The following is a 144,179-nucleotide window of genomic DNA, read 5'->3' as shown; positions in this document are numbered from 1 at the left end:
TCGAACATGATCAACAAACTTGTGTTCCTTGGAAAAATCATTAATCCAGAGGAACAAGTTTGAAAAATTCTAAGGAGTCTTCCCCATGTTGAGAAATGGATGACTAAAGTTACAGCTTTATTAGAGACTAAATACTTCACCACATTTAATGTAGAGCAATTGGTTGGTTCATTGATGACCCATGAATTACATTTAGGGACTCACGAGTCAAACTCTGTGAGACATAAGGCTCTTGCTCTCAAGATAGTTGATCAAGAAGAGTCGGAGACAGACGATGAAGGAGTCGCGATGATCGTGTGAAGATCCAAGAAGTTCTTCAACAAGAACTATAAAAGGAAGGTCACAAGGAAGCCTACTAAATTAAATTGTCATAAGTGTGGAAGTCCCGATCACTTTATCAAAGAGTGTCCTTAATGGGATTATGAGAAGAGGAAAGAAAAATTCAAGGAAAGGAACAAGGATCAGCCAAAATCTTTTTTCAAAAACAGAAATAAAGCGAGTCATGGTTGCTTCATGGGAAGAATTTGATTCTGATAAGGGGCAGGAACATACAGAAGAAGAAACAGCTCACTTATGCCTCATAGCCAAACCTGAAGATGAAGGAGAATCATCAAACACTAAGGTATGTTCTAACACTATAGAAGAATAGCTTATAAAAGATTTAACAAAAGCCAACTTGTGAAATTACTTCTTGAAAGCTTAGATGACTATAAGGCTATTTGTGTAAAAAGAAAAAAAGGATAAACTAGAGAATGCCTTAAAAATTACCAAGAAACATTCTAACTGACTTTATTCTTTAAAAACCGATACTGAAAACGGTTATTTGACCTTTTTTTATAAAAATCAAAGCATTCAAGAAGCTTTTGAAAAGGTTAAAAATGAGAACTATTTTTTAAGTATGGAATTGGCAGAGTTGAAACTTTTTTTTCCTGAAGGAACAAATCCTTCTACTAGTATCAGAACAAATTTTGAAAAACTGCAAACTGATTATGAAAATGTTTTAAGTGAAAATCTGGTACTTAAGAAGGCATTGGGTTCTTCAAGGAACAAACTTCCTGATCCAGTAAGTTGGATACAAAAGTATCAAAACAAAGGAAGAACCAGACTATGTTTCAACCACAAGAAGAAAATAAAAAAGAAAAAAAATATGTTGATCTGCCAAGCAGTAAAATATGTTCTTACTGTGGGAACAGCGGACACATAGTGTCTTATTGTTCAACCAGGGAAGAACGTATAGAGAGAAATACCTACCTAGTGAAGCAGGTTTGGAAAGCTAAGAATGACTTATGTCCAACAAAGGAACCCAAGTACCCAAGTAGGATTGGGTTCCTACCAATGACTAGTTTCTTTGGATACAGGCTGAAGTGAGGGGGAACAACCTGTGGTTCTTAGATAGCGGCTGTTCTAAGCATATAACCAGCGATAAATCAAAGTTTCTCTCACTTTCAGCTTAACATGGAGGAATGGTGACCTTCAGAGACAACCTAACAGGTAATATAGTAGTTGTAGAAAAAATTGGTAAGTCTCCGTCACACTCCATAGATAATTATTTTTGGTCGAGGGCTTAAAGCATAGTTTACTTAGAATTTCTCAGTTTTGTGATAAGGGCAAAATAGTGAAGTTTACTAACGAGTCATGTGTTGTCAGCAATGAGAGTACAAGAACCAAGATACTTGAAGGGACAAGGAAAGGAAACACCTATATGGTTGATCTTAACCTTGTTCATAGGAACAATCTCACATGCTTAAGCGTGATCAAAGAAGATCCTCTACTATGGCACAAACGTTGCCGTCATGCCAGCTTGTCCCTACCAAGTATATTTAAATGGGAAAGGCTTGGTAGTTGGTTTACCAACAATCAAGTTCTTGAACCATGGTGTTTGTGATCCATGTATAAAAGGGAAGCAAGTGAGATCCTCCTTCAAATCTAAGAAAATGGTAAGCACACAAAGTCCATTGGAACTCATTCATATGGACTTATGTCACCTTGTATGCATCCAAAGTCGATCAAGTAAGAGATATGTGTTAGTTATTGTGGGTGATTTTTCAAGATACACATGGATTATCTATCTTCATAGCAAGGATGAGACTTTTTAATGAATTTCTAACATTCGCTAAAAATATTCAACGAACTAGTGGTTTTAAATTAAAACACCTAAGATCTGACCATGGTAAGGAATTTGAGAACTCCAGATTTGATGAATTTTACAGCAACGAAGGGTTAGACCATAATTTCTCAACTCCAAGGACACCACAATAGGATGGTGTGGTAGAAAGGAAGAACTGGACCTTGGAGGATATGGCAAGAACGATGATAAATCACTACTACAAAAATGGGCAAAGATAACTGTTAAATAAGGCTTTACATAACAGTTTTGAGGCGTTATACAAGTCAGTGTAATGTAAAGTAAAGATAACAGTTGTTGATGGTGTTATCTTTAACATAGCAAAGATAACACTTATTTGTCATAATTGATAACTATAGGTTATCGCTTTGGAATAGGTGTTATGTATGTGGAGGTAAAGATAACATCTTTTTGAAATAGGTGTTATGTTTGATTTAGAAAAAGTTAACACCTACACCTGACAACTATTATCTTTTGGCCTTTTTTTGCAAAAAGAATAAATAAATTACATTTCAGAAAACAAACTTTAATGTTACAGTATCTTGACATACAGTTTTTTTTAAGAAGAAATGAAAATCTTATAATACATCACAAATACAAAATACTTTGTTATAAGAATATCAACGAACACAAAAAGCACATCCTTGTAAATACAAATACATCAATACAGAGAGAAAATAACCCTTTATCAAGTTTACAAACCTTCATCAAATACATAGAGCAAATACAAAAACAAATACACCTTCAATCAATTGTTCGTCCCACCTCTGTAAGTACTGTAACTCAAGATCTTAGTATATAAGCATAACCTCCCCAACCAAGAAATTTGTGCACAACTACCCCCAGCCACATCTCTCTCTCTTCGGCTCGATTGTGCATCCTCCATTACCATTCCCACCTCCGATCCACAACCACCCCACCTCCACATGTAGAAGTTGACAATTCTGGATCAATGTAATAGCCAAAAAAATCAAATCCATAAAAAATAGAGGAAATATTTAAATAAGTATAACAAATTAAAAATAAAAAAATATTACTTATGTTTAGTGAATATATGAGCTTTAAGGAATGATTTTGAAGGAGAAGATATCAACAACTTCTGGCACAATCTAATACCATCAATATTATCGCAGAAACTTCGCGCATTCCAGGTTCAAAATCTACATAATTTTTCTCCAGAATTGCTAGTATCACTTTCTCAGCAAAGAATTCGGCATGAAATCTACGAAATTTAGGTGAGAGAAACTGAAAATTAAGCAAAAACACATACCAAACCAAAACCGAAGAAATTCACCGCATAAGCACAGTCGATGAAAATTGTTCACCAAATTTGAGCGAAAATAAAAAAATAGGTCAAAAGGTTTTGATTAAAGACTGACAAATACAATCACAAATTCAATAGTTCAAGAACATATAACCAGGCTTCGTTGATTGCAAACAAAACAAGAAGAACAATCCACTAAAAATATAAGAGAATTATTTTGAAAAATGAAGAACTATTAGCGGAATTTTCGACTTAGGGAAGAAGATTGATTGCGAAAAAAACTTATCTATTTTGGCCTTTTATTGTTGGTGTTCTTGTTGTGCAGAACGTGGAATGGTTAGTATAAGAACATTTTACACTCTAGAGAGAAGAAAGAAGAGAACGTGTGGTTGTATAAGAGGCCAAGAAATAGGAAAGGTTTGCAAAGAAGAACGTAGGACAAATTAGTTATGGTAATTAAAGGATAGCATATTATAATTGAATTTTTGTTAAAATAGAAAAGATAACAGTGAAGTGATACAAGTGTTAAAGTGACAGATAGTGAAGGTATATATGTATGCTAAGAGAAAAGATAACGTCTAACTTGTAAAGTGTTAAGTCTAATTTTTTTTTTTAGACCATTTGGGCATTTGGGCAACTTAAGATAACACATTTCTTCATAAAATGTTAATTTAGATAAAAGATAAGAGTTGTGAAATTAACTGTTAAGATAGATATGTTATCTTTGGCCAAAATTGTAGTAGTGATTGCAAGTGGTCTCCCGAAGAATTTTTGGGCTGAAGCAGTAAATACAGCATGCTGCATCATCAATAGAGTCATGCCGAGGCCAATTACATTGAAGACACCATATGAGCTCCTTAGAGGAAGAAAACTCAATATTTCTTACTTTCGTGTGTTTAGATGTAAATGATATGTACATAATAATGGAAAAGACAACTTAAGAAAGTTTGATGCTAGAACTGATGAGAATATATTTCAAGGATATGCAGCAAGTAGCAAAGCTTATTATGTTTACAATAAACAAACAATGTGTGTGGAGGAAAATGTCCATATTATATTTGATGAGACTAACTCCTTCCAGGAACAGAGTTATGATGATAACTTTAAAATTGGTTTGACTCAACCTGAAGAGTCTAATCATTATGATGAGGAGCTAACCCTTACAAGAAAAGAGAAGAAGCAAGTTCCTTATCTAGAAAACCCTGAGCCTGATCCTCACGAGGAACGACAAGCAACTGAAGGCACTCAGGAAGATGAAGGAACTCCTGAACCCGAGGAAGATCAAACGAATCAACCACCGCAAGAAACTCGAGAAGCAACCAGAAGATTTGATCCAATGCCTCGGAAACACCAAAATTCTCATCCCTTAAAATTAATCATAAGTGATATTAAAAAAGCACTCAAATGAGATCCCAAATAATGAATTTTTGTGCTTTTCATGCTTTCTTATCTATGACAGAACCTAAGGATCATATATAAGCACTCAAAGAGATTGATTGGATAAATGTTATGCAAGAGGAACTAAATGAGTTCCAGAGGAACAAGGTCTAGCACCTGGAAACCAAGCCAAAGAACCAAAAAGTTATCGAACTTAAATGGGTCTTCAGGAACAAGCTTGATGAGTAAGGTACAATGGTAAGGAACAAGGCCAGACTTGTAGAAAAATATAGTTGCTTTGTCCACTGTAGAGGCAGAGTATGTGGCTGCCGTTGCATGCTGTTCCTAGGTCCTCTAGACCAAGCAATAGGTAAGAGACTTTGGTATTAAGTTTAAGTGTGTTCCTACCTATTGTGATAATACTAGTGCAATCTGCATCTCCAAAGGACCCAATTCATCATTCAAGGGTCAAGCATATACACATTAGGCATCATTTCCTTAAGGACAATGTAGAAAAAGGTCTTGTAAAAGTTGAATTTTGTCCTATAGAAAATCAAATAGCTGACATATTGACTAAACTTCTGCCTAGAGAAAGTTTGAGAAATTTTGCTTAGAGCTAGGAATGATTAGAATTCATTAAGTGTGCTACTTCAAATTAAACCCTTAGTTACAAGATTACACTAAGTGGTCAGCAACATTTTGTGAATTTATTCATCCATTACACAGTTATTGTAAAGGACTCACATTAGTCTTCATAATGCTCCGCTTATTGTCCATGCATATACTTGAGCAAAAAATAGTAATGTATATGTACATATAGCTTGAACATGTAACATGCATGAGTTCACACTTTCTACATTTTTATTTTTCCATGTAAATATTCTCTCCATTAATTTTATTTTATTCTATTTTATATTCTTTTCCATAAATATTATCTTTCTTCATTCATCCCACACCAAATAATTTTTTTTTGGCAACCTTCACCAGAACTCGTGTACAAATCTGAAAATAAAACAATTCAATGGATTTAAAGAAGGAAGGGAAAAGCCGCATTTATTTTTTTTCACCATCCCTCATAAATCTACACCAAATAACACCCCGTTGCATCAAATCAAATTTACACGACAAATTCACCTCTTTTAGCACAAAACCATTTACTTTGCAAAACCGCTTTCTCTCTCTCTCTCCAAAACCTCTCAACTTCATCTTCTTCACCAAAGATCTTCATGGCTTCCCAGCGAAAAAACTCCTATGAGATAAAGAATTTTCCGGCAGAAAAATCTTCACTTCTGGTAGATTACAACGACAGTGAGAATGAATCTTCAAATTCTAATGAAGATTCCCTGGGTTCTCAAGATATTTCGATAGCAAATGAAGTTATTTCTCCAAAGAAGGAGGACAAATTGGATGATGTAGGAACATAGCAAGAAAAAGAAATTTTGGTTCCAACTAAGCATGGTAAGAAATCCAAGTCTTCTAAATACATCATAGGATTTTGCGTAGATTTTTCTTTATGCAAGAAAATTAAGTGGGGTCAGTTTCTGGTTATTATCAACTTTCAAAAATGGGCTGAGGTGTTGAGTTTTGACGAGGGTCTCTATGAAAGTGAGATGAACGAGTTTATTGCTAGTTTTGAAAACAACGAGGGTTTATGCATTAGTGTCGTGAATGGCAAGTTGGTAAACCTTACTGAAAAGAATTTGGGTGAGTGGTTTTAGGTACCAACTGAAGGGTATAAGGACTATGTTAAGGGTAGGGAAAAGATGAATGTGAAAGGTGCTTCTAACTCTACTATTCTGGGTTACTTTGGGGTAAGGATTCTGACCTGTCCCTAGATAAAAAAAGATCTCCCTCCTTTCCACAAATTTCTATTTCATTTAGTTTGGCGTTTTATTCTGCCAAGAACCTCTAAGAGGACTCAAGCAAGCCTCATGGATCTTTCTTTGATGTTCTCCCTTGCTAAGAATATAAAAATAAACTTCCTTGCTTTAATGATCTCTCATCTTTCCTACTGTACTTCCCACAATACCAAGGTTGGGTATGCTAACCTTATTTATGTTATTCTAAAAAAGAACAAAATCAAACCCCCTTCTAGTACCTCCTTTGATCTAGAGCCTGACAACTATTTGACCAAGGAGACATTATTTAGGCTGTCTTTGAGGGTATAAGGTGGGAAGTTGGAGTTTGAGGTTGCAGAACCTAAGGAAAAGGTAGAGACTAGGATCAAGAGGAAGTTTGAGGAGTAGGTTAGTACTGAAGTACCTAGGTCAGTAAAGAAAAGCCAAAGGATTGATGTGACCAAGGCTTCCAAGGAATAAGGTCATGGTGTTGTTCATATTGATCTAGATGAGGATTAGGTCACTTCAGAATCACAAGCTGCTAATCTTCCCCTTCTTTCCACTACCGGTCTCCATGGAATGCTGCATTCAATTCAGAAGTCTCTATCTCTCCCGCACACAAGGGTCCAGGGTGTTGAAGTTAGGGTTGTCAGGGTTGATCTTTAGCAGGAGCAGTTCATAACAGCTGTGAAGATAGGAGAAGTTGTTGCAAGGGAGAAGATTGACGTTGTTATCTCTTCTCTCTATGTTCGCCTCAAGACCCTAATTCCCTTTCCTTCCCTATAATATGGTGAAACAACGATAAATTTTTTTTTTGTTTGTATTAAAAAATGGTGGTTTGTTGTTAGTTTCTTTTTATCATCTTTTGGATGTGAATCACACATCAGTTTCTGATGATAAGTTTTATTTCTTTTCTGTTTATATCTTTGATCTCTTTTATCTCTTTTCATCTTCTATCATCTTGATTATCTTCTTGTCCTCTTTGCTCCTTTCTTTTTTTTCATGAACTCAGCTTGTGTATTTTTCATGTCTAACTCAGCCTGTGAATCACAAATCAGTTTCTCATGCCCATTAAAATGTTTTATTGGCTAGTTTTATTAGATGAATGTTTGAGCTACCCAGCCTTGACATTGTTGTATATGATGCACTAGTTGGGTACTTAGTTGTTTTTGATGATGACAAAAAGGGAAAGTAGAGTGGCTCATAAAATAAAATTCTAGTCTTCTAGTCTTCTGAGATCCTAAGTGATGCTTTTCAATTTTTCGTTTCCTTGTCTTCAAAACTGCTTACTGTTAGATTAGTGTTATTGCTTTTTAATCTTTTGGTAGTTTTGTTTCTTTATTTTTAAATTCATTAGCTTTTGATTCTTTTGCTATGGTTTATTTTTTTCTTTTATTAGTTTTTGTTAATTTTATATTTTTATATGCCTTATATTTGTAATCACCAAAAGGGGGAATATTGTTGTATTCCATGTTTTGATGATGCCAAATACTTAGGTAGTAATATAGTTTTATATTAAAAAAAATATATAATCCAAAAATTATGTAATGTTTATTTTTATACATATATCTTGTGGAGAAAGATCATTTATTTTATCTAAGTCAAGATATTATTTTTATGCACTTTGAATTTTTATTATAAGGTATGTTTAACATTCTAGTAACTTAGAGTCTCTGAATAAAAGATTCTTCAATTTATTAGATATGTGTGTTGCTGTAATTGTGTAAATTTCAGTTGGAATAAGTGTGGCATAAAAGGTGGAAAATAGATTGAAGTGTGTGGCTGAATTTGTGGAACAGCCTGTCTGAAGTTAGCTAATTGTTTTAACCCACGACTTACATGAAGATAGCTAATTGCTTGAAGCTCTCAAACCTCCTTAACCACTTGTTGAATGTAAGCAACTAACTGCTGGAAATCCTCCTACTAATGGATAATGGAGGTTGTTAGTTACTGTCGCAATGTTCGTGGAGAATGTGCAGCGAAATCAGGCCATGATCTCCACAATGTTACAAGCATGCTAATAGAAGAACATGGAGCATTATATTTCCAGAAGAAGAATATTAATTGCAGCAGCTATATAAGAGGTCGATTATTAGAAGAAAAAAAAACTTTCAAGCATTAAAAAATCAATCATTACTTAGAAATTTTTTTTTGTATTTTTTTCTTCTTCTACATATCATTGTAATATTCTTAATGTTTAGGTCAGAGAAAATTCTGAGAATATCCTTGTAATCAAGAGAGAAAAAAGAGAAGACTTCGAGTGAAGTCAAGTGAGTGTCATTAGTTTACGAGGAACTGAGTGACTAGGAACAAGTTCCTAGAGAAACAGAGGAGGATCCATTAATAGGTTGTAAAAGAATCTTTTGGCCTATTATAGTAAAGAGAATATTGAGTCAAAATCTCTCATGGTCAAGGGTTTTCTTCCTATTGGACCTATGAAGTTTTCCTTGTAAAAATCTCGTGTGCTTTTTTCTCTTTTGTTTTTAAGTTACTTTAGTTCCGCAACTTAAATTCGAAAATTTCCTCTCAACTACAATTCACCCCCTCTTGTAGTTGTTTTAGTATTCATAATAGAATAACAATGAGTAAAATTGAGATTATGTATTTCAAATCTACCTAGAATAAAAGCTTTTATAATTTGGCGTTGTCCATACAATCTCCTTAATTCTATGGAGGCCCTCATAATTATCGACCATGAGTAATTATATACAAGGTCAACCGTACATATCTCACTCTTAAATTTGTTGTTGGTACGTCATGGGTGTATCAATTAGGCCTAACTAAAAGAATTATCATATGTGAGTACCTGGCCAACATGCCAAAGTTGAACTTTGTCTCCTCATAAAGATTCAATGTTTCAGACCCAGTAGTAATGCAATCACTTCACATTAAATAGAATAATTCCATGTCATGGAGATGAGGAACCTAAATAACTGCCAAAATCAGATCAAGAGATAACCATATTTATATTCCAAATCAACTGCCAATCATCACTTTGTAATTCATTAGATAGTAAGCACATGCAAATATTCTAATTACGCACTTGGTTAACGTATGCATTGCATGATAGCTGCTACTTGCTGTCCTTTACTTTCAATGAGCCTATATTGTTTCCCTTTTTTTTTTTTTTTTTTTTTGATCTTATGCTGTTATGTATATAAGTATTATTTGCCTACATCAATGCTGCATATTCTTCTAAAATCAAGTATAAGTGATCAAAAAGTAATAATACAGGAAACAAAATGGCAAATTTGAATAAATATTCTGAGAAAACAAAGTTGCTAAGTGGATTACTTGCTCTTCAATTATGCTTTGCTGGGTATCATATAGTCTCCAGAGTTGCTCTGAATATCGGAGTCAGTAAAGTTGTATACCCAGTTTATAGGAATGTCATTGCTTTGTTCTTATTAGGTCCCATTGCATATTTTCTAGAGAGGTAAATGTCATTGCTATATTTTCTTCTTGTGGTCCTTTAATTTTCTTGTTTTACCTCTCAAGGACAGTTTCTTATAATAGTTCATGTTAGTCGATCTCAAATCATTTTTGGAACTATGGCATTGTTATTTTATTTTATTTTTTTTGTGCTGATTTTTGGGTTTTACAATTTACAGGAAAGAGAGACCGCCTCTTACTTTCTCCTTGTTGGTTAAATTTTTCTTTCTAGCACTTCTTGGGTATGTCTTCTAAACCTTTCGCCATGTTTATTTGAACCAAGTGTAAAGAAAATTTGGTTAAGATGTTATTGAATGTTTATGTTACTATGTTTGTTTCACAGGGTCACTGCAAATCAAGGATTCTACATTTTGGGTTTGTATTATGCATCTCCCACTTTTGCATCCGCGATGCAAAATTCTGTTCCTGGTATTACGTTTGTCTTGGCCACTATCTTAAGGTAATTAGTTACTCCCTCCCCTATATATTTTCTTACTATTTAATGAACTTTTCGTATATAATACTCCCCCTCCGTCCCATAATATAAGTCCCCTTTTCTTTTAAAGTGTCCCAAAATATAAGTCTTGTTTCTATTTTCAATCAATAATTATACCCAAAATTCCCTCATGAAAATAATTTAACTCCCAAAAAGTCCTCATAATTTCAGCTTCCAATGCACCATTATTAATGATAAAATAGAATCTCATAACCCATTAAACTCCTCTACACATTAAACTATGCAATATTAATGTTAAGTTTTTATTTTTTGTTAAAAAGAAAAAAACAATGTAAGTGTTTCCAAATAAAAATGAATCTTTTTATCTAAATAAAACAAGATTCTAGTTTACCTTAATTCCCGTGTAAAAACAGAATCAGGACTTATATTATGGGACGGAGGGAGTAGTATATACTTTGTTTCTTAATAGATGCATCACATTGACTGGACACACTTGTCTATACACAAATTTGACCATCAATATTTTCAATTATATACTAGTAAAAATAAAGAAAAAATAATATTTTGAAAAAATACATTGTGATAAACCAACAGCAATCAAGATAATGACATTCCCGTCAAAAAAAAAAGATAATGACATGTATTTTTACACAATAGTAACTAAATATTGTCAAGATTACATTCAAAATAATATTAAAATCAATATAATGCATCTATTAAGAAAGGAGAAAGTATATTGAAGTTGTTCGGCAGATTGGCTTTTATAGGTTGCTTTTTCATTCGCTTTTAGCCTTGGCAAGTAAAAAAAGCATATGGCCATTGGAAAATAACTTTTTATGGAGCAAAGAAGTTAACTTTTAGCCAAAAGTAAAAGACCGATTTTAGTAGTTTTTGTATTGACTTTTGGTTTTAGCTTCTAAATCCCATTAAGCAGCCAACAGTACTAACAATTGATTTTATTTATAAAATACTTCTTTGGTTTTTTATTAGTTTACCCACTTTTTTGAGTACAATTGATATTATTATATAATATTAATTTATTGTAGGCTAACGGAGACAAGGATAGTGAGAATAGAAAAATAATATTTTATGCAAAAGATAATAATATAAAAATAGTGGGTCCATACCAAAAACAGGATAAAAAGAAGTCGCGAACTAATACTGGTTCCTAGATATCCTCCCTCTTTGACGTTGTTCATTATTCACAATTATCACTTTGGCGATTATTTATGATTCATACATACATAAGAAAAAAAATATAGTCATGTGTAATCTTGTTAGGTCCGTCTCTATTTTATAAACATCTACTTTTATACTTTTTTACAAATACATAATTAAAGATATTAGTGTTTAAAGTTTTGTATTGACATGCATGAAAAGTCAAAATGGAAGGATCTTTAGGAAACGAAGGGAGTAAGAGATAACCCAAAACAAAAGTATGTAAACTAATAAGAGGTGGAGGTGATAATCAAACCACCAATACAAACCATTGTTCAAACCAATGAAAAACAAACAACCAACAACCAATTACCAAACCCGAATTATATTCATATTTTTTTTAAGTTAAAAAAATTAGTACATTATTAAAATTTAGTATCAGATAACATTTCTAAAAATTTGTGCATGAAATTAAGACAGTTATTAAAGATTCTCAACTTGTATAGCTTCCTCTTTTCTACAATTATATTGTTTTTTCAAAAGAAAAACCAAAAATCCTACAGCCACCTCAATTTGGATGAACATTGATAAGATCTAGTTTTAGAATGCATAAATTTCAAAGTTTGAACACATTGAGTAAAGTTCACTAGCTGATTCTATCATTTTCGTATATTATGCTAATATTTGTAGACTAGAACAAGTGAACATATTTAGTAGACATGGGCTAGCAAAAGTTTTGGGAACCATTGCGAGCGTTGGAGGGGCAACCATTATAACATTGTACAAAGGCTTTCCATTACTACAACTTAAAGAGCAGCCTCAACAAGTTAATTTGATGGCGGAAAATGAAGAAATAAAGTTTGGTATATCTGCAAATACAACCGAGAACTTCACTTGGGGCTGCATTTTCCTACTCGGTCATTGCTGCTCCTGGGCTGGTTGGATGGTCTATCAGGTCAGTATCTTCAATTAACATTTTGTCCTTTAAGAGAAAAATTAATTGTTATTAGCACAAAATAATATCTTACTTTTTATAATTACTATAATTTTTAGGCATCAGTGCTGAAGAAGTACCCAGCAAAACTATCCCTTACTTCTTACACATGCTTCTTCGGATTAGTTCAATTTCTAGCTATTGCAGCTTTCACAGAGACAGATTATGAGCACTGGAAAATCGCTTCATTAGAGGAAGTTTACACCATTTTGTATGCGGTAAATTAATTCGTGCCTCCATTTTGACCTTTATAAATAAAAAATCATGCGCCTAACTATAATATATGTTCAGGGAATCGTAGCATCTGGATTAGTGATTTCCCTTCAAACATGGTGCATTGCTAAAGGAGGTCCAGTATGTGTCGCAGTATTTCAACCTGTGCAAACTATCTTAGTTGCTATAATGGCAGCTATGTTTCTTGGTGATCAGCTCTACTCTGGAGGGTAAGTCGTTCTAATTTTAAAAGAATACAATACCAATTACCATGATTCTGTATGCTGAATATACCATCAAAATTTATGTGAACAAAAATTGTTACATGCATCTCTTGTAAACCTGGCATTTCTCAATTCATTGTATGATGATCAACATAACTTATAATGATATTTTTTGGCCGCAGGATTCTAGGATCAATAATAATAACACTAGGCCTTTACTTGGTACTATGGGGTAAATCAAAGGAGTACATAATGGTAAACCAAGATTCAGAAGACCAATTGACTAAGCATCTTATAGAGAATGGAGATGAAGCACAAGAAGATTTTATTACGTCTGACATCCCTTGAAATCAACGACTAGTTATTTGAGTTATTTATAGAGAAAAGGAGAGAGAAATTCAGCATCACATCAAATGCGAAATGTAAATCATGTTTAGTTGTCTATATGTTGTGCTGGTGGCCTCTGAGCCTCCAAATTTGAGTTTATTTAGGGAGCTCAACCCTTTGTATATTCTTGTATTATTAGTATATTAGAAATATGATAGTGTTGATCAGTTTTAAAAAGTATTTTCGACGTTAATCATCGAAATCAACCAAAAAGAACAACGATTTCAATTAATTATTGATGTTTTTCCTACCCATATAAAATGAATGAAGCAAAGAGGTCCTAGATGAAAGGATTTAACTTCAACATTATATAATAACTTTGAAGTACACTTCATGTTAAGTTTATGCGAGAAAGAAACTAATAAGAGTTCATATAATATTGATGTTTGTTCAATAATAAAATATGAATATAATATATAGGAGTACAATAAAAACACTCCTTTTTTTTCGAGAATATCTTTCATAAGAAAAAAAAAAATTATTAGCTAGATTAGTTGGTGTCCAAAAGTCCCTGAAATCGGACCCTTGCAATTCTTACCTTTGGGACCTTGAATAATCATCCCTATCTACTGACTTGAATGAGACCCTTCACCAAGAGGACATGTATTGGATTGTGAGATCCAGAGAAGGGTGGCTGAGTGGGGGCAATAATAACTCAAAATTTTCCACCAATCTGTGATCCTGAAATAGAAACAAAATTAGGTTCCTAAACTCGAAAATGGGTGAAGAAATAACTGACCTAGTGAATCTCATGAACTATATTATGTATCACTTCCACACCCAATTCACTATTGAGAAAATCCTATCTTAGGGAATCTAAAGGGAGTATGGGCACATAAACATGGTTAAAATGGCCACTAAATGGGTAACAGAGGAGGTTGTCTTCAGCATGGGGGCCCTTAAAGCCCCTAGAATGGATTGTTTCCACCCTCTTTTCTATCAAAAACACTAGGAGCGAGGAAGTGCGTTATGATGTAGTGGGGTTTGTGAATAATATACTTGAGTCTTGTGTCATCCCTAAGAACCTGAATAGAACCCTAATAAGCCTAATCCATAAGATTGAGGACCCTAAATCCATCAAACAATTTAGGCCCATCAACCTCTATAACACCACATATAAAATTGTCACCAAAGTCCTAGTTCAAAAATTTAGGACCCTCTTGAATGATATTATCTCTCCAAACCAGAGTAGCTTTCTCCCTGGGGGAGGGATTGAAAATAATTATATTGTTGCTTCAGAGATTCTGTACTATATGAAGGGTAGAAAGGGAAATAAAGGTTGTATGGCCATTAAAATTGACTTAGAAAAGGCTTATGATAGATTAGAGTGAGACTTTATCCACAATACTCTAGTTAGGCATAACCTTGACAAAGCACTTGCAAGTTAATCATGAGTTGTGTCACCACTATGCTTTGTTGTGTTAGTCAATGGAAAACCCACCGACCCATTTCCCTTATCTAGAGGAATCAGACAGGGTGAAAACCCCCCCCCCCCTCTCTCCATACATTTTCATCCTCTTCATGGAGCACCTCGCATCCATTATCAATGAGCACTAGTAGAAAAAGGTCAATTTGCGTCGCCCCATTTGCGTCGCACAAACACGGAAACGACGCAAAAATACTATTTGCGTCGCATGTAACAATGAATCGACGCACAAGACGAACGATGTGCGTCGTATGTAACTAACGTGCGATGCAAATCATCTATGTGCGTCGCACTATGGGCTTCATGCGACGCACATAACAAAGTCATCTGCGTCGGAGCCCTTGGCCCATCCGACGCAGATCAGCCCAAAAGCCCCAACGTAACCCCTTGCGCGACTCTTAAACTTCTCTCACCAGTTTTAAGAAGTTTGTCCTACATTCTCTCAAACCCTAAATTTCTATCAATGCGGCGTCTCTCTCCTCACACTAGAAAGACGCCCTTATTCTCTCAAACCCTAACTTCCCTCTCATCTACCTTCATCTCTCTCTCTCTCTCTCACCCACCTTACCTTCATCGATCTCTCTCACCTTACCTTCACCGTATTTTCGTGTTTTCGGATCTCCGGCAAGTCGACGAGTTCTTCAAACGACGAGCAAGAACTTAAACGACGGTCTTCTTGTTCCTCAAAACTCAATCAACTTAAATATATGGCGACGAAATTCTCTGAAGATGAACTAAGCACAAAATTACAACAACTTCTTCCTCCTCGAAATCGGCCGTTTCATCGATCAAATCCCTCGAAACCTACACTTCTTCGTCTCCTGAAATCCGCAAACGTTTCATTCGTTTACATCTTCTTCATTGTTTCATTCGTTTACAGATCTGCCAAATGCAATCGAACTCAAACGCAATCGAAGGTAAGAGGATGGTATCTGATTTTTTGTTTATTTTTATGGCATTCCCCTCAATTCGTTTCATTCGTTTCATTTGTTTACATCTTTTTCTTTATTTTTTTATATCTGATTTTTTTTTTTTATGGCATTTACCTTCTCTCGTTTTCAGATCTGAAATTTTCAGTAAGAGGATGGTATCTTCTCGAAATCTTGTTGTTGCGTTTGTGGTGAAGATCTTGATTGTTATGAAATTACAAGAAATTCTCGAAGATCTGGATTGTGTTTGAGTATTTTTATTTTTATTTTTAATTTTATCTCTTGTTATATAAAAAGGCGGTTGTAGATAAATTTTTAGTTTGTAATTTTATCTTTTGGTTAGGGTTAGAATTTCTTATTTTTTTGTATGTTTTAGTTATAGATTTGATGTTAGTGATAATGGTGATATTTTTTTCTTCTTGAAATTATGTAAAACTGCGCACTGTTGATGTTAGTCCATTGCCTTTGTAGTTTGTAATTTTATCTTCTCCATTTTTGTATGTTCTTCATTTCCTTTTTTTTTTACTGATTCGTTATTGCTGATTCGTTATTGCTGATTCATGATAGAATTTGTGTAGAATTTCCTGCATTCGATAGTTTTTTTAATAAAAAAAAAAATTTTTTTTTTAAAAAAAATGCAATTTGCGTCGCACGTAGCCCAAGGTGCGACGCAAATCATTCATCTGCGTCGCACCCTAGGCGATGTGCGACGCAGATTACCCTTTGAAGTGGGTTCGGGAGATCCATCTGCGTCGCACCGTATAAATGTGCGACGCAAATAGCTTAACCATTTGCGTCGTTTCCACATACGACGCAGATCAATTCTGGGTCATTTGCGTCGAGGCCTTTGGCGTCGTACCGGAGTCCGACGCAAATAGGCGCCTCACATGCGACGCAAATTGCCTTTTCTGTACTAGTGGAGGCTTGTAATGAGTCTTCGTGCACCCCCCTTTTCCTTTGGGAAGAGTAAACGCTATGTGTCCCACTTACTATTTGCTGATGACATACTTTTGTTTGGGGAGTCAAATAGTAGAACACCATATGATATGCTTTAGTCCTTAGAGTTGTTCCATAGTCAATCTGGGCTCAAAATGAATCCCCAAAAAAGCTTTGTGTATTACTCCAAAAACACTAACCATAAAAAAGGGACCTCGTATCTAGCAGACTTCATATACACCCCAGTCTGGACCTAGGACTATACTTAGGGTCTCCTCTCACAGATTAAAGACCTTCCAAACACCAGCTTGGCCACACTTTGAAAAAGATCCATTTTGAGTTAGCCTACTGGAAAACAAAATACTAGTCTAAGGCTGGCAGAGCAACTCTAATAACTGCTACCCTCACAACCATCCCTGCCTATGCTATAAGCTGGATTAGTCTCCCTATCTCTATTTCTAAAGCCATTGACTCTGCTTGCTGGAAGCTCTTTTGGGGTGGAAAGGAATGTGAGACTAAGATGGCTTCTATATCTTAGGACAAGATTAGTGGGCCTAGGGAGCTAGGAGGGTTGGGGTTAGGGGAAAACACCATTACAAATAAGATCTCCCTAGCAAAATTATGTTGAAAAATAAACTCCTCTGAAAACCTAGTTGAAGAGGTGATTTATATCAGAAATACTGTGCAGGGAGATATCATCCTAAGGCTTTCAATAGTGGATCCCACCTATGGCAAGACATGGGGAAATGGCGGAAAGTTTTCTCTAAATACTCTAGGTGGAGATAGGAAATGGGGATCATGTGTTCCTTTTGGCATGACATCTAGACTCCATTTGGCCCTCTTAGAAAGCTTGTCCAAGGGCCCATAACCAACCAGAATGATTGTACGAAAGTGGCACTACAAGAAAACACGGTTTGGGCGACGAGGCTTCCTAGAGTTGGTTTAAAATAATGTATTCGACCCCCGAGATTTCTTATATAGGCTACTAACATCATTTCCTTGCCCAAAACTTCCCGTTTAGGCGACAAACAGAATGTTGGTAGCCTAAAGTCTTACTTAGACAACAAAACTTTATATCTGGGCTACATGCTTGATGGTAGTAGCTCAAAGTGGGACTAGCGCAACGAACTTGTTAACTATTTAGTTGCCCAAAAATTTAAAAAAGGTGGAATTTTTTCCTCAATTACAAAATTCCCACGCATAATTATTTCGTCCTCAAAACACACTGATCAGTTATGCCCTTAGTTTTTTTTTTCCCAAAAAGAAATTTATTTTTTCTTAGCTTCGATTATTCTCTCGGCGGCCATTACTGTTGCAGTTCCAATTAAAAGACTCAAGTAGAAAATTCAGAGACTCATTTTCGGTTCGACTTGGTTGAAGAGTCAAGTACAAAACTCAGCCACAAGTTCTTTTTTGCCCCTTTTGCTCTTTCTTTGCAACTTATTTTGTATATGTTTGGAATTTTGGGAACTGATTGTTTGTTTGTAATTTGAGTATTTAACATGATTTGGGCTTTATTGGATGAACTTATTTAGGTTGTTTATGATATGCTCAGATTTTTCATATGCGTTATTGGGGTTTTGTTAGTGGTAATTTTCATGTGCGTTATTGGAATTTTTCATAAGATTGCATTAAATTTTGAATTCTGATTTTTTTGTTTAATGGATTTGGAGTTGTTGTGAATGACGCACTGGTGAGCGCCAATTTAGAGTTTTGTTGGGAAAGAGAACTTATATTATAGAAGATATAGCTTTATTGGGAATTAAAAAAAATTGATTAACTTGCAACAACAATTGTTCCTGCATGATGTTGGGACAAGGTTTTGGAGTTTTGGCAGCAGTGTGGGCTCTATTTAAATTTGAAGAGTATAGCAGTTGGGCCACTGAGAAGCGTGACTAAGTCAAGAAGAAATCCATATCTTTGGTTTGGCGGTTGAGGAAGAAGGGGGATCATGCTACAAATAGGCTGACGTGGCCCGTTAAAGAAGAACAAATAAGGTTGTTGCATGGAATATTCTATCAAGTATAAATATTAGTCTGATGTAAACCTAGTTTTCTCTCTTTTTTTAGCTCACATTGACTCTCTCGCTCTCTAAGCCATCACTAGTAGAAAAAGGACGATTTGCGTCGCCCCATTTGAGTCACACAGACACGGAAACGACGCACAGTTCGGATTTGCGTCGAATTTGGGAAGCTGTGCGATGCAAATCACAACAATATCTCCAGCAGGTGCGCGTTATGTGCGTCGCACCCTCCTCTCATGCGACGCACATTGCTAATTTGCGTCGCATGAGAGGAGGGTGCGACACACAACATGTGTACAATGTGCATCGGATTATCGTGTGTGTGCGACGCATATTGGAATTTAATAAATTTGGGCTATGATTTGCGTCGTATGGGCCATATCACATGACGCAGATCATGGGTTACCCATATTTAAAAGAGGCGCATTTTAGGGTTTAGGTTACAACCCATTTCAGCCGTTTTCCAAACCCTCTCTCCTTCATCTCTCTCACTCTCATTCAAACCTCCTTCGCATCTCTCCTTCTGCTATCTCTCATTTTCTCACCTTCATCTGTCATCTCTCTTTCGCATCTCTCTCGTTGGCGAATTCAGCGGCTTCGCATCTCTCTCGTTGGCGAATTCGGCGGCTTCGCATCTCTCTCATTGACGAATTCGGCGGCTCTGGGATCTCTTTCGCTTCTCTCATTGGCGAATTCGGCTGTTTTGCGGCGAACCTCCGTCGAGTGCGACGATCGATACTCGGCCTCCGGCGAGTGCAACGAAATCTGATGTTTGCGGTTTACAAATCTCCGGTGGTAAGTTACCATTGGTTACTAATTTTGAATTTTTGATTCAATTTCTATCAATTTTAGAGTTTAATTCATTTGACTCGAACTTTCAGTTGATTCTCAGGTTATCAAAAGGATTGAAGATGAAGATCTGAACTTTATTTTGTTTTTTTTTTTTCAATTCTGTAATTTTATTTTTTGAATTTCTGTAATTTCTGTAATCGTTCATTCTTTATTTTTTTTGAAGATCTTGATTTCTTGTACTCATAATGAGAAATGTATTATAAAAAGATCTGAATTTTCTTGTACTCATAATGAGAAATGTATCTCTTTGGATATGGTAATAAGAATTTGTCTTGTTCTCTTTTGTTCGTCACTCATTTCAGTTTTTTTTAATTGTTGACCTGCCTTTAGTGTGCGTCGTACTTTGTGTCTTTGCACTTTCTGTTCTTGCCTGATTTGCGTCACACATGGCTGACGGTGCGACGCAGATGCCTGATTTGCGTCGCACCCTGTGCTATGTGCGACGCAAATTCCCCTTCTAATTAGGTCTGGGAAAGCCATTTGCGTCGCACCGTATATAACGTGCGACGCAAAATAGTTAAAGATCTGCGTCGTTTCTGTATACGACGCAGATCAGTGATAGGTCATTTGCGTCGAGACCTGTGCCGTCGGACCCAAGTCCGACGCAAATAGGGGTCTCAGGTCCGACGCAAATCGACATTTCTCTACTAGTGCATTTTTCTTTCATTATTATTCATTATTACAAAGAGAAGAGAACACTGTCATTCTAATTCCTCATTGTATTGACGGCGTTAGCCTACTAGTGGATTAGTGATCAAGAGTGTCACCCGCGGTTTTTCCCGTCATTCGGGTTTTCCGCGTCAACAATTCGTTTGTCTTTTTATTGCTTTATTTCCTTCACGTATTTCATTTATTCGTTGATATTGCCATAGTATATAGATCTCAATGTTGGCTCCCATTTCCTTTTGTGTACTTGGTACAAAATCGACATAAACAATTTGGCGCCCACCGTGGGGCCACAACAAGATCTCTATACATCTTTTTGTAATCTTTGTTTTCGTTATTTTATATACACTAATTTTCCGTATTCTCCCCTCCTTTTGTCTTTTCAATGGCAGGACAATGGGTCTGTAATAGCCTATATTTTAACCAGGTTCAATAACGACTTTATAAATGAGATTTGATAAGTATAATAGCTGATATTTTCAGACACGTTTTGGTCAAAGTTAGCTATGTTCATATTAGTAAAGAAATTACTATGAGAATTATTATTTATCGTCTAAAGTAAGTTCCAAGCACAAATAAGTTAGTATGGATTTTATATAATAGAGATATTGAGTTAAGGATTTTAAGCTTTGAAATTGTATCTCTTTCTAGAAAATACTTTTATAATAAACCTTAGAGAATTACCCTGGCATTATCGCCCGTGTGATAACGTTTCGGCTTACTCAGAATTTTGCAGCGGAAAACAATTTACTAAAAACAACTTTATTAAAACTTATGAAACCAATAACAATGTCTGAAACTAAAACACACCAACTTAAAACTAATGTCTGAAAACGCAAGTTCCTACGAAAGCAACTTAAATAATACTAGTAATACAATGAGTCTCCCCATTCCAGATTCACAATGAGATGCATCTGCGAACCTGTAATGTCAATGCTTTCTCGACTCTGCTCACCCGAAGGATCACCATAGGATCAATAGGCAAAGCTATGATCACACACACAACAAGCACGTAATCAGCAAAGCTGAGTAATACATATCAGACATAAATAATCCAAAACATGATACTACAAAAATAACATGCATGGATAAATAATAATATAAGCATATAATAATCTGCAGACAACTATTACTGAACTAGACTCTAAACATTATTTCTTTCTTTAAATGGAATAGTTATTGGACGAGTTAACTTATCTAAAAATATGAAATACGGGAGCTACCACATATTCTAAAAATGACCTGCGATATCGAGGAACCTTTGAACTGAAAGAGGGATGGTGATCAATCCATTCCTAGAAAAGCCATGGGCTACCACCAGGTACTCCAACCCTTAGTGTCCAACTCTAGACGTGCACCAGTCTAAAGTCTATAACTTATTCTCGTTTCACTTTATGTTAAATATGTTTTATTACTTGTGTTGACACAACAAACAAGCAACACATAACTAATACTCAAACAGTCATAACAGAATCTCTTTTTATCTTTGGATTAACAAGTGATCACAACTCATCAATCAAGACTCCTTTAACTCCTTTTATACTTTACTAACTTACTTGTTGAACCTAGCCAACAATAAACTTTACCTTTATATAGGTAGAACTTGTAACTTACCAAATAAGGTCCACGGTCCTTATAAAATAATAAATAATACTCAAAGAATACAAACTTGATTTATCCTGCTTGCATCAATCTTCCATACAAACATTTATAATCATAAACACTTCTAGATCACATGTAGCACACAGGCATATAACATGTAAAAATAATTCCAGTAATCATATATATGAACAAATAGAGTCCTATACATGATACTAATAAATAAAATACTCTTAGAGCATGCTTCTAAATCACATAGCACGTAGACGATGTACGTACCTTGTATAAACCAATCGGTAGGCCACTTTTACTCGCTAAAAGTCTCCTACAACGAAATCTCCACCTAGAAAATAAAGTAACGAAAATAAATATCTCGAACTAAAATTTACAGCAACTTTAAACGATCAAAACCCCTTAAGAGTGTTTTAAAATCGTTTTTACGTACCAAACTTTCGTTATTTTTAATCCCTAGTATAGTACAACTATTCTAGTGATTAAAAATCCTTTAAAACTCTCTAAATACTTATTTTTCTGAAATTACATCACTTATAAAATTTAATAAATCTTCTGAAAATATATTCAATATATATAAAATTATGTACTAAGTAAATCTCATGATTTATAATTTATATATATAGTTTCTAGTAATTAAAAACCCTAAAAACTATAAATTTCATGATAAAAACTAAAATAAACTTAACGTAATAAATCTGAAATTTATTATAATAATATTCATGATATTCGAAAATATGTACATAAATAAAACAGTATTTTAATTCACAAACATAATAAATAACAATATAATAACATAAAAACTAGTATTTTAATGGAATCTTAGAGATGAAGAAAGAAAACAACCAACAACAATGAGGAAAGGAAGGCGCCGGACAGCACAGCAGCCACGGCAGGGACAGGCGGCAGCAGATTCGGTTTTTGAGAAGTATTCGTGACGTTTCTTGTTGAACAAGAAACGTTACTTGAAGAAGAAGAAACGAATTTTTGAGAGAGAAAGATGAAGAAAACGACGCACAAGGAGGAGAGAGAGAATGCCGAGTGAGAGAGAGAGAAATCACGTGAGTCTTGGAGAAAATAAGTGTGTAGGGTAAAATAATTGGGTTTTTAGGATATTTATATAAAGGCTTTTACTTGTGGGCTTAGGAAAAGAGATTTAATTAATGAAACTTGATGACTAATAAGATGGGCAGTTTAAACTTTAGTCATCAAATGACTCTTTCCCTTTTTATCACTTTTTGGGCTTTCGATTCCATTAACTACCTGTTCAATATACTTTTAATATTTAAAACTCTTATTAAAAGATGCTTAATTAAAATATTTCAAATTTTATTAAGCTATGAAAAATAATTTCTGTTGACTTTTAAAATAGTCAACCCTTTTTAAAAGTCAAATCATTTTTCAAACTCATTTGGATTTAAATATAACTACATAAATACTTTAATATATTACAGAAATAAAGAGAAGCCCATTTTAAATTACAATTTATTTCTCCTCACTCATGTCATCTACCTTAGATGCTAGAGCATCACTCTCTCTTCTTCATAACTTCTTAATCAAGTGCCAAAGTATAATTTTCCCATAGATCAATTATTCTCTTCAAGATTTCACTTTAATTACCCAAGTGGTTGAGAATTGGGAAAAACCCCAAAACCAAAATAAAACCCCAAACAATAATTTCCTCTCTCCTCTGTTTTTATTCCGACAATCTGTTGCCTCAATTATCTACAACATGTAATCCAATTTTTCTCTTTGTTGCTGAATCAAAGTTGTAGATCACTTCGAGCTAATGAATTTGGGCACAAAAATCACTTGATTTGGAGTTCAGAGTTATGAGTTATGGTCTTTGTAAGTTTGGTGTTGCTACCTTCATTCCTCTCTCCTCTGTTTTTATTCCGAAATGTTGCCCCAATTATCTACAACATGCAATCCAATTTTGCTCTTTGTTGCCAAATCAAAGTTTTAGATCATTTCGAGCTAATGAATTTGGGCACAAAAATCGCTTAATTCGGAGTTCGGAGTTATGAGTTACGCCTTACACAAGTTCAGCACTGCTGCTGTACTTTGTGTTGCGCTGCTGCCGTGGCTGGCTTGTTTGCCCATGTTGTCATTGCTACGTTGTTTGCCTTAGCTTGTTTTTGCCATTGTTTTGGTATTCCTTTCCATATGAAGGTATAAGCTAATTTTTCTTAATTCCTCATCTCCTTTGATTCCAATTCAAGTGTGGTGCAATTAGATTTTATATTCTGATTTTAGAAATAAACTTGGTTCTCAATTCTGTTATTGATTAGCAAATATAGTTATGATAAGAGTTATTAAACTAAAAGATTGAATATTTTATCTTTCTTATTGGATTGAAGCTTCTAATATGAAGTTAGCCTCTTAAGTAAGTTTATAAAAACTGATTTTTATAAATTATGTCGTTTGATAATACTCTCTTAAATCAGAATAATGTTAATTAGAGATAGAATTGATGTTGTGAGTTGGATTAGTAGAATGGGTTGTACTAAGGGTTGTGGTGGTTAGTTCATGGAAGAGCTTAGAAAGTATGAGTAATACAATTTGTTTATCGAAATTGTTGTGAGGATGGTTAATGATTGTTGTTATTGTTTTGAGGTCATTGTTGGAGTATGTATATGGAGATAAATTATGAAGCTCGAGCTATAGTTGGTTATCAGAATGTCGAATTATTGGAAATTATTTCAAGGTACACACATGTCCTTCCACCTTTGAATCTATATTCGTGTTTTATGTGATTTCATGTGCTGAGTTTAATAAGCCTTTTATATAAATACAAAATTATTCAAAGTGTTATTCGTGTGTTTACAAGAGTTGTTAACTACATATTTGGTTTTAAGCTTTGAGTGAAAGCTATATATGTGATGAGTTTTACTGAGTGATATTTTTATGAAGAACTAATTGGAGGTAGTTGAATCCTTCAATAATATAGATGTGTGATATCATTAAACTTACTTGTTTCCACATCGAATTTATAATAAGTTTCTTATGCTTAGTAAGTTGATCTTTTATATGAAAGTGTAGCTATGAGAATTAAAGCAACGATTTTTAGTATATCTAACTATATAAGTGGTTTTACAACAAGTACTTCAATTTACGAACTAAGCCGGGACGTCGACTCGATATCTTTATGAACTCGCTTTCGATTTAAACTATATTTATATTTGAAAGTTTCAGAGAAAAAGAAAGGAATTTTGATCAAGGATGTTGAGTTAAAATTTCAGGTTTAAGGCAATTGTCAAAATATTTATGATATAAGTTTTATATGGAACTCTGAAAGTATGAAAACTCTTTATTATGATTTGAGATTTTGATTATATATGATCATGAACTTTGGAAATTATGACTTGCAGTTATGAACAAATATGAACTCGTGAAATTATAAATCATAATTTTCTAGTTCTATTAATGACGGGGAGGATCTTTACTCCTACTTAAATTTTTATGAAGAAGTTCTCATAGGAAAAGTCTCTTAAATTTGGGCCCATTAATGAATATTATTTTCGGATTTAAATTTGGAAACACATAAGTCAAGTGAAACAAGTTATATCTTTACAGAATATAATATCATGGATGAATTATACTATATATGGACTTTGGACTCTAAGTTAGAATGAGTTTGCTATGAGATGGGTACTTGTGAAGTTCTGTTTAAGAAATACAATTGTCACTTTGAGGATATTATTAGAAGTAGTCAAATATCCCAAGATTTACTTATGCCGTATAAATAAGGCTGAATGGTATCACCCGAAGATGTCTCCGAAAATAATATGGAGCTTGGTTATATAAGAATGAAGATTTGTGATGTCATAATTGAAGGATGAAGTAATTCTTGGGAGGTTCTAACTAAGAATGAAGATGTTATGTGGTGGACGTAGATTAAATAGTTAGGGAATAGTAAATTTGATTGTGAATTTCAAAGGTCAAATATTAGTTTATGAGTTAATGGAGTTGTCACGAGAGGTTTGTGAGTTCAGAGGATGTGTAGGATTCGAGATATGAATGTCGTATCAGTGAAATAAAGGATTCAATCTTGGTGGTGGTTTAGAGGAGTATCGATTAGAGAGATATAATTTACAATACTTATGTAATAAAAGATCATATCTGCAAAGGGGTCAAGTAAAAGAGTTTGGAACATAATTTCTTCTATTGGATGAGTAAGATTATATAAATTGATGTTGGAAAAGAAAAATATAAGTCTAGCTATTAGAGAGCATGGTAATTAAAGTTATATAATGACAATACTAAGTGTATGGTGTTAAGACTAATATGAGCTTTCAGTACAAATACATGAAATACATGGGGCGTATGGTTGTGAAATATAAATTTAAGAAGGATGAGGACAACGAGTTGAGTATTGGAAAATATGGAGTGAGATATTTAAAGTTGCCATAGTAATTGTAGGTGATTTATGATAATGTAATAAGGTTATATTTTGGCAATGAAAGTTCATGTATTGGGAATAAGAAAACCTTTAAGGGAAAAATTCATATCATGAGAATTTTGGAATGCTATAGTTTAGATGCTATAAGTTAAAGAAGGAAATCCAAGTACAAAGAGAAACTATTATGATGAAGGGAATTGCCAAAACATGTTAGAGGATACCTTATAGTCTACAAGTAAAATATTACAGGTTAATCGCACAAACTTAGAATTGGGTCTCGATAATAGTTAATTATCTTATAAGTCTTTGAGAAACATATTTTACATTTTGATTATGTTATGGGTTCAACAGCAGAGAGACATTTGATTTCAAATACGTTTTATGTATATTCCTTCCTTTAAAAGAATATTTGAGGTAAGTGAGATTATTTGAGATTCGAGTTTGTGTTATAATAAGATTATTGAGGTTCAGGTGTTTTGGATATGTTAATTACATTTCAACTTTGTTTTATTTTATATTAATTTACGGACGGAAGTTTAAGTCGTTGATACACTTTGAAATTGAGTATGCGATACAAATTAAGAACAAGAGTATAAGTTTTGAAAGATATAAGTTTGTATTATTGAGAAAATAAGCATTATGATTTAGTTATTATTTTATGGAAAAGTAAACAACATTTATGGAGCGAGATGCTCAATATGTGTTATGGAGCGGGTATTGTTCCTTTGAGTAGTCATGATCCAAAAGTTATTGGGGTTAAGTTTTGGAAATTCCTAATTCGAAGTACGGAGCAGGAAGTTATGTTCATTTTAAGTTCAGTGTTTTTGCTGCAATTATTTTGACAAAAGTTCCAAACGTTCAAGTTAACTCAACCCTTTTGGTAAAGTTTAAATGAGCACACTAAGTGTCTATACGACTTTTACAAGCAGTAAAGAATTGATTATTTCCTTATACCTTTACACGTAACTAATATGTGAAATTGTTGACGTAAAACAAAAGATTTCAAAAGAAGATTCAAGTCTTTCAATGATTAGCAACACAATAGTAGTTGTGATTCTTTTTCCTCCCCATGGATGAATATGTGTTTTTTGAAACACGTGTGGTATTGATAAACTGTGCATTTAAACTATTTATGTAAATAAACTATAGATACAAGTGGGTAAAGGCTGATACCAAATAAGGTACGGTATGAACAACAACCCTTGGAGGATGGGTGATCTCGATCTCCTTCCGAACCCTCGCTGGGTGGGTGAAGTCCAACAAATAATAAAATGGGACATGTCCTGGTTAAGGCTTGCAAGCATAAATATTTAAACAATGGGGTGACGACCTCCATTAGCTTAGAGACAGTCGGCTCCTTGTGTAAGTAGCCCCTCTCTTGTTATTTCCCTAGGAACACTACAAGAGGGAGGGTGAATTGTAGGTGTAGAAATAAACGTAACTTTTTGCGGAAATTAAAACTTAAACGAATAAACAAGCTAAAGGAACACAAGGGATTTTTACGAGGAAAAACTTCTTGGGCCCAACAAGAAGAAACAACCTCGACCACTAGGGATTTTAAACTCAACTCTTCACTAATTAGGCCAAACAACTTTGTTACAACCTAATTCTAACTCGAGCCACACCTTGAGTTCCTAAACTCAAGTTCCTGAGCCACTGTTCCCTTAACAGTAGTTCCTCTCAACTTCACTCGAAGTTTTCTCACTCATACAAGCTTCACTCAAAGCCTTCTCTCTTACAGAACTTCACTCAAAGTTCCCTTACCCCAAAAACCAAAATACAATTGATCGAAATAAGCTTAGTGGAATTAGAGTAAAAGCAAAGAACAAATGGCTATTATGAGAGAATGAAGGCACTGACACTTAATTAGTTAAACTCACTTAATTACTTAGTCAGACACATTTGGAACTTATTAGACTTCATATTTATAGTGTAATCACAAAGAACGTGGGAGTAAAACTGATTACATGTTAAGTCCATTAACCCATGATGTTCCTTCCCCTAAGGAACACGTTTCTCATCATGTCCCATGATCCCATGAATCTATATGAACGTGGATATATTTAGCCACATACTCCTAAGTAATAGGAGTTCCTTGAGCTTTATCCGAAAATCAGTTTTTATAAAAACACTTTTATCTTTAAAACTGAATTTTTAATCTTTAAGAAAATAATATCTTTTAAACAAATCTTTATAAAACCGGATAATTTATTTTCTTATATTTTCCGAAAAAAAAATCTTTTCCTTAAACAGATTTTCTTTTCAAACTGATTTTATCTTTTTGAAATTAGATAAAACTAATTTCCTATAATTTATGCATGACTTACTCAATTGCTTTTTTAACCGTTATACTTTTGCACGCCTAAGTCTAGTTCCTTTTATAACAAGTTCCTTTAACAATTTGTTTAGTGCCACTTAGTTTGTTCCTTAAAAGGAACAAACTCTCATTCTCAAATAAACTGCCACTGTTCCTTACCATTCTTTCTTTGTTCCTTTACATTGGAACTAGAAAATAAAACGCCTAGCTTTTATTCTTCTTGATCCAATGCTTGCTCCAGTATCAACTATAGAAACTTCTTTATTTAGCCTTTGAAATCCTCTCTTGACTTCTTCCTTGACTTCGTATTCTCCTAGTTCCTTTCATTGATACCTTAAACACATACACTTAAATAACTCATTAGTTCACTACTTAGTTTGCTTCTTTGTTTCTTTGTCATATCAAAACTAGGGTTCAACAATTTCCCCCTTTTTGATGATGACAACAAAGGTACAAACTAAGGAAATAACAAATAATATAAGTGAATGAAATGATAAAAAATAAAGAAGAAAATGAAAAATAAAACACAATTAGTAAGTAACTGATTTTTGATTTTTCATTTACCTTAACCTTTTTTGATTTTTCATTTACCTTATCCTAATTTTTTAATTTTTAATTTTTCAGATTTTCAGTTTATGTACAGTTTGTTCCTTAAATCCTTTCCCCCTTTGTCATCCTCAAAAAGAATAGACTCTGCATGTATTGATGAATTGAGTTAACACTGTAAGACCATATACAAGCACCATTGTGGTTAAGTTAGAAATCAAAGAGTAAACTTGCTCAAACATCAATCACATAATACTAGCCATTCCAAGGAAGAAATTATGCAAACATTTGAAAACAGACATAATAGCAAAAGTCATTGATTATATAGCACTTGTTCCATAACAAAAACAAAGAAAGAAAGAAAAAAGGATAAACAAAAGTGTGTTCCTTGAAAAGAAACAGGACAACAACAACAACAACAAAAAAAACTAAGAAAGGGAAGGGGAATGGTGTTCCTCTACAACTTCTTCTTCAACCACATCCTCTAACTTTCTTCATCACCACCCCATGATTTGTCCAACTGTTCCTTCAACTCCTCCAAGCTGGGCCATAGAGTCCATCTTCTTTTGTTGCGAACCAGTATCACTAGATCTTCATAAGACTATCATTTGTCAGTTTTAGCATCCAAAGTCCAATGAAGATGATTATAAAATTTTATCATGTTGTTGAGCAGGAAGACAAACATTCATTAACCCAGTACAGTCATCGGAGATTCCTGTTCCTTACCCTTGGAACTGAGGCAGAGGTGATTTTGTGAAGGAACTGGAGGGTTGAATGGAAGGCTCATCTGTTCCGGAATGGAAACAGAAGAAGAAGGTGTAAATGGGAGGAAGAAATGGTGGTGTGGTGGAAGAGTTGTGGAGGTGGAAGCAAAAGGTTGGTCCTTTTATTTCATCCTTCAACTGCTCAAACTGGAAGGAACAGAGAAGGATGAGGGAGAAATGGAGGTCATTTTGTGAAAGGAACAGAGAGTTTGGGATGTGGTGGAGTGGTTCCTTGAGAGTGGAGGGTTCCTGTTCCTCAATCCGAAAGGACTAAAGGAGAGTCCTGTTGGAAGGAACAGAAACATAGGAGCAATTTTAACGATTGCTCTTCCTCACTCTCTGAGGAACAGGAATTAGGCTTGTGGCAATGTGTTTGCGCCTCTTGGTTTTGGTTCCTCCGGCTTAGGAACAGGTCTCCAAGATAACATCATTATCTTCTCTCTAAGTCACCTTAGGCATTTCTTTTTCTTGAGGAACTTGGAGCATTCTCCTTGAATGAGACCTTCTTGGACAGAAAGACCAAGTCCATTTAGAGGTCTTCTCATTCAAGATGTTCCCTTGTTTGACTCCTATGTGGTCCAACCAGTAAGTCTTACTTCAAAGTGATGAAGTAGAGAAGTTATCAAGCACCTACCCAATAACACAATTATTTTCAATACAGTGGTTAAGATGTTGATAAAAGAGGAAGGGAAGTTGATTTGATGTGGTGGTCAAGCAAAACATATAACACATATCAAGAGACCCACTTCATTCCTCTTTTCAGTTCGAGGAATGAGTGCTCTCCATACCAAGTTAATAAGACTTTGTGAAGGGGAGAGAGTAGGTTATGGTTTAAGTTTGTTTGGCCAGCGTTCCTCCAAAATATTCAAATTTTGTCTTGAGGAAAATTCGGAAAGAAACAGTTCCTTTCCGTTTAAAATACAAATCAGTTCCTTTGCAAGGAACTTCCCAACTTTGCCAAGTGGCTTGATTAAACCTTATTTTCTTTCCTCTAACCTCAGTTGTGCAATATCCATAATTAAAAATTTGCACAAATTCTCCATAGCTAAAGGAACAAGGCATTTTAAAGGCGAATTCAAACAAGAATTCCATGCCTTGTTCCTTTAGAATGGAGTTAATTCTGAAAATTCAACTTTATTATGCCCATTCTAAATCACACAAAAACCCAAGACATACCTAGATTCACTTCGTTCACCCGTTTCTTGGAAGATGAAGAAACAGTTCCTTTGGAAGGAACAGGCGTATTCTTCTTCTTCCCCCTGAGTTGTTCCGGGGTTTCTTCTTCATCATCTTCCCCAATTAATTTTCTTTTACGCATGCTCCTTCTGGAGATTCTAATGTTGTCTTTCTATGGGGTTTCTTGAATTTGGTCGTTTCAAGGGTTTTGGTAGTGAGGAAGAATTTTCCATTTTTAGGTGTTGGTTTTTGATGTTGGAAAAGGAGAGTTTCTTGAAGTTTTTGCCATGATTTGAGAAGGTTTGAGGTTTTTATGGATGTAAGAGGTGTGATGATTTTCGGCTATGGTGAAGATGAAGGTTGAAGGAACACGGTTTCTAATAATGTGAATTGAAGGAGGAGTTTTGCATGTAATAGTGTTATGACACGCGGGAAAAAATAAAGCAAATAAAAATAAAAAGAAAAAAGAAAACGAAAAGATGATAAATAAGAACAAGATTTAATTAAATCTGATTCCCATTATTTTTGGGATTTTTCGGATTTTTTGGATTTTTATGAGTTTTAATTTTTGAAAGAAAATAAATGTTAAGGAACTTGTGCTATAGGAACAACTAATGCTACATATCAATGTCCTTCATACATGCATGTTTCTTACCTTAGGAACAGTAAGGGGAGTATTATGTGACATTTGTGAGTTGTTTAATTTCTTTGAATTCATGTTTATGTTTTGTAACATTCCAATTTGCAATGGTCTTAGGCAATTAAACACAATTATTTTTAGCACACAAAGTCACTCAAATTGATTCAAACATGGGGGAATGACATAGGAACAATCACTTAATTTTTATTAACCCTAACTCAAGCCTTAATTTTTCATATCTATCCTTTGCAAAGGCTTAGTTAGAATATCAGCAATCTGATTCTCAGTTTGACAAAACTCAAGTTTAATCAAACCTTTTTCAACATTTTCTCTTAAAAAGTGATGTCTGATATGTATATGCTTTACTCTAGAATGATGCACTGGATCTTTAGAATACTATAGCACTTGTATTTCACAATAAATAGGAACAATTCAAAGTTTATTCCATAGTCACTAAGTTGTTGTTTTATCCAAAGCATTTGAGAGCAACATGCAGCAGCTGCTACATATTCTGCTTCAGCAGTGGATAAAGCAACTGTGTTTTGTTTCTTGGTACTCCAAGAAACTAAACTATGACAAAGGAATTGTGCCATACCTGAGGTGCTTTTCCTATTTACAAGATCTCCAGCATAATCTGCATCTGCATATCCTTTTAGTTCGAATGTATCACTTCTTGGATAGTAGAGTCCAAGATCATCTGTTCCTTTAAGATATCTAAGAATTCTCTTCACAACTAGGTGAGACTCCTTTGGATTTGCTTGAAATCTAGCACACAAACCAACACTGAAAGCTATGTCTGGACGACTAGCAGTTAGATACAAAAGTGAACCAATCATTCCTCTATATTTTGTTTGATCAACACTTGTTCCTATGGAGTCTTCATCTAATCTAGTTGAAGTTCCCATAGGAGTGTGATTTATCTTTGAATTTTCGAGGCCATATTTCTTTAATAGTTCCTTTATGTATTTTTGTTGGTGAACAATTATTTCCTTTTCAGTTTATTTGATTTGTAATCCAAGAAAGAAATTTAACTCACCCATCATACTCATTTCAAATTCATTACTCATGAGACTTTTTTTTTTTTTTTGGCAGCAATATAAATATAAAGCACACATTACATCCTATTGCCCTCCTTTCTTAATTTAATAGCTATGTTGTGGGCTTTCACTATTTTACCTCTATCTACATTGCACACTTTTATAAAACTAAATTTTTTTGCTAAACATTTAATATCCAGCAAGATGTTTTTTGTAGCACACAACATCTTGCTTTCTTCCCTAAGCCCTTCCACAAGTACTTTAGAATCCGTCCAAACTTCGAGGCTTTGGATATTCTTGGCAATCATTTCTCTTAGGCTATAAAGCACTGCCATAGCCTCTGCTTGCTCCGCTGATATGGCATTGATTTTATGCCCTCCCTTGTGAACTTCCTCATTCTGCTCGAGAAGGACCCATCCAAAGGCTGTTGAGTAATGATCCTCGTGGTTTAAATTATTCATCTTCCAAGCCCCGTCCACTAAAAGCTTATGTCCTATGTCTTGATTATTCCAGTTATAGCTCCAGACAATTGAAGCTTGAGGCCTACGCAGATTTATGGACAAATTTAGGCAATCTTCCCTCTTATCCTTGTCCTGGCTCATTTTTTTCCTTCTCTTCCAGGCATTAAGGATATCAAAAATTTCCTTTGGCTCAGCTTGTTTTCTAGGGCTGAAAACTAAGTTATTTCTAAAAAGCCATATACTCCAAAGAACCCCTATAAACTCATGGCACCCTTCTTCTCCTGTGGTATCATTCTTCATGAAGTACCATATCCAATTCCTAGACCACTCAGCTATCGGAACATTGCATCTCTCCAAGTTTATGAGTCCGAGACTCGATGAAGCCCACACTCTCTTCGTAATTTCACATTCTTTAAATAGGTGAGTATCCGACTCTTCTTCCTGTCCACACAATACACAGGGAGCCTCGCTTAGGATTTTCTTTTTCCTAAGGTTTACTCTGGTGGCTAAAGCACCATTAGCTAGCTTCCAATAGAAAATTTTCCATTTTGGCCAGAGCTTTTGATTCCAGAATTTCTTCCATAAAGAAGATGAAATATGGTTGTTATCCGTCTCCCGCATTGCGAACCAGTACCCTGCTCTTTGTGAGTAATGTCCGAACTTCGAGCCCAGCCAGATATACTCATCTTCGCATACAAAGGATGGGATATGGATAGCTCTTATACTCTGGACGTCCTCATGCTTGAACCATCTATTCAGCTCTGCTACATTCCAAGCATTATCTCTTATTAACTCACTAATCCATTCTGGTTTATGCGCTTGAGCCCCATTTATTTGTTCATCAAACTCTACCCTTTTTCCTCCTACCCACTTGTCTTCTAGGATTTTTGTACTCTTCCCATTGCCAATTAGTGAACCAACTCCCGTCCCCAGGCTAAACACACTTTTCATGATACTTCTTCCTCCCCAAGAGCAGATAGCCGGGATCTTTCCTCTCAAACTCTTCCTAAACCAATCCTTTGAGTATTTTGCACTCACAATTTGGCTTGCCAGCAGATGAGGGTTATGGTGCATGCGCCACGCTTGCCTAAACAGCGTAGCTTTGTTTATTGCTAGCAGGTTACGCATCCCTAAACCTCCCTCAGCCTTATGTTTCTCCAGAAGACTGCGCTTCCTCCAGTAAATTGGTTTCTTTTCATTACTTGATTTCCACCAGAATTTGAGGAGAATCGAAGTAGCACGAGCTAGCACTTTTTTTGGAAATAAGAAAATAGCCATGATATGAGACGCAAAAGCCATGAGGATACTATTAATTAGAATGAGCTTACCTGCTTGGTTTAAGGAAGAGAAATTCCATGACGTGATGGTTTCTGAAATTTTTTGCGGAAGTTCCTGAAAGGTCTAAAGAGAGTGCCCTGTCACATCCATCGGACACCCAAGATATTTCCCTAATTTCTCTATACTACCCACCTTCAAACCTTTGCTTAGTAGTCGCATGAATTTTTTCGGGGTATTTCTGCTGAAAACAATGTATGATTTTTGGCTATTAATCATTTCCCCCGACAATGCGCAGAAGGTTGCCAGTTCCCTTTGTAAATTCCACGCATTTCCTAGTGTGCCTTTGAGAAAAAAAAGAGCATCGTCTGCGAAAAGCAGGTGGGAGACCTCCGGAGCGCGCTTATGCACCTTAAGCCCCTTAATTAGGCCCAGATTTTGTTGCTGTGTGATCCTCCTTGACAACACTTCCATGCATAAGATAAAAAGATACGGGGATAGGGGGTCTCCTTGTCTTAATCCCGCCTTTGGAGTGAAGCTTTTTGTAGGCTCCCCGTTCACAAGCACTGAGTAAGTAACGGAAGTGATGCATTCCATCACTATATGAATCCATTTCCCAGGGAAGCCAATGGCTGTAAGCACTTCTTTTATAAAGTCCCACCTGACTCTATCATATGCCTTGTTTAGATCTAGGTTAAGAATCATGCTGTACTTTTCATTTTTCTTTGTCCTCTTAACCTTGTGAAGCATCTCATGGGCTATAATGCAGTTATCATTAATCGATCTCCCGGGGACAAAGGCATTCTGAAATTTACCTATTAAGGAGGACATTAGGGGCTGAAGTCTTCTTACGAGGCATTTGGCTATCACTTTATAGGAAGTATTGCAAAGGCTTATTGGCGGAAACTGCCCCACATTTTCAGGTCTACTCACTTTAGGGATTAGAGCTATAAAGGTCTTATTTGTCTCCTTCAGCATGTGTCCTCCCTCAAGGAAGTTTTTTGTTGCTTGGCACACATCTTCCCCTATTCTTCCCCATTTTTTTTGGTAAAATACTGGTGGGAACCCATCCGGCCCAGGCGATTTTAGGGGCTTCATACTGAATAGTGCAGCTCTAACTTCCTCAGACGAGAAAGGTTCTTCAAGATGGGCAACTTGCTCATTTGACAATCTTGGCATATCCCCTAGCCATTCACTAATGGTTGCATTATCTATCAAGCTTTCTTCCGGGTTAAACAGTTTCTCAAAGAAATTAGAGAACTCTTCCTTAATCTTGGTCCCATCTGCAGTCCAATTACCCATCGAATCCTTAATTGCTCTAATTTCATTTCGCCCCTTCATTGTTTTCGAACTCTTAAAGAAAAAACTAGTTGGTTGGTCTCCTAATTGGTCCCACTTGATCCTCGCCCTTTGCTTCCAATATTCCAATTTCACATCAGTCGAGACTCGGAGCTCCTTCCTCAATTTATTTTCATGCACTTGATTGACTGGGTTTTGGATTTCGAGCTGCTCCTTCAAGAGATCCTGGTTGAATACATCCCACCGAATACCCTGATCCTCCTTAAAATTCAAACACCATTGTCTACAAGCCTTCGAAACTAATTGTAGTTTCCTTTGAATTCTAAAGAGGGCTGAGCCTAAGTTTGCGGTTTTCCATGCAGAATCTACTATTTTATCGATTGGATCGTATTCAAGACACCAGGCTTCTATTTTATACGGTCTCTGTTTCTTTGAGGAAACTGGATGGCAATTCACAACTATTGGTCCATGGTCCGACACAAAAATAGGGAAGTTAATGATTACAGCTTCCGGGAATGAACATCTCCAACTGTCATTACAATAGGCTCTGTCCAATCGTTCAAATATCACTTTATCCTCTTGACGATTGTTTGTCCAAGTGAACTGTACCCCGTGATATGGGATGTCTATGAGATTACAGTCTTCCTTCCACTCTAGGAATGTGCTCGCACCTTTGATGACCATCCTACCTCCTATTTTTTGTTCACTTGATTCGATTTGATTAAAATCTCCTAGTAGGAGATGTTTCCCTGGATGGGACCAGAGAAACGCTCGGATTGTACTCCAAACAGCCGCCCGTTTCTCAAGGACAGGCTCACCATAAACACACACAACATAAAAAGACACATTACATTCATCTTTCACTTCACAGCATACATAGTTACCAGATACAAACATAACAGAAACTTCTAAGGAACAATCCCAGCACAAAATTAGACCCCCAGAGAGGTCAATAGCATCATGTCCCACCCAACTACTAAAACCTAACCTCCCTAATACACTATCTAATTCTCCAACCTTACTCTTGGTCTCAGAAAGAAACAGAAAGTTCAAAGCTTGACTACTGACTAGCCAGTTAATGAAAGGAATTGTCGGGGAGTCAGCAGATTTAAGGCCCCGGCAATTCCAAGCTCCAGCTCTCATATCACCGTTGGGGGCTGCTTTGGGCCAGCCACCTCACCCTTACCAGCACTCGCATCCTCGGAGCTCGTGGAGACATCATCACTTCCACTTAGACCATACTTGAGCTTGTTTTTTCCTTTGAAGCACTTCTGAAATTTGCACCGCTTTTTGAGAGGAACCCAGTCCTCTGAGTCCTCCTCAATTGTGACCAGCTTATCTCCTACCTGTGGAATCAGGTTGACTTTCTTCTTCTCATCAGAAATCTTGAGCTTTTCCCATAAACATCCTACCCAGCCTATTTTCTTCCTTGTTAGCAGTTTTGTTCTTCTTGCTCTCTCTTTTGCTATTTTTTCCACAGATTTGACTTTCTTTGTAGCCTTTGCCTTCAGCATACTAGGCCCACTTAAGTTTCCTTCTGCTACCACAACACCTTCGTTAACATCCAAATCCATGAGATCCTCCTCATTCGGACTTAAGTCCGAGTCAGCTGAATAAGACGGGTCCTCTGCTCCCATGACTGCTTTCCCTTTCCCTTTGTCCTGGATCACACTGATTTTCCCCGAGTCCAGCACATTCCCTAAAGTGCTCACTTTTGGTTTTTGGATTGGTTGGTCCCTTATTACTAGGGGGTGGGCCATATTGTTCTTGGGCAGGAAGCAAGGTGGTTCAGCAGCCAACTTTGAGTGCTTCGAGGAGGAGGCTTTACTCTTAAGACTTAATCCAAGATATGGTGAGGGGAAACACAAGTGAGAAGTCTCAGATTTTGGAGAGTCCTTTAGTGCTGGGCCTTCCTTCCTTTCAATGTGGTCTTCCGGAGTTAATGGGCTTATAGGCCTTTTCAAAGATTCATCATGGTCCTTCAATGAGAGCACAAATTCTTTTGAGAGAAAAGAAGGCATGATAGGTGTGGTCAAAGGTGTTGAGAAAGAAAATGACTGAGATGAGTCACTTGACTCATCCAGTGGGTCAGTTTCAGAGGTTTGAGGACTAGGGAACTGAGGGCTTTGGATGAGGTCTCGAAGAGAAACAAGGGCCATGTTAACTGGAAAGACTTCTCCCATAGGGACAAAAGGATCATTTAAAGGGTTTGAGGGGCGATAAAGTCTTCACGAATCTACTAAGCCCAATCCAATATCTTCTAACACCTGGTCATCCAGCTCATCCCAGGAGTTTACCATTTTTGATAAAACACAATATTTCTTTGGAAAGAGACAAAGGGGGATTTTTAAAGAAAGAAAGGGATGGGTCATAGTTGGGAAATGTGGGTGAGTATAAATAGAGTCTGAATGAGGGTAGTCTTTCCTAGCTCTATCTGTGATGAAGGAGAGAATAAAGGGAATTTGCAGGGCTTCAAGAGAATAAATGACACTGGGTTTGGGGTCAAGAGCCGCCATTTGCTGCGAGTTAAATAACTCTAAGCCCCAAAATGGCAGAGTACTACTAGGGAACTGAGACTTTACTCTAAGATATTCATTACATAACGCAGAGCTCTCTACTAAGATATGGTTGGGGGTTTCAGCATTAATAACGTTTGTCCTAAGAAAGGTTTTTACACTTTGCCTCATAGGGAACTCCCTCCCTACTACAACATTAACACCCGGCTTTTCCCCTACCATCATATTAACGCTAGGTTTGAAAATCTTATCCCTATTCTCAGTACTTATTTCCTGCAGACCCTGGCTGAACTCTACAGGGAGTAAATACTTACCTCTGGGTATTTCTTCTTCTTTGACTATTGGGTCTTGCCTGAAATGTTGACGCTTAGCTCTCTTAGCCTCTGAAACATTGACCACGCTACAGTAAGGCTTCCTCTTTCTTGAATACCCCTTTCCTACTTGCTTCTGATGGTGGTGCTTTGATTGTTTGCTTCCCCTATCCTTTTTCCGATTATCATTATTTTCCTTCTGGTTGAGCTTGACTAGAATGGGAGCAATAGGGGCTGAGTTCCTCCTTTCCCATAGCATGCGTTTTTTCCGTGGATTTTCATCTTCACTGGATGACTTCGGCCTTGGCCTTTTACCCACAGCAGAGCAATTTCCTTGGCTATTGCCTTGGCTAGGATTATCCGAGGAAGACGATGACGAGGATTTTGAAGGAGAACTTTGAAAATTTGCGTCAAAAGGAATTTCATCAGAGGGGTGGATAGTAAGATCAATACGGGAGGTTCTTAGCACTTCAATCCTTCTTAGCCCGATTAACTTATTAGTAAAGCATTGAGAGGGAGGATGCCCTACCAACAAATTCTGCATATCAATACACACTTCAGCCATTCTTGTCCCAAATCTTCTTTGTGCTTCCTCCATGGAGTATAGGCAGGAGGAAGCCTTGTGACCTGCCATGCCACATTTCTTACAGAAAACAAAGATACCTTCATATCTGAAATCAATCCATTTAAAATGATCTGGGGAGTACTCGTAAAAATATCCCGGAATCAGAGGTTTGCTGAGCTCAACGTAAACTCTAGCGCGAACAAATTTCTTTGGCCCTTCCCTGAGAGAGCCTTCGTCAAATCCTATTACTCTTCCTATTTTCCTCAGCGCTCGCTCAGCAACATGGGGCTTATTGGATGTTAGTGGTAATCCTTCCACTCTCACCCAGAGGCAGCTCAGCGAGAAGTCAAAACTTCTTAGGGCAGCACTCGGGAACCAGCATTTTAGGATTAAGAGAGCACCTTTGTAATTTGCGCATTTCCTCGATAGGAGGTTGTCTCTATCATCTATATCAGTGCAGTAAAAGAAGAAGATCTTGCCAACTCTTTCCACTTTTATTTCACCATTAGTCACCCATAAGGTATTAACCCAATTTTGGATTTGACTGGCCGAGAAAATTCTATAGTCTATAAAATGGCCTACTACAGCCATTGGAAAAATAGCATCTTCTGGGTTCATATCCCCCACTTGAGAAGGTATAATTGGACCCATCTTCTTGATGCCGTAAGGAGGGCATCGGGAGTAATCAATGAACTGGGATTCCATGCAGGATTGAACCACAATTAGTAGTAGAAACAAACGCAAATGGCTTTCCTATTTGTATTTTTACTTGGAGACAGGTGAGAGGCTGAAGTTTGTGGTGGGGAATAAATGAGGGCTTTTCTCAAAATAAAGGCTCTAGAATCCTAGAGAGGGAGGCTCTCAACTTAGAGAGAGAATTTTTCTTACAATTTGTTAGGACAAAGGGAATAAACTCATGAGACTTGAGAATTCTTTGCACAATGTTTCATTAGTAGCTCCGAATATGATGTCATCAACATATATTTGAACAAGCAAAATGTCAGTTCCTTTAGATTTTCGGAACAAGGTTTTATTAACCTTTCCTCTTTTAAAATTGTTTTCTAAAAGGAACTTTGATAATCTCTCATACCATGATCTAGGTGCTTGTTTTAACCCATAAAGAGCTTTATCAAGCTTGTAGACATGATTTGGGAGATTATTATTTTCAAAGCCTAGGGGTTGTTCAACATATACATCTTCGTTTAGATAGCCATTTAGAAATGCACACTTAACATCCATTTGATATAATTTAAATCTCATATAAGCAGCAAATGCAATTAAAATTCTAATGGCTTCTAATCTAGCTATAGGAGCAAAGGTTTCTTCATAATCTATTCCTTCTTGTTGATTATAACCTTTTACTACAAGTCTAACTTTGTTCCTGACAATGGTTCCATATTCATCTAGTTTGTTTCTAAACACCCACTTTAAGCCAATTACTTTTTGTTGTTTAGATGATGGAACTAGATGTCATACCTTGTTTCTTTCAAACTCATTTAATTCAGCTTGCATTGCATTAATCTAATCAGAGTCAGTTAAGGCTTCTTCATGATTTCTTGGTTCCATCATTGATAGGAACGCATGAAATGCACAAAAGTTCCTTAACTGAGATCTAGTTTGCGTACCTTTGGATATGTCGCTGATTATGAGTTCCATTGGATGTGACTTTTGTTGTCTCCAAGGTTTTGGTTGAAACTCTCTTATAGGAACATGTTGTTCCTCATGAGTTCCTTGAGTAGATGAGGAACTCTGATCAATTGTTCCTCTATTAGCCTCGGTGGACTCAGTTCCTTCATTTTGAGGAACAGGAACATCTTCTCCTCCTTGAGGAACAGGAACATCATTGATGTTATTATTTTCTAATTCCTCGTTCCTTTCCTCTTTCACTTCTTCTTCTTCTTGTGAATCTGCATTCTTTTCACTTGGTTGTACCAACCCAATTTAATAGTCATCAACCTGTATGCTTGGATTATATTTGTCAGATTCATCAAAGATTACATGAATGCTTTCTTCAACACACATATTTCTTTTGTTATATACTCTATAAGCTTTACTATGTGTAGAGTATCCTAAAAATATTGCTTCATCACTCCTTGCATCAAATTTTCCAAGATTATCTTTTCCATTATTATGCACATAACATTTGCAGCCAAATGTTCTAAAATAGGTTATATTTGGTTTCTTTCCTTAATAAAGTTCATAAGGAGTTTTATTAATGATAGGTCTCATCATGGCACGATTAATTATGTGACAAGCAGTATTAACAGCTTCAGCCCAAAAGTTCCTTGGAAGTTCACTAGCAATTAACATGGTTCTAGACATTTCCTCCAAAGTTCTATTTTTCCTTTCTACAACACCGTTTTGTTGTGGTGTTCTAAGAGCTAGAAAAATTATGATCTAGGCCATTATCTCTGCTTAAGTCATCAAATTTATAATTCTCGAATTCTTTGCCATGATCTGATCTAATATGCATTATTTTATGACCACTTAAGTTTTGAACTCTTTTAGCAAAGACAAGGAACTCATCATAAGTTTCATCTTTACTAGTGAGAAAAATAACCCAAGTATACCTAGAGTAGTCATCTACAATCACAAGCACATACCTCTTTCCACTTCTGCTTTGAATTCTCATGGGTCCACATAAGTCCTTATGAATTAATTCTAATGGTTTAGTGGTACTTACAATCGTTTTAGATTTGAAAGAGGATCTTACTTGCTTACCTCGTGCACATGCATCACAAACTTGATCAATATGAAATTTTATGGATGGTAATCCTAAAACAAGATCTTTTGATCTAAGTTTCTCAAGTAATGAAAAACTAGCATGTCCTAGACGCTTGTGCCAAAGAAGTGAATTATCTTCAATAACACTAAGACAAGTTAAATTGATTTGAGGAACAAGGTCTAGATCCACAATGTATGTGTTCCCTTCCAAGATAACCTTCTTAGTTTTAATGTTGATGATCAAGCATTTTTCTTTATCAAATTTTATAGTATTTCCCTTGTCACGGAATTGAGAAATGCTTAATAAGTTATGTTTTAGACCTTCAACTAAAAATACATTTTCAATGGAGTGTAGTGGTGACTTACCAACCTTACCCATGGCAACTATGTTACCTTTCTTATTATCACCAAATGTTACACTTCCACCTTCATAGGTTGTGAGTGAGAGAAACTTAGTTTTGTCTCCTGTCATGTGCTTGGAACAATCACTATCGAGATACCATGTGTTGTTCCCCCTCACTCCAACCTCAACTTTTTCTTCATCTTCTTTTTCGTCAGTATTTGCCATGAGGCAAAGGTTTGCTGTTTCTTCAGTTGATTTTTCCTCTTCTTCTTCCGTCTCTGAATCTCCCCAAGCAGCTATCATAGCTTTGCGCACATTTGCCTTAGAGAAAGGTGTCTTTGACTCTTTGTTCCTTTCAGTAAAGCGTTCCTTGTTCCTTTCTTTGGTTTTGTCATTTTCCCAAAGAGGACATTCCTTGATGAAGTGATCTGTACTACCACATTATGACAAGCAGCTTTGTTAGAAAATTTCTTAGTTTTACCTTTGAAGTTTCCATTCTTCATGTTCCTATACATCTTTCAAAATTTTCGAACCATGAGGGTTGCTTCTTCTTCTTCTGAATCTGAATCATCTTCATCATCTGCTTTGAGAGAAATTGATTTTTATTTGGAGCTTTCACCATACTCAGTGTCAAGGTGAAGCTCATGAGTCATAAGTGACCCTGCCAGCTGTTCTAAGTTGAACTTGGTGAAGTCTTTTGTTTCTTGAAGAGCAGTGACTTTAGCCATCCATCTGTCCTTAGGAAGACTCCTAAGAACCTTTCGAACCTGTTCCTCAGATGAAATAAACTTTCCAAGAGAAGCCAACTCATTAATAATGTTAGTAAAACGAGTAAACATGTCTCGGATGCTTTCTTTAGATTTCATGCAGAACAGTTCATATTGATTCATAAGTAAATCAATTTTCGATCTTTTAACTTCATTAGTTCCTTCATGGTTTACTTCTAGGAAATCCCATATTTGCTCTGCGGATTTGCATCCCATGATCCTATTATGTTCATGGGGTCCAAGTCCACAATACAACAGTTTAATAGCCATGGCATTTACTTCCATTTTTTCAAAATCAGATTTGTCATAATCAGAGAGGGGTTTTAGAGTTACCTCATTTTTGTCATTTGTAGTTGTGACTTCGAAATCACCAACTTCAATAACTCTCCATACCTGATAGTTTTCAGCTTTGATGAATATCTCCATGCGGTTCTTCCAGTAGTTGTAGTACTTCCCATTGAACATAGGAGGCCTTTGAGTGGAATAACCTTCTTCAAGTTTCTCGGTGGTATTCATTGTTCCTTGGATCTTTTTCTCAATAGGGTTTCCTATCTTACGTGAGTTCTGGCTCTGATACCAATTGTTATTTCCCTAGTAACACTACAAGCGGGGGGGTGAATTGTAGGTGTAGAAATAAACGTAACTTTTTGCGGAAATTAAAACTTAAACAAATAAACAAGCTAAAGGAACACAAGGGATTTTTACGAGGAAAAACTTCTTGGGTCCAACAAGGAGAAACAACCTCGACCACTAGGGATTTTAAACTCAACTCTTTCACTAATTAGGCCAAACAACTTTTTTACAACCTAATTCTAACTCGAGCCACACCTTGAGTTCCTAAACTCAAGTTCCTGAGCCACTGTTCCCTTAACAGTAGTTCCTCTCAACTTCACTCGAAATTATCTCACTCATACAAGCTTCACTCAAAGCTTCTCTCTTACATAACTTCACTCAAAGTTCCCTTACCCCAAAAACCAAAATACAATTGATCGAAATAAGGTTAGTGGAATTAGAGTAAGAAAGCAAAGAACAAATGGCTATTATGAGAGAATGAAGGCACTAACACTTAATTAGTTAAACTCACTTAATTACTTAGTCAGACACATTTTGGAACTCATTTAGACTTCAATATTTATAGTGATAATCACAAAGAACATGGGAGTAAAACTCGATTACATGTTAAGTCCATTAACCCATGATGTTCCTTCCCCTAAGGAACACGTTTCTCATCATGTCACATGATCCCATGATCCCATGATCTCAATATGAACGTGGATATATTTTAGCCACAACTCCTAAGTAATAGGAGTTCCTTGAGCTTTATCCGAAAATCAGTTAGTTATAAAAACAGCTTTATCATTAAAACTGAATTTTTAATCTTTAAGAAAATAATATCTTTTAAACAAATTCTTTATAAAACCGGATAATTATTTTCTTATATTTTCCGAAAAACAAAATCTTTTCCTTAAACAGATTTTCTATTTAAAACTGATTTTATCATTAAAACTGGTTTTAAATTAGATAAAACTAATATCCTATAATTTAGGCATGACTTACTCAATTGCATAATTGTACCGTTATACTTTTGCACGCCTAAGTCTAGTTCCTTTTATAAACCAAGTTCTTTTAACAGATTCTTTTAGTGCCACTTAGTTTGTTCCTTAGAAAGGAACAAACTCTCATTCTCAAATAAAACTGTCATTGTTCCTTACCATCCTTACTTTGTTCCTTTACAATGGAACTAGAAAATAAAACGCCTAGCTTTTATTCTTCTTGATCCAATGCTTGCTCCAGTATCAACTTATATAAACTTCTTTACTTAGCCTTTGAAATCCTCTCTTGACTTCTTCCTTGACTTCGTATTCTCCCAGTTCCTTTCATTGATACCTTAAACATCATACACTTAAATAACTCATTAGTTCACTACTTAGTTTGCATCTTTGTTTCTTTGTCATCATCAAAACTAGGGTTCAACATCTCTATTCGTGTTCGCTTTACCCAAAGAAATTAAATGTTATAGACCCAAAGGGTTTTGAATGATATAAGTGGTGATCTTCATGATAAAAATTCTTACTTTAATGCGATTGTTCAAGGATAGTAATCCTGAAATTTTTAAGCAAGCACCTTACTTGTGAAGCATGCCGAATTCTAGCACGAATTGTATATGAATGGTCATAAGCCACCAAAAATGAGCACTGGGATGAGCTTATGTATTCAACTATTGTTGAAATTTGTCCTTATGGCAAGGAACTTATTATCTGTAGTATATGTATGAGTACTCTTTATCGGACTTTCTAGTTAAGGATTGCTGGCGTCGTAATAAAAACATTTCTAACTATTTGATTTTTAGTCTTTTTTGAAGTTTGGGATTGTTCCACTTGATGAGTAATAAACCGCACAACTATATTTTAAGCCACTAAAATGAATTTCTGGTTGGACAGTGTGTGTACTCAGTTTTTCTGATTTTGTTCTTGGAACCTGACCTGGTGGGGGCAGGGTTCATTATTAGTGATTTTGCAGGGTTGATGTCGAAGACTTGGAATATGATTATTGATCAAGTAGAAGATTTTTATGTTATGAAATGGTGGGTTGAGGTTAAAGTTAGATGCTTTGTTTGGAAGTATTCGTAATCTGTTATTTGATTTTCAAGTTGTTATGTTTTGGTCCCCTGACCCACAGATGCGGGATCGTTTTTTATAGGTATTGTTTCCGCTGCGAATAAATGTAATTCGAGGTTTGTTAAGTATTGATTGTGTTTTGTGTATCTTAAGTGTGATTAGTTAGTAGCTCGGAAGTACAGGCGGTCACAGGGTCACTACTCAAGAGGTCATCGATGAGCTCAATTGCGTCAAAGCGGAAATGGCAATGCTGAAAGAAAGCTACGTCGCATCCGGCATGGAGAATCAAAGTCTGAAATTCGCCCGACAGCCTTCAAAAGGGCCAAAGCTCCGCAACACCAATGGCGTCCCCAAAATGCCCAATCTGGACGTTTAAGGGTTGGAGACTCCTCTAAACCATGTTGTCAATGAAGACGGTGACGAATCAGAAAAAGAAGATGGCGATGATGATGATGGTGGTGGCGTCAATCCCCTGAAGAAACCGTCTCAGGCTCAACCCTGTTGTCGCCTTGATGATCTCGTCCAGCAGCGTCTCAACCAATTGGAAGACATGATAACTCGTATCCCAAGCGTCCCTCAACCGATGGAGAAGGCGACGCCAAATAGCTACGCAGATTCACCCTTTGTTGATCCCATTGCATTGATCAAGGTGCCCAAGCGATTCTCTGTCCCGTCCATGAAGCTCTACGACGGCACCACCGACCCCAATGACCATGTCGCTCAAGATAAGCAAAGGATGATCACTATTTCCATCCTGAAAAACATGCGAGAGGCATGTAGGTGCAAAGGCTTCGGCTCAACGTTAACCGGACCAGCATTGCAGTGGTTTATTAATCTCTATGATGGGATTATCTCTTGTTTTACTAAATTAGTTAACACCTTTAATATGCAGTTTGATAGTATTCGCAAAATGGACAAACAAGCTAGTGACTTGCATAGAATTGTGCAGGAATCTGATGAATCCCTTAAGGAATTTGTGAACATGTTTAATAGGGAAAAGGTGTCCATTCCAAACTGTGACGCCAGGATAGCTATTGAAGCCTTCAGACGGGGGTTAGATGAAGAATCCGATCTCTACAAGGAGTTGACCAAATATCCCTGTCCGACGTTCGAAGACGCTCAAGCCAAAGCTCTGGCCCAAATCTGGTTGGAAGAAGACATGCAGTCCAGGAAAGCCTACGCGGGCGTCGACAGCAGGAAGTCTGCGACCAGCAAACAAGCTTCGTGGCTTAAAAAACCATATGAGCGGCCACGGCAAGTTCATAGCGTTCGTCAGGTCGGATCCACTAATGACTGGAAGAGTGATCATGGCTTGCCTCCTAAGCTCGCTGAATACGGCTTCAACGTCACCACTGGAGGTATCATAAATACATTACACTCTTTAGGTAACGTTGTTAAGTCGCCTTACAGGAATAATAAGTCGACGTCCCGTCGCGACAAATCCAAATGGTGCGAATTTCATGGAGAACATGGGAGACCGACGAATAAGTCGCCTTGAGGCGGGAAGTAGCCCACCTTCTGAAGCAAGGTCACCTGAAAGACCTCATGACGGAGAGAGGAAAAGAGACGGCGTCGAAAGGCGAGGATCGACGACAACCACCTTCATCACCAGCACATGTAAACGTAATCAATGATATTAGTGGTGGATCAGATATCTGTGAACTAACCTATTCAGCAGCTAAACGACATGCTAGGGATGGCCCAAATCAAGACTTCATCCCAAAACAGCTCTGTCATCCACGTGACACCGAACTAGAAGATATGCCCATCACTTTCGATGACGCCGACCTCGGCGACGACAGAGACATACATCACGACGGACTGGTAATATCATTAACTATTAGTAACTGTTTACTTAAACGTGTGTTAGTTGATAATGGTAGTTCAGCCAACATCCTCATGAGAGACGTAACTTTTTCAAGAGGTAGGTGAGTACGGGAACGTAACCTTTCTTTTAAGGGGGGAAAGAATGCGATAGAATTTCGCAATTCCACCCTAAAGTATCTTAATTATGTTAGTTATGTGTATTTATTGCTTATCTGACGTGCGAAAGTTAGAAAACGCTTGTGAAATATTGGGACTTAGAAGTGCAAAAGATCGTCGTTAATACTGGCTACCTCAAAGTTTAATAGCTCTTATTTAGATTAAAGCTCTATTATATTATTATTAATTGTTTGGGTTTAAAGAAGGAGAATTCATCCGATTAAAGTTTGAAAGTTTGTTATATCTTTGAAATGATTAAATAGTAGTTTTATATGATGAGAAAGTGGAGTTATTTGTTTCGAAGTTGTGTAGTAAAGAGTTTGATTTGGTTTAGAAATGAATTGATGTGTTTTGAAACGAGATCTCTCGAAATGGAATGATTAGAGTTCAATGCCAACTAGTTTGCCCCTTTGTAGTTTTTGCTCCTCGATGAACCTAGGCATTGAGTTGAAGCGAGACACAAAAATGATGGCAGAATGTAGGCTTGACTCTTAATTCCGAAGTTTAGAGCTCTTGGTTTTAAATGTTTGGATTTTTATCTTTGTTTATTTTTAAGTTTCGAGGACGAAACTTTTTGCGAGGGTGGTATATTGTAATAACCCTATTTTAAAGTGTATTTTATTAAGTGCTAAGTATGATTATTAGCCTTATTATATAATAATATTTCTCGAATTTATTTAAAAGAAATTGAGTTTGACTATGCAATTAGTGAATAGCTAATATTCTTTATTTAGTTAATCGTATGGTAATATTTTAGTGGAATTACTTTTAATGTAAACTCTTAAAAGTAGTATACAACTTATATTTTGAAAAGGAAAATATATGTTTTCTTTTAGATATATATATATGTATAAGGAGAGAAGTTTAAGATAATTTGGCCCAATTAGGAAGCAAAAGTCGGGTTTCCATCCTTTAATATTGTCGGTTTGTTTTTGGAAGAGAACCAACAGATTTCCCCTTCATTGTCGGTCAAATAAGTAACCAAATACCCCCCTTGTTATTTTGGCGGTTTAATGAAACTTAAACTAATTCCTCATAGATTTCTCTCTCTTCCATGTCTTCTGTTCTTTCTAAACCCCCAAAACTGAAAAACCCCAAAACTCCGTGAAACCCCGGCGAACCGCACCGCCGTCTGCCGTTTTTAGCTCGCTGGAGACTAGCGCTGCACCTCGCAGCCCTGTTCATCTCTCTCTCGTGTGTGGTGTTGTTGTTCATATTCATTGTTGCCTTATTTCTCTCTCCTCTATGTCCTGCGACCACCGCGGCTGGTGTCGCTGCTGTGGTTGTTTTGCTGCCGCTGTTTTGTGCGTGGAGTTCGTCGGTGCTCCACCGTACCCAAAGCTTCGAGACCCCTCTCTCCCTCTATTCAATTGTTCTTCGCTGCTCACAAGAGCACAGGTATAATATCCTTTATCCTTAATCTTCCTTGTTTGTGGGTAAGTTGAATTCATGGTTTAATTTCAGTTTTTCACAAGTTTATAAAGTTAGGGTTTTTAGTTTGAAATTGAATTGGGGTTTCTGACTTTCAGAGTTTGGGTGTGGAATTTATTGAGTTGAATGTTCATTCATGAGTTTAATAGTTAGTTTAGAATAGTAGGAAGCTTGTTAATGTTCAAGTGAAGTGAATATAGTGTGCTAAGTGAATATAGTGTGCTGTAATTCGTAGAAATCAGAGGTCAGTTTCGTAATTCATGTTTTTCAACAGTTTTCGGGCGTTTTTCGCAAAAATACTATTTCACAAAAGTTGTTCATATCGGAATTCTACTCAAGTTAGGCTCAAGAAACGCTTGATTCGGAGTTCGAAGGAGGAAGTTATGCTCATATTAAGTTTCTGCTCAAATTTCATATTTTTTTATAGTTGATTTAAAAACTCTACTTTTCATATAATTGCTTCATAATGAACTTTTGAGTTACCATATGAACATATGATTCTTTAATGTTGATTTTATATAAAGTAAGATGATTTTGATTAATTTGGTAAGGGTTTTAGTTAGACGGTTTGAGTTAGACGTTAGAACATGAAAGTCATTTATATGATAAAAGAACATGATATGTTTGTTTGATGTTTTATGTGAATTTAGGAAAGGTTGATTGCTTTGTGAACTAAAGTTAGTTGTATCCAAGTCTTTTATTACTTACGAAGTACACATATTTATATTGTAGCTTTCGGTTTCACTGAAGAGTCGTTTAGACCGAGATATTTGTTTAACTGTGATTCGAAAAGGTAAGGTTTCATATTCAGAACTTTTATAGTTTACATTATAAGTCCAAAGAGGTACGATTTCTTACCTAAACGTTTGGTAAGGTTAAAAGGTAATATTTCTTATTAAGATGTTTATAGTTACGAAAAGAGTTTTATAAAAGTTTTAAACTCATTTTGATTGAGTTTCTTTTAAAAGATGGGAGTTTAGTTTTAAAAGTATCTTTTATAGTTTGCAAAATGAGTTTTAAAAGGGTTTTTATCTAATCTTTGTTGGGATTGGTTTGAATGGGAGGATGCTCCTCCAAAGATAGAAAGTTTGGTTTCCGAACCGCAAATGAAAGAAAGATTATAGAAAGATATTTCGAATAGTTTTTATGTTTGCAAAGTTATTGGATTGCCTATGTGGTATTTCTAAGAATAGTTTTGTGTTTTCAAAGTTGTGGGGATTACCTTAAGTGGTATCTCAAGGAATTGGAACTTCGTTGGGTTCGTCTCAACTTTACAGATACAGAATAGTTGGGGGGTACGTTGATCAGTACCTCGGACTTAGATCTTTTGCTGCGGTTTGGCCGTATGTAGGGTGTGCACACTAGGGGTCTTTGTCTATAGTTATCCGGAGGGCCTAGCTAGCCCAAAGGCAAGGAAAGTTCGTTCCATTCCCTAGGTTTATGATTCTTTCTTCGTGAAAGAAAAAGGAAAGCAAGGATTTGTTTGGAAAAAGAAAAAGAAAAGATTTGATTTAAAGAAGGAAATAGAAAGGATTTGATTTAGAAATAGAAAAGAAAGGATTTGTTTTGGAAAAGAAAGAAAAAAATAATTTATAAAGTTTGTTATTTTATTTATATGTTTTGAAAGAAAAATGATTTGTAGGATATGATTAATGTTATCCTACCTGCATATATGTTTGGCTTCTTAGTATGAAATCTTGCTCAGCCAGTTTGGCTGATACTACATGCCTGATATATGCAGGTACATGAAGGTAATGTATAATGAAGAAGGTTCGATGTTGGAAGTTTGTTGTATGCTTTATACTATTTGTATCGCGGCGAGGACGATCAACTTTGTAATATTATAGTTAATAGTTAATTTGTAATTGAATTAAAAAGGTTCGAGTTTGTAAAGTCTAGACTTGTTTGGGTTGCTGGATTTTGAGGATACAGGATTACGAATCGGACGCGAGTCCTAAATTAAGTTTTAGGCGGTCCGTATTACAAAGGGAACTCTGCCGAATTTTCTGTAGAATTTTAATAACATATCTAGTTGTTTTAAATATTTGAGGATCACTTAATATAGTTTACTAGAGGTTAGAGGTTTCAATATAGTGATTACCGTTTGAAAGTTTTAATAAATCAAGGTTTTTGAGGTCCACACTCGTGGTGAGTGTGATGGTAATGACCCGGATTAGGATTTCCGCTGTGTTTAGTTCCTAATTAGGTTCGTTGTAGATTCGGGTTGTTACACAAAGTTTCGGGACGGAACTTCCTTTAAGGGGGGGAAGCCAGTAATACTCCGTATTTTCGGAGTTATATTTTAGTATTATTTACAAAAAGAATTAATAATAATACAGTCTGAGTACACTTACAACTTTAATGTAATTTTATTATTGTTCGATTTATTTTAATTTCGGAATAAATGAAATAAATCGAGTCCTACTAGACTTAGGATTACCACACTATAAATAGGAGAGAATAAAAAAATCAGAAAAAAAAGAAACCCTAATTCTCTCTATTCTCCTCCCTAAGTCGTTCTGTGATACTAACTTTTTGTTTGCATATTAGTAGCGAACGATAACATTAAAGTTCGAGGACGAACTTTCTTTTAAGGGGGAGTAGATGTAATATCCCAAATTTTTGTAACTATTTTATAAAATGTATTTTGTTATAATAAGATTTTATAAATATAAAATTCTGGAAAAAATAAAGTAAAATCATAATAAATCAGATTTTTTTTATGAAACTGTTTTTATTTATTAAATCAGATTTTTATCTTTTAAAAAAAAAAAAATTCGAAATCAGATTTTTTTTTTTCGTTCAAAAAAGAAAGATGGAGAGAAAAGAAAATTCTGAAATTTTTTAAATACTTATCTTTTAGTGAAACCCTAGATTTACATACATATATATATCCCCATACACCCAAAAAAATTCTCACGTAATTCACCTTCTTCATCTCTTTGGTAAGTTCTAAATTTGAGATCTAGAATCACCATTGTTGTGTTTCGAAGGTTTCAACCAGAAAAAATATGTATATATATATTTTTAAAACCCGACACCGAGACTCCGACGACTTGACCGAAATCCGGCACGGGTCTTCTTCTTTTTCTTCTTCTTCTTTCTTCTTTCCTTTCTTCCTCCTGCTTCTCGCTGCTGCGTGCACCAGTTCTAAAAAAAAAATTGTTTGTCAAGCTTTAGAAGTCTTGATACAAAAAAAAAAAAAAAGAGAAAGAGGAAAAGATTACCTGTGCAGCAAATTCCACGAGAGATCCGTAACTTGCTGTCACGTTGAAACAACTTTCAAGAAAAAAATTTCTCCTTATGTCACGTTTTTGTTTTCAAAGCTTTTAAATTTGTTCTTTGCAACCTTGGTTATTTGACTTTGTCATTTACTATTAATTTTGTAATTTTGAATAATTATTTTTCGGGATATTATATTAAGTGACTAACTTTAGGTAATATTATTTGTTGTAGACGGAAACTTCGTAGAAGGCGACTTTTAGTTGATATTGCTATACTTGGGACGCGTGCGAGGTAATTCACAATGTCCATCAACAACTAGAATCCCGTTAGGAATTGTATGTGCTATGTGTAATACATGTGGTTGTGTGATTCTACGTTTATGTTAGATGTATATTATGTGACAGGAATAGTATAGTACTTTCTATGACTAAAATTATTATTATTATTACTACTATAGTACTATTATCCCTGCGTATAATATATATGTATCTACTGGTATTGTTGTTATGAAATTGGATTTTTTTAATGTACCTAATTATACCATCGTATTAAAATTATACTAATATTGATAATGTACTTAATGGGTATAACTAGTGTGTGAATGATGTAATGAACGGTATTATAAGTTGATATATATTGTGACTATATGAGGCTCTAATGATGGATATATATATTGGTTACTATGAATTATGGACGTTGATTATTATAATTTTATTAAGTGGCTAAGTTGTGAAAAATATTATTTGAACTAAATACATTCATGTTAATGTTAATGGGATTTTTGATGTGCCATAACTATTAAAATCTATTAATCACGTAAAGTGGAAACATTATTGAGGGAATTATCCTGTAGATTTGGATCCTCCATAGGTGATGAACAGTACTTGATTTAATTATGTTACAACTCTTTATTGTCTTCCTCCTAATACTATTGCTGCGCATTGCGGATACCCATTAGATTAGTGAGGGGTGTGCACACTAGGGACGCTCTGCAAAACGATATTGGCCATTGCTCTTAATTTATTGGGTGATGACCCATGTTGAAGTAGGTGGTTACTGGGATTAGTCCCGGCCTACTGACGTTCAATTCCCCTCTAATAATTAAATTTGATGTTGTGTGAATCATATAAACTTGGAGTATTCAAATTGATTAAGTGTGTTATATACTTGTTTGTATTACGTTATACATGTCTGTTTTATGTTATACTTGTCTACATTTTATTATATTTGTAAGTATGGTATAAAAACTATTTTTTAAAATATAACTATTATTATTTTACGGGATGGAGTTGTAATTACTTAGCTTTCGCTAATTTTTGTGTTGTTGTTTTCCTTTGTTCTTTCCTATTTATATTGTGCAGGTTGGTGAAAGGGACTACGTTGCAGGAATGAGTGAATTTATAGTTTTTAAGTTCACCTAGTTTAATAAATGTTATAGTACTGTTATTTGGGATTGTAGTTTTGGGTTGGTTTAAATTAGACAACTTAGCTGGTTTATTTTGATACTTTGGTTTTTGAGAAATTTTTATTTCTAATAATTAGCCTTGCATCTATTTTGAACAATAGATGCGGCGGTAACACCCTAAAGGTTTGGTCAGATATTTTAATGAAAAGATGATGTTTTTATAAAATTTGAAACCAAAGTTTTGGGGTGTTACAAATTGGTATCAGAGCTTAGGTTATAATAAATATAAATTAGGAGTTAATAAAATTTGTTAAATAATTAAGAGTCTAAGGTTAAATAATATAGGTATTAATAAATTAAGTAATAAACATTAAAATAAATTATGACAATGGGATCGAAAAGGGTTTATGTGCCTTAATGTGAAAGCACTTATTTCTGGTGCTTATTATTTGTTTCTTTTCGTTCTTGTATGTTTAGATGTTGTAACTACAAGAAAATGTTATGCTCGGATGACCGACCATAGGATTAGAAAATTAATATTTATAATAAGGTCTATAGATTAAGTTCTTTAGTAGTATTGGAAATTCTTTAAGTTCCTATTTATGTGTTTTTATTAGGAATCTTATTACTTGACTATTTGAGTTGAATAGAGTTTAAGTTCTTGTTATAATTGTTGTTTACTTGTCAAAATTGATGGAAGCATGCAAAGTTTGTCTTGAAATGTTATGATATGAAATATATTTTGTTGAGGCATGTAATTTTCTTATGATGAAAGTTAGTATTGAGTAAATAAAACGATGTGCAAGATCATCTATAGGTGAATAGGTGTAGTAATACCAATGCTAATGTGCAGGAATTGTATGCAAAACTATCAAGTATACACTAGATCTCGTAGGAGGACTTTTGAACAAATGGCTGAAACCCCTGAACAACAGCTTGAGAGACTGAGATCTCTTGAACAACTTTCGCAACGTATGGGTTTAGTGTTACAAAACCAAATAGGGAATAATGGTGGAGAGGACTCACAAGCTGCTATGGCAAAGAAGTTAGCAACCCTCAAACCTCCAATCTTTGTAGGAAAGGAAGATCCCTTACTTTTAGAGAACTGGCTAAGAGACTTTGATAAGTTATTCACTGCTACTGGGACACCTGAAGCTCAAAAAGTAGACCAAGCTACCTTTTATTTGAGGGAGGATGCAGACACTTGGTGGGAGAGTCAAGGACCTATTGTTAGAGCTCAAGAAAACTTTAATTGGAATGCTTTTAAGGTTGCTATTAAGGATAGGTTTTTCCCTGAACATATTAGGAGGCAGAAATACAATGAGTTCACTAGATTTAACCAGGGAGGTACTATGTCTGTGCAAGCGTATGCCCAAAAGTTCAATGAGTTAGCTAGATTTTGCCCTAATGTTGTGCCAGATGAGAGAGCCAAGGCTCAGAAGTTTGAGGATGGGTTAGCATTTAGAATTCAGACCAGGCTTGGGGGAGCAACTTCTGCAACTTTTCAGGAGTCTTATGCTAGGGCTTCTAATATTGAGAGGATTTTGAGGCGTGAAGAGGAAGTTATGGGGAGGAATAAGAGAAAAGACGACCCACCTAACAACCAAAATGACCATAGAAATGACAAGAAACCTAGATATGGGGGTAACGATAGTAATGGGGGCAATGATCATAATAATGGTGGTGGTAATTATCTAGGGAACCGTAGCAATTACCAAAGTCATGAGAGATCAGACCAGCAAGAATCCCGTACCCAAAATCCTACTTGTAGGAAGTGTAACAAAAGCCACCCAGGATTTACTTGTCAAGGAGACTCAATAACTTGGTATGCTTGTGGAGAGAAAGGACATAAGGCTAATCAGTGTCCCAAGCATCATAATAATAGACAAAATGGGAACAATGGGGGGAATAAGAATGGTCATGGACCTAATCAGAACCAGAATAACAACAACCGCCCCTATAACAATAACAACTCCCAAGGTCAGGCTTCGAATGCTCAAGGAGGGAATAATACTCAACATAATGGTCAGAATAACAATCGAGCAAATGGAGGAAACAACAATCAGAACAGCAATGGAAATGGTGCTCAAGGCAACAATGGAAGAATCTATGTTATGAACCGGAATGAAGCAGACACCAACGCCACTGTTGTGATGGGTACTTTCCTCGTAAACTCTAACCCTGCTTACATGCTTTTTGATTCTAGGGCGTCTCGTTCTTTCATAGCTAGTTTATCCGTTGAAAAGTTAGGAAAAGGAAGTTAGTCTGCGTTACATTAGACCATATGAGATCTTGGAGCGAATTGGGGAAGTAGCTTATAAATTAGCCTTACCAATGGAGTTAGCTCATGTTCATAATGTCTTTCATGTGTCTCAATTTCGAAAATATGTCCATGATCCTATCCATATCATTCAACCTAAAACCATTGAACTAGATGAGACCTTATCTTTTGAACAACGCCCAGTTAGGATCTTTGACACCAAAAAGAGAAGTACCAGAACAAGGCGGTAAATCTAGTCAAGGTATTATGGTCAAGTCAAACTTCTGAAGAGGCTACTTGGGAAGCCGAAGATGATATGAAAAACCGATATCCCGAACTTTTTCAGCAGGTACGCTTGAGTTTCGGGGACGAAACTCTTTAAGGGGGGTAGAATGTGATACTAACTTTTTGTTTGCATATTAGTAGCGAACGATAACATTAAAGGTCGAGGACGAACTTTCTTTTAAGGGGGAGTAGATGTAATATCCCAAATTTTTGTAACTATTTTATAAAATGTATTTCGTTATAATAAGATTTTATAAATATAAAATTCTGGAAAAAATAAAGTAAAATCATAATAAATCAGATTTTTTTTATGAAACTGTTTTTATTTATTAAATCAGATTTTTATCTTTTAAAAAAAAAAAAATTTCGAAATCAGATTTTTTTTTTTTCGTTCAAAAAAGAAAGATGGAGAGAAAAGAAAATTCTGAAATTTTTTAAATACTTATCTTTTAGTGAAACCCTAGATTTACATACATATATATATCCCCATACACCCACAAAAATTCTCACGTAATTCACCTTCTTCATCTCTTTGGTATGTTCTAAATTTGAGATCTAGAATCACCATTGTTGTGTTTCGAAGGGAAAAGTGAGGAGAAGAAAGGAAGAAAAGGAGGAAAAGGGAGCTAAAACAAGCCAAAAGAAGGTCATAAAGTGCGTTGGAAACGCACTTATCAAACTCCCCAAGCTTAGCGTTTTGCTTGTCCTCAAGTAAACCAAGAATGAGAGTGAAGAGGAAAAAGAAAAAGGAGAATAAAAAGAAAAAGGGAAACATGCAACAAACTAACCTATATGCTCTAAATGCAAGGTTACAAACATGACATGCAAGCTAAATGAGTTCATATCAAGATTTAGGAGACCAACCAAACAAAGAGGGAAGATGATTAGGAAGCACAAGAGTGACTCTAAGGTCTCAATCCACCGATCAACCGAGTCTTTTTGAAAGAAAGCTTTCCAAGAATGATTTCTCACTCTTCTCCACTTCCAAGACCCAAGTTTGACTCCTCCCTAGGGATGCTCAACCATAATTGCTCGCCTCTACCATGTTTTGATGACCCTCATCATGACTTGCACAAAATCTCACCCGCCACTACTAAATAGATCAAGTCCAATCTAGAAGTCAAAAGGGACTTTGTTAAGGTTGTAACGGGGTAGGTTAGGGGTGTGGATCATATTCTAGGAATGTGGTGCAAAAAGGGTAAGTGGAGTACAAACTAGGGGTAAATACCCCCAAGCTAGTCCTAACACTATTCTCAATTAAAGAACTCTCACACATATCCTTGAATTTCACTTGTTTCTTTTTCACTTTGTGAACTTTTTCCTTTTTCTCATCAATTTGATCTTTCTTTCTTTTCATTTTCAATAATAAACCAAATCAAACAATAAGAACTTTCTTTCTTTTATTTCTTTTGTCTTTCTTTTTCACAAAATTTTTCAACTTTTGCTATCATACAAGCACATTAACTCTCTTTCAACCAAGACTTAATATCAAAACCACTTAACTCAACAAAAACTACACATGTACTCCACTTTGGGGAAAGTTTGGCCATGACTCATTATGGGTTAAGCAAAAATAGGATAGAAAGGCTCAGATGGGTTGAGAAGCGAATATTATGCAGGTATTCAAGCTTTTGGCTTTGTAGCTCCTATTACTAGCAAAAGAAACGCCCTAAATCATTCTCCTAGAGGCTCGTCTTATGTAATCTTGGGGAGCTAAAATGCAAGTCACAAGTTAGGCGATCAATGGTGAGGGTTGTGAGTGAGTCTTACGAGGTTCTTGGCCCTCCTTCGGGATTCATCGCACAAGGGGCAAGGCAATCCATTCATCCAACTCGCCTAATTTCAAAGAGACTCTACCAAAAGTTATCGGTTTCAAGAAACGCCTAAAGTCACAACAGGGTGTTCCAAAATCATCAAGTCTAATATAAGGAAGGTCTTCCAATCAAGTCATGAACTCTTTAGCCACAAATCATGCATGCAACCAAGCTATCCTAAATGCAGAAAAAAAACAAAAAAAAGGAAGAAAAAGAATAAAAGAGGAAAATGTTTTTGTTTTTTATTTTTTTTTTATTTTTTTTATTTTTTTATTTTTTTTTTTATAAAAATATGCAAAGCAAAAGAAAATGACCAAAAGAAACTACCAAAGCACAGCTGTACAGGTGAAGAGAAGTCAGCAGGGGTGGAGGATGTCAATACCACAACAGAAACAATCACCAGTAACAACCGAAAACCAATGAGACCCCTAACTTCTAACCATCTATGACCCCGAAACTCCCTAAGATATAGACATACAAGCAAGTCCCCCAAGCTTAAGCAAAACTCCGCACTCGGAGTTGCAAAAGGAGGGAGTGGGAGGGGGTTAGGAAAAGCTCCTAATAGTTCCCACCATCCCCCCATCGGGAGGGGGGTAAGGGGGAAATACCCACCAGGACCCATCATAGTAGGATGGGTAGTGGGGGTAAGGACGGAATGAAGGCTCCTCAAACGCCCTTCTCGAGGGTCGAAAGAAGGAGGATAGTGGGGATGGTTAGGGAAGGGAGGCTCATGTCCGGAGTGGACATTGGCGAGGTGAGTGCGCCAAGCCACCCTAGACACATGGTCCAGGTCGGTGCGGATACCGCAAGAGTAGCCGTAACCGCACGGTGATTGGCCTCCTGAGAGGCCTGCATCTGCGCTATGGCTGCCATGACAGAGCCCATGTCGAAGGATTGAGAGGAGGAAGCTTCGGCCACCTCACTCTCAGGAATGCGGTGGTCGGGCCTGGATCCTCTCGGAACGCGGACGATCTCCATAGGCATGGGCTCAGGGATAGCCCGTGGGATGTCATGGGCAGGGGGAACCGCCAAGGTTTTCAACGTTAGCTGGGAGGTCCCAAACGAAGTCGGGCCCTATATAACAGTAAGGTTGCCCCCCCACAAGCCAGATGCAGTTTTCCTTTTTATAATTGCGCAGAAATTTCATCTGCTGCAAGCTGGCACCATCCAATCTGTTGGACTGCCAACAGTAGGCATGCTGGCTTCCAAGCGAGCCAGTCATCGTCAAGTCAAGGTAGGAGCTAGCGGGTGACCATGCCACCACAAAGAATCTCCCCAGTCACCGTTGTGCCCCCCCGAATTTCCTGCAGTCGGTTGAGGAGGAGAGCAGCAAAGTTAATGCGGGCTCTATGGTGGGCCCCGTCAGTGGCCAACCAGAGAACCAGCAGCTCGTCCTTCCGCAACTGCCCGACTTCCTGTTTAGGAAAGATGGTGTAAACCAACATCCTAGGAAGTATCGGAGAGCAAGGTGGATGATCTCCGACGCTTTGGACGAGTTCGTTCGAAACGAAGTCGTACCGTTGGTGATCTTTGCCCACCACTCTTGCTCATTGTATCCCTGCCAGATGATGCCCAAAGGGGCATCGCAGGGGGCTCGGGTCCATCCCAAACGCCTCACAGAATTCGTCAAAAGACAGTGCTCTAGCTTGATTAAACATGCGAAATTGAATAGTTAGAGCACCTGTCACATTACTTACGTTCAACGTACTCAAGAACTCGAGAGTGAGTTGATCGTAAGTAGGTTCATGAATATCAAGGAAGTCCGATAACCCGACATTATCTGCCATCTCCCTTATCATCGACTCGATGTTAAGGTAGTTGCAGGTAGTGTGGTCATAGAACTTTGTGGGACGAAACGTGCGCTCAGAAAGTTGTTGGAAAATTTGTTTATGAGCGGCGTTGGGAAACTTTAGAGCATAAAGGGGAGGGGGATGCGAGCTAGACGAAGGTCCTTGTGAAGAAGACCCCGTCTTTGCTCGCTTAGACCTGGATGAGCCTTCACCACCACTTCTTCCCATGGTGAAAAATAATTTTTGTTTGGAAAAAGGGAAGGAGAAGTGATGATCTGCTGCAAAAACACAACCACAAAGCGGACTCTCTACACAAAGAAACACGCAAAAGAAAAAACAAAAACACACAAAAAGAAAAATCAAACCACACAAAAGGGAAAACACACAAAAAAAGAAAAAACAAAAACTAAGCCTAAGATCTACCAGCTAGCCATCCACAAGTAGTAGCAACAAAGTTGCTAGCAATCAAGAGTTTCACCACGCAAAGAGATTTTCAAGCCAATTTCGCCAAACCAACCACAATTATGCACAAAAAGCAACAACACCTCACAAAATTTTTTTGCAATGTAGTTCTCAAAAAGTAAGAATAGTATGAATTTATCACAAACCACAAAAATTGCATATGTTCACCACATCACCAAACACAAAGATGACCAAAGTTCATGAACAATCAAAAGAAATTAAGGAAAACAAGCATGCAATCTAAAAGAAAACACACTAGAAGTCCAATTTAGTAGATTATTGATGAAAAAGCAAAGATTAGAAGGGAGTTACCAACATGGAGATGAAAATCCCCAATTTTGAAACCCTAGAAATCAATCCTTGCAAAACCCCCAATTTTGTGCTTTGAATGTTGTAGAGAAGATGGTGATGAAGATTTGGTGAGATTGCCCTTGAAAGTCGCCGGAAAAGGGTGTAAAGTCGCCGGATCTAGAGAGGAGGAAGAGAGAGAAAGTGAGTGAGTGTGAGAGAGAGGTTCGAAATAATGAAGAATAGGGGGAAGGGGGCCGAAAAAAAAAAGTGGCGTTCTGTTTTTTTTTTTTGCCCAGCCGGTTTGGTGCGGGCACACTTCTCCCTGGTGCGGGCGCACCAACCGAAATTTTTTTCAAAACATACGTTTGGTGCGGGCGCACCTCTCCCTTCTGTTTTTTTCCCAAAAAAAAAATTCGTAGGCTTTGGTGCGGGCGCACCTGCCTTTTTTTTCGAAAAAAAAATTTTACAAGGTGCGGGCGCACATGGACTAGGTGTGGGCGCACCAAAGTCTTCTGTTTTTCGAAAATCGTGTGCAAAATTTGGTGCGGGCGCACCAAAGTTTTTTTCCGAAAATTTTTTCTCATGTGCGGGCGCACATTGAACAGGTGCGGGAGCACCTAACCCGTCTGATTTGTACATATTTCTTATCTAAAACACTCAATTCACTCAACTTCTCATAAAAATTTAGATGTTCCAATGTACCTCTCATGGCTGACTGATAAATCAAAAGCTTAACTAACAAACAAAGGAAAAATAAAAGAAAGGAAAGAAGAAAAACGGGTTGCCTCCCGTGTAGCGCTTGTTTTAAGTCATTAGCTTGACTAAAAAGGATACATCCATCATGAGAGTCGCTCAGGTGAGCGGAGAATCAAGCAACCAATGGAGCCAACAGCATGCGAATCATGGTAGAGCTTTAATCTTTGACCGTTCACCCAGAATGGACCGTTCTCACCCATAACCTCATAAGCCCCATAAGGAGTAGTCTTCAACACAGAGAAGGGACCCGACCACTTGGACTTTAACTTTCCGGGGAAAAGCTTTAGTCTTGAGTTGAACAACAAGACTTTGTCCCCAACCCGGAAATCTCGTTGTTGAATCCGGTTGTCGTGCCATTTCTTCGTTTGCTCTTTGTACAGTCTAGAACTCTCATAAGCGTCAAAAGAAATTCCTCCAGTTCCACTAGCCTTTCTTTTCGAGCTTCTCCCGCCAAGTGTAGATCCATGTTGAGCTCCTTAACTGCCCCAAGCCTTATGCTCAAGCTCAACCGGCAAATGACATGCCTTGCCATACACAAGGCGATAGGGAGTGGTGCCTATGGGCGTCTTGAAAGCCGTGCGAAGAGCCCAAAGAGCGTCATCAAACTTCAAAGACCAATCCTTTCGTGTCCTATTGACCACTCTCTCAAGGACATTCTTAACCTCTCGATTCGAAACCTCAACTTGGCCTTGTGTTTGGGGGTGATAAGGAAGACCAACTTTGTGATTCACCCCGTATTTCTTCAATAGTGCTTCTAATTGCTTTTTGGCGAAGTGTGAACCGCCATCACTGAACAATACACGGGGCACCCCAAATCGAGGGAAGATGATCTTCTTCAAAAGCTTGGTGACTACTTTATGGTCATTGGTGGGAGAGGCAATGGCTTCCACCCATTTGGTCACGTAGTCTACCGCAACAAGAATATAGACATTCCTACAGGAAGGAACGAATGGGCCCATAAAGTCGACCCCCCAGACATCAAACGGCTCAACCTCAAGAATGTTCTGTCGAGGCATCTCGTGTCGCTTTGTGATGCCACCACTCCATTGACATCTATCACAAGCCACCACAAATGTTCGGGCATCCTTATGCAATGTTGGCCAGAACATACCACATTGGAGCACCTTAGCAACAGTTTTGCTTGCTCCACCATGTCCTCCACATGCCAAAGTATGGCAAGATGCAAAACCGAGGCCATCTCATGATTAGGAACACACCTCCTAAACACGCCATCAGCACACTTCTTAAAAAGGAGCGGGTCATCCCAGTAGAACCTCGAAACTTCTTTAAAGAACCGCTTCCTTTGTTGGGAAGTAAAACCATGAGGTTCAATCCCACAAGCCAGATAATTTGCATAATCAGCGAACCATGGAACCTCATTGTTCAGAATGGCGAACAAGGTTTCTTCTCTCAAATCGTCCTCGATAGGAATCTCTTCCAGATTGTCAGGAGGGAGGCGTGAAAGATGGTCAGTGTAATAGCCTATTTTAAGTGCATTTAATTAAATATTAATTATATTTATTAAGTTAATTGTGTGTCGTATTTCTTATTTTATTTGCGTTGGAATATGATTTTTATTTGTCGCGTTTGTAATATATTTATATATTTGATTTTGAGAAGTTATTATTTTTGTTATTCAATGGATATTTTGGTTTTCAGTTATGTAAAATTTATTTAAGTAGAATTTATTCAAAATATGAAACTGAATAGTTGCGTTTTATTAAGTTGGGTCAGTTTTTGTTTCATTTATCTCTCTGTGTCGGTTTGGGAGATAAGACCCAAAACCCACCCCAATTACTTCTTTCTCTGTCTCGAATCTTCTATTCACTCACAACCCAAACAAACCCCAAACCCATTTTCTCCCTCATCCTCCCCGTGAAACCCACAAACCCCAAACCCGTACCCCGCGTTTTCTCTCCCTTCTTGCGCGCCGGTGCCGGTGGCTACAGGCCGGCGGTGCTGTCGTCTTCAGTTATTGCTCGCCGGAATTCTCCCTACTATGTGTTCGCGTCGTTGTTGTTGATGATGTTACTGTTGCTGTCCTGTTTTTCTCTCTCCTCCCTCGAAGCTTTCTTTCTCCTCGTTGCGTCGGTGTTGTTGTTTGTTGGTGGACGACGGTTATCGGGCTGTTGTTGTCCGTGGTCCGTGGTGCCGCTGACGGTTGGTATTTCCTTTCCCCTGCTTGCGTCCCTCTCTCTCTCCTCTCGCTGGTTGTTGTTGCTGCTGTATTGTGGTGGTGGTGTCGTCGTTCTGCTTTGGCGACCGCGAGTCATAGCTCGCCGGAGCTCCGATTCTCCGCCTCTATGTTCTCCGCGCTCATGGTTGGTGGTGGTGCTGCCACTGGACAACCCTCTTGTTGGTACTAATCCCTTTCATTTCCATTTAAAATTTGATTAATCCTCTTTACAGTTTAGAATACAATTAGATTAACGATTATGAATTGATGGTTGATTGTGAGAATGACTATGTTGAATTGTTTCTACTTAGTGTAATACTTTGGTGATACTTGTATCGGTTGGCTTGTGAGTTATGAATTTAATGGTTTCTGGTTGGTTGATTATATTGGTATGCTTATGATGATGTTGAGTCAATCCTTGTGAATTGAAGACTCAAATTTGATAGTGTCGTCTTTGTTTATTTGTGTTATTAAATATTGGTTAGTTGTAATTGGAAACCCAAATTGAAGTAAGTCTTGGAGATAAGTGATCATCTTCGGTGTGGTTCTGTTGATTTGGAGAATGGTGTTATCTTTAAGTTCTTAACTTAATTAAATGAAATCTTTAGTTTAATGAGGTTAGTGATTAAAGTATATTCAACTGTATATTGTTGCAATTTAGTTGTTAGTATGTTATTTTATCGTGTTAACATAGGAGGATAGCAATATACACAGAGTATAGATATTAAAATGGTAGTTGAAGTGGTCATTGTAATCATATTGTGAGTTTCTTTATAAAACACAATTGGTAAGGTGAATTAGTAATCTTGCAACTTTTAAATAGTTATTACTCATTAAAAAGGGATTTGTTATTATGTTATTAATTTAGTAAAGTAAGTAAGAAATACAATTACTTATGGACTAGATTAATGTTACTCTATGTGGAAAATATATTCGAGATTATGTGATTATAAAGTATCTTCTAAATAGTTTGTTATTCTAAATGTGGATTGACGGTTTATATTCATTAAAACAAGTGAGTATGTGGGTCTAAATTAGTATGTTTTACATAAGTTGCTAATAGCTCTAAAGACATCGCAATTGCAACATTGGGTTGTTGATTAGATTAGATTTATGTTATAGACTTGGTGTGTGAGTTATGATATGATGTATTAGGGTAGTCCTTTATAGTAATGCTACGCCTCTTGTTCTTAAGACGAACATAGATTGATGGAATGATAATTGTTGTCAACCTTGGAAACGTGACATATTTAGAGTAAAGTAAGAATCATAGTATGGTTTGGTAGTTGTCAAGGTCCAAATTATATGTGAATTAAGTTAGCAAGCCTACAATAATGTTTTTGTTATAACTAGAATGATCTTTCTAGAATTGGTTGAGTATAACTATGTGAAGATGATTGATTAGAAGAAAGTCTATATTAAGGTTTATTAAGGAATGGATAGTTCTAAAAGAAAATATAGCTTAACTAGAGTTATCATGTGATGTCAAGTGGAAGAATGGTCTGAGTAGATGGGTTAAATAGTTCAACCTAATTAATAAGCTCAAATGAAAGTTGGAGGAACGTGTAACTAATTATTAGTATTAATAATATGGAGACTATTGTCGGTTCATTTAGTTATTTATGAATTGATTATTGAGGATGTGTTCAATAAAGGATCTGAGTTTAATGACTATAAAATGGAGTAATATAATAAAGTATGTTCATGGATATTCATAAAGCCAAGTTAATACATGAGATTGTTTAAGTAAGTGTAAGTTTGTGTATTACTTTAAAGTAGTTTTAGTTACACAATGAAATGACTTCTAATTAAAAGGGAATATGACTCGCTATACTAAGTAAGAATATGATCCACTAATGGTTGGTATTGGAATCAAACTTACGAGATATCATTTCCCATATTCGATTAGGTCTAATCGACCTTTATTTTAGGAATCTCGAGTTGTGGAATCTATGCTAACTCTCCTTAGTTAATTCTAAGAGAGAGACTTATTCTAATTGTTAATGGTGTTTGATAACGATTATTATCAACAATGAGATAAGAGTTAATTGATAACCAGGAAGTATAAAAGAGTATAAACAATCTATATGTGAAGGTATGCGTTGTATGGAATTGGTTTAGTTACTCTCGTTAGTTAATTCTAGCTGAGAGACCATTTGCTATTGTTGTTGGTGTTGACCAGATATGATTGCTTATGAGTGTGGTAATTCATAAGTATACTATGATTGAAATTGAGTTGAATCTAGTTACATAACTACACTGACCTTGAAATTCATAAGAAAGCACGATAGCATGTGATTATAGTCTTCTAGAGTGAAGTCTTCTAGTGTGCGTTGGTTATGCAACAATCGTTTATAATTAATAAAGCTAGCGGATGAGTTCCGAGAATGATTGGTTGTTTTATGAACATAATCGAAAGGAATCTGAAAGGGGAAAGTAGCCTCGTCTGAGTCGACGGATGAGGTGACATGAACAGTGCCCCATGGACTGTGAACCTTGGGGGCCCCACAGGAAACCTGCCCATTGCTCTGTGGGGCGATAATCGGGCGTTATATCAGGTAATGTGAAACCTGTGGATGGCTGATGAAATCAGCGGAAAAATGTACTCCGGACTAGTCGCGGTTATTAGCCAAAAGTAAAGCGAATGGTTGGGTGACGACCCCCACTGTCGGAGTGTAAGCTTTGTCTCCTCCGCCGCGTTCTCTTTCCCCATGGTTAAAAGGAATGTTATCTCAGAGTATGAAAGTTATATCGATAATGGTTCCCGATAAAAATCGTATCGTGGTAAGTTGTTTCGATATTGGATTCCGATAAGGAATCATATCAGGTAAGTAGTGAAGTTTATTCATTATATGAATATGAATATCGATATTGGTTTCCTGATAAGGAGGCATATCATGGTAATATACTAACGTCAGATTCCTGATAAGGAATCATATCTTGTTATGTGGATTCCTAATAAGGATCGTATCTTGTTATTGAATTCCCGATAGGAACCTGATAGGAAAGTTATTATGTTATTGATGTCCTGATAAGAATTAATGTAGTAAAATATAAGAAAGTGGTTCATAGAGTATGAAAGCATAAGTTTGGATTTCTGATAAGAAATCAATTAAAGGAAGTAAAGTATATTGCTTATATCAAAGTTAGTAACCCAGATTCCTCATAAGGGATCGTGATATGTTGAAAGGTTAACTAATCAGTTTCTATATAAGATATATCAGTTACAAGATTGTTTGGAGTTACGTTGTTGGGTTTACTTTTATGTAAATGACGATGTAGTAGAAAAGGAACAATCAGATAAAGATGTATAAGTATGTTGTCAACATGAGTTGATGTGATGCATGTTATGACAATGTGATTATGTTGACTGCTGAGTCGTTTTCAAGTAAAAGCCACCAAAGCATGTGTTACTCTTGTTTACGGGTTTAGTACTCAGCTTTGCTGATGTGTGTACATTGTTTTGTCATTTCTGTGGCCTGTCACTTGGTGGGTGGCAGTATCTTAAATGTTTCAGGTTGAAGCCGTGAGTTATTCTTTTGCAAGTTGAAGCTGATACGAGATGATGCAGTATTATATTTGTTATTGAAGTGAGGACGCTCCATTTGTAATAGTTAATCGTTTAATTTCTATAATATATTTTCTTTATTTAAGAATCGCTAGCTAGTGCTCCTGATTCTCTGCTGGTTGTTGCTCCGCGAAAGCGTTGAGATTGTTGAGCTTTGGGATTTGAAAATATTTTATTTATTAAAATTGTAACAGGTTCATATTATTTTTCGCTTTAGCGTTGTCCTATTTTCAAAGGAAATTCTCCCGGATTTTCTGTAGAAATTCATGAGAATAGAGTCTGAGAATCAGAGCATAGTTATAATAGTTAATTTATTTGAATAGAGTTGGGAATTGAGTCCCACACTCTCCGATGTAGTTCGGTGAGTGTGATGGTAATAGCTCGGGTTATCTCGACTAGAGTCTCATTCGCTGTGCTTAATCCTTTGTAAGCTGGTCGGAAGAATTCGAGCTGTTACAGTCAGCTACCACATTCTCCGTCCCTTTCTTCTCTTTCATCTGAAAATCAAACTCCTGGAGAAGCAACACCCACCTAATGAGCTAGGCTTAGCATCCTTCTTACTCATCAAATACCGGACCGCAGAATGATCCGTATACACCACCGCCTTATTACATGTCAAGTAGGAACGGAACTTGTCAAAAGCAAATACCACGGCCAACATTTCCTTTTCCGTAGTTGCATAGTTCCGTTGAGCATCATCCAGAGTCCTACTTGCATAGGCTATCACATGTAGCCTCCCTTCCTTGCGTTCCCAAGAACAACTCCCACTGAAAAGTCACTAGCATCGCACATTAGTTCAAAAGGCAAGCTCCAATCCGGAGCTTGCACAATGGGGGCAGAAGTAAGGGCTTTCTTAAGAGTTTCAAAAGCCTTAGTACAAGACTCATCAAACGCAAAATCAACATCTTTCTGAAGTAGATTCGTCAATGGTTTGGCTATTTGAGAGAAATCCTTGATGAAACGTCGGTAAAAACCAGCATGTCCAAGGAAAGCGCGAACTCCCGTCACCGAGTTCGGTGGCGGAAGCTTCTCAATAACCGAAACCTTTGCCGGATCTACTTCAATACCCTTTTTCGACACTTTATGCCCAAGTACAATGCCTTCCTCGACCATAAAGTGACACTTCTCCCAATTCAGTACAAGGTTCGTCTCTTGACACCTTTTTAACACACATTCAAGATTAACCAGACATGTGTCAAAAGACGAACCACACACACTAAAGTCGTCCATGAAGACTTCAATGGAATCTTCTAGCATGTCAGAGAAGATTGCTGTCATACACCTCTGAAAAGTGGATGGGGCATTACACAAACCAAAGGGCATCCTTCGATATGCAAATGTCCCATACGGACAAGTAAAGGTGGTTTTCTCTTGGTCATCCGGATGAATGGGGATTTGAAAGAATCCGGAATAACCATCAAGAAAACAGAAGTGTGAATGACGAGCAAGCCTCTCCAACATTTGGTCAATGAAGGGAAGGGGGAAATGATCTTTCCGGGTGGATTTGTTCAGTTTTCTGTAATCAATACAGACTCTCCACCCAGTGACAGTCCTAGTTGAGATTGTTTCTCCTTTCTCATTCTCAACTATAGTCATGCCTCCTTTTTTGGAACCACGTGAATCGGGCTCACCCACTTGCTATCTGAGATAGCATAGATGATTCCCGCGTCACGTAGTTTCAAGATCTCCTTTTTCACAACCTCTTTGAGGTTGGGATTGAGCCTTCTCTGATGCTCGATGGAGGAGGCATTACTATCGATGAGATGGATACGATGCATAGCAAGAGAAGGGCTTATCCCCTTAAGGTCATCAATCGAATACCCAATGACATCTTTATATTTTTGCAAAATTCCAATCAGTTTTGATATAGAAATGTCATCAAGACTCGAATTGACAATAACAGGATAAGTACATGCATCATCAAGAAAAACATATCTAAGAGAGGAGGGAAGGGGTTTGAACTCTACCTTGGGAGGAGGCTTAGAACACTCCTCTTTATCAGTGGATGATGCAGCTAGAACCTCAAAGCCTCATCTTGCTTTCCTCTTCCATGTCCAAGCTAAGGGTGTCGGTAAGTGCAGCATACAAATCGTCCCCAGAATCATCCACACTCATGGTGTCCTCCACCTCATCTTCCACAAGGCTTACCCGACAAATTCTCTCATCATAGGTCTCTTCAGTGTCTTAGAGAACTCAAAACCACCCGCTCATTAGCTACCTCAACCGTGATTGTGTCGTTTTTGCAGTTTATCACGGCACCCAAAGTCTTTAGAGCTTCTCTTCCCAGAATAAGAGGAGTCTCAGGATCTTCCTCCATATCCATCACCACAAAGTCGCATGGTACAAACACATGCCCAACTTGAATCGGTATATCCTCCAACTCACCACAAGGGACTCTCACAGTGCGGTCCGCCAATTGAATCGTTTTGCGCGTAGGATGAAGAGGAAATTTCAGGTGCTTTGCAATAGAAAGGGGCATCAAATTGACACTGCTCCCAGATCGGCCAGTGCACCCTTAGGCTCTAAGTCACCTATCTTCACCGGCAAGGTGAAACTCCCGGGATCTCTTTGCTTCTTGGGCATAGTTCGTTGCACAAGAGCACTCACTTGGTAAGGTAGGGAGATAAGCTCATCTTCAAGTTTTCGCTTATTGGAGAGGATCTCTTTCAAGAACTTAGCATAAGCTGGCATTTGAGACATAGCCTCAAGGAATGGGATGTTGATTTGCAGGCTCTTCATCACATTTAGAAATTTAGTGAACTTGTCACTCAACTTTCTCTCTACCAACCTATGAGGATAGGGAACCGGAGGCACATAGGATTGGTTGGTGGAGGTGATGGCAATGTGTTTTGTCACCAACTTGAACATGTGACTCATCTTTCTCCTCAACTTCCTCTTTCTCAGTTTCCTCAGCTCCATCCTCCTTCTCAACAACTTCAGTTCTCCATCCTGCTCTAACTCCCCATTCGGCATCTTAGGACCCGCATAACTTGTTCCCGACCTCAAATGAATGGCTTTGGCTTGATGGAGGTTGGGGTTAGGGATGGGTTGGCCGGAAGTTGATTTGTGGGGGTGGAGGGTTCTTCTCAGCTACTTGGGCAATTTGGGTTTCAAGCATTTTGTTGTGGGCTTGTAGCTCTTGAAACCTTTGCTCATGGTTTTGGAGAATTTGGTTCATGGATTGGAGTTGTTGGAGAATTTGGAGAGAGGTTGGATCGGAAGATGGTGTAGGTTCGGGATTTTGTTTGGGGAAAGGAAGTTGGAGGGAGGTTTTGGGTTGTTGGTCCTTTGATGTGGAGCTTGGTATGTGTTGGACCCTTGTGAGGAGGAACCACCTTGGTTATAGTTTTGGTTTTGGTTATACCCTTGCGCAAACCCTTGGTTGTGAGCTTGGTTGTACCCTTGTTGAGGTTGATTCCATCCTTGTTGAGGTTGGTTGAATCCTTGGGTGTAGTTTTGTTGAGGTTGTCTCCAACCTCCTTGTTGATTGTTCCTATACCCTTGGTTTCCTTGATATCCATCTCCTCTTGAATTATTGCCCCACATGCTCCGAATGGGTACCTCCACAATAAGAAGTATCATGGTTAGTACCACCACAAATATCACAAGAAAAAGAGTTTACCTGTGAAGGAGTAGACGATGCAAGATTGATCTTGGAGAGCTTCTTATCGAGTTGGTCCATCTTAGCTTGAATTTGATCCATGGGGTCAATTTCAAACTTTCCGCTCTTCTTAGGTTGAGCACCTCTTCGTCTTCCACCCCATGAGTAGTTCTTGATCACCTCCTCAATTGTGGACTCAAGTTGTTCTTGCGGGATCTTAGATAGTTGACCTCCCGCTCCAGCATCAAGATTGGCCCGTGAAATCGGATCAAGACCATCATAGAAGAATCGCATGAGTAGATTCTTGTTGAACTCATGGTGTGGGCATGAACGGATCATCTCCTTGAACCGCTCCCAAGCTTCGGCAAGTGTCTCATCGTTCTCTTGCTCAAATGAGGAGATCTTCCTCCTTATGTGCAGTCTTCCACTCCGGGAAGTATTTCTTCAAGAATGCCATGTGACTTCTTCCCATGTAGTGAGGGAATTAGCAGGCAAGCTCTTGAGCCATGACTTTGCTTTTCCGGTAAGAGAGGACCGGAACAGGTGCATCTTGATGTAGTCAGGAGAGACATCATTAGTTGTTATCATGGCACAGATCTCAAGAAACCTGTCGAGATGGTCTAGAGGATCTTCATCTGACCCCCCACAAAACTGCTCTGCTTTCACCATCCGAGTATACTGAGGGTGAATGCTGAAATTTGTAGTGGTGGTAGGGAGTCGAATTCCACCTTGAAGAACATAGGAACCCGGATTTCCGAAATCCCTAAACAGTTGTGGATTTTCTTCACCCATTTCTGATTCAACTTCACTTGATGTACTTGAGATTGGTGAAGAAGGCTCGGAACCCAAAGTCAGATTTCCCAAATTCTTCCGAAGCTTTCGCAACGTACGGTCGATTTCAAGATCTAGAGGCAATGTGGGTGAACCGTGAGTTCTTCTTCTCATGTAACACAACAAAGCTAAGCAGAGGATTAGCAAATAACAACCACAGTTAAAAAGAAAATAAAAGAAAAATCAACTAAGCAAACTAAACTAAAATATACTTCAATCAATAGCACAGTTTCCCCGGCAACGGCGCCATTTTGATAAGATGTTTTTAGTGTGTCGTTAAGGCACTAAGAACCGCTTCCCAAACAATATTTGTAGTCCTAACAAGCAATTACTAAGAGAATAGTAAGAGCAAGTCAAGGGTCGATCCACAGGGAAAAGGGATTGGTTAAAGTCTACAAGTCTAGACTCCTAATTGAAAAGGTTTTGGGGGTTTGAAAGAGTTTTGGTATCAATTAAGACTAACTAATAACAAGAACAAGCAACTAATACGAGTTTAAATATCAAATAAAAGACACTAGAGTTAAGGTTACTAGTATGAATAAGGATGGATAATGATTGTTAATGCGATTGTGGAGCGACAAAGACGATCATGCAAGGTTTAGTTCTCCTCTAAAATAATCGAGTCCTCTCTCGAATGGTCCTCAAGAGTAATCACTTAATCAATCAACTAAATCCTCTCTCGAATGGTCTTTAGTTAATTGATTAAGAGATTCAATAAGTTTGGAAAACCCTAATGAAGGATCCCTTAATTTCCATCCAATATCTTGGTATGGAAATTAAGTTGATTCTTGGGGATGATAAAAGAGTTCAAAATCCGATTTAAGAACGTTTGAAATCAAAATACCAAAGTATAAATGTGATCAATATCTATCCTAAGGTCTCAAAACACCAAGATCAATGCATAACTCTCCATTCATCACAATCACATCAACACATATTTAAACCCTAATTCATACTTTCACCCTAACCCTAGATATGAAATACTCACTAATCATGGAGTTTAAGCAATTAAACATAAAATCTATGACTAATCTAAGGCTAAACATGATTAAGAAATGATTAAACTAATGAAAATCGCAATTCATAAACTAAGAGAATGAAGATCTTAATAATATGAGAACATAAACAAACACCAAGAGAATGAATAAAAACTAAAACTTTGAATTGAATTGAATAAAAAGTACCTTGAATGTAAATCGAATCACAAACTATGATCTCTAATCTCAATTACCAATGAAAACTCAAGTGTTTTCTCTCTAATACAAAACCCTAAAATATTGTGTGAAAGATAGAATAAAGCATAAGTCCCCAACTCCTCTCGAAAAGAGGGTTTAATGATCGATTTTTTTGTCCGGATCGTGAGGTGCGGGCGCACCTTGCTCAGGTGCGGGCACACCAGACCTCAGGTGCGGGCGCACCTGAGTCTTCTGCCTCAAGGTGGAAATCTCTTCGTCAAATGGTGCGGGCGCACCAGATGAAGGTGCGGGCGCACCGGATGAAGGTGCGGGCACACCGGATGAAGGTGCGGGCGCACCACATGTAAGGTGCGGGCGCACCTAAGTCTCCTGCCTCAGCCTGAATTACTTCGTAGAATGTGCGGGCGCACCACGGTTTGGTGCGGGCGCACCTTATGCTTTGTGCGGGCGCACCAATGTAGTCTGTTTTGTGCTCCAGAATTGGTCGATGGTGCGGGCGCACCAGTGGCTTGTGCGGGCGCACCATCGTGTGCGGGGCATACCAAGCGCACCTCAGGCTACCTTTCAGCCTCTAGCTCGTTTCCTTATGCCATGTCTCGCATTTCTCGACCCCGAAGAGGGCAATACCTGCAATAGAAACACGAACAAACATGGTGAAAGCATATGTGCTAGAAATTCGATCGAAATAGATCGAAAATCTAGCAAAATGTCACTATTACCAAGTATGATCACGTGAATGAAACAGAAGGGAAAAGTGAGGAGAAGGAAGGAAGAAAAGGAGGAAAAGGGAGCTAAAACAAGCCAAAAGAAGGTCATAAAGTGCGTTGGAAACGCACTTATCAAGGTTTCAACCAGAAAAAAAAAATATATATATATTTTTAAAACCCGACACCGAGACTCCGACGACTTGACCGGAATCCGGCACGGGTCTTCTTCTTTTTCTTCTTCTTCTTTCTTCTTTCCTTTCTTCCTCCTGCTTCTCGCTGCTGCGTGCACCAGTTCTAAAAAAAAAAAATGTTTGTCAAGCTTTAGAAGTCTTGATACAAAAAAAAAAAAAAAAAAAAGAGAAAGAGAAAAAGATTACCTGTGCAGCAAATTCCACGAGAGATCCGTGACTTGCTGTCACGTTGAAACAACTTTCAAGAAAAAAATTTCTCCTTATGTCGCGTTTTTGTTTTCAAAGCTTTTAAATTTGTTCTTTGCAACCTTGGTTATTTGACTTTGTCATTTACTATTAATTTTGTAATTTTGAATAATTATTTTTCGGGATATTATATTAAGTGACTAACTTTAGGTAATATTATTTGTTGTAGACGGAAACTTCGTAGAAGGCGACTTTTAGTTGATATTGCTATAATTGGGACGCGTGCGAGGTAATTCACAATGTCCATCAACAACTAGAATCCTGTTAGGAATTGTATGTGCTATGTGTAATACATGTGGTTGTGTGATTCTACGTTTATGTTAGACGTATATTATGTGACAGGAATAGTATAGTACTTTCTATGACTAAAATTATTATTATTATTACTACTATAGTACTATTATCCCTGCGTATAATATATATGTATCTACTGGTATTGTTGTTATGAAATTGGATTTTTTTAATGTACCTAATTATACCATCGTATTAAAATTATACTAATATTGATAATGTACTTAATGGGTATAACTAGTGTGTGAATAATGTAACGAACGGTATTATAAGTTGATATATATTGTGACTATATGAGGCTCTAATGATGGATATATATTGGTTACTATGAATTATGGACGTTGATTATTATAATTTTATTAAGTGGCTAAGTTGTGAAAAATATTATTTGAACTAAATACGTTCATGTTAATGTTAATGGGATTTTTGATGTGCCATAACTATTAAAATCTATTAATCACGTAAAGTGGAAACATTATTGAGGGAATTATCCTGTGGATTTGGATCCTCCATAGGTGATGAACAGTACTTGATTTTATTATGTTACAACTCTTTATTGTCTTCCTCCTAATACTATTGGTGCGCATTGCGGATACCCATTAGATTAGTGAGGGGTGTGCACACTAGGGACGCTCTGCAAAACGATATTGGCCATTGCTCTTAATTTATTGGGTGACGACTCATGTTGAAGTAGGTGGTTACTGGGATTAGTCCCGGCCTACTGACGTTCGATTCCCCTCTAATAATTAAATTTGATGTTGTGTGAATCATATAAACTTGGAGTATTCAAATTGATTAAGTGTGTTATATACTTGTTTGTATTACGTTATACATGTCTGTTTTATGTTATACCTGTCTACATTTTATTATATTTGTAAGTATGGTATAAAAACTATTTTTTAAAATATAACTATTATTATTTTACGGGATGGAGTTGTAATTACTTAGCTTTCGCTAATTTTTGTGTTGTTGTTTTCCTTTGTTCTCTTCCTATTTATATTGTGCAGGTTGGTGAAAGGGACTACGTTGCAGGATTGAGTGAATTTATAGTTTTTAAGTTCACCTAGTTTAATAAATGTTATAGTACTGTTATTTGGGATTGTAGTTTTGGATTGGTTTAAATTAGACAACTTAGCTGGTTTATTTTGATACTTTGGTTTTTGAGAAATTTTTATTTCTAATAATTAGCCTTGCATTTATTTTGAACAATAGATGCGGCGGTAACACCCTAAAGGTTTGGTCAGATATTTTAATGAAAAGATGATGTTTTATAAAATTTGAAACCAAAGTTTTGGGGTGTTACACGTTCTCTCTCTCTCTTGGATTCTCTCTCCTCTCTTCTTCTCCCTTGCCGTTTTCTCCCTCTCTGAACCTCAAACCCTTCGACGATTGTGTGTGTGTATTGCGTGTGGGATTCGAGTGGTCGCGTGGGTGTTCGCAGTGGTGCGACGATTCGAGGGTGCGAGCGAGCGGAATTTTGTGCGACGAGGGTTCGTGTTCGAGTGTTGTGCGAGCGCGAGCATCGAGAGTTGTGCGAATATGCATGGTACAACGAGCGACGAGTCGTCGCTGCTAGGGTGCGGACTGTGTGAGGCGTGCGAAGGGTGGTGCGAGCGTGTTGTGCTAAGAGTCGGACTGTGCAAGGGGTTGTGCGAGCGAAGTTCGTGCGTTCGAGAGTGTTGCGAGCGTGTTGTGAGAAGTTTGTGGTTCGAGACACTAGGGTGGTTGCGTCTTTGCCGAAAGTCGGCCGCCGGAGTTCAGTTACCGGCGAGATTAAGTTGTATAGAAACATAATACGTCTAATATGATATTATGTTAGTTTAGTATTGTATAATCTGTTTTCTATTATATTAAGTTGTAAGTTAATTAATTTGCAATTTAAGTAAATTATTAATTAATTAAGTTTATATTATTAATTTAAGTTGTTAATCTGATTTAGGTTGTAAATCTGATTTAAGGTGTAAAGTTAAGAAAGTAGATTATTAGTTGGAATGTTATAATGGCATTGCTATTCAAATCTGATTTTAGTAGTAGTGGACATAAGGATTGAAATGAAGTTGGTAAATGTATTATGTTATTAAACTAACTAAAATCAGCTTTGCTCACTAGTATTGGCTCTTAAAAGACGCTAAGTTCAATAGAGTAGGAAAGAAAAGAAAGTTAATAAACAATGAGTTTAGTTATTGTTTATACTTCGAAATACTAAATTGATATAGTTAGTCACGTATTATTTGATAATAATATCAAGGATGTAGCATTGAAGTACCTCCTTACTCGTTTAGGTCCCAATTTCATAAGCGGAACGTTTGTTTAGGCAGCGAAAATTCTTCGTCACAAGGTACGTACTCGTAACAGTTAAGTTACAAGTACTAGTATCATGTTAGGTTGTGATTTATTCTATCGGAACCTAGAATCATGATAGGGAACGATTGTGATTGTTAAGATTGTTTGGTAACATGATTGTGATTGGAAATCGATATGTAGCATTGTAATACGTAATTCTATCGTATCATGAGCATGATTATTGCATTTATATTATTTGACCCATGGTGTAACAAGAATGTTACAAGAACAAAAGATTTGAGTATTGTATCTAAGAAAGCATGTTAAATGATCCTATGTTATTGTGGTATAAATGGACAGTACTACGAATGGACTATGGCAATAAACTTGTAGTTGGACTCCCTACAAGTAATGAACAATGGGGGGGAGTGTGGGACTTTTTCTACACTCCTACGCAGGCCTACTATGACGACGGTAGTGTCCTTATAAATTTTGATAACTCAAGTAGGCGGAAGGTTCCGTACGATCTTGGGGGTATGCATGCTAAGGTGATGGGTGTGAGAAAGAACGAAACCGTATTTGCATTTCATCTAATAGACCAAGTTGTCTATTAAGGATTAAGTAGCCCGTATGATTCTAGTAAGATGACGGTGCCCGTTCGCTGCCAACTAAATAAAAAAGTAAAGAATGTAATTCTATTGTAGTATCATGCCTAGGAATGATCCTTACTGCTTTGTTTATGCTTGTATGCACTCAATGCTTTATTATGTACTCAGCATAGCTGATTGTGTGTTATTGTGTTGTTTGTTGACCTGTGATGAACCATTGATGCTATAATGGGGAGCAGACTAGGTGCGTTGGTGTTGCTGCATGATGTTGAGCATACGGGGGATAGTACCTAGTCTTGAAACTTTAAAGCGTTTTAATTAAGCATTATAAGACTAGTATGATTTTCTTAATCAGTTTATGGTTTGAATAAAAGGGGTCGTTGATGATTCTCGAGTTGTAGTTACATTTTATTTCTGCTGCATTTCAGTTTTCGTGACAATGATTTGAGTTAAGATTTCTTTTCATAAGCCTTGCATTTCACCGCGGCGATAACACTCCGAAAGGCGATGCGACGTAGTCGTAGACGTGTATGGATGTTGCTTGCCCCATTTAGAAGCCCTCCTTGACTTGCATAGCCGAGATGAGCTTGGCCTCAACCACCTCTCGAGTGATTGGGACATAACACGCTTCATAGCCATTGGCGATTGTCGTCATTCCGTCCCTTTTCGAACGTCCATGGCTTTACTGAATCCATGAACTCTATGCCCAGCACCAGTGAGAAGTCATCCATGGGAACGACGATATGATCAATTGTTCCCTTCCATTCGCCCAAGTGAAGGGAAATACTCCGAGCTATGCCATGGATCGGAACGGGTGAGGTGTTGACGGTTTTCAACACGCCAAGTTCCTTGGCATATCGTAGCATTAACCTTGCGGCTTCCTTTTCGGCTACGAAGTTATGTGATGCACTCATGTCGACGAGTGCCTTATAAGTCCTGCCATTTACGACAGCTTCTACAAACATAAGTGATGACTTCTTAATACGAGGAAGCGTACATACCTTGGCTATGTCGCCTTCTCCCTTTGGCCTCTCTATCGTAGCCTTGACGCTGCTGAGTAGACGCAAAGTGCCCATTTGCGTCTCATCCTCGGACTTTTGATCGTGTGCCGCAACAATAGCGTTGAGCTTTTGACGTTGCGGACACTCCCTAGCAAAGTGCGGCCCTCCGCACAAGAAGCAATGGCGGTTCTTTGGTTTGCCATCAAAAAAGGTTTTATCCTTACCTTTATCCTTTCTCTCGTATGGCTTGTTGCTGGAACCACTCTGCATAGTGGGCTTGGCTCCCCCACCTTTCTCCTTACTACCATCCTTCTTGTTTCCACTCCTCTCCTTCCTCGCGTCTTGTTTATACTCGAACAGAGACTCGACAAGTGTGATGGCCTCCGCGAGCATCTGCACATTGCATCGCTTTAGCTCATTCTCAGCCCACCGCTGAAGACCATCCATAAAGTAGAGAAGTTGAGTTCTCTCGGGCATAACCGAGACTTCTAGCATGAGCGAAGTATACTGCTTGACGTACTCCTCAATCGATCCCGTATGCTTCAGCCCATGTAGCTTTTTCAACATAATCTCTTTGGGATTTTCCGGATGAAACTGCTTCTTAATATCGGCTTTGAACTCGTCCCACGTAGCTTTTTCAACCACATGATGGCATCATCCCCCAAGTACATGGTGGCGTTGTTGATCTTAAAAACATCGTCTTCCAAGTGTAGCGCGTCGAAGTATTTCTCGACGCTCCATAGCAAGTTGTCGAGTTCCCTCGCATCTCGCTTCCCATGGTATTTTGACGGCTCCGGAACTTTCAGCTTCGGACCCTCTAGGATAGTGGCACCCCCAGCCAATGCCGCCTTGCAAAGAATCATGTGACCCTTGACAAATTCGAGTTGCTCCTTTAGTGCTTGGAGCTCCACCATAAGGCTCTCCTTCACTAGCGTCAACTCTGCCCGGATCGAGTCAGCGACCTCATTTACGAGTTGTTGGACAGCCTCCTTGGCTTCTGTTGCGGCTACTGACGTCCCAACCTCCAGCACTTGGACGCGGCTATTGATCCCCTTGATGTTTTGTCCAAGTGTTTTCGAAGAGGATCTGAGCTCCTCGATGTCTTGTTCGACAACCCCGGCGTTGTTGACAAGGTCGCCCATCGCAAGCTCGACCTTAGCAAGACGATCATCGAGCTCCGAGGTTGTTTGCTTCTTCTTTCGTTGGGTCTCATCGATGACCTTGGATCCTGCAACACTTTCCTTTTGATGTTGTGTTGACATCGTAACATCCCGCACTGAACTTCGTATGCACCACGAATAGCACACCACTGTCAGCAACTTCACGCCCCTAGTGATCGTTGTTGCTCTGAAACCACGTGTCACGTGCGGACAGATTTCTTCATCATTGCACGTTGCCTACTAGCGTCACACTCCCGTTGGACAACTAGTCAAGGCACCTGATATGCTGTCTAGGCTATGTGGCTATGAAAATTGCTAACTAGAACAGAAGATGAATGCTTTGAAAGAATGCTTTGTTTTGATGGCTAGAGAATACATGTGGAGAGCTTTCTTGGATGGATGTACAAATGAATGGGGATACCTATTTATAGGCCTTCATACTAGCTTACGCTAATTATAGAGTGTTCCAAAACCTCTTCAATTGGAGCATTCTACACCAGTCTCCCTAGAAGATTTTACACACTCTACAAATATTATATACAAAGAGGAGCATACAAGGCTTTTCTATAAGCTTCCCATGCACCCCGAAATATGCCCATGCACCTTGAAATATGCCCATGCACCATCACCTGATTCTAGGACTTAAATCAAAAAATCCACCGTCAGAAAGGCATTAAGGCCATTGTTGGGTCATCGAGCAGCAGCCAGCCCATTGCTGCTGTCCAGCGATGCTGTGGGGAATTTTCGCGACGAGTCGTGACACTACACTCTCCTATAAGGTATTAGAGGAATCAACCATCTGCAAATCAAAAACTTTGATAATTTTTGATATTTGGTTGGACTCAAACCAGTGGAATAAAGGTGTGCGGGAACCACACATGCATTATCTTCAACACGGACTATTATTAAAGATGTTTTAATTTACATTAGGAAATATACTCTATAAGGATTCAAAAAGTAGGTAGAAGTGAAGTAGAAAAAGCTTTCCGTATGTGCTAAAGCAAGAAAGTGAAAGCTCTATATTTTACCTTACTATTACTAATCTATCCTTCTGCTAGAAAAAAGTGGATATTGATGTAGCTGTATATTGAGTTGCAATGAATTGGAATTGTACCTTCCCTTCGAAGTCGAGGGTTCAATTTCCACTAAGGACGCTTTGAGGGTAAGGATTTCCCCTATCATCCCCTACTTTCAAAGTGTTTAGCCCGCTAACCTAGACCAAGTTAACCTTGTGCGAGGTTCCGGTCTGGTAAGACAATTTATCTTACCAATTCAAAAAAAAAAACTTTGAGTTGTAATGGAATTTGTAATACCTTTGCTTTGGTTAGTATTGGAATTTCGACTACCAAAAAAAATATGCTGACAAGAGCTCACTAGTTACAGAATATGTCGTTTATAGTTGAAAACACATCATTTAGAAACCAAATATACAAAGATTAAAAATATCTACTTTAAATTGAGGCCTACTTCAAGGGAAATTGATCAAAGTAACTTTTTGAAAAAATTAATGCTCGTTTCATGCGACGTGATCCAATTTTGAGGTAGAAGTATATTTCGCCCAAAAGATTTGAACTTTGTCTATAAGAGATTATCGCTAATGACAACAGGTAGATTTCTAATATAACAACATCACCACATCTGTGATAATCTTGTCCACTTTCAAAACCCCCTTCTTCATGTCTTCTTAATTTCCCACTTCAGAGGTGTGCAAAGAGACAGAAACGAAAAACAGATATTGACACGACTCGAAAAACGAAAACACCTTTTTCTAATTCCACAAAAAAAACCATCTAAGAAACATCGAACAAAAAACTTGCATAAAAATATTATATAACAATTAAACAAATTAACCACATAGTATATGATAAATTAATGCTCTATAGAAACTTGATTTTTACGATAATTAGATAAGCAATCATATATAGCATTTAGCCAAAAACATATCAATACATATCAACATTTAGTGAAACGGTTGTGAAGAGATAGGCGACTAGGTTCTTGGGAAGAGAAAGATGGACAATTGGGTTTGCAAGAGTATATAATAAACTCACATGTTCTTTTATTTGTATTTTCCTTTTTCTCTTTTGCCATTTCCCACAAACTTCCCAAATAAAGAATTGTCTCCTCATTTTGGGCAATTTTTCAAAACGTTTCCAACGCATATCACACGCATATCATGTCGTTTCCAACGCATATCGCATGCATATCATGTCACTTCTAGTGTCAGAAACTCGAAACATTAGGTCGGAGAGACCCTTGCTTCATAGGTGTTAAGTGATATTAAACTTTGTCAAGAAAAAAAAGCATGCTCGGTGAGACGGTGATGCAATAATTCTATGCCTAGGGAGATTGACAGTTTTTCTTTACATATTACAAATTCATTACTGAACATACCCTCGGCGACAGAAAGTGCAATAAGAACTTAAGATAGCAGCAAGCTTATATTCTTCAAAATCCCATGACACATCATCCACCAAGCTTTTATGATTCATAAGATATAAGATAGTAAGCACGCATAGTTGACAAAATACGTCTCGCCAAAAGAACTGAGTGGGGAATGTACAAGAATTAGCAACAATCAAATTCCTGGGCCAAGCATGCATGTCCTTATAAGGCACAAGCGTCTCCCCTAACAGCACAATTACAGCATACCTTAGCCCATACCCACCGAATCATCATAGACGAGATCAAAGCAAATTAATTTCAACATATTTCAAAGAAAGAAAAAGTAACCAAGAAAGGCTATAAGCTGCCAAACACTCCTCACTATGCACTTTTATGGAACAAAGATAGCTAAAAGCACACTCCAATAAGTGCAACTATAAACAATAACAAACAGAAGCAATACACCATACGCCCTAGCCATCAAATGGACAAATGATAACAAAGCAATTTAATTTGAACATATATGTCAAAGAAAAAGTAACCAAGAAAAGCTATAAGCCCTCAAACACTCCTTTTTTTTCACTCCACGCTTCTATGGAAAAAAAGATAGCTAAAAGCATACTCCAAAAAGTTCAACTAAAAACAATGACAAACAGAAGACCTGCCAGCCTCTTAACATAACAAATCCATTTTTCACCATCTAGGTTATGAACCCAGCCATTTTGGAACGGAAGGAGGGGATGAGGGCAGGATTCTGACTACTGCCATTTTCCTACTTAACTGCTAGGCATATAAAACTGTGGAGAATCACGATAATTCCAACAGCATGAAGATCTGCCCAAGCAAATGCAAAATCATATGTCTCGGAGATTCACACACATAAAAACAGCTAAATATCTCTGTTCTTCAGCAGTCACTTTCCTTGTTCTTTGAGTGGGTGTTTACAAGGCTGTAGACGGCAAAACTTTAATACACTTATTTCAAAAACTGCTGCAAAAGAGGAAAGTAGATAATACCCAGTCCCTCCATCCCACACAATCACACAATCCCATACTCCCTCAGATTTAAAGCTTTGTCCAAACGAGTTGTAAAAGCAATCAGGACAGCCTTTTTGCAGCTGCAAAATTTCAATCTTCTGAGTACATACATCTTTATCCTCTTTAGCAAGCATGAACTATAGCTGCTTTTCAGGTATGCTCGACAAGAGTCAGTCAAGGACAAATAAAGCATGACGATTAAAGATCTATAGTGCAAGGCATAAACACTGCTTATGCAGAGGCTCCCTGATATATTATCACAAGAGTAACACACGACCAAGATACCTGTGAAAGATGAGAAAGATTTTACATCTCTAACGGCATCATTCATAACATTGCCACATAAGCAACTAAAGCTAATTTAGCCTATACTACAAGCTATTGTGCTCAGCAGATTGCATCCTAAGCGAGTTGGCTGAGATGGGCACATGGGTGTTGTGCTCAGCACTTGGCTTCGGTTAAGTAAGATGATATAATGCCTTACTAATGGACAGGGTCCGAAAGACCCAGTGCAGTAACCATTGTGCACACTAAGATGGTAAGCATTAGGTATCTATCACATGCCAAACAAAATATCTCATCAAACTACTGCTCATTAAACACCCATTTTTTTTATACCTTATAGGGGTGAAAATGGTTTCAGAGACCATTACTTTCATGAAAGTGTCTAACTAGAGCAATGTGCTAAAATCATTCTTCAAAATACAGCTTTTTAATTTCTCTAAAGATACGAACAATAACATCCTTCTTTCATGCAAGAAGCATAGCAACTTCCCTCCTTTTGCTATGACGTATAGACCAGCACTACGGACAAGCATTCCCTGTAGACCTCCGCAAGCTTGAGTGACGATCATTTTTCACGACAATATACTCGAAAAATCCCCAGTTGCGGATGGCGTACACTGAAATGTAACTAAAATAGAGGAAAGCCTCAGTCTACATCCTTACTGAACAAAAGTGTGTCAAACTTCTTTAGAATGTTAATCAACTATAAATCTCTCCAGACATTTCAACCTCTAAGATGCAAGCACAGATATTATCCTGAATACTCTGAACTGATCCAGGGCAACTTCATCAGATATTCCCGTAACTCATAAATGGCCTATTCCACCCTAATACAGTCCAAATTCTTACAAATGAAGCCCCAAACAACACAAAATTCCAAGATCCTTTTAATGAAGCTGTAAGCAACACAAACTCTACCCCAAAAGACAAACCACCCTCAAATACCTTATGAAACACAATCACTCATCACTTCCAACAATCAACTGTAAATATTACTGCCAGTTGCAGGCAATTTTATACTAAAAAAGAACCTTGCACAAGCTCCAAATGTGAGCACCACTCACTCAAAATTTACAGCCACAATAGTATCTCAGAATTCAAGCACTTGCAAACAGCCAGCAGACACTATAAACATAAACTGAAAAGCTTAAAGAAAATATGAAAAAAAATCCAACAGTCTATCCAACCGAAAGGCATTCTTCTAGGATAAAAGAATCCAAAGTGGAACAATCCCACATAACCATTATGTCATTATACACCCAACCCATTAGTGTTAGGAAGCAAAAGGCTTAATGACTTGACTGTAGAGAATATTTATCAGCTCGAACGGAATAGATAGATTGTATTATGCCTTTATAAAAAAATTATAAGTATGCTTCCATATAGGGCTTGTATTAGTGTATACTCATTGATGGACAAATTCGTATACTAATTTCTAATAAGTAGAGTTTTTTTGAATATATACTGTCACTTTCAGTAGTACTATTGAAAGAGATCACTGAATATAGATACCCAACGCGAAGAAATAACATATATTGGATCCCCTGGATCATCTATCAGGACAAAGGCAAAGAAGACAGCATTAACTTGCTAAAACACATGAAAAGTACATTATTGAACTGTAATAAAAGAACCCAAAATTAGTCATACATTTAATCATCTTTCACCAATTACTATCCATTCTCTCCTAAAATGAGTTTTTTTTCTCCCAACAATACTTGTTTATCATTTTATTTGCACTTGCCTTAAGTCCCATAAAAAATGAGAAACAAACACGATAATGGAGCTTAGCCATTGAGCTACACATCTGACAAAGAGAGGGCTTTGTCTTACCCTCACCATTCCAGAAATATATTATGCAAAAACTTTCTAAGCATATAAAAGAGCTGTAATTGGGCATAAAAGTTTGAGTTAGGATTCACAACATCAACAATTCAAGAACATCCAAAATAGAACATGGGCTCTCAATTTGATTTCTTTGATCACCAAAGAAAATGAATTTTGCAGCAGTAACTTGGTAAATATGTACCAAATAGCTCACCGGAGAATGCCAACGACAGGTGATGACTGCCAAATAAGCAGCAAGAATGTTGGCTAAGGGTTGTCTGGTCTGCTACACCCTCTTCCACCCAAATGCATGTCAAATTTTGCTTACACTCCTCATAACTCAAGATTTACTGCCCGCACATTAGCTCCTACCCATTTGCCTCTCAAAATCTCCGACTTTGATCAAGGAAGCCCTAACTGTTCACGGAAGCAGGCGAACTGGAGGGAGAAAGCAAAGAGATGAAAAAAAGAAGGGGCAGGGGATTTTTTTCAGCTTCTTAGAACTACTAATTGAGTAATTTCTCCTCGTTTCTAAGCATCACTATTAATAAATTTGACTTCACCACCATTACAAATCCACAATAGAGAGTACTTAACTACTGAATAAGATCTTCAACAAAAAACATAGCACATCAAAGTAAAAACAAAATGTCAACACAGATAACAGCACTCAAAAATTGCCCACTAAACCATAGCTACTCAAGTAGGCAACATCGCCAGATTGATATCCTAAAAGAGAAAATAAAAAACAATTCAGCATTTTTTTCCAGCAAAATCATACCATGTAATTAAGTCTATCGCACTGTCACTATGTCATCAATCTTCAAAATCATCCTAACACACTCTGTTGCCAAGGAAATCGCACTTGTACTGACAAGCAAAGGCTGAACCACATTCTCCTCCAAGATATTAGTGATCTGCCCCTTCCTCACATTGATCCCAGCATTTATCTCTCCTTGGGCATGCTTATTTCTCAACTCAGTAACAATAGCAATGGGGTTCAAACCCGCATTTTCAGCCAAGGTGTAAGGGATAACCTCCAGAGATTCAGCAAAATGCTTAACACAATAGCCTTCCATTCCTTGCAGAGATTTGGCCCATGCCCCCAGCTGTCTGGAGAGTTCAATCTCCGGCGCCCCACCACCTGCAATCAAAAACCTCTTGCTAACCAAACATCTGACAACACACAAAGCATCATGCAAACTCCTCTCAGCCTCATCTAGCACCAACAGATTCGATCCTCGAACCAGAACAGTTGTAGTCCTCCCCATATCCTTAATCCCAGTGATCTTCACAATCTTTGAATCCCCAACAGAGACCTCCTCAACCATCTCAGCATAACCCAGCTTCTCCGCCCTAAAATGCTCTATATTGGCAATAGGCAAACAGTTCAAAGTCTTAGTAATAAACTCAATATCATCCCTCTCAACATCCTTAATAACCAAAATCTTGGCCTTAGCCAAGTAATGCAATGACAAATCGGTGACAGCATCCCTCAAAATACTCTTCTGAATCAAAAGCACATTACAGCCAGTGGCCTTAATCTTCTTAATCATCCCCAAAATATAATTCCTCTCCTCCTTCAAAATCCGATCCATCTGCGTATAATCAGAAACGACAATACTCTGCTCAATATCCGTCTTAGGAGGGGAAATCTGAAACTGAATGACAGCAATCTTAGCATTCTCCATCCTAGTAGGCCCTCCACCGGAGCGCGAAACCTTCTTATCAAAAACCAAGCCCTTAACCATCTCAGTATCATCAACCGTCCCACCAAGCTTCTTAACAATCTTAATATCCCTCAAATCAACCATATCAGGCTTCCCAGGATCAACAACAGATAAAACAGCATCAACAGCAAGAGGAGCTAAAAGAGAAGAATACTGACTAACAACCTTACTATTAAGCGAGGTGGAGGCCGACTTAACAAGCGAATCTCGATCAGAAAGCTCCAAAGGAACAGCCATGGAAGTAAGCACATCAACAGCGTGGGTAGATATTTTATGAAGGGAGTCGGAGATAACAGTGGGGTGAATACCATGAGAGAGTAATAAAGAGCATTGCTTTAAAAGGGCGCCAGCCAGGACAACGACAGTGGTTGTTCCGTCACCAGCGACAGTATCTTGAGATTTAGAGAGTTGTACCAGGAACTTGGCGGCTGGTTGAAGGACGTCCATTTTGTTAAGGATTGTTGCGCCATCGTTGGTGATGATAACTTCACCTGATGCTGTTTGGATCATTTTGTCCATGCCTTTTGGACCCAGGGAAGTGCGGACTGCGTCAGCTACGGATTGAGCGGCGGCGATATTTTGTTGACGGATGTCTTCTGTGCGTTTGTTGTCTACGAAGGTTTCAGTTTTGGTGTTGGAGCGTGCGGGGAGGACTGATGGTGCCGCCATTCTTGCGGGGAGACTGAGGTTGTTGTGTTACTTGCAGGAGAATAAAACCCTAGAAATCAAGAAATGTGAAAGAAATGAGAGTGAGATACTGAAAGGGGGAGTTCCAGATAGACACTAGATACTACTAGTTCTATGGGTTTCTTTTTGGAAATTGGCAAAGGTACTCGCGCTTTCTCTCCTTAAATCTCCAAATTTCTATGATTCAAATTACGAACAGGTACAATTAACGGGTTCAAGTTTTAACCATGGCTATTATACGCAATAAGTGCAAAAGCATATAAAATTTTTCATATAAAATTTATGTATTTATATTCTATATCCATTAAAAAGTTATAAGTTTGGCTACTATTCCTAGTAGTGCTTTGACGCTTTTGCCCTCCCTAACTCTTCAGAATTACTTGTATGTCCTTACTTTACCACGCGTTACTTTTGGCAACACTACACTAATCCTGTCAAAAAAAAAAAAATACACCAGACACTGTAGTGATGCACCAACAAATACAATGGCGATCAAATCAGAAACCCTAACTCATCAACCCCCAATTCTTCTTCAGGTCCCTTCAATTCCTTCGATCCAATCCTTCACATTCTCCGAATCATCCGATTTTTCTTCCTCCGCCTCAAACTTCCATCATTATCCATGGTTTGTGGTGGTGCGAGGGAGGAGATCGAAGTCGATGATCGACAAGCGCAAACCCAAACCCACCAAACTCAGACTTCCATCATTATCCCTTCCGTCCGCCATGATCGTCGACCCACCCAGCATCGAGTCCACCCAAAATCGACATTTTTCGCTCGGGTTAATACATCATTGAAGGATTATCTTCTGGGTTCATGTTTGTTCTTGGTGGAATCGGTATTCTAATGGACCAAGTTTAGCCTCTAATCTAAAATCTGTATTTTTCTTTATCATTATTCTTAAGATTTCAACTAGTATTCATTCTCTTCTCTTATTATAAAGTATTGATACTTGATGATGTTTGTTGATTCCTATATATTGAATGTATTATCTCTATTCAATCTAATTTGGCCAGATTTTATTGTTATAGTGTTGCAATATTAGGTTATGCGCCGAGAGGTATAAACTTAATATTAAGGCTAGTTTTAATAGGTAGATTTGGTATTAATAAATTGTGAGAGCCTCTTAATATCATTCTATGGTTGATTTCGATTCGAGAGAACAAACCAACTTGTTTAACTGCATTATTAAATCTAATTTGGCCAGATTTTATTGTTATAGTGTTGCAATATTAGGTTATGCGCCGAGAGGTATAAACTTAATATTAAGGCTAGTTTTAATAGGTAGATTTGGTATTAATAAATTGTGAGAGCCTCCTAATATCATTCTATGGTTGATTTCGATTCGAGAGAACAAACCAACTTGTTTAACTGCATTATTAATTACTGATTGTTGTGTTTCATCCTGGAATGTTGTTCATTGGTGAACCAATACCCTACGCTCTTTATTATTGATATTCTTGCTATAGTTATAAGTTTAGTTTAGCATAATCACCGACAACACTCGTTCCCTATAATCTAGATTCGGTTCACAATCAGGAAAGGAATATTGTTTTCTTTGTGGATTCGACCCTACTTCCCTGACTACTATTTGTTAGAGGATTTTAGGATTACTTTTGATTAGGTGATACGACTAAAGCCTATCAAAATTTGGCGTCGTTGCCGGGGAATAACAGTTTTGTTCCATTTTCTTCAATTGTTTTAGAGTCTAGATTATATATTCTCGTCTCAAAGAACACTTGTTCTTTGGGACACAATTTCTTAATTGTTTGTCCGTTAGTTCGTCTTAAGTTCGGGTGGTCTTCCATTTGATCCTGAAATTGAAAGATCCTTTCATAGACAGAAGAACTTCTTCAGACAATTGCAAGATAATTCATGGCGAGATAAACCCTTGGATTCTGATTCTAGACGTTCTGTTCCTACTATTCCAAGAGAATCAGAAATGGCTCGAAGACTTACTGAATTTTCCCAGCTCTCATTGGCTGAACTTCCCAAGAGCAATCAAATGCCCGAAATTGAAGCTGTCAATTTTGAGATCAAACCTGCATTGCTGAGTATGATCGAAAGGAAACAATTTGTTGGTGGACCTAATGAAGACCCTAATCTACATTATTAGGATTTATGTCAATATTGTTCTACTATTAAGCAGCAGGGAGTAACACTAGATCAAATTCGGGAGATTCTTTTTCCATTTTCTCTTTGGGAGAAGGCAAAGATGTGGTACAATGGGATTAATTGCACCACTCTTGGGATCACAGATTGGATTACCTTGGCCTTAGCTTTCTACAGGAAGTACTACCCTCCGGAGAAGACTGCTAGGTTGCGTAGTCATATCACAAATTTCACCCAAGGTAACGACGAATCTTTACATGAGGCTTGGGAAAGATTCAAGGACCTCCAGAGAGAATGTCCCCATCATGGTCTACAAAAATGGTTCCTAGTTTAGGGATTTTACAATGGTTTGGGGAACAACTCAAGGCTTATTCTTGACTCTGCAGCAAACGGGAGATTCATGAAGTTAGAAATTGATGCTGCACATGACTTAATCGAGGAAATGGTTATTCATAACTCTCAATATGGCAACTGCACAGATGAATGCTATTAATAATAAGCTCGACAATATGCCACTCACCTCTCCCGCGAATGTTGCTGCTTTAGGTTTGATAGGTTGTCGTACACCCGTCAAAAATAATTCCTGCAAAACCTTCTAACAATGTAGTAGGGTAAGTAGGGTCGAATCCACATAGAGATGGTCGTTTTATCTAGTTTATAGGGTATAGAGAAACTAAACAAGATCACAGATATTATTTGAATTAAAGTTCAAAACCAATCAAACTACGAAAATCAAACTAAAAAGGATCTAGGGTAATGGTTCACCATGTTTATAACTATAATCTATCAAAATATCATCAATAGTTCAATCAATAAGATATCTAGAGCACGGGTTATTCCTTGGTCAGGCAGTAACGCTCTCAAATCAACATATGCTAGTACGGTCGCTCAACATAATCAGATTAGCTATTTGCATGTAGGCCTCTAAAGAGTACTATCTATCGATCTATGACTCGATATTAACAATATTTAATCAAACAATTGATCAGATTGCAAGATTAACAATAAAACACTAATCAATTAGAGAAATCAATAACTAATCAAACCACAAATAAATATCAATCAATAATCATATCATATAAACATGGATTCCCAAACCCTAGAAATAAGACTACTCTATCATGAAATAAATAATGAAATCTAAAACTATAAAAGAAAACATAATTAAAGAAATCAACAAAAGAAACTAATAAAATTCATGAATTAATGAAGAAGAATAAAAACTAGGGTTTACACTAAAAACTAGAGAGAAAAAGAGAAGAGAAAACTAAAACCTAAAAAAATAACGTGAGAAAGGAGGAGAGAGAAAAAAGAATGAAAACCTATCTAAATAATATTCACCTAATATGACTAGGAAAGTAATCTATATATATATATATATATATATAAAGAATAATCCTTCAGGCCACGTGTTGCAAAGTTAGAGCTTTCAAGCCCACGTGGCATGACGTGGCATGCTCCATTGATCAGTATTTTTCGAAGCTCATTTAGAGTATCCACGTGGCAAGGCAATCAAAGAATAATCCCTTCCCTTAATCACGCATATAATTGATTTGATATTGAACTAAATTAGGAAATCAGTAAGATTCATAATCAAATTGATACGTAATCGATAAAGGAAACAATTATAAGTATATTAATGTGATTAACGTTAATTATGGTTACAATTACGTAATTAAAATCTTAAACTGATATGTTTTTGGCCGAAATTTTTAGTTGTCATATTGGTATGTTCGAAAATTTTACTCAACAACTAAACATGGCAAGTAATTTAAATTATCAACCAATCTTAATTATTGCCTCCGTTAATGGTAATTGTCAATCAATCACTTAATTTAATTAGTATCCGAAATTAATAAAAAATTATTAACATGATAATAAAATTAAGATATCAATCAATCAATATTTATGCTAATTGTCAATCAACCATAATTTTAGGTGATTTATGACTTTAATTAGGCAATTAGTATCCTCAAATCTTTATGAATTTAAATCACTACTAAATCATTGGCAATTTTTATTTAATTGATTGATATTACAACCGTATCTTAGGGGTAAGGGATCCAAAATGTCAATCAAGTCAATCATATATATTTTTGGAATTAGGAAAAAAAATCAATTAAATATACAATATTACAAGTATAAATATAGACCATGTCATAGCTCACCATTACTCCAAAACGTGCCCTACTCCAAAATTATTCATTGAGTTATACGTATGCTTTGGATATTATAAAGTAGGGAGATCTTTTCTTCTTCATCATGGCGTCGCCAAAGATCGCAAGCCCATCTGCGCCTCAGCGCCGCTAGGGCCTACTAACAATAATTGCACTGGCATTATTCTAGGTTTATTAGTTTTTTCCTTATATTATTAGCCTTTGTATTTAAACAATAATAGCTTTGATTTGTCAAACTGTATTAGTAGAGTTTCCAAGCAATCTAAAGGAACCAATTCTCATAAAATGATAGTAATTACATGAGAGAATATAATAACACTTTATATGATTTTGTTAAAAGCTCTTAGTGATAAGAGACAGTAGAGAAAAATTTAGTGATAAGTCGAATTTTGTTCAGTTGGCAAAAATGTATGCATTTTCTGGAGGAAATGCTTAATCTGAAAATATCTATATCTATATTTATATATTATTATATAAAGCAAAATCTTAAATCCAACATGGCAAGCTCATATTCACCAAGCAAAGGTAGAGCACAATACTGCTCTGGTTTCTTAAATGTGCTGAACATTTACTACGAGAAGCGGTATAGATTCTTTGGTGGCATGCTGGTTTTAAAATGAACATGTCACTAGGGTTTTCTCAGGGGATATCAATGACCTCTCAAATCATATTTGGGTTCCTGCTGTTCACTTTTTGCACCGTTCACTTGTCTAAATCAAGAGCCAGTACACGAATGGATTGAAAGACACATCAAGGCTAATCTCTTCCGTGTTATTTTTCAATTATAACAACAATGTTTTTTATGTATAACATTTATATTATCTTGACATAAACAAATTCTAGGCTACATCACAGCTTCCAATTAATGTTACATGAGACTGACTCCTCTTCACTTACTAACCTATGAATTTTCATACACAAATCTGTACACGAACAACTACTCGATCTAAGAATACAGTTACATATGGCTTCAACTCAATCGCTCCGTAACGAGGAGAGACAACTCTCTCTCCACTCTAATTACTGGGAGCAAGAATCTCAAACCCATACACCGGTGTTGATGGAAAAAGGAAAAAAATTACCTGATTACTACATCTTGGGCCAAACTTGACAATGGCAGGTAAGCATCTCTCAATCTTCTTTGATGCAACTTTCCACGCAACAGGTCCAATTTTAGCAGCAAAGTTAGAGCTTACTCAATATAAGGATTCTTGACAATGGCAGGTAAGCATCTCTCAATATCTCCCTTATATTGAGTAAGCGTTTTTTCTTTACTTAATTTTTGGAGGTTTTTGATGGGAAATTAGAGAGGAAGAACCGAAGAAGAATGGTTGTTAGTAATGGATGATTGTTCTAAAAGAATTTTAAAATATGGCACCTCAATATAAGGGAGAGGAAGAAATAATCTCATTTAAGTCCCTGAATAATCTGAACGTAAACAATTGTATAAGTTTGCTATAAAATATAACAACTATAAAGTACTGAAATAAAGAATTGAATATAAAGTCTGTTGTCTTATTGTATAAGTTTATATTGAGGTTACATAAAAACAAATACAATTTTTAAACACATTTATGTGGTTTTAATTTTTTGATGTATACATAACTAATTAACAGGTTAACGTTGGTTTTAAATTTTATGTTCTATGCCTAAATATATGCTACTTACTTACTCCTTAATGAAAAGTACAACCATGATTCGTAAGAATTTTTTTATATGTGCAATATAATTTGTTATTGGGCAATGATCTTTTCGTTGAGGGAATGTTATTGAAATTGGTTGTATAAAATCATTTTTCCGTTCATATCAAGCTATCAACATATTATTAATGTTCATTTTTAATACACAATTGAAAGTATGAAATTTTGCAAGTTTTTGAAAATTTTGATTTCTTCTGTTTTTCGTGTAATTATTTTCAAATATAAAGATTTTTCTAAAGTGAAACAATAAAACTATAAAACGACGGGAGATGATACACAATAGTTTATACTATAAAAGTATACCTTATATTTCCTTTGAATCGTTTAAAAAAGTTTTGTTATATTTTTCTTAAAACATGGATTGTGCAGTTTGTATTATGAATGAATGCATGGTTTCATTTCATGACAATTGTACATCATGAAAAGATAATTGATTTTAAAATATCATAATAGAAAGTTATGAATAACATTTCGGTAGGAACAATACAAGTTATTAAAGCCATATTCTATTAGAATCATCATATTGATTAGACCACCAAAGAACAAATGAACCAATTGAAAACACAAGAGATATAATCACTACATAAGACAAGCATCGAAACAAGCTCGAACAAAGCCGCATAGCATGTCATGTATCGCAATCGACTCTCCAATCATACCACAGACGATCTCCCCCAAGCTGGATTTAACAAAACCTGACAGACCTCGCTATAGTTATGTGCACTCAAATCTCTCATGTGTTTAAGGGTTAAACAATGACTCTCAACCTAAACAAGTCGACTCAGATTAAGGAAATACTCTTTAAATTTGACTTTTTGACTCACTTAATACTCAACAATACAATACACAATGATCAAGAGGACTTTTAGGGGTTGTAATGGGGCTGAGGTTAAAGGTATGGAAAATAATTTAGGAATTGTGATAGAAAACCAACTAGGGAGAGCATCATATAACTGAAAACATGACCATGAAAGGTCATAACAACTCTGTGCAACAACCAACAATCTCCAAATCTAATCAACCACCCTTTTCACTTAAGAAATTCAATCATAACCCTTTTTATTTCACTTTATTCATAACTTTTTTTTCACCTTTTTTCATTTCATTTTTCACTTTTTTTTTCTTTCTTTTTTTCAAACTTTCATTTCAATTTCAAAGCTCATCAAACATACCTTTCCATCCTTCTAACCACAAATAGAGCATTTCAATTCAATACAAACCAAAATAAAACTAATATTCGCTCCCCCAAGCTAGGCTTGGGACAAGAATCAAATGAGGTCAAGGCTTTTAATGTAGGTAACAATCGAACAAAGTCAGAAAAGGCTCAGCGGGGCTAAAAGAAGGATAATATGAAAACAAGAATAACTCTAGAGCTAAGATCATCAAATGAAACGCCTCAATCGTATCAAAATGTATGCACTATCAAATATCAAGGAGTACCAAGTCAAAGTCAAGATCAATGTAACAACGAGGAACTAATCACACATGAAAGAACACAACTGACACAGATACGTCAGTTTATAGGCACAAAAGCTCACTTAGGTTAATGTGTGTGCATAGTAATGTTAAATCGAGTCAGCGAGAGATCAATCAATCTTACTGGTTTTGGTGGGCAATTTCATAGACAATCGGGAGTTTTTGGTCCGTCAAATTCAAGAATGGGTGGATACCTGGAATACTAGAGGGCATATCACTATCACAAAAGAAGAGAAGATTTTCTTTTTCCATTGCAGTGAACTTGAAGATAAGTCGGATATTCTCGGGTTATATGATACCATGAATTTTCGTGGCGCTCTCTTAATACTAAAACCCTGGAGACCTCTAGACTCGTTCAAATCTTTTAACTTCTCTGAATCAGCATTGTGGATCAAAGTGGAAGGTCTTCCATTACTTTTCAATTCAAAATCCCTAGCCAACGCAATATTCTCCCGAATAGGGAAAGTCCTCCATTTCGACATTGCATCCGAACGCCCCACTCTAAAAAAGCACTTTCGAGCATTAGTTTGGATCAAAACTAAATTGCCTCTCGTCCCGGGAATTTACATAGAAGCCCAAGAGGGACAATCATTGTGGATCGATTTTTGATATGAAGGAGTCTATGTATTCTGTAAGTGATGTGGGAGAATTGGGCATAAAAGCTCTGCATGCTATCAATCATGGTCCAAAGTGAAATCTGGAATAGAGAAAGTGATTGCCGAAGCGTGCAAACCAGAGGCGCCGATCATGTTCGGTAATCCTAATGCATCACTGTATACAAATAAAATAATTGGTTTCCCCCACACTTCTGAGTTCCTAACCACCCTAGTAAATCTCAATGAACCACGAAGACCCCCGGAGTATAGCTCATCAAGTAGTAGCTCGGACGATAACGATGAAGGAGATGACGATAACAACATAAGTGATGCAGAAATGAGAAATGCATCGTCAAGCACCAATTCGCCGTCGAACCGTGGCAATAGCACTGATAGCTCCCAAAATGGTCCAGCCAAACGACCCAAATCATTTGGGCCCAGCAGCAAAAACTTTGAGCAAGGTGAGCCAAGTCAACGAGGAAATCGGGTGGGGGGAATATTCTGCAGACCAAAATCAAATCCAATACTTGTCTTAAGGGTACTATCGACCTTTCAATAAAACAAAAATCTTTCAAAATAAGCAAGGTAAAAACTATCTGGCGTTTTCCTAGTAATGATGAAGCAGCCCATACAACTTCATTAAATGTTCTGCAGGCGGCGCATAGTAAAATCACAGGTGGCATTTTTTTGAAACAAAACTCCCCTCCCATATTAAATTCACCCTTTGACCTAGATCATCCAAACAATCCACTTCTCCAAACTTTTTCCACACAAAATGAAACTAATCCCCTTTCAACAAGAAACCATTCACAAAATAAATGCTTAACCCCTCCACCTCTTAAACAATTGACAACTCATTCCTCTTCACGTGCTTCAGCTAAAGTAAATTAGGTTTTGACCCGTGCAAAATGCACGGAATTTTTTTTATTTATAAATTTTATGATTTAATGATGTTTAATTTCTCCCAAAATCATGGGATAAATATTAGATCGTGATTTAAACTTTTTATAATCATATTAGGAATATTTTTAAAATGACTTATAACCCGTGCGTTCAATGACTGATGTAGTTAATATTATCGTGCGACGTTGACTGAAAAAGTCTCTGCTCTACCCATTGCTTCATATTGAGGATCAAATAAAATCACAATTCGCTCCATTATTGGGATTCAATCATGCAACCACTTCTTTTCCCACTTTCAGCCGTCCCTACTTTCCACAATCCCTCTCACCCCCACTCTTTTGTTGTCTTGAGATCTCGTGATCTTTATCACAAATACTGGTAACTCTTGATATGACTAATTGAACCCATGCAAATTACAAACCAAAAATGGAGATTTAAAACATAGCTAGAATTGTTATAATCCCTCCGTCCCAAAATATAGTTCCCATTTCCATTTTGGGTGTCCCAAAATATAGTTCCCATTTTCATATTTAGTTCCACATTTTTCCGTAATTTGTCTAGAAAAATCGTGTCCCATCATTTATTTGCTTCTTGAATTTTGTTTTTTCCTTTGTTTATTCAACCAAAATGTTACAATTAATGCTCCTTCACCAATTATCTCCATTCTCTCTCCTAAAATCATCTTTTCCCATACAACATTTATTTAAATAAACAAAAAAATTTTACTATCCCAACCTGCATTAATTACCGTGAAAAAAGGGAAATGGGAACTATATTTTGGGACGGAGGGAGTATTTAATTGAACCTTTCTCCTGAATTTGGGCAATGTCATATTTAAATAAAATGGAGATTTATACGAAAAATTGCTACATTCGATCAATTGAATCTTATGTTATTAAAGAAAAAAGTTCCCGTTCAATACCAGATTTATTCGAAAAAAGTTATCCAAAAAGTTTGACCAAATACTTATCAAACACACTTGATATTTTCAAAAATGGAGAAAAAATGAATTTGATTGTGTTTTTATCCATTGACGTTGGATGTTGAGATTCAGTTTATTACATAAGTTTTTTATATGAAGATGATGATTCACTTTCTAGATGTTCAAATTGAGATGGAAAAAGACAGAATTTTTATGGCGGTGAAGACTGAGAGTTCTAAGTAAGGGTTTGTTTCAGTTTGGAACTTTATTAGCAAACTTTGATTTTGTTAAGATTATATATTCGGCTTCTAGATAGAAGTAAGATTCTATGCACCTCTCTTAGAATTTAAAGCTTGTAAGTTTCATACTATTTGACCCATTTTTTATTTATTTTGGAAAGTAAAATATAGAATAAATTGTATTGTCAATTATTTGTTACATGCACAATTCACCTTTTTTTCATTTTTATTGTGAGTTTGTGATTAGCTCACTGACCCAGGTCAATAATACTTGTTCCAAATGAACGGTAATATATAGAAATAAAAATCAATTTATATGTGAAATATATTATATGACATTTTATCTTTTCTTTGAGATGAACACCTAGAAATTATGAGTTCTTAAATTTCATATGTATGGTAATATTTTTTTTTTATTGTGATTCGGTTGTTGTGAATAAACTGAACAAATATACTATATGACTTATAAACTTCACAAAGATACAACTACACTAAAATTATGGACAATAAATTTCACAAGTTCTATATGTAATTTAAATTTTTAACCTTACATAAAGATGCCATACATTTATCAGTTAAGATATCATATTCATAGCGGATTTTAAATATTACAATGTGATATTTTGTACAACGAAAGGGATCCCATTGTTATTATACTAAACTTTAAGACATCTATGCTTGTTGTTACAATTAGGCTACCCTCCTTTAAGTTTTACAAACCTCATGAGCCAAGTAAAAGGAAACTTTTGTTGAGACTTTGTTATCTTTAATTTCCTTATCTATTTGTATATTGGCTAATCATTTTTTAGTTGATAGTTTAATAAGGTGTAGTACATAGATGTTTAGACTTTTGTGCAAGTATTAGTACATAAGATGTTTATTCTTTTTGCAAGCTAAGTGTTAGTACATAAGATGTTTATTCTTTTATGCAAGCTAAGTGTTAATACATAAGATGTTTATTTTTTGTGTTATACATGAGGTGCTAATATCAATTATTATTGATTTTATCGTGGATCGTGTTTTGTATTGCTAATCACATTGTAACTCACTAATAATTATCATCGTTTTATGGGATACATCGTACTCTTTGTAATATGACTTGATGGTATGGATATGTGGTCAATGATCTATAATTTGAACTTTTTAAAAAAAAAAACCTATAATACAACTTATTGTATGATTAATACGTTCCTTGGTAAACTTTAAGTTTAATATTATAATCTGTTAAGGCTTTTGTTTTTGGATTTAAGAAGAGAGTACAACATGTTCATTTAAATATATAGTTGTAATACCTTAAGTAGTACCTAAAATATCAGCTTCTTAATATTAATTTATGTCTAATTAGTGCCAAAATATATGATTAGTAAGTAAAATACCGAATTTATGGGATATGAATTTTTATTTAGTTTCTAAAATACGTATTTAGGGGATATGATTTTTTTAATTAGTGCCTAAAATATCAGATTTAGGAAATATATTTTTTTTGGCAGTTTTATGATGCATAAGTAATTACTAATTAATAGCAATCGATTCCTAAAATTTAGTTGATTTACATACCATAACAGAGATATTTCTTAAATAGCTTTCCAATTATATGCCTAAAAAAAAGCAATGTATAACAGAAATATTTAGAGACAAATACACGTGGCAAAAAATTGTAAAAGATATTACGAAGGATTGACACATCAGCAATTCAATTTGCTCTTGACACATACGCAAATCCTTATTGCTTTATAGTATTATATAGATATGGCATCAAACCCATCTTCACCTCACTCATCCAACTCAATCACTCAACCCCCACAAGTACCACTATCCCCTCTAGACCCACAAGATTTCGCCACAAACAACCCTCAGTTAGCACCTACTGATATAGAGAACTACAACAATAACTATTTACCTTTGGGTTACTATGACAACGTGGAACATACCGAGTTGCGTAATTCTTAGGATAACCTAGTTAGCCCAGGAAGTCTCTCTTCCTACTTTAACTCAGAGGATAATGCCTTTGGATGGACCCCGCACACAGACACAATTCCTATTTATGATCAATCAATATGGAATGAACTTCAAAACTTTCTTCCATTTGAAGCTTTTACCCTTTCTCCCCAAACACCTCTCCAAAACCCATGTTCTCACTCTTCCCTCCAAATGGGCTCTTCAAGCTCCTACCACTCTGTTTTTGTTGGCATCTCGACGACTAAATTTGCTGATCTGAGAATTTTTCCGGCCTGGACACCGCCGATCAACACCATCACGTCTACTTCAGCGCCTGAGATCGGAGCTATCGGAAAACAGAAGTTCGACGATCTCGGAGATATTGTTTCAGAAACCGTCGCTAAGAAGGGGAAGATTATGGAGGAGATGGAGGCCCTCGGTAATGTACATTCTAATCAGCCAAATACAGAAGAATACAAGGCGGAAGCCCAAAAAATTATTCATTCAGAACTGAAACTTACCGCCAAGCCCATTGATGTGCAGGCTGTGACTCCTTCAAACGTTTTAACTGTTGTTCCCAGCCGAAAAGGTAAGAGCCCACAACACTTAGATTTGAGCCTATTGGGTAACAAGAGTTCTATTGATAAGAGTCTTATGGGCCCCCAACAAGGCCTGCGGGCCGACCACCAAGACCAAAGCGCATAGTGGTACAGGCGCTCCTTTGTGAGAAAAAACGGAAATTTGAAGATTTCGAACCCCTCCTTGATGCTTTTGTGAGTGAAATCACCCTTGACATGCACAAATGGGTTACAGAAAAACGATAAGAAATCATGCAAAAGTTTAAAAAATTCAAGTATATGGCTTTTTTCGGCACTGACAGCTTGGACACTGGGCCAAAACAGTCTCCAGCAGATTCATGAAGATTATAGCCTGGAATTGTAGGGGATTAAACACAACGGACTCCCCTACGATTCCGTTTTTAGGGTGGGTAGTTCGCAAATTTCTGCCCAGCATCCTATTTCTCTCAGAAACTAAGGTCCAAGATGTTAGTATTAACCAATTAGCACTGTATCAAGGTTACCCTAATGTTGCCACCATAACCTCTATAAATAATGCAGGCGGTCTAGCTTTATTTTGGAGTAACGATGTTAACCTAGAACTAATTAGTAGCTCTACAAGTCATTTTGCTTGTATCATCAAAGATGTAGTTAATGGTTGTGTATATAATTGGAACCTTATTTTGTTGTATGGATCACCGTATATAGAATCTCGAAATGAGGTGTGGACGAGGTTAACTCACTACTTAGAACAAAACTCATTGGATATTGTAATTATGGGAGATTTCAATCAAGTAGAGTTTCTCAATCAAAAAAATGGGGGGATCAGATCACATACCAGGGAAAGAGCAGTTCTCCTTATGGAGAAGCCAATTGGGATTAGCAGAACTCAACTTTCATGGACAAAATTTTACATGGTGCAATAATCGATCTTTAGTAGACAGGATCTATGAAAGATTAGATAGAGCATATGTAACAGAAAATTGGCTTCATAAGTACGAGGGAGCAACAGTCCTAAACATGCCTATTCTCGTCTCTGATCATAGCCCAATTCTTCTTCTCACCTCGCCGATTACATACAAGAAAAAGTCTCCAATTAAAATGGAGGCTTGGTGCCTTGAGTTTCAAGAAATCACCTCCATCATATCTACCCATTGGAATCACACTGTGGCTGGATCTCCAATGTACAAAGTAGCTCAAAAATGTCGTCAAGTCAGGTATAATATGTTTAGATGGAGCAGAAATTTTAAAGATCAGCACAACATAAAATGGGAAGAGCATTTAAATAAGTGCAGCAACATCCAAACCAGCCTCTCTCATAACAATTTCGGGCACCTTGATGAAACAACAAAAGTAGAGTGCTTGACTAAGTTGCAAATTCAATTGAAGTACTGGCAATAACGAGCTAAAAGTAAATGGAAGGCATGGGAAGATACTAACACTAGGTGGTCCTTTCGTAAAGCAAAAACGCGTAGGCAGCGCAATGAGATTCTTTTGCTCAAAACACCATCCGGAGATTGGGTTTCTAAGAAACAAGATATCCATCAGGTTTTGTTAACTCATTTCACTGATATCTATCACGAAAATCAACACAGCAATGATTACTAGACAGAGCTTGCTACAATTCAGAATCTAGTGCCCCAAATCTCTCATGAGCAACAAACAGATCTAACAAAACCAGTGCTGGAAGAGGAAATAAAATATGCTGTTTTGTCAAATGGGAAGTCCAAGGCGCCTAGCCCAGATGGAATACCTTCAATATTTTACCAGAAGCATTGGACCATTGTAGGAAAAGATATCTGCCGAGCGATTACACACTTCTTCTCTACAGGCTATATACTTAAGGAATGGAATTACTCCCATATATGCCTTATTCCCAAAACTGAACGACCTGAGGAAGCAAGTCAATTCAGGCCAATAAGTTTATGTAATGTGATCTACAAGATCATCTCAAAAGTCATCACCAACAGACTTAAGCCAATTTTAAATAGCATCGTCACCCCTTTCCAGAATGCTTTCGTCCCGGGGTGACTGATGGCTGATAATTGTCTAATAGCACATGATATGGTCAATCTAATCAAACAGTGAACAAAAGGTAAGCATCATTTTGCAGCACTCCAGATAGATATGTTCAAAGCATATAACAAGGTCGACTGGAACTTTTTAGAATGGATTCTAAACCAGATGGGAATACTTGCCATTTGTCGGCAATGGATCATGCAATGCGTCACCACTGTCTCTTACTCCATTCTCATAAACGGGGAACCTACAAGGAGATTCCACCCGTCCTGCGGTCTCAGACAGGGATACCCCCTATCATCCTATTTGTTTATCCTAGTAATGGATATTTTGTCAAGAATGTTAACAGAGGGAACAAATAGAGGGAATTTCCAAGGCATCCAGCTTTCCAGATCGTGCCAGCTATATCCCATCTATTTTTTGCAGATGATTCCTTGATCTTTTTTAAGGCTACTCCAAGAGCGTGTGAAGAAATGAAGAACATATTGGCTCGCTTTAGCAGATTGTCAAGAGAAGTAGTAAATTACAACAGATCCCACGTATTGTTCAGCCCCAATACGCCTTGTCAATTCAAGCGATTTATGAGAAGTATTGTTGGCACCCCATCTGCAGATACATCGAGAAAATACTTGGGCTGCAACATTGAAGTTGATGGCAGAAGCTCTCGAAAATTTCGTCCCTTAATAGAAAAAGTCGAAAAACGAGTTTCAAGCTGGCATAACCTCTCTCTCTCTCTCTCTCTCTCATGCAGGAAGACTTCTTCTTATAAATAGCATTCTAACAATGCTAAGTCTCCATACCCTAAGTGTTTTCCTCATTCCGAAGGGTATATCAGATAAGATAAACTCAATTTTCGCTCGATTCCTATGGGCAGGCTCCAGGGAAACTAGACCTATATTTTGGAAAAGCATGAGAACCCTAAGGATTCTCACTTCCAACCAAACATTGATATCGCAGGTATTTCGATCCAAGTATAAGGATTCTCCCGTCAACATTGTTATGAACAAAATCAAACTTGGTCGAGTCTCTTGGGGGTTTCGAGGCCTTTGTAATTCAATCCAGGAGTGTACAAATGGTTTCAATAAGCGAATCGGAAATGGAACCCAAACTCACATCCAAGCAGACAAATGGTTAAGAGGTGGCCCAGTGGAACTAAAACAAGGTTTCAATATGGAGGAACTAGGAGTCACCAAGGTCCACCAATTGATGAACCCAAGTTAAAAAGACTGGAACCCTTCTGTCATATGGAGGATCTTCACCAAGGATACAACTATCCGAATTCTTTCAACCCATATTCCTAATGAGGAAGCTCAAGACAGCTACATGTGGAGCGAGTCAAAGTCTAGTACTCTACGGGTTAAAGAAGTCTATGCCCATATACTTGCTCAACAAGGTAAGCTAGACACATCTCAGAACATTCAACAATTCTGGCATAAACTCTGGTCCTCTGACATTTACCCAAAATGGAAAATTTTCACCTGGCGACTTCTCAATCAAGTTTTAGCCACCAATTCCAATCTGATCAGACGGAATATAGCAGTTCAACCACATTGTTACATGTGCAAGATGCATTTGGAAAATGAGACGCATCTGTTCCGGGATTTCCCCGTCTCAGCGCGTGTTTGGGCTAGCTCCTCTCTTGGAATCAGGGTTTGCTCTAACCCCCCAACGCCTATAAAAGACTGGATTCAAAATTTTCTGAAGTTCTTCTGGAAAGAGGATGGCGTAAAATTAGAAAGAGCAAGAGAGTTCATAGCAATCCTTTGGGCAATATGGTTACACAAGTTTTCAGGAACAACTCAGAAGCAAACCCTATCTCAATCCTTTCATGCAAAGACGCACTTATCAAGGAATATATGGAAGGCGCCAATATCAGGGAGTCACATATGCATCCATCCCATTTCGATGCCCAAAGTAAGATCTAAGTCTTAGTAACCAAAAGCCATATCCATGGTAAAATCTGCAAGATTCTAGTGGACGGAGCGTGGAAAAGGTATCGTCAACAGCTGCCACGAGCTGGCATTGTATGGACAGCTTCGATAGCAAGTAATCACGTTTTTGCAGGCAACGCAAAGATTATGACTCTCTCGTCCATTCAAACAGAAGCATACGCAATGTACCAAGGGCTACGGGAGGCTTTTAACAGAGGCATCAGATATATTCAAATTCAATTAGATTGTGCAGAGCTTGTACGAGCAATTGAGAGTCATCAATAACCTTTTGAAATCTCTTCCCTGGTTCATGACATCAAAGCGCTTTGTAGTAAGTTTGACCATTGTCTTATTAGCCAGGTGAGTCGGGTAGAAATAGCTCCAGCTCACGATCTGGCTGTAGCAGCGAGACTTGGTAACATAATTATTTAATGTTTGTTGTGTGTTTGTACTTGTCGTAAAAAAAAAATAAAATAAAGCACAAAACTCTCCTGTGTTCCATTCCATTCATTTCCCCCAGAGGGCACACACAAACACCAATACAAACACGAACACGAAGCCGACCACGCTAAACCAAATGCGAATCATCCAAAAATAAGGCTAAGCACCACTCATTAGTCATTACTCTGACTCTCTTCCGTTACTGCCATGCCCTGCTCTTCCCCCTTCTTCCATGGCTATCTCCGCACAACTTCACACCTCGCCATGTCCCTTAAACCTACACGCAATTTCCGCTTCCACTTCCACAACATTTCTTCTTGTTCTTGTCCTCGAACACCTTTCTCTCTCCACGAATTTGGGCAACAAAAGTCCTTTAAAACCCTAGTGTTTGGGCCCCTTCTATGGCGGCCGATAACTTGCCGAGTAGCGGCTGTCGGCGCGTCTAAAGGATCCTTTGAACTGTTGCGCCGGAGCAATGGGGAATTGCCATACTTGTTTCAGCAGAATAAGGAGTTTGGAAGGTTTGCTTGTGAAGATTATTCAGAGGATGAGTCTGATCGAGAAGTTGATTCTGCACACCAAATAGTAAGTTTTTTTTTCTTTTACTTTTGTGTTTTTCATTAGCCACTATCATATTAGAAGTATATAATTAGAAATGGTATTTATGTAGCATTTGTTTCCTTCATAACTAGTTTCTTGCTCATCAATTCGTTTTGTTTTGGATAGGTTGTGTAGTGTTTTGATTATAAGTATAGGTGGTTGTTTGGTTTACATAGGAAGTAGAATTTCGCATGAAGTTTATTGCAATTAAATTCCAAAATCAAGTTGTTTGGTTAGCGGCGGAGGAAGAACTTCCTACAGAAATTTCAACTTTTCCAGGGGAATAGGTAAGCAACTGCTTACATTTTGTGGGATGTGGAAACTCCCAGGATATTTCACTTCCCCTTTCCGCAATCTTTTGTCGAGCAAACAACTGAACTATCTTGCATTTCATAGGATGCTCCGCTTCTCTACAAACAAACAAACAAATACGATGATGGTAGGGTTGTTTATTTGGAGCGGTTGAAATTGATGAGAAAGTTTATTGCGTTATCGTATTATTTTAATTAGCACTATTTTGATAGTTAGTAGGGGAAGAAGCCTGTAAGCCATTTCACCTTGTTCTTCCACATATTGTTTTATAATGCCAAAATGGTCCTTCTCTTTTCACTTTCCTTCAGAACTTCAAGCTCTTCTCAAATTCTAACAATGTCTGTCTCCACTGAGATTTCAATATTTGATACAAGAGGGATTGTTGAACACCTTCTTCCCTTTGCTCTAATCCTCTAGCTGAAGAGGTTGGTACACTCGCTATCCTCCCAACCGACTTCTCGTTCCTGATTTTCCTCCTCTACCAATTGTCGATTTCCCGTAGAGTTTCATCGCTAACAACCTCCATTTCGTAAGATTTGCAAACAATCTTCTTCATTATGAGAAAAGAAACCTACTTGATGCAAGGGTTAACTACTCCTTATATGCCCCCAAAACCTTGTTGCTACATACGGTGACTATGCAAGGTGTGTTCATTATAGCTATAAGATGATCTTACAACATGGCAGGCTCCATCGTTAACTTACGTATATGGAGTTATTATAAATTTTCTAAACTATTTTGAAATTTAACTAAACTATTATCAGATTTTTTTGTTTCAAAATTATGAATTGAACTTGGGCAACCTTATTGTAACTCATTGGAATTTAACTATTTGAAATTGTTGGAACTAAATATAACCTTATTGGAACATTTGAATTTATATAGACTTAATGAAACGAATGTAAACTTAGTTTTTCAGGAACTTAATTTTATTTTAAGTTGAAAAGAATACGCCTTGTTGTGACGTTAAGTTGACTTTCCATATTGTAATAATTATGTTAGGGTAATTAATTAGTTCTTTGAGTTATTCATATTTTGATGCAATTGTAATGATATAGTTGTTAAATGGTGTTTCTTCTAAGAGTTGCTCTAAGCTTATATGGGCAAAGGGAAGGAAGTAGGCTATTTTATCTTCATGGTTTTTAGGCAAGGAAAATACTCTATTATAGTTCTGCTGAAAAGAAAAAAATTGGAGACTAGAAGTTTTAAACATATATGAGAAGAGCTAAAATGTAGGCATTTGTTTCATCATAGGGTTTAGACATGAAAAGCAAATGCCTCTTATGCCATCTAGCCAATTTCCTCCCATTTCCTTTGTATTCCTTACAGCAATTCTCGCATAGCCCAATTGTACTCTTGCCTCCTTTTACCTCTCTTTGAATCTCCTGCTCAATCCATAATTTGCATCAAAATGTGGTGAGAAATGGCTTAAATTTCGTGGAGTCATCTCAATTACTCAACCTAAAAATATGTGTACTTAGGCATAATAATCACCAAATAAAGATCCTATTTTTCTCTAACCCACACATACAAGCTACCCCCAAATTAGTAAATCCCTAATTCTATTCTTTCTGCAATCTTGTTTTCTAAAGCCCTGGAAACCCTTTAAAGGGAAACTTAAGGTACGAGACCAAGAATTCTTTATTAGATTTCGTTGGATAACATCCCTTATACTTGAAGAGAGTTGTGTTCTATATTTTCAATGAGTGAAAGAGAAAACTTATTGATTTCATAGACAAGAAAGGAAAAACAAAAGATTTTGGGGAATATGTATAGTCATCTCAATGACTTAACCTTACAATTCATGTAGTTACGGACAACAATTAGCAAAAAAAATGATATACCTTTAATGGTACGTATTCAAGTTACCCCAAAAATAGTAAGCCCCTAATTCGATCCTTTTCGCAATCTTTCTTCTAAAGCCTTCAAGACCCTTTAGAAGGGAAATTTTGAATTTAGGAGAGCAAGAATTCTTCTTTTGATTTCGTTTGATGCGATCCTTTGCTTGAATTTGGTGAGATTCATATAATTCTCTTAATGACTGAAGGAGGTTACTAACCGATTTATAATAGACAAGAAATGAAAAACAAAGTAATTTGAGGAAAAACCTAAAGGATCTACTTGTGTGCCAATTTTAACGCTACTCTAAACAAAAGCTATTAACTATCAAGTGGCAGTGGTAGCTTAACTTTTTAGATAACAAAAAAATCAGGAAGTGGTAACTAAATACTTTTTTTTTTTGAAGTCAACCCAGATTACATGTGAAGAAATAAGAAAGTTGAGGTCGAGAAGGCATTAAATAGAATGAAACTAGGAAAGCAGCTGGTTGGGATGATGCTCGATACACCTATTGGGTTTTGGACTTTTGGTGATGGCTGCGAAGGTGTTATTTGATTACTAAAAGACTTATTCAACAATATATGTCGGACAAACAACAAACCGCAAGATGGAAGGAAAATCACTATGGTTACTATCTATAGAAATAAGGATATGCATAAGCCTCATAAAATTATCAGGGAATAAAATACTGTGATGGAGCTGTTAGCCCCTTTTTTGCACAGTGCAATCAAGAAGTCTAACAATTTGTCTCGACGATCATACCATGACATATTGGGAGAGTGGTAGAACATAGATCAAGAAAATGTACCAAAATTTGAGAGAGCCAATTTGGGTTTATGATGGGATGCTTTTCCACAAAAGCCATTAGGCTTGGCAAATGGTCAATAAGATTGGTTTTGGGTTGGGGAAGTTTCCGCTGTGAGTAAATATAGTCGAGTAAATTTTGATATGGAGTTGGCAGTGCCTTGATTATGACTCGAATTGTGTAATTTCAGGTCGACCCAACGCATCAAGGTGTCTTTTCACTTCCATTTGGGGATGAGTGTATAATATCCATTCTTTAAATTTTATATAAAAATAAAGAGTTTAGTATGTCACAGTTCACATGCATAAGTGAAATTAACTAAAGCAACATGTAATTATGAAATGACTGATTGGCTGAATTGGATTTTAATGTGTCAAGCAATTTAAAGACCAAGATAATAATTCGTTTTACTTAGACATTATATGTCAAATATGTGAAAGTCAAATGTTAAGGTACAAAAGCACAATAGAACTTTTTGTATTCTCAAATAATTATCAAAATGCTTCGAAGTGCTATTGTTAACCCATAAAAAACGATTGATCTGCTTGATTTTTGGTCAGATTGCATCTGACCCGTTTTCTTTGTGGATTATTTGGGGGTTTGGGTCAAAATCTTGTGCTCAAAACCTGATTTTGGGGTTGATTTTCGTATCACTTTCGAGTATGGAAGCATCCATGCTATTAGACAATAATGGAGAAGTTTTAGGTTTCTCAATATACATATATACGAAGCTACAAGGACAAGAAAAAGAAGCAGCGTAAATAATACAGCACCTTAAGAAGGATCGTATCTCATCAAACTATGAGTTTTTTTTTGGTATGGTGAAGACTGAAGGTACACATGTCACTTATTATTACCAATGAAAAAGGGATAAGATTTAGTGACAGACTAAATTTGCCATCATTATTCCAATAATTTGAGCAATTTTGCAATGATCTATCTCTACTTTCTTTTATTGTAAATATGATTCCTTTGCCGGACTCTGTTTCATAATCAAGCTAACATCTACTATTGGGACGAAGATATAAGGGAGGTGAAAAAGTAGAGTTTGAAAAGTGGAAGGACGAGTCTAGGGCCTATTTTAGAGAATATTTTGGGGTGGGGGGAGCATACTAAAGAAGAGTTAATTCAATGTTCGGGACACAGAGTAGTAGCCGGTGGAAAAAGTGGAAGGAATTATTTTGAAACAAATACTGAAGAAATGTTTTGTTTATTCAAAAATTCCATCTTAAGCTTATCAAATATTTCCATATCTCCCAATCACTTGAGAATTTCTCTGTTTTTCTATTTTCATAGTTTGTGTTTCCATGCAAAATAGGTAGAAACCATATGATACCTTCTTTTATTCTAGAAGATGACTGTAGAGGTGTTTGAATTGATATTCCAAAAGAGGATTGAGGATTGCAGTAATGGCACTATTCTTTTATAAATGCAACAAACGAGCTTTGTGTAATTTTTCTTCATCTTCTTGTTTTTTTTACTAGTCTCTGAGGAATACCTCTTGTTAGATATATTTGAAGAGGGATAGAAAATGATAAACTGGTGTAACCGTGTAATTGATGTTTTTCTAAAAGATCCTTCTTAGGGTCTTAGGATTTTCATCTTCATAAATACTGAAAATTCTATTGTGCTCCCGGGAGCACGGTGCACACCATGCACCCAGTAAATTTGTTCCATTTCCTATAAGTAAATGTTCTATTTTAACAAATATTCATTTTAAGCATATTTTTCAGCAAAAAAAAAATATATTATAGTTTCCGTAAAAATTGTTCTATTTTCAATAAACAAATGTTCTATTTCAACAAATGTTCGTTTTAAGCTTATTTTTTAGCAAAAATTTATGTTCTATATTTTGTGAATCCGTTTTATTTTCGATAAGCAAATGTTCAATTTTAAAAAATATTTTTTAAAACTTATTTTCCACCAAAAAATATGTTCTATTTTCACTGAGAATATGTTCTATATTTGATAAGCATATGTTCTATTTAAGTAATTGAACTCTAGTAATGTTCCACTTTTAAAAAAAATGTTCACTTTCGTTTTTGGATTATGGTAATGTTCCACTTCAATAGTAAAATGTTCTTTTTCATAAATGAATTTTTGTAATGTTCTATTTCAACAATAAAATGTACGTTTTCGTAAATGAATTTTGTAATGGTCCACTTCAAGAGTAAAATGTTTGTTTTCGTATTCGTAAATGTTCGTTTTCGTATTCGTAAATGTTCTGTTTTGTATTGTGGGAGCACAGTTCTCATTGTGCTCCCGGGAGCACAATGCACGCATTACATAAATACTTAACGTTTATGTTGATTTTGGTAAACTCAAGAATCTTTGATGTAACACATGGATTACTTCTCAGAATTCTTCAACACTTGACAATATTGAGGAATGGAGATGGAAATTCACAATGCTTTGTCGAAACAAAGATGAACAAGAAGTGGTGTCAAGGGAGAGAAAGGACAGGCGCGACTTTGATCAACTTACTGCTTTGGCAACGAGAATGGGTTTGCATAGGTATCATGATTTGTTATATTCATGCTTTACTGTATACTCACAAGTGTACTGAATCTCGGCTGTATCTCAACCACATAGTAAAGATTTATGAGATTACTGTGGCCACAATTTTAGGCTGCAACAGCCATGAACCATCTGTTTTGCTTGTAAAATGAGCCTGGAATCGTTATGGGCTTATGGCTACACAGACCGCATTCGAGATTTAGTATCCTCAATTCCTCAGTAGCTTTTATTGCTTTTGATTTCTAATCACAAAATCTTGATCTTGCAGCCGTCAATTTTCCAAAGTGGTTGTCTTTAGTAAAGTTCCATTACCAAATTATCGCCATGATCTAGATGATAAGCGGCCACAACGGGAGGTAATGCAGCAATCTTGTATTCTCTATTCTTGTTTTTTACTAGGTAGTGGTACTTGTATAGCTTTGTGTTCTGTATGATTACAAAAAGGGCATCATTTGATAAATCTTGTTGCCACTTCAGGTTGTACTTGGATTTGCTCTGCAACAGGATATAGATATTCTTCTCAAGAGGCACCTTTCTAAAAAATCCATGAATGAAGGGGTTATTCCAAATTACACTATTTCGGGGAACAATTCCTATTTAAATAAGCAGGAAGTATCATACCATCAGCCTGAGCCCACGGCAGAGATCAATGCCGCCAGGGAGAGATCCCTTCGGCGGAAAAGTTTGCAAATCCGGGATCAGCAGCAAGAGTGGCAGGTTTTATTTCAGTCTTTGACAAACTTTTGGTAGTAACTTTGCTTGTTGTAAGACCTGGAACTTGATTAGCTGTCAATTCGGGGAAGATTCATTTAGACAACCTGTTCTGTTGGTGTGGCAAAATTGGAAATTATGGGGTTGGGGACATGGAAAACAGTGGGGTGGAGAGGAGAGCCAAAAGGAAAAAGAAGTTGGATTGAGTGTTGGCAATTGCAGCATCAGTTTCCGTAGCCATTAATATTATTATTATATTAAATTTGATCCAATTGCTGAAATCCCTTTTCATTTCTCACTTTGCAAAATTCTAGGAGCATTAATTGTGGCAATCAAAGTTTAGATGGGAAGGTTGGTGCCTGACTTCATAAAATGAAGAATGTGGTCGTGAATGGCATTTGACACATTAATATTGCAATTCTTAGAAGGATATAGCACTAAACTCAAACCATTTTCAAGACGCTTTATCCTTTTCTTTTGTGACCAATGATGAATGTTTAGTGATGAGACTATTAATGGCGATTCTGTCCTTGGAATTGTGATTCGCATGAATGTTCAATGTTAAAGGAACTAAGTGTGAGCGTCTTTCATAGTTGGAAAATATGGTTATGGTTCCGGTGACGAAATCCATTGTGATTTCCCGGGAACAGAGGATTTGCGTTGCTGTTTTGCCCACAAATATGTTATTGAGTCCTTATGTTTCTTTTTTTTTTTTAGTTTTTTGAGTATACCTCATTATTATGATAGTATAATAGTATATTTTAAAGGATTTTCTGATGGGAATAATCCCAACTTTGAGCGATCCTCCCAAAACAGTCTCACCTTTCATAAATTTGGGAATAATCCCTCCTTCGTGGGACATTTGTCAAAAACGGGCCTTTTTACTGGTCAGCGGTTCAAAAGGTGATGACCTACACTTCATGTTTTTTTTTTAGAAAAAAAAAACCTCCCACCACCCCTCTCCCACCCCCACTCATAGTAAATTTTTTTTTAAAGGTGGACCATTCCCAAATTTATGAAAAGGTGGGACTTTTTTAGGAGGATCACTCAAAGGTGGGATTATTCCCATCAAAAAATCCTGTTTTAAATTTGTAATAATCAATATAATATGTATATTATGTAGTTTATAATACAGTTAGTTTCATAGTAGGGTGCAACAGTAGTGGGAATTATTGAGGAAAATCTAAAAAGTAGAGTCTTGATACGCGAAATCAAGGAAAACAGGTGAAATTGCTCTGTCACGGTCGTCGAAATTACGGCTTATCAAAGTCCACGGTGTTGAACTAGGCAAATTCTGATCACCAATGATGAAAACCCTTCTTATACGGGGGAGAATCTTATTGATTCAGGCATTATTCAAAACATGGTGTCACTACTCACTAGTATGGCATGCTAGGTCATAACTTTCCTTCGCAGGAGCCAAGGTGTAAAAAATGTCCAATTTTCACTCTTATCTAGAAATCATTTATACAATCAATTGAAGACCTTAAGAATTGGCCACATGGGTGTTGTCCCATATGTCCAACCCCTTTCTTAAATTGTTCTTAGTGAGAGTCTATATAGAGGCACTGGAGTAATGATGAGGTCAAGAAAATTTTGAACGTGGTTGGGTTTGCGGTGACGTAGAAGTGGCTTGCAACATATTTATGGAACGAAATGTAGTTAACACGGCGTGATTTTTTTTTTTTCAAATCACACAAATTGTTTTCCTTAACTTTGCATTTAAAGTTTAACGAGTATTCTTTAAACGTGATATGACCAAACCTATTATATGCCTAGGTTATATATACGGTAGATAAATAGTTACTTAAAACATGAATGCTTTATATTATTATTCATATAAATAAAGCCAACTCATATACGCTACCCAACTTAAAAGCGATGACACGTTCTTCACCCTACTTTGGTGTGTAAAGCTAACTCATATACATTATCTAACTTGAAAGCCCATGTCGCACATTGTTTTTTTTCGAGTTGCAATATATGTTTTCCCTTTCTCTTTTTGGCCAATTCTATCAAGTAAGAGAAGTAACGGGGAATAGTGCGGCGAGTTAGCGTAAAGTAACAAATATGGCTGTGAGAAGGCTTTGTTTTTCATCGTGTTGTTACGTAACAACATTTTTGAGGAGTTGCAAGTTCAAAATAGGTTACATAGTGGGCGTTATATAGCTGAACGACTGAGTATTTATTCTATAATTGATGTCTTAAGAAGCAATAGAGCCAAAGTCTAATGTATACATCAGGAGCTCTCCTCAAGTGCACCTAATAGTAGTTTGCTCATCGTTTATAATCATCCGTTTGACTTGTATATTACTAGTTTACGTCAATCATTTATGATAGCCTTATTTTTCTTTGTTTCTTTTTGAAGTTAAATTGAAGAGAATTCTAAATATCGTTTGAAAATATGACGGTCACGGGATGGATTATTTCTTCAGTTTTAGCCTAGAGGAGCTCAAATAGCTCACTCAGTGAACCTTCACTTTTTAAGTTGCACGACAGACCGTGTGTAATCTTGTACAATGTATGGATTCTTTTACGAGGAGCTATCAATCACGCTTTATTCTAGTGTTACATGGTGTAAAGATGTATGGAGGAGAATTGTAGCTAAGGGAAAAAATCGCGCTGCTGGAAGTCAATTGAAGAAGTTGGTGGTATAGGCTTCTAGCTTCCAAGTGTCTTTTGATTGGTTTTTAAGTTTTGCCATGTTCTAATTTATTGTGTTGTGAATTTCTCACTTGTGTTGGAAGTTGGAATACCTACCTTGTATATAAGGCTTACTTTGATGGTCACAACTCACCACTCACGAGTATCATCTGAACCACCTTTGAAATAGGAAGAAGATAAGCCTCAAATCATCTCTTTGATATTCTTCCCGCCTCTTTGAAAAGACCTAAGCATTGAGGTCTTGTGTATTTGAGATTTGAATTATGCTATTTATCCAACGGTTTTGATTAAGGATTAATGATGACATTTTTTGTTCAGGATTCACCGGAGGGTCAGAAGATGTTGAAATTTCGAAGAAGTCTACCAGCATACAAAGAAAGAGACGCTTTATTGAAGGCCGTCTCAGAAAATCAGGTTTTAAATCATCTTTTTGCTGATAAGCTTCAATAGGTGTTGCTCATTTTGGTTCCTTGATCTAAACTTCAAGATAGTGACAAGGGATTAATGGCATTGTGCATCATTATCATTTGAAATACATGCTTCAAATCTTTGTACCAAATATATCTATCCATAAGGCTCATAAATGGGGTGCTGTAAAGGAGCTACATATTTGCAAATATACCTGTACAGTTGCAACTTGCAAGCAGGCTTTTACAGCCATACTTTTATGATTGCAAAAGGGGATGCTTGTGTAGGGCGCTTGATTCAAAAGGCGATAAATTGACCTACTAGCTCATGCTAAAGAAGAAGCAAATGACGCCTTCTTTTTGTTTCTAAATTAATAGGATTCCGCATTATCCAATCTTGTAATTGCTTTGTCAAAAACAACTGAAGTCTGGTTTAAAATCATCTTTTGTTGACAAGCTTCAATAGGTGTTGCTCTTTTGGTTCCTGCATCTAAACTTCAAGATAGTGACAAGTGATTAATTTCATCTGTGCATTTTTATTTATATGAATTACATGCTTCAAAACTTCGTCCCAACACATATTTACCTAAATGCCCTTAATGAGGGTCATGAGTTGGGTGTTGTATGGGGGAGCTACATATATGCAAGCTTACCTGGATAATTGCTAGGAAGTACTTCCACCCATAAATTTGTGGTTGTAAAGAGGGTGTTTGTGTAGGATGCTTGATCCAAAAGGTGACTGATTGACATAATACCTTACATTAAAGAGGAAACTATTGACCCCCTTTTGTATTTCTAAATAAATAGAAGACCATCATAATCCAATGTTATAAATTGTGCTTTTCAAATGGACAAGGTTCTTAAAACTCTTGCGTAAAGCACATGTTTTGTTTTTGCCACTTGTGCTATCAGCATTTTTAACAGGTATGGCACTTCAGTTCATGCTTACAAAATCATGAAAATTGAATTAGAGTTCAGGCTTAGCAGGGATATGGCCTTCTGAATCTAAAACTGGAGGAATGTACTTCACAATTCACATATTCTTCTGTCAAAGTAGTTGTGCATGTTTTATCACTTGCACCTTTTTATTTTCTAGGGCTGTTCATCTCAGTTTTGTTCTTTACAGAAAAGAAACTCTCGATCTCACAAGTCTATTCTAACTTGTATGTTAGTTTCTGGATCAGCAAGCATTAATTTGTTCCAAAATCACTGTCCTCCCTTTTGTTAGAGGTGGGGGAGTTTGGTAAAGGAAGAAAATTAATACTTCTAAACAGAAAGAAGTCAATGTGAAACCAGTGGCTCCATCAATTCTTAGTTAATATTTCCTCTGTTTTCTTTTAGCTGTACCGAAAGGAAATTGGACACATATTTAGAGTATTTGTGTAAATGTATGTTGAAAATATTAAACAAAGCACATGTGAGGAGAAAAATATTTCCCAAAAAGGATATGTTACAATTAATTCAAAATATCCCAAAATGGAAAATGGTACAACTATTAAAAAACGGAGGTAGTATATTGCTCACACCTCCTATTGCTGATGCAGAATTGCATATGGGTTTCCATTTCTGTTCTGCTCCCATAATTCCATGCTCCTAATTTGATCTGGATTTATCTTTGATAGTGAATCCGTCTTTGCATTAAATCTGCAGGTAGTAGTTGTATCTGGTGAAACTGGGTGTGGTAAGACAACTCAACTTCCTCAATACATTTTAGAGTCTGAAATTGAAGCTGCCCGTGGAGCTAGTTGCAGCATTATCTGCACACAGCCAAGAAGAATATCAGCTATGTCTGTTTCAGAGCGAGTTGCTGCAGAACGAGGGGAGCAACTTGGAGAATCAGTGAGTTTTTACTATTATCCACTTGGTGCTCTGACCTTGATTCCTTAAGATATTAATGGGAATATAGCTAAAAGTTTTGGCAGGTTATTATATTTTCATTTTGCTGACAGGTTGGGTACAAAATAAGATTGGAGGGGATGAAAGGGAGGGATACACGCCTCCTTTTCTGCACAACTGGTGTACTGTTGAGGAGGCTGCTTGTTGACAGAGATTTGAGGGGTGTGAGTCATGTTGTTGTTGATGAAATTCATGAGCGTGGCATGAACGAAGGTAATATTAGCGCTTTTACTTTTAATTTGTCTGTTGTTGGACAGGGGTTTACTGGATGTTGAATATATGCCAGATTTTCTCCTGATTGTCTTGAAAGATCTCCTGCGCCGTCGTCCAGATTTGAGGTTGATATTGATGAGTGCAACCCTGAATGCTGAGCTCTTTTCCTCTTTCTTTGGTGGAGCTCCTATGCTACATATTCCTGTAAGTTTATGGCATTTTAAGAAGTTATATTCATAGTAATATGTGACCTCTTTTGCTTGGGAGTCTTTGAATATGACATATATTTTTGATATTTAACTCGAATCAGGGTTGGAGTTGCAGTCTTGCAGATATTGCTTATAAGATAAGATAAGATAAGAGATCAGTTATAGTGGTTTGGGAATATGAGGTGTTGTCTAGAGGATGGACTGGTTGGGGTAGTGGAAGGATGGTATACAGGAGATTTTAGAAAAAGTCGAGGGAGGCGGAAGATGACTTTAAGTCTTTAATGGAGAGTGGACGGTTTGAAAAATTGCTGGAACTTTAGTACTGAATATTGGATAGAGAATAACGGAGGCAGGGAATTCATGTAAACCACCAATGGAAATAAAATATTGAATAATGCAGCTGACCTCAGTCTACTACTATAGGTTGAGTTCTCCCTTTTCATCCACAAGAAGCCTTCACCATACATATTTTTTTTTTTTGAATTTGTTTCTTCAGTTGCCTGTTGCGCACCTTGATGTATATTCCAGTGATATGAGTCAGTTATCAATCCTGTCATATATTTCCTCCCCGCCATAATCCTTTATTAAGGTTCTATTTGTTCGAAGACCATTTATATCTTTTTCCTCATCTTTTTGGGAATTAACACTTGTTTTACGTATTTGGATTAGATTATGAACTTCATAATAGATCACATCAAATACCGAGTTAAGACAGACAAATTACTGTACCTTCGTTTTTCCTCCCCAAAAATTAGAAGATTACCGGAAATGAATTATTTTCTGTGTTGAGTCAACTTTTGTTCAAGATTGGTGAGGAAGGAGGGGAACTGTTATCTGCAAGAAGTGTTTCACGTTCTACTGCAAGTACTGGTCTGCACCTTCCTATCGAATTCTTCAAATTTTTTTTGTTGACTGCACTAAGCTACCCAGTAATCATACAGCCAATGAAGAGGTGATGTATAGAAAACATACTACACTAAGGCTCCACGACAAAGTACAAATTCATATGCATAAGATAATAGAAAGTCAAATACAGTAATCAGCATCAAGGTAAGGTAATTAGAAAAAATAAAGTAACATTGCATTTCTTTTTTGGTAGTCGTTGAAGGAGTAGCCTGAAGTAAATCATGTGCATAAAAGCATAGAAACGAGATTTAAATTTTGAAGGGATTAAAATTAAGCGCTCTTATAAAGGTTTTAATCTGGTAAATTTTAATGTCTGAATCAGCATACCAGTCTTCCTGACTGAAGAATTATTGGGACACCCATATAAGTTATATGAAAATCTTCTAAGGAAGCATGTTTGGTCTGTATTAAACCTCTGGCAGAATAAAACCAATGAAAAGATGAAAGAGTGGAGGAATAAGGCACATGAACTCTAATGAATAGATGATTTTCAGGGTTTCACATATCCTGTACGGGCTCACTTTCTGGAGAATATCTTGGAAACAACTGGGTATAGGCTGACCCCCTATAATCAGATTGATGATTATGGTCAAGAAAAGACATGGAAAATGCAGAAACAAACTCTTAGGAAGAGAAAGACACAAATTGCTTCGTCAGTAGAGGTATGGAATGTTCTGCCCTTGTCTACACAATACTCTTTTACCATTTTCTGTCTGCTGAAGTTGAATCTATACTGAATATGGTGCAGGGGGCACTAGTAGACTCTGATTTCAATGGGTTTAGTCATCGGACTAGAGATTCATTGTCGTGCTGGAACCCAGATTCAATTGGTTTTAATCTCATTGAACATGTGTTAAGCCATATATGTAAGAATGAAAGACCTGGTGCGGTTTTAGTTTTTATGACTGGTTGGGAGGATATTAATACTTTGAAGGACCAGCTGCAAGCTCATCCTTTACTTGGAGATCCGAGCAGAGTTTTGCTGCTTGCTTGCCATGGTTCCATGGCTAGCGCTGAACAGGTGATTTATTTGATTTTCGCTCCCTCTCTTTATACCTCCTCTTAGGTACTCTAGAAACTCGTCGAAACATGTATAGTTGCGTATCATATATTATGCCTATCTGAGCATATTCATTGCATGAGTTTGATACAGATATATGATGTGGCATAGCACTACATTTTAGCTATTTCTTAGTTTCCTTGGGTTCCTATCTAAAGTTTGAGGCTGTAAGCAAATCTGCTAAATACTCCCCATAATGGTTTACGCATTCTTTCCATGGTCTAATAAATTTTAATCAGAAACAAATTTATTTGAAAACCCGGAATGGAGCACAACCAGAAAAAGGTGTCCGTTTAAGGAAAGAACAATAATAACTGTGACCATGATAATCAGGCTGGACAGTATGGGAAGTAGCAGACTATGTTAGAATTTACGCGAAACAACATGTTGGATTGTTGGCTCTGACTATCACTAGATGCGATCAAAAGTTGCTTAGGTTAGAATTATAGCCGTCCTTAGGTTGCATTCGCTTCACATTATTTTCGCTTAACTTGTCTGGATTAAACTTATTTGAACTTACTTCTCCTATATGTTATTTTGTAAGGTGAAGAGATTGCACCCATAATGTGTGTTTCTATAATGCAAGCAACTTTTGATAAGTGTCATTTTTTAAGTGTCCTAGATCATTTGATAAGTGTTGTTTCCAGGTTTTAGTGTTAATATTTTCAAATGTCATTGTGCATAATATCAATTTTTATTTTAGAGATTTGTGTTTCATTTTTCTAGATTCTAGTGTCATTTTTAGGACTGTTTTGTGTTTTATGTCATATCTATATTCTTATAATGTTGACGTCATTTTTGGGTTGTTATTACTAAAACACCAATGTTAGTATTTATAATTGTCATTACTCAAGTTTTTCGTGTCTTTTGTAAGTGTATATATACATATATTATACAAAACCTTGTCATTATTGAATTTTTTTTCCAAGCGGTTGCTAAAGAGGGTGTGGCACAAGAATCTAAGTATTATCTCCCCCTAGACACACATATATGCTATACAAAACCTTGTATACACCCGATATATAGGTGTAATCGTAGATCGATGAATAGATTCTCCGCTCTTTTCCCTCACCGATGATGACTTCCTTGTCGACAAGATTCATCATTGGACTTCCAACAAAACAAAACACACGTGCTTCCCTCTCGCGCATCCCCTTCCCAGTGACGACTTCCTCGCCGACGAGATTTATAACCGGTCTTGCAACAAACAACTTCGATTTCTTCAACTCATTCGCGTTTGAACCTCACTCGTCCCTTGACTCGCGGGTGAGCCATTGAGGTGACAACAATTACAAAGAGAACAACCTTAAAAAAGATGACAACAACATTTTCTTGCTTGAGTTGACTCGCCTCCTCAGTCCATTCTCAAGGACTAATTGAATTTTTTTCTTCTTTCTTTTTGCAATTCAAATTTCTAGTTAAAATGACAAGTTGGCTTGAGTCTGGGTCGGCGATGGATAAAATGAGAAGTTTAGGGGTTGATAAGTTGAGTCACTTGACTCAATGGTTGCGTTAAATTTAAATATTGGGGTAGAAATTTCCATTACTCTTTCCTTCGATTATTTCCGGCGAGCTCCTCTTTCTTCTGTTCTTCGATGTTCGATCTTTCTCTTTCTTCCTTCGAGGTTTTCTGGCTTAACCTTTTTCAGGTTAACTTTTTCTTTTTCTCCTATCTTTCTTTGTTTCACATTAACTTTTCGCTTTTGTATTTGACCTTTTTAGTTTTTCTTTTTATTATCCTTATCCTCTCCATTCCTTATCTATTTTGTTTTTTTTTTTTTTTGTTCTTCTTAAGATTGTTTTTCTTTTAAAACATGTTCATCGATCTCTCTCTTTCTTCTTTCGAGGTTTTCTGGCTTCAACCTTTTCAAGGTTAACCTTTTCTTTTTCTCCTCTCTTTCTTTGTTCAACGTTAACTTTTCGCTTTTGTATTTAACCTTTTTAGTTTTTCCTTTTCTTTTTATTTTTATTTTCCTTATCCTCTCCATTCCTTCTCTGTTCTTCTTTTTTTGTTCTTCTTAAGATTGTTTTTCATTTAAAACAAGTAATTTAATTTCATTGATATAATGTAAATAGGAAATCATAAAATTTACTGTAGCAAATGTAATTATGGACAATAGCACTTTTAAATAAAAATTACAACAATTTAACTTTTTAATTATGTTCTTTTGAGTATAAAATATTCTATAATTGATTATTAAGATTTTAGCACTAAAGGTACGCCTCGCCTACGAGATGCGTGCGCCTTCGCCTTGCGCATTGCGCCTCCCCTCGCCTTGCGCCTTGTAAAACTAAGCCAAAAATTGAGTAAAGAAAGGCTAGGCTTGGGATATCCTTTACTTCTAGAAGTGTAAGGAATTGTATTGTGAGGTTGCTAAGTTTCTGATATATACAATTACTATCATACCAGTTGTGTCTAATTCTCTTGTTTACTTCGTTATCTGTTAGCTATGTGCTAACATGAACCAAGTACCTAGCAATTGGTATAGGAGCGGAAAGATTCCGGCAGCTGCTAGTCAAGTATAGTGGCATCCAATACTCAGCATATCAAGGAGCAAGGTATCGTGGACTTGCGAACATCTCTCACTAAGGTGGAGGCGAAGGCCGTGGATTTTGCAGTGGGGGCCTTCTAACAAACTCTGGCTACGCAAATCGCTGCTAGTTTTGAGAAAGCCACCAAGCAACTTTGGGAAGGAGATGGCGAAACTCAATGAAGGGCAATCGTAGGTCGGAGGATGGTGATGGAGGTCAGGGTGGTGCAGGGAGAGAAGGACAAGAGGCATGAGGTTTGATGGGATGGGGAAACGTGATAAGGAGAGGAAATCGAGGCCTGAATTATGATGAGGCGTCGGAGGAAGAGGATGAAATCAATTTTGGTGGTGGTTTCCAAGGTGGTGGTAACTGGCGACCCAAAAAGTTGTATCTACCCATCTCGAGAAATAACCAAGATGGGTGCATAATCGTGGTCGAGAGATTTTTTAATTTCTACCACCTTAGCGAGGATGGTGGTGGTGGTGGTTTCCTTGGATGGAGACACTCTCTTGTGGTTCTAGTGGGAGAACCGTCGTCGACCTATTATGACCTATTATGCGTTCGATGCTCTTGCGTCAATTTCGCGACACCGCGGACTTTGCACGAGCAGCCACCACCACCCTCGAACTGAGGGTATGGTTGAGTATAGGAGGAGGTTTATTAAATTGTTGGTTCAGCGGACTGAAGGAAGACATCAAAACTGAGATGACGTTTATTGGGCCTAGATCGTTAGATCATGCCATAGAATTAGGTGTTCAAATTGAAGCTAAGCTGAACTTTGGGCCCAAAAAGAAGTGGGAGTCTAAGGGTAGCTATGCAGCTCACATTGGGCGAGTCAAACCTATAATCCCTCAGTTTATTCACAAAAATCCCACAAACACTTATCCTTACCAAACACACCTACCCAGTTACTCCAATTCTTTAGTTTATTCCCCGAAATTCCAGAACTCCACATACTTAGCCACAAAAAATCCCAACTCAATTCCAGTAGCCAAACCATTTGGAGACGTAAGGAGGCTCGGTGAGAAAGAGCTGCAGTATAAAAGGGAGCGCGGACTCTGCTTTTGTTGTGATGAGAAATGGGCCGTGGGCCATAGATGTAAGAGGAAGGAACTCAGTATTCTCTTAGGTATTGAGGAGGGAGAAGTCGATTGTGGCTCCTTTGAAGATCTTACCTAGATAGATTCACCCCGTAGCCAAATTTCTAAGCCCAACTGAATTCCGTAATGGGAATTTCAATCCCAAAAACGTTAAAAATGAACGGGCACCATCCATGGAAATTGTGATGGTGGACCTAGGAGCCACTCACAATTTTGTATCCACCGACATGGTGCAACGGCTACAACTTCCGGTGTCTCACTCCAAGTTTTTTGGGTTCTCCTTAGGCACTAGAAGATTAATGGGAAGGGGGAGTGTAAGGAGGTACCGATGGTGATTCAAGGAATGGAGGCTGTTGAAGATTATTTACCCTTGCCCTTAGGTCATTCATGGGGATCCGATGGCTAGAAAAATTGTGCACTATGGTAACGAATTGGAAAACTCAAACTCTCCAATTCAGACGGGGAGAAACCACAATAATGTTATTGGGAGATCCGGCCTTGAACACAGCAGGAATTTCATTTAAGGCCATGACGAGAACACTTAAAAAGGAAGGTGGGGGCTACTTAGTGGAACTAGGTTAGTTGGAGAGCATGACTAAGGAGGACCGGGATGCTGAACTGGTGCCTTTGTGTTTACAGCCTATCTTGGCAGCCTATAACCAGGTTTTCCACTTGCTTCAGGGCCTTCCCCTTAGTAGAGGACATGAACATGCCATTGTGCCGAAACATGGAACGAACCCAATGAGTGTTAGGCCATACCTACGATCACAGAAAGATGAGAAAGAGAAACCGATACATGAGATGATAAGGCACGAATAATTCAAGCATCACATAGCGCTTTTTCAAGTTCAATTATGCTAGTTATGGAGAAAGATGCCTCTTGTAGATTCTCTGTCGATTATAGGGCATTAGATAACGTTACTCTATCGGATAAATTACCCTATACCTATCATTGATGAATTGTTAGACGAGTTGCGTGGGTCCGCGGTATTTTCCAAGTTGGACTTGAAATCAGGGTACCATCAGACTATGAAGCACATGTACTTCCCCGGAGTGCCGTTTCCCGTACCGGGGACGGATACGGGACGGGTACGGGTACGGGACGGATACGCCGGAAAAACGTCCCCGTGACGACTCTTGATTGGTGGGGACGTCGGATTCAGTAGGGGACGGCTAGGGTGGTTGATGGGGACGTTTTGGAGACGGATCTTGAAGCTTTAAGACGTACCCATTCTGCCATGGCGTGATTTGTTGAAGCTTTTGGCCGGAAAGTCGTGGTTTGTCACGAATCAGTAGCCGTGCGTTGAGTTTGAAGGAGAAGGGAGGAGAGAGAGGAGTGAGGAGAGAGGTCAGAGGAGAGGGGGAAATATCACGTGATATCATTATAAAGAAAAGTTGTTTGGCTGCGAACTATATTTCACCTTTTCTTATTTTTTTTACCGGTTCTTTTTTTCTCTTTGAATAAATAATGAATTGCCCCTTTTTGTCTCCTTTGGCACGTGGTATAGTGAATCCCCTTTCTTTTTGACCGGTTCTTCTTTTCAAATTTTTTAGTTTATGGCTTTATGCCAGCTTTTATTATAAACTACAACAAAAAGATAAATGTTAAAAAAAAGTAGAGTAATATTTTTCTAGATATACTTTGACAGTTTGACTCATTAAAAATGAACTATTTTTTTCCAGATTTAATTTTTTTTTTTTGCCGAATCCATGCCGTACCCGTTTTTTGAAAATTTGATTTTGCCGTTTTCCGTCCCCGTACCCGTACCCGTATCCGTTCCCGTGCTACCTAGCCATCAGATACGAATGGAGGAGGAAGATGTGCATAAAACAGCCTTCCGCACTCATGAGGGACATGACGAGTTTCTCGTAATCCCGTTTGGGTTCACTAACGCCTCGGCTACGTGCTAAGCCCTCATGAATGAGGTATTTAAGTCTTTCCTAAGGAAGTTTGTCTTGGTATTTTTCGATGATATATTGGTTCATAGCCGGAGTTTGGATCAACATGTGCAACACTTGGATTTGGTTTTTGGGGTTCTGGCTACCAACCAACTGTATGCCAATTGCTAATAGAAAGAATTTCGAGTTTGGCAAGCGCGGAAGTGGCATACTTAGGCCACGTTATTTCACCAAAAAGGGGTGGCAATGGATGAATCAAAAGTTCAAGCCATGCTTGAGAGGATTCTTGGGGTTGACGGGGTATTACCGGAGATTTATTCGAGGCTATGCCGACATAGCACATCTTCTCACTCAACAACTCAAGAAAGATGCTTTCAAGTGGTCTCGTGCAGCCACATTGGCTTACCACAACTCCGGTATTGCACATGCCTGATTTCAGCCTTCCTTTGTGATTGAGGCCGTTCTTCGGGTTCGGATTAGGTGCTGTCCTCCTGGAGTAGGGACATCCCGTCACAAAATAAAAAGGGAATAAAAGAGAGAGAGAAAGGGAAACTTTATGAGTTACAATTATCACGTGATTGGCAGTCACGAAATAAAAAGAAAAACATAAGAAAAAAAGAAGAGCGAGAGAAAAGAAGAAGTCGATCGGTATAAGAGAAAGAAAACCAGCAAGCACTAACCTGAAAACAAGCCGACCAGCTACAGTGCCGACCTTCTCTACCATGACCGGAGAAGCAGCATTGCATCCTAATACATATTAGGGTTTTTTTGAAATTAGGGTTTGTAGTTTAGGGTTCGATTTCCAGTAACCTAATGAAATTAAATGAGGGATTTTATTCGAATTTGAGTTCTACATCCTCGGTAAGCTTTAATATAAAAACAAAACATGTTCTATATATTCAAATTTTAACTCAAATCTATAGATCTTGCGTTGGCTTTTCTTTTTCCTCGACCAAAAGAATTGGTCTTCTTCAAATAACGGACGTTACATGATTGTAACGCTTCTGGAACGCCGTTACACCGTTACGTAACGACCATCACGCCAAGTTTGGTGTGAATTCCAAATCACCGTTCTAGAACGGTTTTTAACGGAATGGCCTCTCTGAATCTGTTACAAAGCGGTCGTTCCAAAACGAAACGACCGAGTTTTTGTTCCCTGATTCCACTCCTGTGGGAGGGCACACAGGGGTGTTGAAAACATACCAGGGGATTTTTACCGAAGGGTTTTGTTAGGGAGGCGTTCCATTTTCAAATATCCAGCAAAGCCTCAAATATTTGTTGCAACAACTGGAACTTAGCTCTCGAATATCAAAAGTGGGTGGGAAAATTGTTTGGTTTTGAGATTAAGTATAAGACAGGGGCAAGTAATAGGGTGGCGGATGTGTTGTCAAGGAAGTCTAGTAGCACCTTGGAGTCTTGAAGTCCAGGTTATTCCCATGGGCTCTTCTCTTCCATCCATTCTGATGAGAGAATATCATTCCACTCCTTGGGTAGGGCATGCGGGGGTGTTCAAAACATACCAACGGATTTTTGCCGAATGGTTTTGGAAGGGGATGAAGAAGGACATTACTAGTGTTGTCCAAAGTTAAAACTAAACATCATCCTTAAGTCCAGCGGGGTTGCTTCAACCTCTTCCTATTCCCTCGTTGGTTTGGGAAGACATTTCCATGGATTTTGTTAAGGGGCAGCCGAAGTCCTTGTGTCTTGATATTGTGTTAGTGGTCGTGGATAGATTGGCGAAGTATACGCATTTCATAGGCTTAAAACATCCCTTCGCAGCCCCCTCCGTAGCGACTGTTTTCATTAAGGAGAATAGGAGATTGTGCGGATTCATGGATTTCCCTCGACAATAGTCTCGGATATAGACCGGATTTTTATGAGTTTATTTTGGCAGGAGTTGTTCAAGTTACAGGGTACAAATCTTCACCTGAGTACCACTTATCACCCTCATTCCGATGGCCAAACTGAGGTGGTGAATAAGTCACTTGACGCTTACTTGAGGTGCTTCATTAATGCTCAGCCTAAATCTTGGGCCACATGGCTTCCATGGGAAGAGTATTGGTAGTTTGGTACAAAACTTCCACCCATGCCTCTAGGAAGTGTAGTCCGTTCAAGGCTGTGTATAGGAGGGACCCACCCCCACTGTTTCGTTTTGAAAAAGGCAGCACATCTGTTTTCTTTCTCGAAGAACAACTAATGGAGAGTGATGCCATTCTTGATGAGTTGAAGTTTCACTTGTTAGCAGCCCATAATTCCATGTAACTGCAAGAAGACCAGAAGAGGAGGGAAGTAAATTTGGGTGTAGGTGATTTGGTTTATCTAAGGTTGCAGCCTTATCGACAACAATCTTTGGCTAAGAGGAAGCATGAGAAGCTATCCCCAAGGTTCTATGGACCTTCTCCAATCAGCAAAAAGATTGGCTCTGTGGCTTAACAATTGGAACTCCCTCCTGATTCAAAGATACATCCGGTCTTTCATGTATCTCAGCTTAAGAAGGTGGTGGGTCAAGCTCAGGTCTCTTCCACTATACCACCCCAGTTGACTGTTGACATGGTGTTGGCCACCCAACCTGAGCAGATCCTGGGCTTGCGTTCCAGTACACCCAACACAGAAGAAGCAACTGAAGTCTTAGTCAAATGGCACGACTTACCTGACTATGAAGCTACGTGGGAGTCTGTACCCTTACTTACTGCCAGATTTCCAGACTTCCACCTTGAGGACAAGCTGCTTAATTGGCCCGGCGGTATTGCAGTATTGCTAAGCCCATACATCAGCACCCAATTATTTACACGTATGCAAGGAGAAAGAAGAAAAATAGGAGCACTGGGGGTATTGCTCTAATTAATCAAGGAGCTACAGATGGCAGCAAAGGAGTGGCTGATGAGAATGATTATTCTATGCTCTATCACAGAATCAGTTAGAGGAGATCATTACATGTCAGAGGGGTGGGAGTAAATATCTGTAATTTAATAAATAGGAGTGGGGAGAAGAGAGAGGTATCCAGAAATCGAGTAAAGAAAGGTTAGGCTTGGGAGATCCCTTACTTCTGGAAGTGTAAGGAAGTGTATTGTGAGGTTGCTGAGTTTCTTATATATACAATTACTATCCTACTGGTGTGCCTAATTCTCTTGCTTACTTTGTTATCTGTTAGCTAGGTGAACCCAGTACCTAGCAACTTCCTCCTTTTTTTTTTGTTCTACCATTTTGACTTTTGAGTTTGACACTATTCCCATAATTCGCTTTGACCATCTTGTGTTATTTATATGTAAGGAAAAACATAGTCATGTTGGATCTTGTTAGATTCATTTCGATTTATATTTTCCAACATATCCACTTTTTGTGATTTTTTACTTATGTATAATTCAATGTATTAATGCATAAAGTTTTGCTTTGGCAAACGTGCAAAATAGAAATTGTAGAACTAGAAAAGACGGACGAAGTAGTTAGAAGAGATAACAAATAAGTGAATTACTTTCTCCGTAACAGAAAGAATGCAACAATTGAATATTTTATACCTCACAAATAATACCCAATTGTTGCATTCTTTCTGTTACGCAGGAAGTATAAAAAATAGAATATTGACAAGTTAACAGGCAACTCCATATTTCTTTACCAATAGTGACCTTGTAATCTGCATCACCTTCTGCTCAAAGTCTGAAGCAAAAGAATGAGCTAAAAGCCTGAATTAATCATGTAGTGTGAAACTTTTATTTCCATTCCGTCTTGGACTTTGATGTGGAGACATTTAGTCCATATTTGGGATCGGTCAGCAGAGCTAACTTTATCATCAGTTCAATATTCAGTTTGGACTTTGAACTTTGCTTATATATTGTGGTCACACTAATGAGTCAGTCAATTTGTCTGCATGCAGAGGCTGATATTTGATAGGCCTCCAAAAGGAGTGAGGAAGATAGTGCTTGCTACAAACATGGCAGAGACCAGTATCACCATTAATGACGTGGTATTTGTTGTTGACTGTGGTAAAGCAAAAGAGACATCATATGATGCATTGAATAACACTCCCTGCTTACTACCTTCCTGGGTCTCAAAAGCTGCTGCTCGGCAGGTAAAATTTAATGTGTGGTTCGTGGATTGTGAAATGGCAACTGTGTTTTCTTGTTTATTGCTCTCTAATTTTTCTCTATCTATTTAATCATTGTATCACAACTGTTGTTGACTTGCTGATGTGTATGTGAAATCTGCTTCTATTGATAATCTGATGTTGCTTTTTTTTTTATGAGTAAACAATATTAATCATCTTTTGTTGTGGGTAGAATGTTTGGTCAGCAGAAGCTGCTGCATTTTTCTCATAGAGCATTTTGTACTTATTATAATAAACTTATTACGGATGGTGAATTCACAGTGGTAAGCAGGGAATGAAATAGATCTTCGAAGTTCATATGGTAAATGTGGCAGAGATGCGTATGCTACATTGGATGTGTGTTCATACAGGAAAGGATTGTTTTTGGAGTGAGATAATTAGGAAGAAAGTAAGGGTTACACCTATTGAGAACAAGATGAGGTGGATTGCCTAAGGTGGTCTGGCCATGTAAGATGGAGACAAGTGATGCACCATGTAGGAGGCTTAAGACCCGGAAAGTTATGGGATCATGAGGGGTAGGGGAGAACTAAGCAAACTTAGATGACTGACTGAGAGTGATATGAGTCTATATGGGATTATGGAAATACGATGTTGGATAAGGCAATGTGGAGGGAGACAATGTATGGAGATGATATGGCTCGACTATATATTTTCTTTTACTTCTGATCCCTTTTACCTTGTGTTTTGCAAACTTACCCTCCGTGAGCAGTTTTTTTAAAGGTTTCCAAAAATCTTTGCATTTGTACTTTCTCAAATTTGATTTTATATCCTCATATTTTGGGAGTGCCCTTGTTTTCTTGTTTCTTATGTTTTTTCACGTCTTAGTTCTCTCATGCTTTCTCGCCCTTTCCTTTTTAACCTTTGTAACTTATTCTCTAAGTTCTATTTCATTTTTCACGAACTTCCCGTGTATTAAAAAGCGTGCCTTAGGTGCAAGGCGATTGGGGTCAAGTGCTTTTTTTTTGTTAGGCAAGGTGATTTTAGTCTTTAAAGAGGTGCACAACAGCGCGCCGATGCGCAAGAGAGCATACCTTGGCGCGCAAAAAGGTGCACCTTAGCGGACAACAAAGAGCACTAAGACGCACCCGAGGTGCACCAATTTCTTTTACATCAATTTTTTTTTTTTTGAAAGGTACATCAAATATTTTGAATCCTCTTAAAATACATTTTCAAGCTCCTATAATAAACGAGCCAATCTAGGACTCTTTTCCACAAACTCTCCGAACACCTGCTTTCGAAATAGTAAATAGCACTCGAACCCTAACTCAATCTCCCTCTTCATTACTTTTATTCCCACCAAGAGTGTTTCTTTTGGCTTAGGTTTAGTTGGGTAGACTATTTCACCAACAGTAAGGGTAAGAGTTCTTTCTTTCCCCCGTCTTTCCCAATGGCGTGCAAATTAGTAACTTCATTATGCTTGGACTCTCAATCATATTGCCATAGCTTTCTTAGTAGGATATGGCACCCATCCATATTCAATACATCACATAAGATTTCATCACTATAGGATCAAATTTGGAAGGCTATTAGTGCTTGCTTTCTTACGGGTGTCCCTTGCTCATCTAACCATCTTAACTTGTATGGTCTATGAAGCCTTGGAAACTGCATTTGTCATGCTTCCTCTATGATCAAGTCACATAGTTCCCCTATTACTCTTACTTAGTTTGGAAGATATTCTCCATTTGCTTAGGTTGGTTTATCACTTGTTGCATGTGCATAGCCCTTATACTGATGAAAGTTCTCTTAGATTCTTTCCTATGAACCTCAACCTCCTCTTCACTACTCTCCTCATTCATAACTAGATCTTCCTCATCATTTCTTCCTATGTGAATGGTTGGATGCCTATGGCTTCATGATGGTGAGTGCCCAAGGGTTAGGACAATCCCTCTTGTAATGGTCGTGGCCTTGGCACTTGAAACACTTGATTTGTGAAATATCCAGCACCACTCATCACTTTCTTCCCTTATAACCCACTCTATGCTTCGTGTTGTAGGTGTCTTAAAGCTAGACCCTACCCCTTTGCCTCCCACTAAGAAATCTTGAATTTAGGACCTCCCTTGTCATAGGAAGCTACTGTCGCCTTGTTATTCTTCTTGTGCTTGTCAAACTTCATGGCTAGTTTACACGCCTCATCATAGGTAATGTAAGGGTGTACCTGCACATCTCATAGATATTATTACTGAGACCAACAAGAAAGCTTTCTAACTTTGCTCCTCCCTCTCCTCAATCTCACACATAATAGCAAGCCTCTCAAATTCCTTGATATACTCCTCCATCGAGCCAAAACCTTGCTCAAAGTACTTTATTTCATTGATTTGGCCGGGATAGTGTCGTTTTTTGATAGACGAATAATTGATGGAATTCCGAATGGTTTCTGTCGGCCAAGATTGGATTTTTCCCTTTCCAACCCTCCTTTGAGGTTGTAACCCCTCTAACGGAGTATCACAGTGCTTGGTTAGCTTTAATTATGCATCTCCCCCACTCTAGATAAATCTCCAAATCTAAAGTGCCTTCAAAGTCGTCGATGTATTTTCATCCCTCTATCACTCAGCACCATTTTCGTTGTTCTTATCTTTGGCAAGTACACTAACTCATAGCCGCCAATTGTTGTTGCAAAAGTTCATTGATCCTCTCTTTTTTTTTTTTATTGCATGGTTGTGAGAGAATAACCCTTCAAAGCTTCCAAGAATCAAAGATAACGCATCAAAACAATCACCCAAAGCTATCGAGAAGAAATGTGTGCACTCCGGACTTTTCTTAAACTCCAAGTACATTTTGGACACATTACAACCTCCAAAATCACGCCTTTGCTTTGATACCAACTGATGTGTAAACTTATGGAGAAACTCTCACACTTTACAACGGTTGAATTAAAGAAGGAACATTCACTCTCTAAATCAGTTTAGGTAGGGTTCAAGAAAGGGTTTTTTGGACTCTTAACTAAGGCTTAAAATTTAATAGCTTTAGATTCACTCATAATACTCACAAACTCTTCAAATTTACTTGGATTAACTCACAAGATTTTGGATAATCACTCAAGCAATGCAAACAATGCAATACTCTCTTGAACAAGTGTGTAACTAAAAATTTCTGAATATTATCTACTTAGAATGAAAGGCATTAATAGTAAACTAATCTTAAAGCTACTAAAACAAGAAAATAAAGATCTACTCTTAAGTAACTAATTTTATGTTTAAGGGATAAAAATTAACTAGACTTGGATGGCAAGCAAAAGACTTCACACTCCCGTAACGAACTACTATCCTTATGCTTGAACCAAATGAAACCTTTCCGAAGTAGGAAAGTAAATCCTTGGAAGCAAAAAGACTCTTAACTCAACTATGACTCCTAATCCAACATGGATTAGAATTAACCAACCAACTCCTAACAACTCCTAATTAGAAGTATACATTTCCTGATCCTAATTAGAAATAGGATAACTAATACTCCCAATAGAACTAGGAGTACTTACACCACTCAAGAACTCCTAGAAATCAACGTACAAGCTCTCTTTTCTTCTAAACTCGGTCCATTAGCTTTAATATACCCTCCTTTATATGCATCCATGTCCTTGAGTAGTAGAACCACCGTTGAACCTTCAATATGGTTGAGCTTGTATCAAAGCTTAAGGTTTTTTTTTATTGTATTTCGCAAGCATTGTGCGAGTTCAAATTTAGAACTTGGATTGTTGTCTTATGGGCCATCAGAGGGTATTGTCGAATACTAAATGTGTTTCTTTTTAATATGCACACTTCTTTTGGTATGTTTCTTTTTAGTCTAAACAATGTTGCTTTTTTATGTTTGGTAACATGTCCCGTTTATTTTTTCCTCTTTTTCCACCCATGTGATCCACTTTGTAATATAATAACCCACTTGAAGGTTTCTCTCTCCACCTTTTTAGTTTATCTCTCTCACTTTTCAATTTCCCCCACTTTTGGGCTTCCTCGGTTCTATGCCATGTGAGGTGAGTAAATTCAAAAGAAATGGAGGGAGTAGAACACATTGCAACAAAGGTGGAGGCCCCGCATGGTTCTCATTTGGTGATAGTTCATAATAATGTTCTAATAAGTTCCGGAATTTTCAATTCACAACTACAGAAGTTTTAGAATTAATGAAAATTTCTTAGAGGTGCATGAAAATTATGAACAATCTGGAATCTACTTCCTCTATTTCTTCATAGTTGTATCCTCTATTACCCGGACTCGGCAAAATATGCAAATACCAGTGTTGTCGGTACGACAGGACACCTGCATGGGTACGAAATCCGTGTCAGATCCGACAACTTTCACTTGGACATGGTGGCGCTAAACACTAGAGGCTCAAACCCTAGAATTCGAATGCAAAGAGGAGAAGAAGAGGAGAAGAGGAAAAGAGGATAACTCAACTCGACTCGCCGACCGGAGCTTAAAACGCGCTGACTAGACCTTCGAACTCGCCACCGAAGCTTCGATCTCGCCGGTAAATTTCATTGCCGTTCGATTTGTCTTCCCTTCTCTTCCTTCTCTCTCTTCGATATTGTAATAGCCCATATTTTAAGCAGGTTTTATTACAAGATAATGAATATAATTCGAGGTTATTAAGTGTTGATTGAGTTTTATGAATGGTAAGTATGATTAGCTAGCAGCTCGGAAGTGCGGGCTGTTACAGATGGTATCAGAGCATGGTTGTTTTAGAGTAGTCGTGATCTTCATATCATAGCATATGAGTTTAAGAAAGATATTTGGGAATGTTTGAAATTGATTTGGGTTATTAGTTAGCTGAAAATTGAGGAATTGGAATTGAGAAATGAAAGGTTGGGTGTTGTGAAATTTGCAAAGATGGAAAGTTCTATTAGGATTTTAGATTAGAGTGGCTATAAGAGAAATATTGAATTATATTGATTGAGATTGTGTAAAAGTTTAGAGTTGGTGTTGTGAATATAGGAATGGGAAGCAATTTATCTAATGAGATAGTAGGGTTCGATTATGGATTCTTTTGGTTTCGATTTTTGTGAAAATGTTTTATGTGATCTATTCATTTTGAAATGATCTAAAGTTTTGCGTTTTCAAATTTCGAGGACGAAATTTCTTATAAGGGTGGTAGTATGTAATAGCCCATATTTTTAAGCAGGTTTTATTACAAGATAATGAATATAATTCGAAGTTATTAAGTGTTAATTGAATTTTATGAATGGTAAGTATGATTAGCTAGCAGTTCGGAAGTGCGGGCTGTTACAGATATTATGCCATCTCTTCACCTTTTCATCTTTTCTTTTCCTTTTTCTTGTCCTTTATGGCTTTATGAGTCACGTGACTTGTTGCCTTCTTTTCTTTTTTCCTTTTCTTTTTCCTTCTCTCCTTTCCGTCCTCTGTTCTGCTGTGCTTTCTTTCCATAATTATTTTTGCTCTTCTTAGTTGTTGTTCTTTTTAAACAAATACCTTAATTTTATTAGTATTTTTTTGACAAAGTAATTTTATTAGTATATTACAAATGGACAATTATAAAATCTAAATTACCGGATTAATTATTAAATCTTATATTATAAATTTGTTTTTCGCCATACCCGTACCCGAGTCCAAAATTCGGACAGAGTCCTCGTGTCGTGATTTTTTGAAAGTGCCGTATCAGACACTCGGATCTGTACCCATACTTGACACTCCTAGCCGAGTCCAGATAACAGAGGTTGTATCATATTGACTTTTTACATTATTTGGATGGCAACTTTGACCATATTTTATTATTAATTTATAAAAGATAAATGTCATTGTTTTGATTTGTTGTTTGGTTAATCTTAATGTTGATAATATTTAACTTAGGATATTGATGGTCAAAGTGTGCATCGGCAAGTGTGCTCAGTCAATATAATGCACCTATTAAGTATATTGTATTTTCTATGTCAGTGCTAATCTTCTTCACTTATCACAGCGAAGAGGAAGAGCTGGTCGTGTTCAACCAGGGGAGTGCTACCATCTTTATCCAAAATGTGTCTACGATGCTTTTAGTGATTATCAATTGCCTGAGCTTTTGAGGACGCCTCTACAGTCCCTCTGTCTTCAGATAAAAAGTTTACAGCTTGGTGGTGTTTCTGAGTTTCTGTCAAAGGCTCTGCAACCACCAGAACCATTATCGGTACTTGATGCTTCATTCTCTCTTACTGCTCACCATGTGTGCTATAGAGCTTTTATTCTGAGCAGTGATGCATTGCATTGGAAATGTAAATGTTATTCTTTTATAACCTCATCTGTATTATCTATTAGGTAATTGCGGTTCCCATGGCTGTGATCGTAGTTGAATTGATTGATTAATGTACTTTTTCTATTTGTTGTAGGTTCAAAATGCTATTGATTTTTTAAAGACAATTGGAGCTCTGGATGAAAATGAAAATCTCACCGTGCTTGGTAATGAGTTGATCAACAGTCTCTGTTGCTTGATATTTGTTCCTCTTGTTTTTAGTCCTTTCTTAAGAAATTTTCCTGAGTTGTGGTTACAGATTGCATTTCACGAAATTGTATCAACATTTGTTATCATGCAGGTCAGAACTTGTCCGTGCTTCCTGTGGAGCCGAAACTAGGGAAAATGCTAATATTGGGGGCTATGTTCAAATGCCTAGACCCAATAATGACTGTTGTTGCTGGTTTAAGTGTTCGAGACCCGTTCCTAATGCCATTTGACAAAAAGGATGTAAGTTATCGTTAATATTTTAGGCAACCTTTTTTGCTGTTGGCTTGTCTGTCTTTCAAAATTTTAGTAGGCATTAATGCTTCCTATGGAGCCAATATTCGGGAAGATGCTAATATTGGGGGCTATGTTCAAATGGCTAAACCCTGTAAACTGTTGCTTATTTAAGTGTTGGAGACCTGTTTCTGATGCCCTTTGACTAGAAGGTTGCAAGTTTAGGAACTTTTTTGCTGTGTAGCTGCATTGAAATATTTACTTGTACACTGACTTGTAATGAAATGGACATGTTTTCTTGATTATCACATAATTCGCAGATTACCCCATAATACAGAATGGATTCGAGAGCAGGATCCACTGCCTAGAGTTTTAATACTAGGAAGAACCCCCTTTATCGACGAGTTGCAAATTGGCGAATTCCAACTTGTAACGTTGGAATCAATTCGTACTTCGCAATTCACAGACACCCCCAGCGAATTATAATTATGTGACTCTGGTTTTCTTCTGTAGTATTCAATTCAGTGGCCTCTTAGAGATTAGTCAAAAAGGGTCTTAGTGTTGGCATTAACATGTATGTCTGTCCGTATTCAGTTACAGGGTGATATTTTTACTAAGACATGTGATCTTTGTAACTTAATGAAACATTGACACCTTAGTTTTCAATTTTTTTTTTTTTTTTTTTGTTTTGTTAAAATGAGTTCCAAATGTTGAAGTATGTAATGTTATTGTCTTAATGTATGAAGTGTGAACTAGTGAGAAGGAAAACCATGGCAGTGAATTAGTACACATTAGTTTGTTAGGACGGTAAATCCCTCTGACTAACTAAATTAAAACTTGCATCTTATTGGTGAATGCTGGTGGATTTTCCAAAAAAAATCTCGTGCAATGGTCCGATTTACAGGAAGCATCTTAGATCAAAGGCCATTAAATTCTTTAGAATCCAAGTAATTCTAAGAGTTAAGGACAGAGAAGAAAAGAAACAGAAGAGACAAAAGGGTATAATTGTATTAATAGATCTTGATGATCAAAGAATAATTAGAGTCTGCCCATAACCATAGGTGTTAGCTACTTCTCAACTTTTCTGAAGATTCTCTTGTATGCTTTTCTGTCTATTTATTACATCTCAACATTTCTTCTTCGATTCATGCTAACTGACTGACTTGTGAGTATCCCAAAATCCTCGTGCTGACACCATTTGTAGCTAACTTACAAGTATCTTCCATTCTTTGCTTGTCCCTGGCATAAGTAAATATACTGGTTCCTTGCTTGACCTGCCACCCAAATTGCCATCTTGTCCTCCAGGTGGAGGAAAATTGTGATATATGGCAGAGAAACCTTCCCATGTGGTCCCATACTCAGGATGGTGGTTCCATTGAATTAATCTTCCTCTCCATTACTGAGGTGCAATACCCGGCTTCTTTTTCTTTTGATATGAGTTAGGTATCTGTAATGAATGATCCTAGACCCCCATTGAGGTTCACGTACACCAGATGGCAGAGGAGCAGAAAGACTAGAGAATTCAGGGAATATTTAGTGAGCTAAAGATGATTAGGCAATCATTGTTATTTTTGTCTTGGTAGTACTTTGTCTTTTTGCAATGAAATAAGGCCCGTTAGAATTGGTGTAAGAGTAGGGTGTTGGCCTTTAAATAGGGAGGAGTAGAAGAGTAAAAAGTTTCCTGCAAATATTGAGTGTGTTACTTGTAATTGGGAGGAATGCAGCTCCTCGAAAGCTGTGGAAGTTGTGCCTTGAATTCAGTGACACAAAACAATCCTCTTTCTCTTTCAATTCTCTAAGTTCTAACTTTATTCTTCTGTTATCTAAGTGGTCCATTACAACTTTGTCTCAAAGGCGCTTTTTAGGAAATCATGGCACCAACATTTAAGCAGAGGGTGAAAGGAATAGAACTAGAAATAATTGGTTTGAAGGAAACCCTTCAATAAGAGTTGGTAGGTGTAAAGCTAGCTTTCTAACAAGACTTAGCAAAGAGGGTTAAGGCAAGCAGTGAGAGCTTTTTAAAGCCCTCCGAGAAGACATCCGACTTCTTGTTGCTGTGGAGGGTTAGATTAAATTTCGACATGAAATCCAGGCCACCACGGGAAAGGAGACCCAGCATGGGAAGAAATACCAATAGGGTTCCAAGGCCTCTTTAACCGCGAAACTCGATTCTTTTATGAACAAACACCCTTGGTGGTACTACGGCGGAAGCAACTAGAAGTACATAAAGCTTGATATACCACTCTTGAACGGGTCAATCCCGATGGTTTAATATTGAGGGCAGAAAGGTATTGTGACTTTTACCGGTTCAAGGGGGATGAGAAGACTTTGACGGCAGTGGTAGCATTGGAGGATGATGCATTAGCATGGTATCAATGGGAAAATCGCCGGCGACTGATTTCCCGGTGGGATGATCCCGTAATTTCGCTCCACCCACGTAGGGTCACTACATGAGCAGTGGTTGTCCTTGACACAAATGGGAATGGTGGCAGAATTTAAGAGGCAGTTGATCGAGTTAAACCTCTTTATCCCGTAGCTATGAATCAGTTCATTAATGGACTCAAGGGACCCATTAAGGCTGAAGTAAGACTCTTGGGCTCGCAAAATTTGGATTAAACAATGAATTGCCTTAAAGGTGGAGGACAAGATCCGATTCTCCTAGCTGGACCATTTGGGTCCAAAGCGCACGATGCCCACTCAAATCATACACCCAAAGCTCTTTTAAACCCAACATGAATTCCCTTCCCAGATCTAACACCTCACTTTATTCCACCACATCCAAACTAACTCATCCCATAACACCACCACCCCAACCGCCCAACTCTAGTCATCACTCTTGGTGCGCCGACTCACCGATCAAGAGCTACAATACCGTCGCAAGAATGAGCTTTGTTTCAAATGGAGGATAAATTGACCCACGGGAACCGTTGTCAAAGGTGGGAGCTCAGTGTGCTTATCTTTGAGGAAAAAGAGAATGAACTCCGGGCACAGAGGTGGCGGAGCCAGATACACCACCCCATCACCTTTAGTCATTATTTTCGTTGGTCCCAAAACGTTGAAGTTGCTTGGGAGGGAAATTGGGGTAGAAGTGACAATCATGGTGGATCTACCTTTCCAACTATGGAAAATTGAGGATACTCATATAGGGAGACTTAAATTCCGGTGTTTCACTAGGGACCGGCGTAGCTGTTAAGGGAAAGGGAGAATGTAAGGTTGTGTTGTTAGGAGGATTTTCTGTCCTTGGAGTAAGGCAATTCTAATATTATTCTTGGGGCACAGTGGCTCGAAAAGTTGGGTGCAGTAAGTTACCACCAACTGCTCCAGGTTATGCGGTTTAAAGTATGAGGGGAAACACTAAGGGGGCGCTTGGTTAGAAGAGGGGAAAGGGAAAGGAATCAAGTATGGGTTAGGAGGGGAAAGGAATCAAAAACCCCCCAATTAAAACATATGTTTGGTAGTAAAAACAAGGGAAAGGGTTTTTAAAAAAGACCCATCCCCTCTCTTCTTCTTTTGGCAGCCAACTCTCTTCTCCGGTGACTTCTTCTTCTTCGGCACTTATTTTTCGTTGCATCCCCCTCTCTCTGGCAACGAAACAAATCTATGGTGTTGTCGAGGGTTATTTTCCGTGGGGCTGGGTGGGTCGTCGATGGGCTGAGGTGGTCGTCGAATGGCTAGGGTGGGACATCGGCGGTCTGGGGTGGGTCGTCGAATGGCGGGGGTGGGACATTGGCGGTCTGGGATGCTTTTCTGGTGGAAAGAGGTTGGTTTCAGGAGGTTTTGGGTGGTTTTCCATGGGTTGCGGGTGGTTTTTGGGGAGGGGCTAGGTGGTTTGGTAAGTGTTATGGCAGTGGTTGTGGTGGCGAGTTTGGGCAAACGCTGGTGCTGGTGGTTTTATGGGTGTTGGAGGTGGTTTGGTGGTTGTTGTGGCAGTGGTTGTGGTTGTGGTTGTGGTGGTGTAGGTGGGTGCGGTGGTGAAGGTACGGTGGGGGTAGGGTTGGGTTGACAGAGGTGGGGTGGCGTGATAGAAGTGGGGTGGTGGAGGTGGTTGTTGATAGGGTTGGGTGGTCAAAGGTGATGGTCAAGGGTTTTCCATTCCCTCATTTCTAAGTGGAGGGGCTAGTGGGGAATCAAAGTAGAGGGATTTGGGGTAATGGAGGGGAAAAGAGGAGAAACAAAACCCCCAATCCAAACAAGATTTAAGGGAATGGAATCAACTAATTCCCTTTCCCTTTCCTATAACTCCCTAACCAAACGCCCCCTAAGTCTACGAGGGGATCCCTTTCTAGACAAAATGCAAGTTTCCTTAAAAGCCATGATTAGGACGCTATATTGTTGTTAAATGAACTATTTGGGAGGTACCATCGTGGCTGAAAAGAAACACCTTTCCTTTATTTTTTGTTTGAACCTGTTCTCAGAAAGTTTCACAGGTCCTTAACATCCCTTCGAGGCTCCCTCGGTGCCATACAAGGAGCATAGCATCATCTTAAAGATGATAACAACTCTGTGAGCATCCAACCCTACTCAACCCCCAAATTCAGAAAGATGAGATTGAGAAGTTAGTGTGAGGTATGCTCATGGTCAGCATCATTCAACTGTCCACAAGCATGCTTTCCAGCGAGATTTTACGTATGAAGAAAAAAGATGGGTCTTGGAAGTTTTGTGTAGATTACTGCGCCCTCAACAAAGAAACTATTCCAGACGAATTCCCAATTCTGTTGATTGATGAGCTTTTAGATGAGTTAAATGGGTCAACTATGTTTCTAAACTCGACCTCAAGTCGGGTTATCATTAAATCCGGGTGAGACCCGGAAACATCCCAAAACGGCTTTCCCAACTCATGACGGGCACTATGACTTCTTGGTTATGTTGTTTAGGCTAACCAAAGCCCTTACTATCTTCCAATCCCTCATGAATGGGGTCTTTCTGCCCTTTTTGCGCAAGTTTGTGTTGGTCTTTTTGGACATCCTTGTCTATAGCCCTAATGAGCTGCTCACCTTTATCATCTTGAGTTATTGAGTACTTTGACCGATCAGCATTCTATGCTAACTATGACAAATGTGAGTTCAGAAAAACACAAATTGCCTACCTAGGCCATGCAAATATGCAATGTAAAGGCATGGAGAGGCTGAGAAAATCAAGGCCATGGTGGATTGGCCTCATTCCTCATAACATCAAGGAACATGAGCTTTTAAAGAGCTCACATGAGCAATGGTGTCTGCACCGTGCTTGCAATGCCCAATGTTGGTGAACATTTTGTGGTAGAATTCCGCATTTTGGTTGGGGCTGTTCTAATGCAAAACCAGTGACCCATGTGACCAGTGTGAGAAAGTCTGGCAAATTATGTTCGCCAATGTGGAATCTGCCAGCAACAACAAAGTATACAAAGTCTTGCGGGTTTGCTTCAACCCCTCCCCATTCCCTCACATGGACTTCGTCAAGGAGTTGTCAAAATACCAAGGGGTGGATATCATACTTGTCGTGGCTGACAGATTCACCAAATTTGCGCAGTCTTTGAGCCTCAAACACCCCTTCATAGCAGCTACTATAGCTGCATCCTTTGTGAAGGAGGTAGTTCGCCTCCATGAGTTTCCAGCCTCCATAATTTCAGATCAAGATAGTCAAACGAACTATTTTTCAATAGAACCCAAATAGTGGGACTTTTATTCAATGATGTTAAATTAGTCATGTTTGTGATTTGTTGCTTGAATTGGTCTTGTGGTAAGGGACTTCTCTCCCCCTTCTAGTAATTCAGTTCTCCTTAGAGATGTTTTGGGGGGGGGGGGTTTCCGTTGATCTTCTATTAGTAACACCAATGGGATGGCTTCCAAGGGAAGGGATATGTACTTGGGATTCGAGTAGTGGAGTCGTGGTATAGCATGAGCCTCATAGAATTAAGGTGTTTTGCTGTTGGGCCAGGTTGTTGGTTAGGGCTATCGTTGGAAGAAAATGCATATCATTGACGATTATAGAATTTTGTACTTGTTCGATTATAATTGATTTTTGTACCATGAAATGTTCAGTAGTAGAATTGGAGGGGTAGTGTCCCAGAGCTGCCTTTGCCAGAAAGTTTTTTGTTTCACCTTGCAGACGTTCAAATTCTTCTTTGTGTTGGTTATTATATGCAGCTTGCAGAGTCAGCAAAGGCTCAGTTCTCTGCTCGTGAGTTCAGTGACCATCTTGCCCTTGTTCGAGCTTATGAAGGATGGAAAGATGCTGAAAGACAACAATCTGGTTATGAATACTGTTGGACAAATTTTTTGTCTGCCCAGACTCTGAAAGCTATTGATTCTTTGCGGAAGCAATTCTTCTCCTTGCTTAAAGATACAGGTCTTGTTGAGTCCGATAAAGAAACCTGTAACAAGTGGAGCCATGATGAGCATCTTGTTCGAGCAATCATTTGTGCAGGTTTATTCCCTGGTGTTTGTTCAGTTGTGGTAAGTCACATGCTTTGAGTTTATTGTGTTTTGTAACTCTATTCCCTTCTTATGGATACATTTATATTTGCTGGCTTTATTCTTTCGCTTGAGAAATTATCTTGCTTTTGTGGATCCACATGTTACTGAAAACTATCTCTCTGTTATAGAGCATGCTTCCAGCTACAATAGTACTCAGTTGAAATTTGAAAAGGAAATTGTTATACCATTAAAGGAAACTTAAACTTGTATTGCCGTGCAGAACAAAGAAAAGTCAATAATGTTGAAAACAATGGAAGATGGGCAGGTCCTTTTGTATTCGGTAAGATTCTTCCATCAGTTCAGATGCTCGAGTACTGAAGTATGGATGCAAGTAATCTTAACAATGTATTGTTTTGTTTTTTCCACAGAATTCAGTAAATGCACAAGAACCTAAAATACCATATCCCTGGCTTGTTTTTAATGAGAAGATCAAGGTCAATGCTGTCTTCCTGAGGGATTCAACGGCAGTGTCAGATTCTGTATTGTTGCTGTTTGGGGGAAAAATTTCAAGGGGTGGACTGGTAAGATTTCCTTTTTTACGTGTTTCTGAGAGTGCAATGATTTGCTGGTTCTTATTTGCTTCTTATCTTCAGGATGGACACCTAAAAATGCTGGGCGGATACTTAGAGTTCTTCATGAAACCTGGCTTAGCAGAAACCTACTTATCCTTGAAAAGAGAATTCGAGGAGCTTATTCATTGCAAGGTAATGCTGGGGTCCTTTTGCTCGACTGCCTTTTAAGAGCATGATAAATATTGATTCTCTTCTATCTTGTTGATTTTCTTTAATTTTCTTGTAGTATCATTAGATTTACTCATTTGGATCATGTTATTATCTGACTTGATTTTTCATACAAGCATGCTCTATTTGTGAGCCATAAATTTGCTGTTCATTTAAAATTTGCAAAGAGAGAAGGGGGGTTTTGGTAAACCAAAAAAGTTCATTTGTTTTCGTACTTATCTCTATGGTTGTATCATCCAGCTAGTGGATCCGAAGTTGGACATGCAAAGTTACGCCGACCTACTATCTGCCGTGAGAATGCTGATATCAGAAGACCAATGTGAGGGTAGATTTGTCTTTGGTCGTCAATTGCCAACTCCATCGAAGAAGGCAGGTAAAGCGACGAATGCAAAGGGTGAGAAAATCAGTGGTGACGATAATTCTAAAAGCCAATTGCAAACTTTGCTTGCAAGAGCAGGGCATGAAGCTGCTGCGTACAAGACTAGACAACTGAAGAACAATCAGTTCCGTTCTACTGTAATATTCAATGGCTTGGAGTTTGTTGGTCAACCTTGTAACAATAAAAAGCAGGCGGAAAAGGATGCCGCTGCAGAAGCTTTACAATGGTTGATGGGTGATACCCCTTCATTTCGGGGAGATGTAGATCATTTGTCAATGTTTATGAAGAAAACTAAGAAGAAGCATGGCAAAGGAACATAGCTGTGTACTTGTGGAATCGTCCCAACACTCTTTCCTGAAATATAAGAGAGTTGCATCTTTGCTGCATCAGAAGTTCACTAGATACCGGAAATGGATCTCAGTTATGAACAGGTTTGGACTCTGGAAGTCAAATTTTTCTGTTACTAACTGGTACGGCCTTCTCAGCCTGGTTTGTGTTCTGGGTTAATGAGGACAATTCGAAGCAACTCTGATGGTCGAGTCTACGATGAGGCTTACAAATATTGGAAATCTTAACTGTTATATGGGACGTGATGGTGGGTGTCTGTTTTGGTTGAATATATGAGTTTAAACTCATACCCTTGATACCCCACATTAAAAGCAAGTTGAAGAGCTTTGGTCGGTGGTGATTTTTTTTGTAGATAAATATGAAATTGACCAATATACCACATTGACTTCTTCATTAAGGAATATAGCGTGTTGATAAAATGTGAATTTATTCAACTAGAAATGCAATTCGTTCGTTGTTCAGCAACCAATGTAGGATGGGTGGAAAGAAGGGAAAATGCCAGGATATTTGACAACGGATGCTCAGTTGTAGACGTGGATGCTTTTATGACAGGCATTGCTATAAAAGTATGTCTTGGCTAGGGTAAGACAAAGAGGATGATAAGTTTTGTTTAGGTTCTATCAGATATAGTTCAACTTTTCTCGGCACTGCAGCATGGAGGATGGATGTGCATTTTGTTTTGGATTTGCACTACCTGTAAGTGCTATAGGTCTGTAGTTGGAGAGGATGACGGGAAGATCGTAAGTTTGAAATTTATAATATTTTTGGTGCACGCACTTGATTGCATAATTTTAACGTTAGAAATGCCACATTTTTTTACTCACTAGTTTTCTTTTAATTGTTGAACTTGCGCTTTGTATGCATGTCAATGTAAAACTTTGTGGACATATATCTTTAGTTTTGTATTTATAAAAATTATAAAAAGTACATATTAATAAAAATGTTATTTTATATGTAGCCCGTAAAGTTGCATATAAAATAGAAATATATTGCTTAAAGTGGAAATTAGTTGTAAATTTATGACAAAAGTTTGCATTAATTTACGTAATAAATGATCAGTTAATGTTTGTTTTTTCTATTTTTAGCTTCTTATATGAACCTTTAGCGCTGCATTTAGTTTCTCCCTTAATAAAATGCATGTTAAACGAATCTAACATATAACTCAGGAGCTAGACGACTTGATGAGCTGGCAATTCAGTTAGAGTTTGTTAGAAAGTTAGTTTGTGTTAGTTACTTGGTTTCTTTAATATTCTTTGTAATATTGCTTGTATAAATAGTTTTTAGGTTGTAATTTTTCATTTCAAGTTTTGATGAAATAAAGATCAAGAGTTTTCTCTCTCTAAATTTCCTTGAGATAACATCCGTTATCTCTTCATGGTATCAGAGCCACACGCTCAAATTGATCGAGTTCTTCGATTTTAATGATTGTATTCAATCAGTTTTTATAGAAATCAAAACATTTCTTCCTGAGATTTTATATTTTTTTGATCCAAATCAACATTTTCAGTTGATTACGTATAACTCTTTGTTTTTCTTGTTAAAATCTGCAATATGAGTTGATTTTTCTCCCGATTTTATTTTCCATATTGCAAAATTCTTGCGTTTCTTGATTTTGAAGATGAGAGAAGGTTCTTAAAA

At 37.3% G+C, this 144,179-nt stretch overlaps 4 protein-coding genes, 2 long non-coding RNA genes and 2 other non-coding genes across 8 annotated transcripts; 6 read left to right on the top strand and 2 right to left on the bottom strand.

Annotated features, from left to right (window-relative positions):
- Window positions 1-9,410: 9,410 nt before the first annotated feature.
- LOC104908242 (WAT1-related protein At3g18200) lies at window positions 9,411-13,574 on the top strand. Its single transcript, XM_010697336.3, has 7 exons — window positions 9,411-10,040; window positions 10,216-10,278; window positions 10,380-10,496; window positions 12,342-12,606; window positions 12,705-12,863; window positions 12,937-13,088; window positions 13,265-13,574. The coding sequence occupies exons 1-7, from the start codon at window positions 9,847-9,849 to the stop codon at window positions 13,428-13,430; spliced, it is 1,116 nt and encodes a 371-aa protein (XP_010695638.1). The 5' UTR covers window positions 9,411-9,846; the 3' UTR covers window positions 13,431-13,574.
- A 1,781-nt stretch (window positions 13,575-15,355) lies between these two features.
- LOC125497485 (uncharacterized) lies at window positions 15,356-16,316 on the top strand. Its single transcript, XR_007274278.2, has 2 exons — window positions 15,356-15,812; window positions 15,958-16,316. It is a non-coding gene; the product is annotated as an uncharacterized LOC125497485 (long non-coding RNA).
- A 32,297-nt stretch (window positions 16,317-48,613) lies between these two features.
- On the top strand, window positions 48,614-51,129 carry LOC125497484 (uncharacterized). The gene is made up of 3 exons (XR_007274273.2): window positions 48,614-49,054; window positions 49,820-49,880; window positions 50,829-51,129. It is a non-coding gene; the product is annotated as an uncharacterized LOC125497484 (long non-coding RNA).
- A 3,499-nt stretch (window positions 51,130-54,628) lies between these two features.
- LOC130591417 (uncharacterized) lies at window positions 54,629-55,943 on the top strand. Its single transcript, XM_057394732.1, has 2 exons — window positions 54,629-55,742; window positions 55,924-55,943. Exons 1-2 carry the CDS (start codon window positions 54,629-54,631, stop codon window positions 55,941-55,943), a joined length of 1,134 nt encoding a protein of 377 aa, XP_057250715.1.
- Window positions 55,944-71,030: 15,087 nt separating this feature from the next.
- Window positions 71,031-71,137, top strand: LOC125498048 (small nucleolar RNA R71). The gene has a single exon (XR_007274815.2). It is a non-coding gene; the product is annotated as a small nucleolar RNA R71 (small nucleolar RNA).
- Window positions 71,138-85,379: 14,242 nt separating this feature from the next.
- LOC104908262 (T-complex protein 1 subunit delta) lies at window positions 85,380-87,335 on the bottom strand. The gene has a single exon (XM_010697354.4). It carries the CDS (start codon window positions 87,165-87,167, stop codon window positions 85,563-85,565), a length of 1,605 nt encoding a protein of 534 aa, XP_010695656.1. The 5' UTR covers window positions 87,168-87,335; the 3' UTR covers window positions 85,380-85,562.
- A 2,167-nt stretch (window positions 87,336-89,502) lies between these two features.
- LOC125498065 (small nucleolar RNA R71) lies at window positions 89,503-89,609 on the bottom strand. The gene has a single exon (XR_007274830.1). It is a non-coding gene; the product is annotated as a small nucleolar RNA R71 (small nucleolar RNA).
- A 14,653-nt stretch (window positions 89,610-104,262) lies between these two features.
- On the top strand, window positions 104,263-143,498 carry LOC104908261 (DExH-box ATP-dependent RNA helicase DExH3). Its single transcript, XM_010697353.4, has 19 exons — window positions 104,263-104,781; window positions 110,112-110,266; window positions 110,538-110,625; window positions 110,747-110,986; window positions 113,963-114,058; window positions 115,702-115,890; window positions 116,001-116,160; window positions 116,234-116,364; window positions 117,770-117,937; window positions 118,024-118,296; window positions 127,738-127,932; window positions 133,873-134,076; window positions 134,276-134,345; window positions 134,480-134,628; window positions 140,745-141,053; window positions 141,295-141,354; window positions 141,443-141,595; window positions 141,668-141,778; window positions 142,055-143,498. Exons 1-19 carry the CDS (start codon window positions 104,404-104,406, stop codon window positions 142,511-142,513), a joined length of 3,588 nt encoding a protein of 1,195 aa, XP_010695655.1. The 5' UTR covers window positions 104,263-104,403; the 3' UTR covers window positions 142,514-143,498.
- The last annotated feature ends 681 nt before the right edge of the window (window positions 143,499-144,179 follow it).

Source organism: Beta vulgaris, chromosome 5 (genome assembly GCF_026745355.1).
Source record: "Beta vulgaris subsp. vulgaris cultivar EL10 chromosome 5, EL10.2, whole genome shotgun sequence".
Lineage (NCBI taxonomy): Eukaryota > Viridiplantae > Streptophyta > Magnoliopsida > Caryophyllales > Amaranthaceae > Beta > Beta vulgaris.
Note: the sequence above shows the minus strand (reverse complement) of the source record. Positions and strands in the feature narration are given on the sequence as shown.

Bases quoted from the DNA above. Each gene is read 5' to 3' on its own strand.
- LOC130591417 (XM_057394732.1), top strand. From the start codon at position 54,629: ATGGCTGAAACCCCTGAACAACAGCTTGAGAGACTGAGATCTCTTGAA. The intron at 55,743-55,923 runs GTCAGAATAACA...TTTTGATTCTAG, and splicing joins GAATAATACTCAACATAATG to GGCGTCTCGTTCTTTCATAG.
- LOC104908242 (XM_010697336.3), top strand. From the start codon at position 9,847: ATGGCAAATTTGAATAAATATTCTGAGAAAACAAAGTTGCTAAGTGGA. The intron at 10,279-10,379 runs GTATGTCTTCTA...TTTGTTTCACAG, and splicing joins TTCTTTCTAGCACTTCTTGG to GGTCACTGCAAATCAAGGAT. The intron at 10,497-12,341 runs GTAATTAGTTAC...TAATATTTGTAG, and splicing joins GTCTTGGCCACTATCTTAAG to ACTAGAACAAGTGAACATAT.
- LOC104908261 (XM_010697353.4), top strand. From the start codon at position 104,404: ATGCCCTGCTCTTCCCCCTTCTTCCATGGCTATCTCCGCACAACTTCA. The intron at 115,891-116,000 runs GTGAGTTTTTAC...TTTTGCTGACAG, and splicing joins GGGAGCAACTTGGAGAATCA to GTTGGGTACAAAATAAGATT. The intron at 141,054-141,294 runs GTAAGTCACATG...ATTGCCGTGCAG, and splicing joins CTGGTGTTTGTTCAGTTGTG to AACAAAGAAAAGTCAATAAT.
- LOC104908262 (XM_010697354.4), bottom strand. From the start codon at position 87,167: ATGGCGGCACCATCAGTCCTCCCCGCACGCTCCAACACCAAAACTGAA.